General features: G+C 38.5%; 3 protein-coding genes across 4 annotated transcripts; 1 reads left to right on the top strand and 2 right to left on the bottom strand.

Annotated features, from left to right (window-relative positions):
* Positions 1–3,408: 3,408 nt before the first annotated feature.
* Positions 3,409–47,645, bottom strand: LOC133876239 (ATP-dependent DNA helicase 2 subunit KU70). Its single transcript, XM_062314528.1, has 19 exons — positions 47,493–47,645; positions 47,331–47,408; positions 45,562–45,678; positions 42,279–42,393; positions 40,984–41,089; positions 40,718–40,835; positions 40,531–40,614; positions 40,380–40,438; positions 35,118–35,251; positions 34,957–35,000; positions 28,302–28,378; positions 18,712–18,859; positions 11,009–11,070; positions 10,288–10,348; positions 7,585–7,677; positions 7,388–7,508; positions 4,475–4,577; positions 4,098–4,284; positions 3,409–3,907 (listed from the first exon to the last, which is right to left on the bottom strand). Exons 1-19 carry the CDS (start codon positions 47,556–47,558, stop codon positions 3,794–3,796), a joined length of 1,887 nt encoding a protein of 628 aa, XP_062170512.1. The 5' UTR covers positions 47,559–47,645; the 3' UTR covers positions 3,409–3,793.
* Positions 47,646–53,825: 6,180 nt separating this feature from the next.
* LOC133876230 (uncharacterized protein At1g05835) lies at positions 53,826–54,505 on the top strand. The gene is made up of 2 exons (XM_062314518.1): positions 53,826–53,973; positions 54,082–54,505. Exons 1-2 carry the CDS (start codon positions 53,859–53,861, stop codon positions 54,387–54,389), a joined length of 423 nt encoding a protein of 140 aa, XP_062170502.1. The 5' UTR covers positions 53,826–53,858; the 3' UTR covers positions 54,390–54,505.
* A 4,972-nt stretch (positions 54,506–59,477) lies between these two features.
* On the bottom strand, positions 59,478–108,834 carry LOC133876215 (aspartic proteinase 36). 2 transcript variants are annotated; one of them, XM_062314503.1, is made up of 10 exons: positions 108,478–108,834; positions 108,048–108,177; positions 107,624–107,871; positions 101,441–101,668; positions 99,592–99,754; positions 99,409–99,482; positions 87,019–87,133; positions 72,579–72,654; positions 71,706–71,777; positions 59,478–59,912 (listed from the first exon to the last, which is right to left on the bottom strand). In XM_062314503.1, exons 1-10 carry the CDS (start codon positions 108,732–108,734, stop codon positions 59,743–59,745), a joined length of 1,533 nt encoding a protein of 510 aa, XP_062170487.1. In that variant the 5' UTR covers positions 108,735–108,834; the 3' UTR covers positions 59,478–59,742. The 2 variants fall into 2 exon arrangements, with proteins under 2 accessions (XP_062170487.1, XP_062170495.1); XM_062314511.1 differs by having other exon boundaries at positions 87,046–87,133; positions 108,478–108,832.
* Between the last annotated feature and the right edge of the window lie 35,345 nt (positions 108,835–144,179).

Raw genomic sequence — 144,179 nt, 5'->3', positions numbered from 1 at the left:
ATAAACTAAAATTTTATTTCTTTTTCTTTAAAAAAAAAAAAAATGGGTGTTTGGGGTGGCGTTATTAGACCTAACCAAAATAGACTTGCTCGTCATTTGTAACAAAACAAAATAGAGATTTGAATCATTCATAACCTTGGAAAGATCAATATCATAGACATCGAATAATAGGAAATTAGCTATGTCCGCGTTCGGAGAGGCGGGGACGAGTTCACCAACCTGCAGGCGTGCATCGTGCCCAACGACGATGCTGGAAAGCAGCAGTACGTCGTCCGATTGATCGCAATATTTTTTTTAAAGTAAAAAAATAAAATTGTTCTTTTTTTTTTCTTGTTTTCAAATATTTTCTATTTTTTGAATTTTTTAATTTTTTTTTGAACTTTTTGAATTTTATTTTTATTTTTAATTGAAAAATAACAGGTGGCAAGGGTATATGGAGATATTTTGTCAAAAGAAACATTTTTCAAAGGTTTTGGTAGTTTGGAGGGTCAGAATGCAAGCTTTGGTAGTTTGAGGAGCTATCATCTGGAGAAAATGTGGTAGTTTTGGGAGCTAAATTATATTTTTCCTAATAAAAAAAAAAAAGAAGATTTATTGACACTATCACATACAGCAGCAAAATAGGATAAAAGTGTGGTTTACAACATTATTTATACAATAATATTTTACCAGTAATTTACTGATACATTTTCGAAAATTTTGTTTATGTTGAAGCTCATTAGCTATTTCTAAATAAATATGGCGACAGTAAGGTAATCTCCCAAACTACTCAGTTAAAAGAACGTTGAAGGTGAAACTTTGATCAGAAAGGCTGATGTACTAGAGAGTTTCTCAATCATTCTCCAAGGGGAATTCAAATTTTCATCTATAAATTCAATAATATAATATTTAAAAGAAATATAATTTAGTTCCTTTTTTCAAGGAAAAAAAAAAATTATCTTCTCCTTTGTAAAGAAGGTTGATTACCCAATTCAAATATTCAACTGGAAACTATAATCTTTTAAGGACAAAGTTTTCTTATACAAAGAAATTTTTCTAATTCAATTTATTAAATTAATATTTATTTTCAAAATATATAATTTTCACATGCTTTTTGAAAAAAGGCATATGAGAATCAGTGTTAAAATTAAATGTAAACACACAAAAAATAATAATTAAATAGACTAATAAACTTTAACATTATGATTTAGGATTAAGATCATTTACAATTATTTACTCGAATTTAAAAAAATTCGGACAGATAATTGTGAAATACCACTTATGAAACCCATCTAATTAAATAAAAATTGAACTGCTCAACTACTTGTCCGGTTAAATGGGTCCCATAAATAATCTCTCATAATTATCTTCTCAAATTTGGACAAATAATCGTAAACGATCTTTATTCTATGTTTTAAGACCGAAGCCCTAAAACATCCTCCACCATTCACTCCTTGTTCTTCTTGTTCTTCTTTTTTCCTTTTATTTTATATATATATATATATATATATAGATAACGAGCCAATCAATTAATCCAATTGCATATTGAGTTGGCGTACACGAAAACCCAAATGCTTGAACTGTTTCTGGCGCAATAATTTGAGAGATTTAAATCTTGCCAATAATGTGGAAAGTATGTTCACTTGTCAGTTGAGACCGTTGGTTTTAGATTCTATTGAATTTGCTGTTGGAAATCTTTTAAATTCGAAAAGAGAAAAAGGAAAAAAAAGAGGGGTTTTATGGGTGCCAAGCAAATTCCAGGCTGCTTGGGGTACGGGGCTAACTTATTCGGGCAACTTGAAACCTGTGTCCTCTCTTATTTTCTGTCGAAATTCTTTCAAATTAGAGTATAGAATTCCAAAAAAAAAAAAAAAAAAATCCCTGTTTCTGTAGGACTTTCTTTTTTCTTTTTAAATGTTTTTAATATATATATATATTAAATCTAAACCTATACTAACGGTTTACCTATATATACTGTTAAGTAATGTTTCTTGCATATACTTTATACAAGCTTTGTACACAAAGTCTTACGTGGTATTTTGTTTTAATTTCTTAATTTTTTATTTTTGATTTTTAAAACAGAGTGCCACGCAAAATTTTGTGTACAAAGTATGTAAAGTATGTGCCAAAAAAAAAAAAAAAAAAAAAAAGATATTACTCCATATTGTTGCGGGTCTTTCTGGCTTAATGATCTCTCTTTCTGGAAGTGCTTGGTGGATAAGGACACTTGATTGGCCTTGTTTTACCTATTGTGAAAGTTTGATAAATATTATAAACAAATTAAACCCCCCAAAAAAAAAGAAAAAAAAAAAGAAAAAGAAAAGGAACAGTTCTTTTGCATTGTCAACTAATATAATACAAGAGGTTGATATATCATTGTCAAAAAAAACACTCATTGAAGACGTTATTAATATTTGAAGACCAGATAGTACTTACAACGTTCAACTTAACTTCCAATTATAATTATATTATTAAAGAGGTTGATATATCATTATCATTGGATTTCTTTATATTCTAGCCGCCCCAATATTTTAGAAAGAATAATGCAATTTAGTAAGTTATTATACGACTGTAATACAACTAAGATGACATCACAGTAAAAATCGGCCTTTGAATATATATATATATATATATATTTAGTGATAATTTAAAGGCTGATTTTCACTGACATATTCCGATGATTCTCTCGATTTCATTTGAAATGAACAGTATTCATTTCATGGTCAAGATTTAAAATTTATCCATCTAATTGTGTATATAAAGTCAATGTTAATACGTCTTTTAAAATAATTTTAAAAAAATGACATCATGAACACCGTTAAATACATCAACTTGACCATGAAATAGATACTATTTATTTAATTTGAAATAGAGAAGATCATTGTCTCACATTATCAAGCTGTATGACAGTAGTATAACAGTCTAATAAATAAAATTATTTTTCTCAAAAAGTTTGTTTTAAACTCGGGTACTAAAGTCAATTCGTGCCCATTTAAGTTGTAGATCACTAGTAATGCTTTCCTCATATATGCAAAAGAAATTTTGGTGTTGCCATTATTTTTAATTTCTTTGGATCTTCTAGGGTTGTTAGAAACTTTTACTGGAAGTCAGCTAAAAGGTCAGCTAAGAGTACTCAGGCCCCAAAAAAAAAAAAAAAAAAAAAAAAACACTCGTAACTTAGATCAAGTGTGATAGTCATGGAAGCTCATATGACTTGCATATGATTTTCTGAGGCTTACAATTTATAAAGATTTACAATGTTCAAAATTTAATGAAGGAATTGTCTAAATGACCTCCATTAATATCCATGGAGCAGTGCTTCAATTGAAAATTTAAAAAACAAGACAATATGAGCAATCTTCTATGACATTTCATTTTTTTTTTTTTATTATTATTTTTTTTAAAAAAAAAAAAAAAAAATTAGCTTAGTGGAGGAATGAATTCAATTGTAAGACCCATAAATACAGAAAGATACAAAAGAAGCTGCATATCAGCAAAAGTGCAAACACAAAATATCTGCCAAGTAAGAAGTAACAAACAGATCGAGCAGCCAGACTAGCAACTGCACTACTAACACAAACTGATAACCTACAACATAATTGCTGAGGAAGATGAAAAAGATTATCTCTAATATAATTCAGTGGGTAAAAAATACAAAAGGGAATGCTCAGCTTCACAAAAATAGCTTCCTTAGTTTAGTCTGAATCGAACCCAAAATCCTCGCACAAAGCCATGTTGTCCTTCTCAAAGCTTGTATTGTCACACAAAGCCTCACTCTTGGAAAAGGATATGTTTTTTGCAAGCCTCAAGTTGCTCACTTTCCCATGTGTGTTAATATCCTGCTGATCAAAGCTTCCTTCTTTCCAGCAACAGGAAGGTTGTGTGCTGTCAAGTAGTATTTCAACTCCACCACCGTCAAATCCTTCAGCTGCAAAACATAAACCCTTCAGCTGCAACACATGGATCTTCTTAACAAAAATATCCATACTAAAAATAAATATTCACATGGAACTTTTGCATGAAAAAGCAAAATTAAAACAAAGAGAAATTTTTTTCTTCTTTGGCCCAGAAGAAGCCACAGGATTGAAGCAAGAGAACAAATAAACTTTCAACATCACCTTCCCATTGTCCGCAAGCTCACTCCAGTCATAGCTTGCAGACTCCTTCACTGCGTTTTCAGCAATTGCTTTTCGTTTTTTGGAGGTCTCGCTTGCTTTTCCATTACCCACAAGTTCACTGTCCTCGTCATAGTTGTCCCCATAGACAGAACACTTGAATTCTTCTAACGCACCAACCACTCCTGGTCTGCAGCCCATGCACGTAAACACATTGTTTCAAGTTGGCAAACATTAACAAGCTTTTGTCAAGACAGGCAAATATGGAAGAATAAGAGTACAGGATTCTCTTCTCTTTTTTCTTTTTTTCTTTCTTTCTTTCTTTTGGCAGGGACGCATGAGTATGCAGGGAAAGACAGTAACTTAAAGTCAGTCCGTACCTAGCCATGCCTTCCTCATCAGGGAGGGTTTCATCTTTCATCTCTGGCATGTCAAGCTCCTCCAAAGCCAGGGCCTGCAGTACCGCATAGTGCCTCTGCAAGGCTGCAAGAAATTACTTTGTAACACACTGGGGAAGCCCAAAAAATTCTAAAGCTAGAAACAGGCATCACAATCAGCTTCATGTCACTCTCTCAGTAAAAAAAAAGAGAGAGAAAAGTTACAATAATCTTCCATAACAATTCACTAAGGGCAGCAAATCCACAGTAAATACTGCTTGAAATATGTCACTACTGGCAGACGAGATAGAAGAAGTGGGGGGAGGAGGGGGAAGGCATACACAACATGGAGACATAAAAAATAGCATCCCATGCACTAAACTATTGGTTTGCCAGTAGTATAATATCTTAACAGATCTACTTGCAGCTTAATGGTTTTTCACACTAAGAAATTGTTGTAGTTTGTGTGAAAAGTTTAAAGAAAAGGTGGAAGCTCGTTTATGTTACGTAGCCTACCTCACACATCTTATTAGATAGGTTTTGAAAAGTATAATAAAGACCAAAATACCCTTGTACTCTAAACCCTAACACTCTTCTAACACTCCCCCTCAAGCTAGAGCAAAAATATCATATAAGCCCAGCTTGGGAGAAAACAAGCAAACGAAAAATATACTCTAATGCTCCCCCTCAAGCTAGAACAGCTTGGAGCACACAATACAAAGAAAGACTTACTAAAAAACATGAAGAAAACGCGTTAAACCGAACATAAACAAGCTTAAATTCCATAAAAAGCCAACACTGAACAAAAATTTGCCAAAAACTTCAACGCTGGTCGAAAACTCGCCGAAAAACTACAACGGGCGGTCGGATCTTCGCATACACCAAGGTCGGTCGAATCTTGCCGGAAAACTCCAATAGTCAATCGAAACCCACTGCTAAACACTAAGGCCTGTCGAATCTCGACAACTAACTACGTCAATCACGATTCCAATGATCAATACCACAAACAAGAAATGATGACCATAATTGATGATCAATACTACCAACAATAACATTTGATTGACGGTCAATACAACCAATAACGGTTAACCACAACCAACAACATTGGATTGATCATCAATGCAACCAATTATGAAAAACCAACAACAATCAACCAACAATGACAGCTTATAAACACTACTCTAGTACTCCCCCTAGCAACAAACACGATGGTGGCTCGATGAAGCCCAATCGAGCGATAAACCACCTAAACCGATTAAGAAATAGCTTAAACTGGCCCAAAAACAACTAAATTGGCTGAAAAACTATCTGAACCAGTCAAGAAATAGCAATAATCGGCCAAAGAATGTATTGAACTGAAAGGAAAACCACTTAACCGGTCTGAATATGCTCTGAACCAAAAAGAAAACCAATGAACCAGTCGAAGAAGACACCGAACGGGCTGAGAAAGGGGATGAACCGGTCTTGAACTAGACTAAGCAGGGAAAAATGACACTGAACCGATCGAGGAACACAGTGAACCAGAACTTGAAATCCTGAACAGGCTAGAAAACCAAACCAACTTGGCTGATTAAAATGATCCTTATCTGGGATAAGGAAAAGATGACTACCGCAACCAAACAGGGATCGTCTTCCTCCAGGAGAAGCCACCAACCACCGCTTCAAACGGCGACAGTGACAGCAACCACAATAGACGTCACTGGAGACTGGATAAATCACCAGTAAACACCACAAAAGCCTCAGAAAACCACATTGTCTTAAAAAAACAACATCAATGTCTGCTGCGAAACACCAAAGCCATCGGAGGACCTCACCAAACTTAGAATTTTTTCTTTTCTTTCACCGGAGACTTTCTGGTCACCATGAACAGCTCTTTTAGAGCTTTATCAAGGCATTGCCAGTGTGGGCTTTAAGCCCACACAGGCGGTGCTGCTACCAAAGGGAGACTCACCAAGACATGAAATTCAACCAAAAGGGCGAAAAAAACTCAAGGCGACAAACGAAAGGGTTAAACCAAAGATCCTAAACCCTAAACTTGCTTTGATACCATTTAGTAGTTTGCATGAAAGGTTTAGAGAAAAGGTGGAGTCTCGTTTCTATTACGTAGCCTACCTCGCAAATGTTATAATATAGGTTTTAAGAAATATATCAATGACCAAAATACCCTTGTACTCTAAACCCTAACACTCTTCTAACAGAAATAAACTACAAATGTTAGTTCAATGTAATCACGATTAAAAAATTAGCTTAAAAATCTTCTCAATGGTAGAGGTTTAAAGGTGTTTTTCATGACAACTTAAACAAAAGTCAGACTCTTCAGTGAGACCAACTTTTACTAATCCTTTTTTTATTTCTCCTTTGTTAACTCACAAAATTAACTGAATAAGTTAAAACTTCCAAATTTCCTAAATAACATAAATATAAGTTTTCTATTTTCTCAGAGACTGTGATTGTTAAAGTCTGTCGACCACAGGAAGAGGTATTCTTTTGGCAATGCATTTGAAATGGGATCCGAATACAGTGACTTGTGTTTTACCCAAGTTACCTACTTGGTCAGTAAATACCTTTTCATCAGCAAGCACGCAAAAAAATAAATAAATCAGTAAGCATCCTTATTCATCAGTAAAGTGAGAACATGAGAACATGCAGTAAAGTGTTCCACAGCTTTCAGTATATTTCTGAACTATTTAGTGTTTAAAAATAAAACAACAACTTGCCTTCCACCAAAGTCACCAAAAATTTCCTTCAAGACCTCAATTTCTTTTTTTAAAGAAAAAATGCCTAAAAGGTAGGTACATGATAAACAGCCACTATGGATAAAAAAATAATAATAAAAATAAAATAAAAAATAAAATAAAATCACCTTGATTAATATTATTCTAAGTCACAGAACTACCATGCAGTTATGCAACATACCAGGGTTAGAAAATTGGCATACTGAAAAATCTTTCAAATCTATTCGTTTCATTAAAGCTGTTGCCTTCTTAATTTGATCATCAGTTGCTTTAGGTGTTGCACCACTTGAATCTGAATAAAGCTGCAACATATCTCTGTATTTGTTATTGATAAGTTCACAAGAAATCTACTCTAACCAACTCAACTATTTCCGTTACCTCTTCAACATGTCTGATGTCTTCACAGTATGGAAGATTTATCATGTGCATTCCTGGAGGCTCAATTTGACCACCGTGGCTGACGATCTCATCCTGAGAATGTTCAAGGAGATTGGTAAGTCTAACCATTAATGTACAACTCAAACACTGTTAAACTTTAGAGCAAGAAACAACAGGGTAATGTTATAATCCCCTTGACACCAGCTCTTGAACTAGTATTCTGACAAAAAGATGAATGAGTACCAGAAACTGATTTTCCTCCATTACAAAACTAATCCATTTTTATATACGTTATACAAAGCGACATATTTTGAAACAGCTACTGTAATGCCACACATTCTTGAGGTAGTTTCCCCAATTGTATATGTGAATAGGAATAGGAATACTAGTTGATGATTTTTGTTTCAATATGCCTGTCGCATGGTACTTGTGGAAGAAGAGAATAAGTGAATGAAACATGGTCTAATAGGACTGTAGAGTTATCAAAATTAGGATTGAGGCCTCAGAATACTAAACAGGTTAAAAATCAATTAACAGTTAAACTGAGGTCATGTAGCAATCTTTGCAGGAAGGTTGCAATTGTTATCTTCTATTCTGTACAGTATTCAAGTCTTTTGGACTGGGATTTTCATTCTCCCAAAGCATGTAATCAAGGAAATAAACCAGAAATTTAATAGATTTCTGTGGAATGGAAAGGTTAGTACTTCTGCAAAGGCCAAAGTTGCATGGAGTGAGGTTTGTTATCCGAAGAAAGAGGGTGGGTTAGGTCTGAAGAATTTGGAAGTTTGGAACATATCCTCCATGTTGAGACATGTCTGGACGTTATTTGCTTGTGCAGGATCTATATGGGTTGCTTGGATTCATGCTTATATGCTGAAAGGGAGGAGTTTTTGGAGTGTGAGCATTCCCCAAAGTTGCTCTTGGTGTTGGAGAAAGATTCTTAAACTTAGGGGTATTGCTAAGAATTTTATTAAATTTGAAGTAGGTAATGGAAAGATGATTCATCTTTGGCAGGACAACTGGCATCCTCTTGGAGTGTTGTATGAGAGGTTTGGCTCCCGTGTTATCTATGATGCTCATAGTCGGTTGGATTCTAGACTTGATTCTGTTTTAAGTAATGGCATTTGGTGTTGGAAGCCTGCTCGGTCAGAGGAGCTTGTTGATATACAGAGTCGTCTTCCTGAAGTTCAGCTTGGTTCTGTTGATAAACCGATATGGACGGTTGCTCGTAAGGGTTCCTATGTAAGTGCTGACACTTGGGATTTTTTGAGGGATAAGAAATGTGAGGTTGATTGGTGGCATGTTGTTTGGTTCCCTTTTGCAATTCCAAAACATGCTTTTATCATGTGGCTGGCTGTACAGAATAGATTAAGTACGGGTGATTGGCTGTTGGCTTGGGGTTTTCAAGGTGATGCACAATGTGTGTTCTGCAGGAATGGTGTTGAGACCCGAGATCATATTTTTTTCATGTGTAGTTTCAGTGCTCGTATATGGAAAAATTGTATGCAAAGGTGTAATGACTTGGCTCCTTCTCTTGATTGGCAGAGGGTGTTGAATGACGGTTGTAGAACTTGGAAGAAGAAGACGATGGCAGGAGTTCTTTGTCGTTTGGTATTGAGCTCTGTTGTCTATAATATCTGGAAAGCCAGGAATGCTATTAAGTATCAAAATGCTCCTAAATCTGAAGAGCAGATACTCAAGCAGATTTTTTGGGAAGTTAGATCAAGAATTTCTGGAAGAGAAAAGTTTAAGAAAAATAGAGAGAATGTTAAATTTTGTCATCTCTGGAATGTAGATGTCTCTATTCTTGTATAATCCTAGTTGTAAGACTTTTTTGGTTGTTTTGGTTCTGCAGTAGTTTTCTGCTGTGTTTGTTGTTCTGGTTGTTTCTTGTTGGTTTGTTGTTTGTAACTTTGGTTCTTAGTTGTTAATAATATTGATTACTTATTCATCAAAAAAAAAAAAAAAAAAAGAGGGCAGCTTTAGGTTTCACGTTAAATAGCTCAGAGGTATCTGTGGTTAGGCCCTAAATTAAATCGCCGCCTCAGTTTAAAAAAGCATCACAGGTAGTACCTATTGTTAATGAAAGAACCCAGTTGGTACTTCCATCAGTCCTTCGTCCATTTTTTTAGCGGACCTATATATCACCCACCTTAGAATGCCGACACCTGTCCCGGTAGTCACGTGGCCACGTATCACAGGTGATACTTATGCTTTCAATGCCACGTGGCCACGTCAGAATTACTAATGATACGTGGTCACATGGCTACTGGGACAGGTGTTGGCATTTTAAGGTGGGTGACATGGAGGTCCCGTTAAAAAAATGGACAAAGGATTGACGAAAGTACCAACCGGGTATTTCCATTAACGACAAGTACCACTTGTGAGACTTTTTGAAACCGAAACGGCGATTTGATTTAGGGTCTAACCACAGGTACCTCTGATCTATTTAACCCTAAATACAAAGGCAGCAAAGGAAGAGAGTAGTTGAGAACGAGAAAACAAGGGTTGCTTTGGAGGGGATGCTCTTGGACTTCTGGATGGTTTCCAGGTGTCCCTAGCGAACTGTCCTAGCCTGAGCTGTGTATTATCCAGAGTATTGTACAAAGCTTCTATATATAGAAAGGAATGTCTAAGAGAGGGCTATGATGATTAAGCCCATTTTTCAAATAATCTATGTATCAGAAAGCATTAAAGCCTTACTTGAGCAATAAGGGCAACCAAACGGGGATGAGATGAACTGCCATAAAATGCCAGTGCAAATCTGAAAAAAAGTAAAACCTCAAAAGTTTTAGTATCATGCATAATAACTTGTCGTGGACTCTTAACTTCAATCCATCCAACATCAGCCACTGAAGAAAGTAAACAAGAAGTCATAATACAACTCAAGTCAACCACCAGCTAGGCAATCAAGAACACATGAAGTTTGAGATTTTGTATGCAGCACACTAATAAAATATCATAGAAAAAGAAGACAGAACAAAAAGGAAACAAAATGAGAATTCAGTGGCATAAAAGGGCTACGCATTTTTGAATGAAAAAAATTACCCTGGGCATCATAACTGCCATTTTTTATTCTATCATACCTCAACACAGAAATTCATAGTAGAAAATATGCTATGATACTTCCAGACACATGGTGCAGAATAAAACACAAAACTTCATTTAAAAAAGAACTCCCAGCACAATTTTTTTTTTTTTTTACTACAAAATCCTCTCCAATTAGCAACCCACAAATTAAAACAGTACCATTATGGGCAAAAGCATCATCCATATGGAAGCATTAGGCAAAATTTAGATGAATAATAGCAAATGTCAAACATATAGAAGTGATTGGTAGCAACAAATCTAAGTGATAGAAGATGGTCAGATTTTGAAAAATAATACCACAATAGAGTAAATATAGTATGTTATAAGTACTAACCGCTTGAGCCGTAACATGGATCTATGCAAGGCAATGAAAATGCAAGTGCTACCAATCACTTCCTGCAATAAAGAACCAACAAAAGTGCCATGCATCATAAATGACAAGAAAAAAGTTGTCAAAGTACCAGGACAAGCAAAGTAATTGAAAGAGGAAGAAAACTGTTTTATTCCATGTCTCTGCTTCATACGTTTACATTGGTTTAAATAGAAGAAAAATACCAACTATTATGAAAAGACATTAATAGAGATTACAATCAGAATAAAATCCTAGCATATCAGCAGTTTCTATCTCCAACACTCTCCCTCAAGCTTAGGCAAAGATATCTCACATGGCCAGCTTGCATAAGACTAAATGAAAGACACTACTAGACTTGCCCTATGTCAAAATATTTGCGAGTTGTTCCTGTGTCTTCACATCTGGTGTGCAGATAATACCTACTCGGAGTTTTTCTTTGATAAAATGTCAATCAATTTCAATATGCTTAGTTAAATCGTGTTGGACTAGATTGTAAGCTATACTAATTGCAACTTTATTGTTACAATACAATCTCATTAAATCCTTGGAATCAAACCCAAGCTCTTTCAAGAGTATCTTCAACCATAACATTTCACACACTCCATGAGCAATGGTTCTAAATTCTGCTTCTGCACTAGACCTAGTAACAACTGATTATTTCTTACTACACCATGTAACCAAATTACCTCTCACAAATGTGCAATAACTTGACACGAACCGTCTATCCACAATAGATCCCACCCAATCTACATCTGTATAGGCTTCTATTTTCAGGTGATCATATCAAGAAAACAACAATCACTTACCTAGTGAGGATTTTAAGTAATGAAGAATCCGATAAACTGCTTTCATATGAGAATCTCACACTAACATATGCAATGTCAAGAAAGGTGTGAGACAGATAGATCAAACTGTCAATTAATCACTAATATCTACATTTATCCACCAAAGGACTCTCACTACTTTCACCCAACTTAACATTCACCTATACCGGATTATCAATGGGTTTACATCCGAGCATTCATGTTTCATTGAAGATAAATACACCATGTTTGGACCTCATAACATCAATGCCCAAAAAATACTTCATACTCAAATTGCCCAAGTCTTTTATTTCAAATTTGTTGGCGAGAGATTTTTCTAAGTTTTGTATCTCCTTATCATCATTTCCTGTTACTACAATATCATCAACATACACAATCAAAGTTGTCACCTTCCCTTGGGGGGGAATGATTGATAAAGAGTGTATGATCAGATAGACTTTGTTTGTAACCAAATCTCTGCATAGCTCAGAAAAGCGCTCAAACCATGCTCTTGGAGATTGTTTTAGACCATACAAAGCCTTTTCCAGTTTGCACACTTACCCATAGAGGATAAATCTTCAAGTGTAGGAGAAACTTCCATGTATGCTTCTTTTTCTAGGTCTCCATTAAGGAATGCATTTTTCACATCAACTTTGTGCAGAGGCCAATCCAAATTTGCTGCTACAAAAAGTAAGACTCTAATTGAGTTCATCTTTGCTACTGGAGCAAATGTTTCCTCATAGTCAATTCCATAGGTTCATATAAAACCTTTTGCAACTAGTCTACCCTTGTATCATTCCACTAAACCATCGGCCTTATGCTTGACAGTAAACACCCACTTCCATCCAATTGCTTTCTTCCAATTAGGCAAGATCCCATGTATTATTTTTGTGAAGGGCTTTCATCTCTTCTTGCATCGGCCCCCTCCACTTTGGATCACTAAGTGCCTTCTGTAGGTTATCAAGATATACACAAAAGACAATTTGGACACAAAAGAACGATATGATAGTGAAAGGTGTTGATAGGAAACAAATTCAAATATAGAATGGTGAGTGCATGACCTAACTCCTTTGTGTTGCGCAATAGGAAGATTTATATCATCGACAACAACTATTGAAGGATTCAGATCAAGGATAGAAGTAGTATTACGTGAGTCAAAATCAGATGTTTGGTAAGTAGCATCATTGATAGTTTACTTTTTTGGCATCTAAAGTAAACTCTCAACTCTTCTACAGGTGGCACAGACGACTCATCAGTAAGATTAGTAGGAGACACATTAGTAAGCACTTGTCGTTTCTCCTGCTTTAGCACAGGAGTAAGGATAGGTAACGGTCTAGAAAACTCCTCTTCACTCAGACTCTCCCCCTAAAGAGGAGTTTGGGCTGAGGAGAAATATGGTTGTGCAATGGGTGGTGATCAAATTTATACCCTTTATGTGTAGGACAATAACCCACAAAGATACATTTGAGGGCACGAGGATCTAACTTACCACGAGCTTAACCATGAATATGGACAAAACACACAACCAAACACCTTTGGAGAGACATCTTTTGAAGTAGAGAAAGGTGGGGACACACCTCTAGGGGTGTTTTGAAATTTAAGACACGAGAGGGCATCCTATTGATGAGATATGCAGTAGTGAGTAAGGCGTCCCCCCAAGAAGATGTGGGAACATGGATATCAAGCATTAAGGATTGAATGACCTCTAGGAGTTGTCGATGCCTCCACTCAGCAATACAGTTTTGCTGATTATCGACACAAGTGGTTTGATGCATAATGCCATGTTCATGAAAATAAGTACTGACATCACTCGACATATACTCAACACCATTGTCCTAATAGACAATTTGATAGAGGAATTAAACTGTATGAATCATTTTGTTAAACATCTGAAACAGAGAGAAACATCACTTTTATCCTTTTAACAAATAGACCCAGGTGGATCATGAATAAAAGAAACGAACCACCTATAACCAAATAACGAAACCACTAGCATTATGAACAAGAACAAAAGGCTCAACACTTTTATTGATACTAGGAGGAAAAGACACGCAATGGTGCTTAGCAAGTTTACACTTTTCACATTGAAACTTAGAAACATTATTATACAAAAATAAAGGAAACATGCGTTGCAACAACAAGGAAGAAGGATCTCCTAATCGTTGATGTCAAAGCCAAATTCTTGTTGCAAAGTCATCCGCCAGTACAATGTGATAAGTCTGTGTGAGTCGATCTTATGTCGTAAGCTGAGAATCCAGGTAGACATACCATCCCTCAAGCTACTATTGTCAATCATCCAACCAGTGACTAAGATTTGAAAAAAAAAAAAATAGTAATGAGAATAAAAAATGACGCGACAATTTAACACAAAGGAGATATGCACAATGAATACTAAATTAGTGGCAAAATCAGGTACATGAAGTACAAAAAACAATGTCATATAGGGTTTTATAGTAATGGAGCTTAGACAATGGCAACAAAAAACTAACAGCTACTGTAACTTTTCCTTACCAAAACAAGGATTATACGGAGAAAACAAGGAGGACATACCAACTAGATGATCTGAGGCACCGAAATCAATAACCCAAGGATCATCAGAGTGAGTAGCAGATGCATTTAGCGCAGTAGCTCAATTAACTATATAAGCGAAGGAGGATAAAATAGCAGATGTTTCCAATCGAGACATAAGCTTACGAAATGTTTCTACCTCTTCCTTACTAAAGCCCCTTGTATCAACAGAAGGAGAACTAGTATCTAGCGTGGAAACAATTGTCTCTACCATAGCAGTATGATTTGTACGAGGCCTGGTTCCTCCACCTAAACGACTCCCACGACCTCAAGTAGGACAACCATGAAGTCTCCAACAAGTTTTCCAAGTATGACAAGACCTATTACTGTGGTCACAAAAAAGTTTGTACATGTCATCTGAGGTCGCATCGGTTTTGCCACCATCCCGACTCAGCTTTCAGATTGTGTTGAGATGCACTTACTAGAGCATATTGAGACTGTGAACCGGAATTGAACATTGTGCTGCGACGACTCTCATTTTGGACATATGAAAATACCTCCCTCGGTGACAAAAGAGGATCCTTTTCCAAAACCTAAACGCAAGTTGGATCTTTCTCCGAGTTCAAACCAGCTAAGAACTCATAAATATGTCCCTCTTCTATCATCTTCTTAATCTTGATTGCACCTGCTGCACACTCAGTCTGCAAATTTTGATAATAATCCAACTCTTGCCACAAACCATGAAGTTTATGAAAATAAGCAGCTGCAGACCAGTCACCTTTGATTGTTTTATGTATCTATCGATTCAATTCATAAAATTTGTGTGGCATTCCCCATTTTTAAGCATGTCTGTTGCATCCCAAACCTCTTTTACCGTGTAGAAATACAAATATCCCTGACTAATATTTGGTAGCATAAAGTAGAATAACCATGACATAATCATCGAATTTTCGGCCTCCCACTTGTCTTAAAAAGGATCATCTACCCCAGGTTTGGATACTTTCCCATTCAAGTAACCCCTTCTTTCCTCGACTCTTTTACTATATTGCATTGCGCACTGCGACCGAGAAAGGTATCTCACCCATCTAGCTCCACAATTGTGATTTGGAGAGTTGGATTCTCACTATGGGACGTCACCTGACTCTCTATCCCCTTTTTGTGAGTTTTTGAGGTCTGAATCATTTCCAACATCTTAAGTTCAGACACCCAACCAAATACCTCCAATACACAACACTTGGGCTCAAGAGAGATTAAATAGCAGTAAAATTAAAAACTAGAATTCAACCGTCAAAGTTCAAAGGCAAAGTAGCATCTCTATTTTCTTTTTCATTTTTTTTTTCGCTAAACGACTTGTTTGATAAGCTGCTGAACGATCTGTCATTTGGCCTAGATTGAAACGATAGACCGTTTGGAGCAATTCTGTACAACCTGCCATTGCAATCATACCCAAAACAACTTGCCGTTTTGCACCCCCGATCACAGCCTCCGCACCCAGCTGTCGGAGATCACACCGCCGCAAATGAAATACATTAGTGGTCCTCAAAAACATAAGAAAAAAACCCAGACAGCTCCGAAGAACCACATGAGACCAGTCTTGATGATCAATGGAAAAACACACTGCACCTGCTTCGCCAAACGCGAAGTGCACCAGATCTCCACCGTTCACCGGTGGAGCAACTCAGAGTTCGTCAATCAAAGGTCCTCTGCTCCAGTTCGACACGTCGGGTTCACTAGATACTCCTAGATCTATGCTGACGTCAGCAGCAATAGGGCTAACGTCAACCACTGTGCAGAACAGTGAATACTAGCAATCAACCGAAAAAAAAATGCTCTGATACCAAGTTGAAAGAAGAAGGGAAGAAGTGAAGTAATTGAAAGCAGAAGAAAACTGTTTTATTCCAACGTTGGTTTAAATAGAAGAAAAATACCAACTATTATGAAAAGACGTTAATAGAAAATATAATCTGAATAAAATCGTAGCATATCAGAAGTTTCAATTTGCAACACTATATAATTGATTATAGCACAAAAGATCACCCCTATAGTATTCAAATATTGAAGAGAACTCTATAATTAAAATGTTTTAATGCCAGCAAAAACTGAAAGGACAAGGGAAGACCATTATCTTGAAATTGAATTAGTAAATACCTAGTAGTTATATGTAACCAATATAAATAACATTATAGTCAATGGCAGATTATATACATACATCATACACATATTGACACGTTTCTCTGTGTGTACATGTATTTGCAGTCACAGATCCTAGATTTCTACAAGCACTAAAAGGAATCTTAATTGATCACAGTAGTTCATGAGAATAGTGACTATCGCATCTATAGCAACCATGAGAGAGAGAGAGAGAGAATGCAAAATGTGGGTATTGCTCATGCACATACAAACATTTTTTTTATAAGTAAAGAATATTCAAAAAGCGCAAAGGGGCGAAACCCATGGTACACAGGACGTATACATGAAGCCCCTAATTCAAAGAAAAAAGAGAGCACCTATCTATAAATTCAAAATAAGAACACTCATGCATAAATTGAATTTTCTCTCTCCACATAAGCAACGTTTGTAGCATCATTTTCTTCAAGTTCATCAAATCAGTCTCACAATCTTCAAAACAGCGTGCATTTCGTTCCCTCCATACACACCACATCAAACACAATGGAGCCATGCGCCAAATCGGTATCAAAGTCCGATTACCCTTTTGGCCCCTCCAACTCCCCAACATATCTTTCACCGATCGCGGCATTACCCACTCCACCCCAAACATTTGCAGAATCGTCCTCCACAATTCTATAGCAACCATACAATGCAGAAACAAATGGTCAATAGACTCTCTAGAAATCTTACACATATAGCACCACTCCATCACAATAATGTTTCTCTTTCGTAAATTATCCAAAGTTAAGATTTTCCCTAAAGTTGCCGTCCACACAAAGAATGCCACTCTCGGAGGGACCTTAACTTTCCAAATACTTTTCCACGGAAAAGAAGACTGAATAGGACTAGATAAAACCTTATAGTAAGACTTTACCAGATAAGATTTCTTTCGCGCTGGAATCCAACACATTTTATCCTCTCCCTCACTTCTAACTTTAAGAGTGTACAACATCTCAAAAAATCTACTAAATGCTTCCACCTCCCAATCATGAACTGGGCGAGAAAACAACATATTCCACAGAATTGTGCCATTTTGTCTATGCATATTCTCCTCCACTCGAGCATCCTTGCCTCTAGCAATGAGAAACAATTGTGGAAAAAGAGTCTTCAAATGAATCTCCCCACACCATATATCATGCCAAAATAGAACTTTCGAACCATTCCCGATCTCATATCTCACATGAGCTGCAAAAGCATCCCATCCCCTCCTAATACTCTTCCAAACTCCAAACCCAAAAGAACCCCCAACCTCCTTAGAGCACCAACCACCCCCCATACTTCCATATTTGGAATCCACCACCTTTCTCCACAGAGCATCCCTCTCCAAAGCATATCTCCATAACCATTTACCCATCAAAGCTTTATTGAACATAACCATATTTCTCACTCCTAGTCCCCCCGAAACCTTTGAAGAACAAATCGTATGCCAATTAACCAAATGAAATTTAAATTCATCTCCAATACCACCCCAAAGGAAGTTTCTTTGAAGTTTTTCCAAACGATTTGCTACTCCCATTGGAATAGGGAAGAGAGACAGAAAATACGTAGGTAAACTTGAAAGAGTACTTTTAATCAAAGTCAACCTCCCACCCTTAGATAAATACAACCTCTTCCACCCCGCTAATCTAGCTTCCATCTTCTCAATAACGCTATTCCACATAAGCTCATGCACATACAAACATGCATACATAAGCACAAACATAACATGCTTGTATGTATTTATGTAGGTGTTTATTTATTTGTAGTCTCAGATTCTAAAATCCTACCAGCATTAAAAAGAACCTTGATTAGTTCACTAGGATAGTGACTATGGCATCTATCACAGCCACAAAAAGAAGAAGAAAAGGAGAGAGAGAGAGAGAGAGAGAGAGAGAGAGAGAGAGAGAGAGAGAGAGAGAGAGATTGCAAAATGTGGCCATTATTTATTTTTATTCTCTATTCTGTACATTGTCCCTCAATAATAAGAATAATAAACAATTTCTTCTAATAATCGACTACATTAACAAGATGTGGCTTATTTGTTGAAGCATGACATGAGTGCCTCACACCATGAAAATTTGCATATAAGCAACATTTTAAGGAATTAAAAGATAAGAATTGTTATAAGCTATTGAAAACAAATAATCGACTACTAAAAAGAAACAAGCAGCACAACCACAAAGAACAGATATTGTAGTACCGTCCAAGAATTAGAATAAAAGCAACCTCATCACTAGGAAAAACAAATGTTGCTGGCCTCAAGTTGTGATAATCTTTCAAGCAACTTAATGGCTTGAATCCTAGAAGACGAAGATGCCCAGTTGAAACTCTTTTTATCTCCAATAGCTCCTCCACCGAAAATGTAATATTCTCACTAGAGAGAGAATGGAATGGTTAGACTAAAATTCCAAGAAAACTAACATGACTAGATTTAAAATAGGATGAGAAAACATGAATTGTATCTATTTGCATATAACAAATAAAGTGATGTCATGAGAGCCAACAACACAAACAGCATGGATAACAAATGCCAAAGATGAGTTAAAACTCATTGCTTGTTTACTTTAGCCTTTTACGATACCCATCTATCTTTCTCAATGTCACATTTATAGTTAAGGAAAGTATACCAAACACTTCCTATATTTTAGTTCAATTCTGTTTGTCCCTGGGTTTTCAATTTTTTTTTTATTGACACCCACTGTGCTTCGGGATATTTCTAATCAAAGACTTCCGTCCATTTTACTAACTGAAGTGGGTCCTAAGCCACATCACTCGACACAAGCGGCGGCTTCATGGCACTCACCAACCACACTCTTCTTCTACTTCACCGTCACAGGTCTCTGGAACTTCCAAAACACTATGGGCAGAACCATATTTCAGAGAAAAAAAAAAGTCAAGCAGAAATTGGGAGAAGCAAGAAACAGCCAACCCCCTTCTCTTCAAAATCTCCCCAGTCAAAACTGAAAAAACCAAAACCAGCTCCATCACACAAATGGATGCTGCAATGGGCATCGAGGAGTTTATTTTGTGACTTGATCCATATAAAATCCGGAAGAATAAGATAATTTATCCTTTCAATACCCCAGCTTTCCATTTTGATTTTTCTTTTCTTCTGACAAGTAAAAGAATGGAGAGAATTTCCAGAATCGGTTGTCTCTCTTACCCATGCACTTACTCCTTGCGCACCAAAGCCAACTGTAGGAGCAACAGCAATACATTCTTTTCACTACTTCTCTCCTCCAGAACCATCGTCTCCCATACTAAACTGCCAGCTATTAAACACTACCTCCACCTTGGCCTCAAAACCAGAAGCCTTCTCCAAAAGCACCCACTCTATACCCCAACCCTTGCAAACGTCTCCCCCCAAATAAAAAAGATCCTCTGCCTAGAAATTATGAGTTTTGCCTCAGGTATGGTCCTGTCCCAAAACCCTTCTTTACATAGCTATCCTTGGATCTATCCACTCCATTATCTCCTTCCTCCAAACAAAAGGCATACTCCAAAAAGTGTTTTTTGGCAGCTTTTCGCCAAAAGTGCTTTTAGAGACAATGTCAGCCGATTTTTCCTTGGCTTTGAAGATGGTAAGGAGATTGTGCAAATAAGCATGCTTCTCAGGGTGTATTCAAATTCAGGGACTTCTTTACCCAGCATCACCAAATTGAGCAGATGGGTATTCTTTTTGTTGATTGGTTGGTTATTAATGGGTTTCTCCTCTAGATTATGGTGAAAGTTGTGAAATGGGTATGTGTTTTCTTATGATTTTCTAAAATGACTGAATTTTCTAACCAACTTTTTTAAAAACAAAAATAACAAAAGAATTATTGTACTCATGAATTCTCTTTTCCTTCCATTTTCTCTACAACCCAAGCAAAAGCTTTTCTCTCAAATATGGTTGTGGTTGTATTGTTTTGGAAGTTGGAAAGATCTCTGAAGGCAAAGCAAAAGAAGAGGTGGAGGAGGAAGAGAGAGAGTGAAGGAGAGTGGATGGGGAGTGCTTCGGGGACGCCTTGTGTGATGAGAGACATTGCTCAAGAGGTTTTGGGGGGATGTGATTCTCTTGGATAGCTCATTGTATCTCTTCAGTGTATTTCTCGTTTTTGGTGAATGGCACTCCCAGTGGTTTTTTTAGTAGCTCCTATGACTTGAGACAAGGAGACTCTCCTTTGATGTTTGTAATTGTAATGAAGGCTTTGGGTAGGATGATTTTTGTTGTAGCGATTGGGGACTTGTTATCTGGCTTCTTTGTGGGGATCGGGAATGTTGGTGGGTTTGCTATCTCTCACCTTCTGTTTGCGGATAATACTTTGATTTTTAGTGGGGCAAACCCAGATCATCTACGTCATTTGCGGTGCTTGTTCTTATGTTTGAAGTTGTCTCGGGCTTAAAGGTCAATTTGGCTATGTCAAAATTGGTTCCTGTGGGTAATGTTGATGATGTGGATGGATTGGTTGTATTCTAGGTTGTGGAGCTTTCTCTTTGCCCTTGAAGTATCTTGGTCTTCCGTCAGAGTCCTCCTATAAAGCCAAGTCTATTTGGGACGATGCTATTAAAAAGATAGTTTCGGTTGGCTAGTTCGAAAATGATGTATTTATCTAAAGGGGGAAGGGTTACTCTTATTAAGAGCACACTTTCCTATTTATCTACGTATATCATGATGTATTCGTTCCTTGGGGATCAAGTAGAAACTAATAAGGAGTAAATCTCCATTTATTTCTATCCTTTATTTCCTAGTCTAATAAGGAAAATATATTCCAAATAAGTTATTGGCTATTCGTGAGTATTCTTTCTCACCAGGGTCTAAGTCAATGACGGCTAAACATAGCCTTGTAACATATAGCTATTATTCCTCTAGGGCTCTTGCATGATGTAAACAGCGGCTTGCATGATGTAAATGACGGCTAGACTTAATGGTTATGTCTTATGACATAGCCGTCTCCTATTTAAGCATAATCCTATTGAATAAAATATCATGCTTGATTATTATCAAAACCTAGAACATCTTTTGGTGTCTTGGAGGTCACGGCTCCCTCAAAGTAGCCCATATCCTTTTCCCTTAGTTCTTGTGTTGTTTGATTCGCATCAATCATGTCCCTCTTTCCTTTCCCTGTGGGTGTTGCAATCCGTATTGAGAAGCTTCAACGTGATTTCTTATGGGGTGGGCTAGGCGAAGAGTTCAAAGATCATTTGGTAAGCCTGTACAAGGTTTGTTCTCCGACATCTGAGGGTTGGGGGTCTGAAACTTGCTGATTTTCAATTGTGCTCTCTTAGGAAAATGGTTATGGCACTATGTGCATGACAGAGAGGCTTGGTAGAGTATTGTGGTGAACTCTAAATTTGGTAGTTTGTAGGGTAGGTGGTGTTATCATGAGCCTCTTGGGGGGTATGGGGTAAGGTTATGGAAGAATATTAGGAGAAGTTGAGGGTAGTTTTCAAGTCATATCAGATCTGAGGTGGGAGATAAACTCCAATGTTAGATTATAGCATGATCTATAGTGTGAGGATATGGCTCTCAAGGAAGCCTTTCCAGATTTATATGGTATTGTTGTGCAAAGGATGCTTCTGTTACGACTCACTTGGAGCTTTTTGGTGGCTCCAATTAGTGGAATGTAAGCTTGGCTAGATTAGCTCATAATTGGGAGATGGATGTCCTCATTCTTCAAGATATGGTATTTAATCAGAGTAAGACAAGAAGGTGAAGACAAGTTTTGGTGGGTCCCCTCCAAAAAAAGGTTGCTTAATGTTAGATCATTCTACTATGTCATGGTTTGGAATGGCGGATTTCTTTTTCCTTGAAAGAGTGTTTGGGGGACTAAGGTTCCTTTGAGGGCGACTTTTTTTACTTGGTCGGCAGCCTTATGAAAGATCTTTACTATGGACAATCTTAGGAAGCGGCATGTCATTGTGGTCAATAGGTGTTGTATGTGTAAAATGAATGGAGAGTCTGTAGACCATCTTCTCTATTGTGAGGTGGAATATTTTCTTCAGTCAATTTGGGTTGTCTTGGGTTATGCCTAGACGAGTAGTCGTTTGTGTGCTTGTTGGTGGACTGTCAGCAGCGCTCGAAGTGTCATGTTGAAGATGATACCTTCGTGCCTTTTGTGGTGTCTATGATCTATGCAGGGAAATTAAGTCTTTTATTCTCCAATACTCTGTATCATTGGACAGCTGCTTTTGTTTCTCCTTTGATGATTAGTTATCGTGATTTCCTTGCTCTTTTTCTCCATGTAGCTAGGTGTTTTCTCTTGTATACTTCATGTTTACCTGAGGCACTTTATGCTTAAAATGATATCTCAATTACTTAACAAAAAAAAAAAAAAATAGATGGATGTGGGACGGACGTCCTTAGTTAGACTCATCTAAAAGCACAAGGGATGTCCATTAAAAAGTTGGAAACCTAGGAACTTAAATAGAATCGAGCCAAAGCACAGGGAGTATTTGGTATAATTTCCCTTATATTTATTTAAAAACAAAAGGTTAACAGTGATAATAAAAATACACAAATGGTGCATCACTATAAGGACCACAATATATAGTTATTACTACTAAAGTTGATTTGTATGGTAGATTTGTACAAAAATGCTTTGTATGGCATATTTGTAAACTATCTTCCACTCCCCTCCCCACCCCCCCCCTCCTCCCTCCAATTGCTTCAATTTGTGCACGTGATACGATAAAAGGCCCCTAGGAGGAACCAATGAAAAGCTAGGGTAGAGACTCGGAGTCGGCCCAAGCAAAGATCGGCACTCAAAGGCTTAAGGAGCAGCCTGCAAAAAGGAAAGTTGTGGAGACGATAGACTCGCCAGGCAGGCACACCATAAGGCTGACTATAGCAGACCGAAATAGTGTTCCTTTACAAATGAAAATTTGGGCCATATGAAGTCTATGGTTGCTTCCCAAAATAACTCCTCGGAACAAAATATTTTCAATGAAAAACATATTTAGAGAATAAGTTTGTCTATCCTAATTATTTTTGGGTATTTGGGACGTAAAAAGGGTTTTTCTTTTATCTTTTTGCAAAAATGACAGATGTTTGTTAGTATGATGAGTAAAAGTAGCAGTTGATAGCAAGATCACAATTATCAATACTCAGGGGATGACTAAGGGTTGCAAGGGTTGGGAGCAGCCTTTTTTTTTCAGGGGGGGGTAGCTTTGGGAAGAGCAAGTCGTTTTTCAGAATTTAAGCTTGGTGACCTGGAAAATAATTTCCTTGATTGATTTTCAGTGTTTCCCCAAACACAGAAAAAAGGTAGAAAACATTGTCCTGGATGTCATTTTCTGTGAAAGAGACAAAACCAAAGATACATAAAGATGGCAAGCACTCAAACCTCTCAACTCTAAACTCTCACCAACTCCAAATTCCCAATAAAACAAATTGTGGTCCTCTTATACCATACACAAAACCTTGTCTCAACAGTTACTCCAACAAGGGCTGTACAGCAGCACTTAAATGTGGAGACTATCTTACCATCGTTTCCTCTCTACCTACCAATATGGGATCTTATGTGATACTAAATGGAGAAATTCTAGCTCGCATGAGGACTCCTACAAGACAAACAAAACTTGATCTCATATTATTCTGGGTAAAATGAAAGCACACGAGTCTCCAAGACAAAACCAGCCGTCTCATGGGTGGGACCAGATGATCTTGTCCCAATAAAATGCTAGTGATCTCCAATTCTAGAGCAATCACCAAAAGAATACTTGGGATAACTTATATAGGACCTAGATAAACCTGTTCCCAATTTCTCTCCACCCTAAATTCACCAAACATTTTAATCGCTTGAAACATTTGAAACTATGCTAGGAGCCCGACAGAAAATTTATCGCAACCAATTCAATTAAGCATTTAGCAAAAGGCACTACTATGGCTCCAGTTGTGACTTACAACACAAAAGGTAACCCTACATTGGGATATTGACTTACAAAGTACTTTCGCGTGGGTTTGGGTCTTTTCAGGGAGGGTTTTGACAGGGGCTTCAACTGTTTTTTGGGATTTGGGTTTCACGTGGATTTTGGGTGCTTTCTAGCTGGGAGGATTTGATGGGTCATTTTGCTTTTTTTGGGTTCTGTGTTTGTAAGAGCTTTATTGTATTCTGTCTGTGTACGTAGGAGCGTCTTACGCTTTTTCAATAAAGTTGCAACATTACTTATTAAAAAAAAGTACTATTTACCCGCACACAAAAAAAAAAAACAAAAAAACAAAAGACTAGAAAGTAACACTCAAGAAATACTAATTTGTTTATGTTTTTGAGTGCTTCAGCGATTCAAAAGAATCTAAGAGTCAGAAAAGAGACATTTCAGTACTCATGTAAGTCCCTAGTTCTATTCAAGTTTCAGTTCGACAGATCTAATTTAAATGCTAGTCAGTCATGAGTATTTAAAAAATTGCACTAGGAAATGGGCTAAATTTATAGGTTTCAATCGCTTTGGGGCTTTAATGTTTTCGTAATCGGCTAGGCTAGGACAGGCTTAAATTACTTATGTATTTAAATTGAGATTGAAGCCATTTCCTAAGTAAAAGATAAATGCTAGAGGTACTAAATCTTTTACCCAGAGATGGATACTAAAATGATGTGGAGTTTATTCATTGGTACCCGTAGCTCCCACTCACGTAAGGAATACTATAAGTGGTTGGATTTGCGCTTGATTAAGCATCATACAGTTATTGGGCTGGTTGTCAAGAACTGGTTGTATTGCATTCAATTAGACCTCAACTCTAATAAGTAGTGGTTTCGCCTCTCTTCCTCTCTCTCCACCCTAGCGGTGGCGCGTCACGCAAGGGCTTGTTTCTTTCAAAGGTACTTTCATCAGAGTTTTCATCGATGCTTTTCTGGGGTCAATTTTTGTTGTCGTTTTCATATTCGAGCTAGAGCTTCCAACGAAGCTCTTTCGTCTTCTCCGACTGGCGGTCTCGCGAGTATGTCGCCATGGTGTTTCTTTTTGAGGCTTCTCAGTTAAAGCAAAGATGGAGCGTCGATTCTCTGTGGAAGCAAAAGCTTTCTACTTTTCAGTGAAGGCTGATGCATCTAAGATTCGCTTGGAGGAAAGGAGGAAGGGGTTTTCTGGTTTTATTTTTTTGGGTCTGCAGTGTTCTGCGTGGTTATTGGCCACAGTAGAGGAGGCACTGAAGGAACCAGTGAAGAAGGATTTTGTCAAGTCCTACCGTGAAGATGTGAAAGCATTGATGGTTCGTGGGGGTGGGGGTGGGGGTGGGGGTGGGAATAAGGTCGGCCGTTACCTTGAGGTGGCTGTCTTTGCCGAGGGTGGTTGTAAAGGGGTTATTTGGCCCCTAAAGGCCGTGAAGGATGGGGATGGTCTCGGGTTATTGGTGAGTTGCGGAAGATGCTTACTTTTTCAAAGGCTCGGTTGCTGGTTTCTAAGGCCTTTACATCAGAGGGGATACAGAAGGGGAGTGTTTTGTCTAGTTGTCTGGGTGGGGTTTCTCCATCCTTTGCGGAAGTGGTTCGGGGAAAAGTTGTTTCTCTTGTCAAGCATCCTGGGCTGCGGGTTTCAAAGTTAGAGTTGCGTAGGTTGGATCTGCTTCCGGAGGCGTGGTGTAGGGTGGTCGAAGACAGGAGAATGGCGGTGAATTGCTATGATTTGGAGGAGCAACTACACGGGTCGACAGAGAAGGACTTGCTTGGTGGTGGCATGGCTAGGAAGAAGAAGAAGCTAGGGTTTTATCATTCGTGGAAGAAGCTTCTAGAGTGGCTTTGGGCTGCTTTAAACCGGGTTTCAACTTCCGGGTTCCAATGTGCCAGGCTTGGTCTGAAGCCCAAACGAGGTAACCGGGCTGGGACTAAGGCCATGGTTAAGAATAATTCTGCAGGCATTGGGTCTTCTTCACTAGACTCAAATCCTGGGTTCCTAGGTTGCTCTGCCGGTACAGTACGGAACCCAGTTCCGTTCCTGCCTTGACTGAGACGTCTTCGATGGCTTTTGTGGCCGTCTCTGGGGACTCTACATTTCAACAATTGGGGTCTTCTCAGAGGTTGGTGAGTCCTACTGATTCTAGGTTCTCTTCCCCTTCCCCCCACCCCCCGCGGTCACCAGAGGTGCTATCTTCAACACCGGTACCGGTAAGTAATGTTGTTGGGTCTCTTTCTTTGAGTGCCTCTTCTCTGGTTGTTGCTTGCTCGGTTTTTCAGTCCTTCTCCGACATGCTGCCTCTGCAAGTTTCCTCTTCTTCTCAGTCTTGCATCACCTCCTCGCGGTCTTTTTCAAGGGTGGTTGAGTTGGGAAAGAGGTTGCGTTCCTCTTCTCTTGTGTTGTCGAACTCTAAGCCGTTCCAGAAGTATTACCAGAATGCTAGGGAAGCCAGAAAAATTGCATATGGACGAGAATCTTTTTGCCAATTCTATGGAGGCTTTGAGGTTAGTTGCTCAAGTGTCGGGGTTTCTTTCTCTGCTTCCGACCATCAGTGATCCAGTCGAGAAAGTAGCTATTGTGCTTACAGTGCAGGATTCCACTAGTTTGGCAATTTCCGTGAAGGATAAGGGTAAGTCTGCCTCTCCAGCGAGGGGTTTTCTTCGACAAGGGTTTCTTAACCTGAGCCCGGTTGTGCAAGTTACACAAAGTGTGAGTCGTGCCTGCATCGACTCCGATTGTTAAGGAAGGTGTGCCAACTACGGGTTCTCCTACCGCCATTAAGAGAGAGGATTTCAGGGTGAATGGTTTGACCCAATCTCAAAAGTAGCCAATAGGTTTTGGTCTGTCCGGGAAGGTGGTTGCTTGGGAGGATGATGACTTTCCTTACCCTTTGGGTGTTTTACCTCCCGATTTGGCCTTGGATTGGGAGTTGGATAGTAATAAGGATATGGATCCACCCTTAGCCATTTTGGAAGCCATTGAAGAGGACTTCCAACGAGGAGTTAAGGCAACGTGTCCAAAGTCCAAAGGTAGGAAGGAAGTTTTGAATCTGGTAAGCTCCATCAACTACGGTGATTCTAACGCATCTTCCCGGCATAGGAAAGGCAAGGCGCACATGGTGTAGGGTTGGGGTCTTCCGATGGTTTTGGGTTTGAGGACTTGGGTTTGTGTGAGTTGTTGGGTTTTCTTTCTTGTTGTAGGCTGTTTTGGTAGTTCCTGTATATACTTCTTGTGTACTTAGAGGCACCTTACGCTTTTTTAATTAAACCTTTATTACTTATCAAAAAATAAATAAATAAATAATTGTTTTGATTATCTCCAATGAATAAGCTCCACATCATTTTGGTATTAATCTCTTGGTAAAAGATTTGGTACACCCAACATTTCTCTAAGTAAAATGGGAACAAGCAAATTGAAACTCTATGATAGGGTTGTGATAACAATTGAGGTTATTGATTTTCTTTCAAGTATAGGAAGCTTTAATGCCATGAGTATGGTCCTAAACCAAATCTTTATGGAGAAGGCCCTTGCTCTCTCTTGGCCTTCTATACTCCTTACTATATTCTCTCCAGCTGAGTCAAATCTCTTCCTTTACAATCGAAAATTTCCTTCTAGCAATACAGTTTCAGTGATAATCAAGCCTTGTTATAACACTAACTCGATGAGGATTTTTACAGTGTTGCTTGGAACAGAGCCCGACACAAACGATTGTGTTCTAGATTGAGCCCTGATCCTAGCACTGTCATTCCACAAATATGCAGCACACCTCAACGGCATCAGAATCACACTATTAACATTATCGAATCTTAATTTTCACTTCTTGGAATGGCGTGATTAACTATTCATTGAGAAGAAGCAATGCAGCAGAGATGAATTAATAAACAAGAATCGCAAACTACAGATTTTATTTACGCTGCTTGTACGATGGAGAAAAGAAACACACTTACTTTTTATAAGACTGATAGCGTTTAGGAGGTTCTTGCAACAATGCACCAGTATCCGAACAGATGAAAGATCTTTCAGCCTGCGCAATGTCAAAACATAAAACCTGATCAAATCTAGATTACAGCATCAGTACCCAAATGAAAAACAGGACTAAAATGTGAAACATAATATCAGAAGCAGTCCAATAAGCAGGAAAGCCACCCAAAAGAAGTGACTATGTTCTTTGACAAATAGAATAGTAAATATTTACTCATAAAAAGAAGGGAGAGGTAAAACTAAAGAATTCACAGACGGTACTAAAGGACCAACACAAGATCATAAATTTAGACATATACATATAGCAATTTTTTTTGGTTAATTACCTTTACCCCCCCCCCCCCAACTACAACCTGTCACAATCAACCTCTTTCAATTACTAATCGCTAGCAAAAACCCCCCTTTGTAGCATATGTGCCATTGATTTGCTATTTTTCTATGAAATTTTGAAAATGCCCTCAAATAAAAATAAAATAACTATACAGGGGTGGTCATCAAACCACCATATGGGTTGCAAAGCCACCCCAAAGCATGAAGCATGTTTGGGGTGCCGGGGGCCCGGGGGGGGTGCGCCTGGCCACCCCCAAATGTGCTTGCGGGTGGATCGACCAACCCAAGCACTCTTTTTTTTTTTTTGCCTTTTTGGATTTTTTTTATTTGAGTTTTTTCTTTTTCTTTTTCTTTTTTATTTTTTAACTTTGATGGTATTTAAGTAAATATAGTTTTTAAACTAGGGTTATTTTCGTCATTTTTTACATCTAAAAAAATCATGTATGGCACGTGATTAATATTCCATCCCTTTTAACAAATTTGGTCAATGAAATGACTTTTTTGTCGATGATTGATAGTTAATAGGGGTTGAGTGGGACAAGTGATAGTTCATAGGAGAAATGTGTAAACAAGTGGTTGTTGAGGGAAGCTAAAGGTAATTAACCCTTTTTTTTTTACAAGAGCTACTGAATTTCTAAACTAATTACACAAAACACATTCTTAATAGAATGAGTCGCCGTAGTAGGCATTATTGGTGGAGAGGAAGTAGAAAATTGGAGTTCAACACAACCAATGCTAAATAATATTTATATATTTTAGGGGAAACTACACTTAGCCCCCTAAACTCTCACGTCATTTGCAATGTACCCCGCAAACTAAGAAAAGCAATGTCCTCCCTAAACCATTTGCCCCTATCGCTTAGTCCCCACCATTAGGGTTTTTGGTTAACTTGGACGGCAAAGGCATGAAATGTCTATTATACCCTGGTGACATATGTAAAAAAATACTAAAATGCCCCCGAAATAATAGTTTGGGGGACATTGCAGATGAGGTCAAAGTTTAAGGGAGCTATGTGTAGTTCTCCTATATTTTATCTATGATTTGTTTAACTTATGATATATGATTTCTTTAACTATAATTTTCAAAATGATATTATCATTTTTATGATTATTATTGATTATAATAATGCTTCCATCAACAGAAGACCACTGAAAGAGCAATTGAAAGAAACAAAAGTTTGATCCTCTCTGGAGAAAGCTTAACCCCTTCAATAATCCCATCTATTTTTCATGCCATATCGACCATGTAAGACTCAGTGGCACCACATTTTAAAGATTACGACTTCTATACTGTGCAGGCTTCCTTCTCAAACAACAAAGAAGATCAACCACTTCACCCATTCAATGCCAAATAGCACAAATAATAACCACCACATGTCACTAACAGCAGGGCCATCACAGCAGTTAATAATCTACCATTCGCACTGCTTCAGCCCCAAACATTCTGTTCTCTGAGAAACCACGCTATAGAGTTTGAAGTTACTAAAACAACAGCAATGAGGAAGGGAAAAAAAATGATATTTTTCCTTATTTGAAATCTCTATTCAGTCTGTACAGCTTCATTGGAAATCAATTGAATATCTTGACCTCCATAAGCTGAAAAAGGTAAATTGCAGAGTATGGCAGCATAAAGTTGCATAATCTTCCTTATCTCATGATTGAGAGGCAACATACCAACTCCTTTTATTAGTCATATGAAAGTCACTAAATGTCTAGAAGAAATAGCCTGTTAGATGTCAAAACTCAATAATACTTTGGAGCCTAAAGCTTAAACCATGGCATGGCAGTAAGCAGTAAGTTGGCCTAGTCTCTCGCCCAGCCTTCGCCTTTGCATCTGTAAGCTTCTTGCTGAAAAATGCGACTAGTCGTCCTTCTTGACTGAGAACAGTGCCAATTCCAGCATGGGATGCATCACATTCTACCACAAATAACTTCTCAAAGTCTAGGATAAATCATCAATCAAAGTACAAGTACTAGCGGACCAATTCAGAAGGTTTTATAGCCAGTGGAAGGGAACTCCAACAATGAGTCTAGTAGGAGTGTGCCCATGAGGAGCGTGTCCACGATTGCTTGTGATAGTGGGTGTAGACCCACGGTTGTAGTGCAAAGTCATAAAGGTGGTCAAATGGAAACTCCACCTTCCACCATCAACATATTATGTTGAATGCAATGAGTCATAAGGGAAGACCAATAAAGCAAAATTCTTCGGTTTGAAGCACTACAAGCACTTGAAAACTTTATAGGTGTAGAATGATTATCTTAGCTTAGGGCAGCTGCCTACACTACATTCCACTTCTGGACTAGAGTTAACAATAGGCCGATAAAGATTAACCTTTTTATTTGAGCCTAACTATATATATAAGGGGGAGCACAGATGGATTTAGGAAATGCTTAATCTGACCATAAAATAAGAATAGGTACGGTACTCAAGCGGAAGTGGAGCGAAATGCTTCGCTTGAAAGAGTCTGCTTAGGTGAGTAGCTTCTTTTTCAGCCTCTGTGGCTTAAGCTAGGACTCAGTCCAAAGTAAGAGGCAGTCGAAAGGAAGGAGGAATTCTAACTTTTCCTTCAGCCCGATGTGATGACAGTACTGTGCCCGGACCATCACATTGAAGTGATAAGTCCTCCATATCCTCAAAATCATTAATCCCACTTTCTAATCTACTCTTATGGCATTTTCCTTGTGGAGATATCACCCAAGGTAGACCATGAAATGGAAAGGATTGTCAGAAATGATGCATTGGATTAATATATGCCAGAAACAAAGAGAGATGGGCAGAAAAGCTAGGAATCAGGATGATAAAGTTGGTGGGATCAGGAAGTCGAAGAAATCAGCTATCGCAACACAGAAAAGACCACTGTCCCCTAGCAACCAACTTGACAGCAAGAAGACTTAACCAACCAAGCCACGTCAAGCCAATACAGTTAATCTGAAGAACTATAACCCTTCTAACTATGCGCATTTTCAAACTCACGAACTGAAAAATCTCTTCAAAAGACAGGAAACACCGACATGAAGTACCAAGTTGAAAGACCAAAATATAATTGACTAGGGAAAAAGAAGAAAGAATTATTGGAGGGAATTCGAGAGCTGGATTTAATCGAAGAATGTCGCTGTCTTGAGGAGGACGAAAAAATTCGTAGGGTGGATATGGCGAGAGAGATGGAGAAGACCCTTCTTTTTGAGGAAATGAGCTGGAGGCAAAAGTCTAGAGCTTTGTGGTTAAAGGAGGGGGATAAGAATACAAAATTTTTTCACAGGGTGGCCAACTCACATCGTAAATTCAATCATATGGATTCCTTGAATATTAACGGTATAATTTCAAGAAATCCTACGGAGATTAAGGAGCATTTAGTTAACTTCTACAGTAAGCTGTACTCAGAGAACTGTTCCTGGCGGCCTAGGGTGGAGGGCCTTTCTTTTTTATCCATTGATGAGGAGGAGAGCACCTGGCTAGAAAGAGCTTTTGAGGAGAAGGAGGTGTGGGATGTTATCAGGGACTTGAATGGAGATAAGGCGCCGGGCCCTGACGGATTCACTGCGGCTTTCTTTCAAAAGTGTTGGGGATTTTTAAAAACTGACATTATGAATGTTTTTGCAGAATTTCATGATCGAGGCAAGTTTGAAAAGAGTCTGAATGCTACCTTTGTCACTTTGATTCCCAAGAAGACTGCTGCCATGGATGTGAGAGATTTTCGCCCTATTAGCTTGGTTGGGGGGATCTACAAGATTATTTCAAAGGTTCTTGCAAACAGATTTAAGTCCGTTGTGGCCAAGATTATCTCCAACACTCAGAATGCTTTTATTGGTGGTAGGCAAATATTAGACTCTGTACTTATTGCAAATGAATGTGTGGATAGTCATATTCGTTCGGGGGAACCTGGACTTCTGTGTAAGCTGGATTTGGAGAAGGCTTATGACCATGTGAACTGGGATTTCTTGCTTTATTTGTTGCAGAGATGTGGTTTGGGGGAAAGATGGAGGAAGTGGATACGTTTTTGTATATCTACGGTGAGATTTTCTATTCTTGTAAATGGAACCCCAGCCGGTTTTTTTAGTAGCTCTCGTGGGTTGCGACAAGGAGATCCTCTTTCTCCTTTGTTGTTTGTGGTGGTTATGGAGGCTTTGAGTCGGATGTTGACTGCCGCTTTGGATCAGGGTAATTTGACTGGGTTCTCAGTGGGCTCCAGGGATTCCGAGGCCGTAGTTGTGAATCACCTGCTGTTTGCGGATGACACTTTGATCTTTTGTGGCGCTCAAGAAGAACAGATTCGACATCTGAGATGTATTTTCTTATGTTTTGAGGCAGTTTCTGGCTTGAGAATTAATTTAGAGAAATCAGAAATCGTCCCTATTGGTGGAGTAGAGGATGTCGAAAGGCTGGCTAATCTTCTTGGTTGTCGGGTTGCTTCTCTGCCTATGACTTATTTGGGTTTGCCGTTGGGTGCTCCTTACAAGTCCACCTCTATTTGGAATGGTGTTATTGAAAAAATGGAAAGGAGGTTGGCGGGGTGGAAGCGGATGTACTTGTCAAAGGGTGCTCGGTTGACTCTTATTAATAGTACGCTCTCCAACATCCCCATTTATTATTTATCATTGCTTCCTATCCCAGTGAGGGTGGCTAATCGTCTTGATAAAATTCGTAAGGATTTTCTGTGGGGTGGCATTGGTGACGAGACCAAATTTCATCTAGTTAATTGGAACAAGATTTGCACACCTTTGCCTACAGGTGGGTTGGGAGTTCACAATTTCATCCAATTCAATCGAGCTCTCTTGGGTAAGTGGTTGTGGAGATATGGTAGGGAGAGAGAGGCTTTATGGCGATTGGTGATTGATGCCAAGTTTGAGAGTTTAAAGGGGGGGTGGTGTTCGAAAGAGGCTTCGGGTTCATTTGGAGTAGGTGTATGGAAGCATATTAGGAGGGGGTGGGAGGAATTTCGTAACTTTGTTCGGTTCGAACTGGGGAATGGATCAAATATTAACTTTTGGCAAGATAGGTGGTGTGGGGATAGATCCTTGGAGCAATGCTTTCCAGCTCTTTTTAGTATAGCAAGGAATAAAGATGCGACGGTAGAAGATAATTTGGTGGTTCATAATGGGGCTATTCAGTGGAATGTTCTCTTCACGAGACATATTCAAGATTGGGAGGTGGATATGGTCATTTCTTTCTTCGATCGTCTATACTCCAGTTCGGCTCGGCATGGGGAGGGTGACAGGATAGTGTGGAATCCCTCTAGAAAAGGTCTATTTGAGGTGAGATCCTTCTACAAAGAGCTTATTAGGAAAGGTGGCCCTGTTGTCCCGTGTTTCCCTTGGAAGAATATTTGGCGTGTTAAGGCTCCAACTAGGGTGGCCTTCTTCGTTTGGTCAGCTGCTTTGGGCAAAATTTTGACGCATGATAACTTGCGTAAGAGGAAGGTGATAGTAATTGAGTGGTGCTGTTTATGTAAAAAGAGTGGGGAGTCTATTGATCATTTGTTGCTTCACTGTGAGGTAGCCCAGGCTCTTTGGAGCTTTGTCCTTACCTTATTTGGGGTCGAGTGGGTTATGCCACGTACGGTGTTGGAGTTGCTGAGTTGTTGGGGGGCGGCGTTTGGGGGTGCTCTAGCTATTGAAGCTTGGCGGTTAGCTCCTTTATGCTTGCTGTGGTGTATTTGGAGGGAGCGGAATGCTAGGCTATTTGAAGATGTAGAGACATCTATGGTGGAGCTTCGGAAGCGGTTGCTCAATACTTTATATTCTTGGATAGCGCCCCATCATAGTTTGAGTTCTTTTACTTATGTAGAATTTTTAAATTTATTCCCTGCTCATCCCTGTTAGGGGTTCTCTTGTATACTTCCCGTGTATAAGGGTTGCGCCCCTTTGCGCTTTTTAATATAATTGCAATTACTTATCAAAAAAAATAATAATTGACCCAATTTGAATAAACAATAAAGTAAGAAATGATTAACAGTGTTCTCTTTGGTCATTTGAGAATTACCAACATTATCGAGATGAGTTTATAAATCATTCCTCACCAACACCCCTTTTCATTGTCATAACCACAAGATCCACATTGGTTAGTCTTAATCACAAACTTCCTAGAATCACTGAATTCACGAATCTTACACAATAATACTTCGATAAGTGTCTTCTTGGATAGTTATAGTGGCCCATAGGCACAAGTTGTATCTTTTGGGCGAGGGGGTCCCTTTCAGGCAGTGGCCGTTTAGTTGGGCCTAACTAAAAGTGCAATGTAACTAGATTTATGTGTGCATATATCATCAAAGAAAAATAATTTGAGTGGTATCACCTTCAAAGGACGATTGCTGACAGAATCGAGCCAGGTAATTGCTCCTACAAAGCCAAGAGTGGGGAAAAAAAGCATAGCTATTAACTGCATATAAAAGGTGAATTACCGAAACTCACTTTTGTTTAATACCTAAAATTTAATTAGAAAATGGTGACACATACCTGGAATGGTGGGACGAATCAAAGCATATGTGTTCAGTTCAATTGATAATCCATTGGCAATTGAAAATGTGATTCTTCTAACTATGCGCTTCTTGAACATACGCTTTCTCAGCTGATCTTTCATATCTTCCAATCTGAAATTGGAACATAGAGATTTATATATTGTGTGCAGTACTAGGAAAAGGCACTTAAAAAGATATATTCCAGCATCAATGCTGAATACTTTAAATAGTTAACTCAACATGAAAAACCTGACCCACAGATCTTTATCCAAGTAGCTTTCTGCGAAAACTTCATGTGAAGGAATAAATTTCAGTGCAAAAAATCATGTTTCTATTACTCTGTTCAAATATCAAGTGCCCTTAATACTTGTCAAAAGTTGATGATTAGTTTATGTATTGAAAGATGCAGAAAAGAGTTGAAGAAAGATCCACCGAGATTGTTGTGCAGGTTATCTGAAAATGGGCTTCATAATCATTGCCCTCTATTAGACATTCATTTCTATTTATAGAAGTGTTTGTACACCATTCTGGATAGGACAGCTCACTAGCAACACCTCATCATGTTTCTAGAATAAGAACACATCACACCCCTTCTAGAATATATACACATCATATTATTCTAACACTCCCCTCAAGTTGGAGCATATAAGTTATATAAACCTGTAAGTTTTACAGGTAAGGAAGCAGCTGCAGTGCCTCCAGTGAAGATTTCTGCGAGAACGACAGATTCTGTGAAGAAGGGTTTCTTCGGAGGGGGTTTCTCAACCCGAGCCCGACTATGAAAGCATCTACTCCTCATTCCTCGCTTGTAGAGTCGGTTGTGGCGTCTTCGTCTCGGGAGGGCAATGTAGTTAGGGCGAATGATTTGTCCCAATCTCAAAAGTGGCCAGTTGGGTTTGATCCGTCTGGGGAGGTAGTTGTGTGGGAGCAGGATGACAAGATTTGGGATGGGGAGGCTGGTGATTACACATACCCTTTGGATTGGGAGATGGATAGTGTTGAGGGTGAGGATCCGTCCTTGACATTTATGGATGCATTTTTTTCCGGTTGCTAAGATTGCACGTTCGAAGTCCAAAGGCAGGAGGGAGATCATGAATTTGGTAAGCTCCATCAACTACGGCGATGCAAGTGCATCCTCTCGGCATAGGAAAGGGAAGGCTCACATGCGGTAGCGGGGTTCGCTTCTTGAGGGTTCGGGTTTGAGGGTTTTTGGGTTTTTTTAGGGTTTGTTTGGAGTTCGCTTTTCTTTTTGTAGGCTACTTTGGCTGCTCCTATGTATACTTCATGTGTACTTAGGGCGCCTTACGTTTTTTATTAATAAATCTTTCTTACTTATCAAAAAAAAAAAACATCTATGACATAAGAACTTTGTAAACACATCAGCAAGTTGATCGCCAGACTTCACAAACATTATATATATGTCTCCACTCAGTATCTTGTCCCAGATGAAATGACAATCAAACTCAATATACTTGGTTGTTTCGTAACACGGGATTAGGAGCAATGTGCAAAGCATCTTTTTTATGAGTAAGAACAAATACAAACAAACAGCACAGATATAAAAACAAAAAATTACAGAATCCAAGATACAACAGACCAAAAAGAAAATCCAATCTTAATAGCAATCCAGCCACAGCTCTGAAGGAGATTCTCGAAGGCGGAGAAGACAATCAAGTTGCCAGCAAAGCTAGTTATAGCGACCCATGGTGGACGGTGTGAGTATCAACAAAGGAAACCCTTTTTGACTTAGCCTCTACCCATCTTATGAGAGAGCTGGGGAGACTAAGAGGTAGATATACAATGCCGGAGGAGACACCATTTGGGGCGGTGAAGGCAAAGAACCACCACGATCGAATATTTTTTAGGTCCAGATACGGATCTAGAATTTCTAATGGACCAAAATGGCTATACAAAAGAGAGCCAGAAGAGCTGTGATGGAAGAGATTTATTGCAGGACACCAAAGGAGCAGCGGTGTGTGGGTTACAAAACACAACTTTTTTCACCAAAAAAAAAAAAAAAAATTATAATAATAATAATTTTCAAAAACCAAAATGGCATTAGTGAAAAAATGGAACGGCAATTGGCTGGTAGTAAAAAGCTTTATCTGTCTATGGGAGGTAGGTTGACTTTGCTAAAAATCACTCTTTCCAATTTGCCTACTTATTAGTTGTCTCTCCTTCCTATTCCAATAGACGTGGCTAATAGGCTTGAAAAACTTTAGAGAAATTTCTTATGGAGAGGAATTGGTGATTAGTTTAAGGTTCATTTAGTGAATTGGTCGGGGATTTGTACTCCGATAAAATCATGTGGTTTTGGGGTAAAAAGCCTAATTTAGTTTAACTCAGCTCTACTAGGAAAATGGTTATGGCGTTACGCTACAAAGAGGGAGGGTCTGTGGAGATCGATGGTGGAAACTAAGTACGATAGTTTAAGGGGAGGTTAGTGTTCTATGGAGGTAGCAAGCCCTTCGGTGTGGGACTATGGAAATATATAAGGAGTGGGTGGGATGTTTTCTCTAGCTTTGTTAGATATAAGGTAGGAGATGGGCCAAGGTCAGGTTTTGGCATGATTTGTGATATGGGGAACAACATTTGAAGATTTCTTGTTCGTACTTGTTTAGTATTGCACATTGTAAGGACGCGAGGGTGGCAGATCATATGCAGCTCCAAAATAGAAATCTTCAATGGAATATATTTTTTATCAGACCAGTGCATGACTAGGAGGTGGATTTGGTTTCTTCTTTTCTTGAGCTGTTGTATTCTCTCAGAGTAAGGCAAGGAGGTGAGGATAGAATATATTGGATTTCTTCCAAAAGGAGAAAGTTTGAAGTGAGGTCTTATTATCATGTGTTATACATTCATGCTAGTTCCCATTTTCTTTGGAAGAGTATTTGTAGAGTTAAGGTTCCTTCGAGAGTGGCGTTCTTTGCATGGACAGCAGCATTAAGGAAAATTTTGATTTTGGATAACCTGAGGAAGAGGAACGTCATAGTGATGGATTGGTGTTGTATATGCAAGAAGAGTGGGGAGTCCACTGATCACCTTCTTCTTCACTATGAAGTAGCTAGAGATTTATGAAGTTCGCTTTTCCATTTGTTTCGTGTTGATTGGGTTATGCCTAGATGGGTGAAAGAGTTGTTGGTGAGTTGGAGCAGTCAAGTGAGAAGTTGTAACGTTTTGACAATTTGGAGATTGTATTTGGAGAGAGCAGAATGCAAGAAACTTTGAAGAAAGAGAATTCGGTGGTAAAACTAAGAAATATTATGTTCAAATCTCTTTACACATGGATAGCAGCGCATACTAATCTGCTTTTTTAAAGTTTATCTGAGTTTTTTTATTTTTGTTCTTCTTTTTCTCCTTTATAGGGTTTTTTTTTTTTAATATACTTCATGTGTACTAAAGTTGAGCCCCTATGTGCTTTTCTAATAAAATTGCATTACTTATCAAAAAATAAAAACAAAACACAATAAACTTTTAAAAAAGCTTTTCACACTTTCTTAAAGGAATATTTTTAGAAAACAAATGCTTATTTTAGTAGGGGTAGAGGCTGACTTATTACTTTAAAAAATATTAATAAAAAAAAAATAAAGAGGTGGCCAGATTGCCACCCCCAACGGAGAAGACGACCACCCAACAGAACAAAGGTGGTTGCATAGCCACCCATCAGGTCAAAGGTGGTCACGTAGCCACCCCTTTTCCTCCGCTAAGGGTGGCCATGTGACCATCTCTATATTTTTTTAGTTTTTTGGAAAAAAATATAAAAAAGCCACATGAACTAACAACCGATTTTAAAATAACCCCCTGAATTTTCAAGTGTACTAATATGACCCATCAAACTATCAAAGTGTGTCAAAAATGCCACTTTTATCAAAATATTCCTACAATACCCATATTCTCTTAAAAACTTTAAAAAAAAAAAAGAAGGATAAATGCAAAATCAATCCATATGGCTGACCTAAATTACAAATCGTTCATTGCAGAATAAAAAATAATTCAAAGGTCTTCAAGGTAAGCAAAAAATAATAATTTAGTCATTGTAGCCAAATTCTGTCAAAATACTCGACGGATTCTGTTAATGTCAACGTCAACACTAATAAAATGATGACATATGTCACTCTTATTAAAAAAAAATATCAATATATTAAAAAATATACATTTATAAAACTAAATTTCTCCATGCAGTCAAATTTCGTCAAAACACTTGACGGATTCCGTTAGTGTACTACGTTAACATCAATAAAATGATGACACGTATCACTATTAATTAAATTTTTTATTTTATTTTAAGTTTTAAGAGAATAAGGGTATTATAGGAATATTTCGACAAAAGTGGCATTTTTGGCACACTTTGGTAGTTTGATGGGTCACATTAGTGCACTTGAAAATTCAAGAATTATTCTAAAATCGTGTTAGTCAAGGGGCTTTTTTATATTTTTCCAAAATTTTTTGGTTTTTCTTAGTAAATAATAAGTCATGTTCCACACCTAGAAAAATAATTATGTTTTTTCTCAAAAAAAACATGTTCAATGTTTGGTTTTTTGAAATGTTTACCAAACAATTTTCTTCTATGAACCCCACTAAAAATACTTCTCAAATGTGGACCCCATCAAAAGCACTTCTCAACTTTCTGTAACATCAAAAACTTTTTCAAAAATCAAAAAACAAAAAAAGTTTCCAAAACGTTTGACAAACTTAGCCTATAGTTCATGGTGACCCATGGGTGAAGTCATCTATTATTTTCCCTGAGTCAATCCATTTTCTTTTTTTGATAAGTAAGAAGAACTTTTATAAAAAGCGTAAGGCGCCCCTAGGTACACAGGAACAACCAAAGCTAACCCAAAAAAACCCACAACACCAATGCCCCAGAACACAAAAGAACCAAACAAGATACAAAAGAACCCAACTAAGAACAATAAAACCCACTACCCGTCAAGGCACAACAGACCTACAACATATGTGCCTTGCCTTTCCTACGCCTAGAGGGGTAATTCGCGTCACCATAGTTAATGGAACTATGCAAATTTAGAAGCTCCCTTTTCCCTTTAGACTTCTGCTCAAAACATCATTAACTTCCCATAACAATTACTCTTACAAATAAAAAGAAGCCAAAACAGATTTCAGAGCTCAAAAGCTTAAGATATTTAAGTAAAGTCAGATGTGTAATGCAACAATTGGTTCTGCCATTTCTAATATGATATGTGGCAGTCATGACAACTGCACATAAGTAATCCATAAAGATAAACAAGATAGGAAGGCATACTTCTCTCCTGCTGAGTGCAACAACTGAGCAAGGTCATCACCTTCCAATCCAATCAAATCCTGAAACATATAAGGTTGAACTAGCAAGTAATGTAACTAATCTAATCGGACATAGAAGTTACAGTAGAAATCAAAGTGAGTTATGGCCATACAGCAAAGAAAAGAGAAACATTGAACTCCTCATCAGGCCGACTCAAGGGTAGAAGTTCAATTGAGATTCCTAGATCTTGTGCATCCTGGAGAGAGAGAAAGAGAGAGAAGATAGAGCACCAATGACTATCAAAAGGACAATTTCTTCTAAGAAAACCATTAAAATAGGAAGCATGTGTAAATCAGTACCTTAGCTCGCTGCAATGTGGTTCTTGTCATATCTATTTTTGTTGCTCCCTTGATATTCTGAAAAGGATCATCTTCATTTGTGAAAAGAAGTATCCGTTTATCAGCTGTCTTTACAGATCTGAGATAGGTTATCTGCTAATTGTTATTAAAAAAAAAAAAAAAAAAAAAAAACTACCCAGAGAGGGTTATAGGATACGAAATAAAATTCACTTGGCAACCAATTAAATTCAACAGAAAAATGAACAATGGTAACAAAGTATAATTACCCCTTACGTAGCAGTGCTTGTGCTACCCAAAGAGCATTGTAAAGAGAATTTTCTCGAGTGCCAGAGACAATACCATACTGACTCCCAATTTCTTCCATAAACCTTTCTGCAAGAAAAAGATTTCAAGAATCGGGGAAGGCCTGCCACTCCATAAAAGAAGCGTGTAGCCAAATAGAACTTCTCTAATTGCAATGCAAGCAATACTATACATCCATGAATGGCTTATAATATTATATTGAACAACTATGCTTACAAAAGTTTGGTAATTTAAGAACTTTGAAAAATAAGGCAATATGCAAAACATGCTGACAACAAAAAGTGAGTTAAAAGCTTTAACACCATGAGAATCTTTCTTCATGGAATTTCATTCTAATCTCCAACAATTTTCTTCTTTTTTTTTCTTTTTCTTTTGATTGGTAACTTACACTAGCACTCCGTGGGTCTTGGACCATCTCAAAGTTATTCACAGAAAAGTAAGCATCTTCCCAGCTTCCATTGAACTAACTCTCTGTTTCAGGAGTTTCATCATAATATATATCTAAGAGTCATCTAGACAAAAACTAGACGTCTCTAAGACAATAAAAGTTGGAGTAAAATTTCACTCCAGTAGTTTTAATTTTCTGAAATGGAGTTGATTCATCATCTACATAATTAGGCAACCAACAAAAAATAAAAACCCTATAATTTCTGATTGATTTCTTGAAAATAAATAAATAAAATAAAAATAAAAATAATTAATTGATATACTTTCCATGCTATTAGCTCAAAAAAAAAATATCGCATTTCTATGAGAAAAAGAACTGAAAAGGGAAGAAACAGGTAAAGGAATAGGCTCTTTCATTTTCGTAAGTTACACAAGCACCCAATAGGATGAGCTCGTTATACCCAAATAGAACATAAATAGGCCCATTATATCCAAATAGCATATAAACGTAAAATATTGCATCCAAATAGTAGATAAACTTAACCAAAATGTTATTTCAAAAAAAAATTTAACCAAAATGTTTAAAGGTATCAGTATGTAAATAGGCTTTTTTTTTTTTTTTTTATGTCTAATTTAGTGCATCAAAACTCAACCAAAAGCTTTTAAACATAATCATTAATGGGTGCCAATATATCCCAAGAAGTAAAACAATTTCTATTTGGTTTTAAGTTTGAAAACATGGACAGCTCAAATCTGATTAAATAAAAACTTCAAAAAAAAAAAAAGTAGGTCCAAAGAAGAGAATCCATGATTACAACCAGACATTCACCATCATCACCATGAAACACAAATTATTCAGCTTAAGACTTACCCTCTATACAATCAAATTCTTTTATAAGCCTTGCTGTTGGCCTGTCTAGATACTCACGTTCAGCAACATTAAATACAAAAACTCCATTTAAGTCCTGCAAATTTTTCTTTTCCCTCTGCAAATGCAACATTGAATAAATCATATTATTGAAAAAGAGGGGGGGGAGTCTTGATACCAAACAAGCCAATTGCAAACCCAAAGCAAAGATAAGCTGGCCTTCTGAAAAGCTTATACAGAAAATATCTCTAGAATACATGTAACAGGATAACCACAGAAAAAGGATAACTAAGAATAAATATAAATATATCTTCATGTGGCAGTTTCATTATTCACTCACGAGAGATGATAAAAATTATGATACAAAAGGATAGAATGCCAGACTTACAACACAAAGTCATGATCTAAGATTACAAGTATGAAAAGTTAGAAAAATTCATACAGATCGGAGTGCTTCTAACTTATATTAATATTTTGTATCCAAGTACAAAGATGTGTGTGTGTGTGTGTGTGTGTGTGTGTTCAGGACTCATTTAGAAGCATAATGACAGCCTAGGTACTCTCACTCAGTAACAATATATACCAAAACACCATTTAAGTCCAGCAAAATTTCTTTTCTCACTGCAAATGATTCAGAAAATAAGTTCCGAACATGTGAATGAACCACACCACAACAAAAATAGTCTTGACACCAAACATGTCTAGCACAAACCCAAACTCAAACTCAACTAAGCCTAAACCCGATTTAAATAGTGTCGGCTTTATGGAACCTCATCCGCTGTAAACCCAAACACTACAAAAGAAAACCAAAACCCTGCCCGCTTACAGAGCAAAGATCTCAAAGAATACCAGCAAAGGAGTAACCACTAGGAATAAAGATCATTAGAAGATGTCTCCCTGTGGCAATGGTATTATTCACTTGTTAGTCATGACACAGATTATTATACCAAAAGGATAGAATGACACACTCTATGATACAAAGTCATAATCACGAGCAAGAGAGCAAGAGTGACAAGTTACTAAAACAAAAAAGTCACAGAATCATATATTAATGTTTTATCTTAGTACTACTTTCATAATTCATTTATAAGCATAAGAAAGGATATGATGTGGTGGTGGCCTGCTCCCTACTTGAGAAGGAAGGCCCATGCTCAAAGTTCAAATATACCAAAACCATTGAACATATGCAAACGCCTCTCGAAGGGAAGGAAGGGGCTCGTTTCCCAAAATCTCAACCCAGACCGAATAATATCAAAATTTAGGCCAGCAAGGAACTCATAGATACACCCCTCTTCTATCATCCTCTGGTATTCTATTCTCTTTCTTCCATACTTTGTACCTTTGTACTGCGGCCTTTGTGTCCCCTTTGTCGATTAGTTATAATGATTTTCTTGTTTGTTTTTCTCTTTCAAGTTAGGTGTTTCCTTTTGTGTACTCCCGATGTACTTAAGGGCACCTTATGCTTTTAATAAGTTTGGTTTATTACTTGTCAAAAAAAAAATCTACTGAATCTGCTGTGCACTTTGCCTTAAGGTTTTGATAATGGTCTAGTTCTTGCCCTAAACCTCAAAGCTTATCAAAATAGGTAGCAACAGACCATCCAACCTAGGTTGTCCCACGAATCCGACACTTCAGTTCATAAATCTGAGCAACATTCCCCATCTTTGAATAGGTATGAGCAGTTGTATCCTAGATTTCCTTTGCAATGCAAAGAAATGAAGAACCCTGACCAATATCTAGTTGCATAGAATGTAATAGCCACGAAATAATAGTAGAATTTTCTGCTTCTCATTTATCATATGCAAGATCATCTAATTCTGGCTCTTGAATTCTATCATTCAAGTATCCCATCTTCCCTCTACTCGTAATATACAAAACAGCATATTGCAACCAAGCAACATAATTCAGTCCATTCAATTTCATGATTGTGATTTGGGTTGGATTTTTACCATGGGAGGTCACCTGACTCTCTACCCCTTTTTGTGAATTTCTTAGGTCTGATTTATTTTTGAAATTTTTAAATCAGACATCCAACCAAAAAAAAAACCACCACACAACAACTAGGTCAACGAAATGAACTAATCAATGTTGTTTCTCTGTTTGAATGACCTGTCGTTTGGGTCCATGTTGTACGGTGTCTCATTTTATTCATGACTATACGACCTGCGTTTGAGCCTTCATTCAAAACGACTTGTCATTTCGGTCTTCTCCTCCACCGTCGTTGCACAGAGCCTTCAGAAGACTTGCCGCTGCATCAAAACTCTGCAATTTCTTCAAAAAACAACTCAAATCTTGCCACTTAGCCTCCTCATACAATCTTCTATCGAGCAACTACACCGATCGAGAAGAAAAGGAGTCAATCGGACAGTGACGCTAGTGGCCCAGGTGCACTGCCAGCATAGACCCATGCGGGAAAAGAAAAAAAAAATAGACTTCTCGGAGAGTTACAAACAAGGTTTTGCTATGGCAACAACCCATACCAAAAAGGGTCTGTTAGCGCGACAAGCACGACTAACACAAGAGACGTGAAACGTCCGCGGGGGGGGGTGGGTACCAAGTTGAAAGAGACGAAGAAAAAAGATGTAGAAAATATGATCTTATTTTCCGTTGGTGATCCATCAATTCTATTACACGTGTTTATATTAAGGAGTAATCAATGAGAAATAAATGGAAATAAAATCAGATCAGCCATTTGGGAAGTTTCCTTCTTCAACAGATTTCTTGGAACAAGGGTGAATGGGCCTCACAAAGGGGACAAAATCCTTTGCCTAAAGCACAAAATGACTTGCAACAACAAAATTCCAAAGCCACATTCCTACCAAAGATTTTACGTCAAAACAAACTAAGTCTACTATTAATATAGACCACTTCTCTCTCCTTTATGTTTTTCATTTCAATTGAATCTGCATCATGCTGTCATATTTTTGGACAGTGCCACATCTTTTTCTTTTTCTTTTTCTTTTCCTTCTTTTTTCTTTCATCCAGTGATAGTGCCAAAACTCAAGTTAAGTCCTTTAAATTTTCAGAGAGAAATTCTTCTTTCAACTCCCAAATGAAAAGCCAACTTACCTCTATACATGTCCTTTATATTAAAAACTTAAAGAGTCCACATTATCATGTTCAAGGATTACAGAACAGATCAATTGAAAAGCAAAAGGAAGGAATTGCCTAAAAAAATGTAAAGCAACCAAAAAGCAAAACTCAAAATAATTCAAGGTGATCAAGCAATTCATAGTTTAAAATAATCTAAGGATAAATATGTTTTACTTAAACAGAGACATCTTACAGTGTTAAAGAAGCAAATAGCAACTTCATCATACGATCTATTAATGATCTGGGTCTTCAATGACTGTGAGATACAACTCACAGCAATGTGAAAATGAGTTTCATCCTTTTGATCTTCCTGCAAACATTGCCAAATGTAGAAATGAAAACCAAATTATGTTTGTAAAGGTACAGGGCATCAGCATGTTCTGAAGTCTGAATAGCTGAATGTGGAGCAACATCAAACTGATACAGCCTCACTAATTATTTACAGCAGCATAGCTGAATGTGGAGCAACATTAAACGCTATTGATTCACTCCTAATCATTTGCATGCAGCTTTGATTGTACTGCTTAGCATTCATTTCTTGTTTTCTTGTTATTTAAAGTATAATATTTCAGATTTGAGTTCTAATCTGTTGATTAGAGTTGATACGTTAATCCCATTTGGCTTTGCATTCACATTTGAACACGTTCACTCATATCTTGCTTTTGTGGGTAAAGAGCAAAGCTTTCTGTCAATGTGTTTTTTTTTTTTTTTTTGATAAGTAGAGAATTTAATTAAAGCGTAAAGGCGCCCCTAAGCATACAGGAAGTATACAAAAATGACACCATTATAGGAAAGAGAAGAGAAAGCGAAAAAAAAAAAAAAAAAAAAAAAAAAAAAAAAAAAAAAAAAAACCCAAAAACAGGAGGAAACCAGAAACCCCTACAAAACCAGCCCACAAACCCAAAGACTAATACATCACATTAGGCCATATTGCCTTGCCCCGACTAGAACCAAAACCCCTGGCATCATAATTGATCGAGCACTCAAGGTTCTTCACTTCACGACTCCCTTTAAATTTAAACTGATATTTCGTGTGGGACAATGTTATAACCCTTAGATTGTGATTTTGAATGCTATGTAAAGGTCTTAGTCCTCCTAGTCTGATCTGTGGAACCTAAGCAATTTGGAAATTAATTTGACTCATTCAGATTACCAATGAGCTTTCTGGTTGCATTTGAAATAGAAATGGTGATTTGGCCTCATCTTAACTAGTGGTGAGGATTGATTTGAACCCCTGGCCAGTGGTACATTAGGACCCACTTGGAAAATAATGATGGGAATTTTGACCACTCCCGAAACATCAATGACGATATTTGTACTTTTTCAAGTATGCTAATAAAGTTTCAAAATAAGCTTTCCATTATGTTAGAATCTGGCTTTTGAATCCTATTATGACATTAGTCTTGGACTTGTACTTGCTTTATTTATCATTCAAGTCGTATATATCCTTCTTTTGTCTCAATGGGTTATGGGTTTGTACTTTGTAGCTCACTGAGCTATGTAAACTCACCCTTTTATTATTACAATTGCAGGTGACTAGGTGAGCAAAGAGAGTAGTGCGCACTAAGCACAGCAATGAGACACCTACATTTGTTTTTGTATCTTTTGGAAGTATAATATGGACAACGATGTATTATAAACTAATGTATCATTTTAATATCAGAATGTATGTAACTAGTTTGATGCATATTTAGCTGTGCAAGTTGAGACTCGACCAGCTAGAGTATTGGGTCCCGACACAGAGTGCTCTTTAGTTTGAACACGAGCTGAATAAGCTAAAAACGATAGCACCCACAAAACTACGCAAGCTCCCTAGTGTAGCAATGCTTGAAAAATTATGGGAATCATCATTCACAGAAAGGAACGAATTGTAAGCATTTTATATATAATATATATAAAGGAAAAAGAAGGAGAGCAAGAAAGGAAGAAAGTGGGGTATGTATGTCGTAGAAGGAAACTCACCGCAAGGCAAGTAGAGGAGAACATTTTGGGGGAAGCATCGACGAGGTAAACCACGAGCTCTTTGGTCGACTCCCTTTCCTGTTCAAAAACACTGAAAACTATCAAATGCGAATTTATCAAAGTAGAACCAAAAGAAGAAGAAGAAGAAGAAGAGTAAAAGACCTGATAGACTTCATTATCGGGGTCGTCATCGTCGTCTCTGAAAACGTCATCTGGGTCCAAATCCATTATCAGAGATGATTGCCCCAACTGACGGAATTGGATTTGGAAGAGAGAAAAGAGGGAGGAATTAAGGCGGGTCAGATTTTAGAATCGGCGCCCACACCCGTCTTATTTAAAACAAGCATTCGAATTTCTCTTTTTCTTCTTTTTCTTTTTTCTTTTTTCTTTTTCTTTTTCTTTTTTTTTGTCTTAATTACATTTTTCCCTAGTGAACTTCGACTCATTAGAGCATTAATTAGCAGTTTCTTTTTTATTTTTCCAACATTTTATTTTTTATTTTTCTATTTAAATACATTTTTGCAATTGATTCCTTATATTTTTAATGTTTTTGCATACGATTAAATTATTGTTTCTTTACGAAATACAAATTCCTTACTTATCCTCGTATTTTTTTATAAAATCTCAACACAATTTTCAATAAAAAACAAAAAGAAAATTAAAAAATGAAAGAGGAAGAGAAGATGAATATTTTATAGCATTTCTAACGAAATAGGCAAATAACTTAAAATAGTTAAATTTGATTATTATGAGTCATTTTTCGTAGCTGAATAGGCGTAATAGAATTTTTTTTTTTTCCTATTGTAAATAGTAAATAACATTTTCTGCTTATCCACTATTAATACTACAAAGAGCTTTTTATTATTTTCTCTCTTGTTCCTTCTTTTACTCTCTTGCTCTCCCTCTTTCTTTTATACTATTTCCCATACAAAATAATATTTAAAGAAAATAGAGAATCTGTTAGAGTGTATAATAAAAAAAATGAATAGTTAAAATAAAAATTTGTACTATTTCAATAGTTATTTTGACTATTCCTGCTGGAGATACTCTTATGTTAAAACAATATATAGGAAAACTGCTGCATGTGACTTTTTATAGGTTTGTTGAGAATGAGATTTTTCCTATATTTAAGGAATGGAATAGGTTATAGAGTACTCTTACAAATTATCTTCCTTGTAAACTTTTATCTGTCACACTCAGCCGCATTGAATTACCATTTTGGAAATCTCGTTAAGTTAGACAAAATCACCCTCATGTGCACATCACATGCGATTTTTTGAAATTTTCTCCCAATTTTGCTCTTCCTATAATGAACGTTTGGGGCAACTTTTCTTTTTTTTTTCCTTTAGCTAAAGGAACACCACGTGCCAAGTTGGTTTATTGTGAAAACAAAAAACAAAACAAAAACAAAAACAAAAACAAAACAAAACAAAACATATCCGTGTAAAATGCAATCGTCCTCCTTCACCCTTTATATAGTCAGTTTAGACATTCGCCTTAAAAATGGCCAATCAGCATCAAAATGTCGAGTTCATCAAAGAGTGAAGCAACATCTCAGTCACCCATGTGCAGTTATGGACTACGTGCATGTTTAAAGACTATCTTTACAAAGGGATAATTTCGGGTGAAGGTTTTACGGTTGTGTCAATTATGATGTAAGAATTTATTCAATATTCTTTCTAAACTGTTGTGTTGAAACAATTAATGTGATGATTTTACACAATTTTGATGTTCAGATGTTACAGTGGTATATGTGTTAGTCTAAACTCTTGATTGGCACAATTGATGTTAAGGTGTTATGGTGGTAGTATGGGTCTTTGTACTATAAACATATGGATTAATTAGTCTAATAATATGTATGGGTGTACTAGCAGGTGGTTATTAACCGCTAACTGCATAACCGTTTTTGTAGGCGGTTAAAAAAAAAACCCACTAATCATCTACAGCGGAGCAGTTAGCGATATTAGGAGTGTGCAAAGGGGGTTAATAACCGCTTACCCTTACATATACATATACAAAACGACTTCGTTTTAGTGCGTTGATATAAGGTTTCATTTTGAGTTTAATGAAATCGATCTTTATTCATAAAATAATAATAATAATAATATTCTTAAGCTTTGTTTCATTCTAAAGCCTTCTAATTATTTAAAAAAATGCCTAAAACCATCTAAAATAGGCTTAAAGAATGTCCAAAACAGCAAAATAAGTCCAAGAAACCCATTTCTAAAAGTGGTTATACGGTGCGATTACAAGTTTCAATAACTCCTAACAATCTAAGGCGGAGCAGTTGCGGTTGTGAAAATTTGATAACTAATTAGGGCGGTTGCAGTTAGAGGCAATAACCGCTTGTACGCCCTATTATTAAAATGGGTTGATCTGAATGCATCATTTTATAAGGATGGACAGTGTTACCGTGATTGGTAAAAATTGCCAATTTGAAGAGGCAGAACGTTGAAACAAAACTTCATTTTGTTACCTTACACGATTTTGAGCTTTCCATAACAGAGTTTGTGAAAGGATTGTGTGTTTTGAGTCATTGACTGTAGTGAGAAAAGGAAAGCGTGAGGATTTTGAATGAGGAGCTTGGAGGTCATTGTGAGGTATATTTTCGCATGCTCTCATTGTAGACTTAATTAACTAAGTTATGGCTATAGAAATAATGAAGGGTTCTATGATAAATGATGATAGTGGTGGAAGTGTAGCTGTTAGCATTGTATGAGTTTTAGTGAAAAATGGAGAGCATAAGGATTTCATGCAAAATGAAGCCTCTGAACGTAAAAAGTTAGGATTTTTAGTTGCATGTTGTGTTAGGAATGATTATATGTTGAAAACGATATTAAAATGTGATTTTTAAGTTGATGTGCAAGATCAGAACATCACCATTTGACCACCAAGCAACCAGGACGGTACCCGAGAGCTTCAGTTGAAGTTCGGTCGAAATTCATTTGACTGAGCTAAGAGAAAAAATTAGATTCGAGAGCCGCAATCAATAACCGGTCGAAGACTGTTCGACCAAGGTGTTGAACAGAGAGCTTCAATCACTCGGTGATTACAGTTTGTTTGATTGGGGCCGCCCAAAAATGAAAAGTAAGGGCTTTCAAGCTTAAAGGAAGGATCATTAGGGTTCAAGTAACACGAATGATTTTACGATTCTCTTACGACGCTTTGATACACAAGTTTTATAAAAAAACTATGCATATGCTTTTAGACACATTTATGATCTTGAAAGCCATTTATCAAAAGAGAGATAAATTTTAAAGAAAATAATGGCTCACATCACACATATAGACACAATTGGTTAGTTTATGCATGCTGAGCTGTGGACTCACTTTTTACCTATAAATTTGTGAATTTTACATATGTTATTGAGATGGTCGAGGAGGACCCCTATGGGAGCCTAGATTTCTACCCGTGAGGTGCGAGATCGACAAGAGGCCTTAAATTTTGATGGACTGACTTTTGTCGATCTATTCAATTAGAGCTAGCTCTCGCTTATTTATTCATTTAAGTGAGTTTGTAGTTTGGAAAAAAGAAAAAAAGAAAAAGATATTTGAAATATTCCGCTGCGAAAACGAAAGAAAAGTAGTAGCGCCACATAGAATATTAATATATATTTAATCCATTTTGTCGGCTTATTATTATTATTTATATTCATATTTTAAGTCACGGGGCGTTACATAGGCTCCATCCCAACTTCAGTATCATATTATGCCTTCTCTGATCACCTAGGCCATATATATACAAACATATGCTTATTACAAATGGCCTTACTTCTTTAAACTTTCCTAAATCTTAGGGCGATGCGAAGAAGGGTTTTACTTCTTTCCAAAACTCTTTTGTTTGGGAAACTTTCATTACTTAAATATATATATATATATATATATATATATATATATATATATATATCTCTTCAAAATTATACAAAACAATAGAATTTTTAAACTAGTTTAATGGAAATGCGTATAGTTAACACAATATATGGTTTTTATAACTAAGATTATTTTCATGAAAAATCGAGCCTTTCAAGATTTTGACATAGCTCAACTTTTGTGATCCTAATCCATTTTTAAAAATGTTTTCACATAAAAATATGTTTCATATATCATAAATGAAGATTAACAAATAGTACTTTGAAAGTTCTATTCGTAATGAACACTTTACGGTTTGGTTAGGTGTTCACACTTTTTAACCAATCCATATGAATTCTAAGAGAATTCTTAGTAGTCTCACCAAAATAATTTTTGGGTTATTTTGGTGAGCCAATTTGGTGAAATTGACGAAAATGACTTTTCAGCAACTTCACCAATTTGGTGAAAAAAAATTTGGCGAGTAAACAGTACTCACCAATAACAGTGAGCACTGTTCACTCACAAAATCTATAAAAAAACTATTAAAACTTTCTTCTTCTTCTTTTTTTTTTTTTTTCTTTTTCTTTTTAAAAAAATTTCTCTCATGCATCACACAACCTCCATTTTAGAAAAATATTATTTAAATGGAATAATAATAGTGGATAGCTAAAATGGTGAGGCTGTTGGGAGTATTTTAAAAAAGTGGATGACTAAAATAAATAAAAGTGATTTTTAACTATTTTGACTAGTAAAATTTGACAAGGATTAGTTTAAAATACAATAGTTAATATTCTCATTAAATAAAATAATCAGGATTAGTGAAAAATTCAATACATAGATTCGGACACATGTAGTATATGCATCTTAACACAATATCATTTTGCCTACATGTAAATCATTGGTTATAAAATATATTATTCATATATGCTAATGGTTTGTGGAAAAGATGATGAGATTACATGAGACTCAATAACAAGTTGTGATTTGCGGACAACATTCTGTATTCCATGCAACTAGGATGATTTATTTCGTGGAGAAAACTTTGTATTTCATGTGTTAGCATATTAACATGTTCAATCATGAAAAAGAAGAAGAAGAGACATATGGATTCTTGAGGTATATTGTAATTGGGTATATTAGTAGTGTATGGGCTAGGTTATTAATAGTGGGTTGAATGGGCTTAACCCATTCCAATTAATAGTCTTTAGATTAGGGTTATGTCCATATAAGGAAATTATTCTAATGGTAGAATTATCGAATGAAATTAGTCATTTGTTTACTTTGATAAACTTGGAGAATTGCACTCTCGAATGTGCTAGGAAATTGGCCCTTTCGAATGTGGTTGAATTAATACAAGTTCTTCCTCGATTTCTTCTATTTCCCATTTTATCAATTTGATTATCCATTTCACAATACTAACCAATAAATCATTCATATCACTTGGAATAATATTGAAAAATAATTTCTTTTTATTTATGTTTAAATGGGCGTTATGACCCATTCAATTGAAGTAACATAGGCTTTGCTAATGGGCATGCACATTTTAAGCCCACCTATTTTGGCTTGCCGAAGAATTAACCTAGCTAGGATATGGGTTGTTACACGAGACTAAGGTTGGAGTTCATTCAAAATGAACAGTTTGGACCTAAGTAAAGGGGTGGTTGGACTACCCTTTGAGGAGTGGCCAACCATCATTTTATCATATGAGATGGTGGTGTGGTGTTCAGACCACCCCATTCACTCTCATGGGGTGGCTGACCACCCCTCGAGTCATTGTAGGTGATGCGGCCACCCGTATAGGTTCAGGATGATCGGTTACCCTCTCACTCTTTTAAGGTGGCTAAGCACCCCCTAAATGGGTAAAATGGTGTTTTTTAGGCTTGTGGCAAGGATTTGAATCCCCTATTATCCTCAGCCAAAGAGAAAAGAACAAAGATAATATCAGGAGATTGTGAGAGGGATTCTTTTGCCCGAGCAAGAGAGCTCTTGCTTGCACAATGGCCCCAAAAGCGGGCTTCCTGCTCGGGCAAGACTATCTTGCTAAGTAAGAGAGCCCAACTCACATGCCCATCCCCAAAAAAGAGGGAAGGGGGGGGGGGGGGGGGGTGGTGGTGGTAAGAATAGGAGGAGAGATCCCCAATAACAGGTACCCCTATACTTGTGGCAAAGATCTAAGTAGTTCAATTTTGGATTAAAGAATTATAGGCCTTGCAATTCCAAAATAAAAATGTAGGAAACCTAGCTCCAACGTCACACATGGCTTGTCTGGGTAGGTCTCACGGGATTTTTTTTTTCTTCTTCTGAAAAGTCCTATATCCGGTAAGGATGAGACAGCATGTGATTGGGCTCTGAATCTGAGAACGGACGAGAGAGAGAGAGAGAGAGAGAGAGAGAGAGAGAGAGATGCATGCGACAATACACTCAACAGCCCTGCACTGCAGGAGAAATTCTTGGCATGTTTTGGATTCTGACTTCGCCATGTGAAGGAGGTTGTTTGGTGGGGAAGACGTACGTCCACTGTTTGTAACATCCACTGTCTCAGTACAATATTTTCTTTGTTTTACTCCTTTCCTTTCATGTGACTCTCTCTTTCTCTCCTGATCACACTTCTTCCCACAACCACAAAAGTTCACTCCATATATTTCTTTCCTTTTTTTTTTTTTGTCTATATAACGGGGGAATGCAGCCACCTAAACTCTCCCCTCACCCAGTCTCGGCAGTACTGAAAATGCAAACCCAACCAGCTTCCAAGCTTCTCTGCTCTTTCCTTACATTCTCCTCTCTCTTATACCATGGTCTCTCTCTCTCTCTCTCTCTCTCTCTCAAGATACCCACATACACAATTAACAAATTATCTGTGTTTTTTTTTTTGGAAGCTAACCAGATGCTAAAACAAATTGCAGGGTTGGGAGCTAATTGTGCAGCCAATTCTCCGACGGTGCAACAGACTCAGGTTGGGTTCGACGACCCTCCAAAATTCATGGTGGAAGTGCAGAACAAATGCCCTATGTGCCCAGTTATCAATATCCATCTGAACTGCGGAAACTTTACTCAACATCTGGTCAATCCCAGGCTACTCAAAGTGCTACGCTACGATGACTGCGTCATCAACGGTGGGTTGCCGTTGGCACCCTTGCAAAAATTATCCTTCAACTACTCTCATCAAAAGTTTCTGATGCACCCTACGACCTGGTATTTCCAGTGCGAGTGACAGGCCTCTTTACTAAGTCAACAGTTGTTTTTGTATTTTCCTCTTCTATTTTATCCACTTTGTCCGCAACAAAGACAGTTGCTTAGTAGCAAAGGGAAGAATTATCTCTTAACAAATGCATTGTATTTCATCAAATGAACCCTTCAACTAAGATCAAGCAAGAAGCATACCACAGGTGTCATGATCGGATTGGAACGTAAAAGGAATTTACAATTAGAGCTTGCATCCATGATCAGGAAATCATGGATACCCACGAGCAGTGCATTTTCTTGTTTATTGTACTCAATCACACAAATAAAATAGAGATTATGACGTTATTTTTCTGTGAAAATGTTTTTGGAACTCGGAGTTGCAAAAAGAAATAGCTGGTGCTAGGCCGTTAAACTAACAGAGCCCCCACTGTCAAATCCAATCGAACTGCACGTGCACTTAAAGCGTATTTTTTATTTTTAGAATAAGAAATTTTAATTTTTAAAATTATAAATGCGAACAAACATATTAATTATAAATTTATGTATCATCCTATGCAATCTCATCAAGGTAGGACCCTTCGAACCCACCCATGAGGAGTAAACCTGGAATACATGATCCCACCTGCCAGAACTGTGTATCAGGTGATCCAGGAGAACTCCTAGTGCGGGAATTGAACCAAGGCATATGCCATATTATTATATAAACATTATATAATTATTTGCATTTAATCAACAAATATACAAATGTATCGTTTTGTTCTAAAGAATAGCTGAGTTCTAGTCCATAGTATTGGAATCAATCTAATGAATAGGACTAGCTGTAGTAGTCCACAGTGTAATACTAATTCCTAGAAAATAATAACACCACTAATTTCTATCCTTGCTCTATTTTGATTGGAGAAATGCTACATGTACTTAAACTTTTACAAATAGAGTCTTACTAAGATGATGTGGAGCTTATTCATTGGTACCCGTAGCATTTCTTTTTATTAATTGTTTTGAAAATTTCCAATAAATAAGTTCAACATCAGTTACTAGGCTCCCTTTGTAAAAGTTTAAATACATGTAGCATTTCTTTTTTGATTGTCCCCCAAACATGTCCTAAAATATTATCACTCTCCTTGACATGTAAGTCTATCCAAATAACATTGAACAAATTACAAGACTTCCATGTGCAAAAGAGAATAAATTAATAGCATAGGGTTTACCGAGATTTAAACCAAGGACCTTACAGACAACTGGGCTTTGATAACATGTTATGAACCACTTATTCCAAAAGCTTAAATTATTAAGACGTGACCGGCAATATAAATGAAGCTTACATACACACTACCACTAACAGAACGGTAAGATAAAACTGAATATGTGCCTTTTAGGAGGACAAACACTAGCGATATATACAAGGATTGAACTAATTAAATAGCGAAATTCTACCGAATCAATTACATAACTAGCTAAATAAAGTCACAACTTTAAATAAAACTAGTTGACATTCTACGATCAATAAGGCATTCATAAGGATAATTGAAATGCAATTCACTTTAGCACTACGTATTTTAAGTCTTGCAAGAGAGTGACATAGAAAAGAAGGAAATCCCAATAGGATACTCAATAACACAAGTTTGTCTTTGTTCTTCCATAGTTTCTCCCTTTTCATATTAAAAAAGCAACAAAATGAGAACTGCTTAAACTTCTACCATCCTTCTTCCTCATCATTGAGTATAGCTTCTATCAGATATTGACACATCAGCATCAAACAAGAAAAACTAGTGTTAGTAAAACACTGGATCTAACCCTTCTTTCACTCTTATTGTCTGAAAAACAAAAAAACAAAAAAAACAGCCCAGCCACCGGCGCACCACCCACCCAGATGCTGCCGCCACTGCCCCACATCGGAAACCGCCGCTCCTTCACCAGTAAGTTCAACCTCTCTCTCCGACAGTTCCTCTAGCTTCAGCGGTTCTTCTTCCTCAAGCAACTCCGCCGGAAAAGTCCAAAACAGCTACCAGAAACAACTAAAACCACAGAAATTTCCAGATTTTGCCGGATACATGCGAAATCTGCTGGAACTTGCCAAAAAAATCAACCGGATACACTAGAGCTCCAAAAAAATCAGATCTGCCAGAGCTCCTTGCGGTGGTATTTAATGCCACCGACCCCAATGATGTTGCAATTCTCAGCCTGTTCAAGAAAAATTTGAAGAACCCAGAGCTCCTCAAGTGGCCAAAGAACGATGTTGACCCTTGTGGGTCTAAGTGGCCGCATGTGTATTGCAACGGTAACAATAGGGTCAGCCAGATTCAGGTCCAAAATATGGGATTGATTGGCCCTCTACCGCAGAACCTCAACTAGCTCTCCATGCTCACAAACCTTGGCCTCCAAAGGAACTAGTTCACCGGAACCTTACTGTCTTTCAGCGGCTTAACCAATCTAAAAAATGCTTACTTGGACTACAACAGACTTGATACCATCTTGGGAGATTTCTTTGATGGGCTTGTGAGTCTGGAGGTCTAGGCATTGGATTCCATCAACTTGAATGCCAGCACTGGGTGGATGTTCCCTACTCAGTTGCAGAACTCACCCCAGTTGAGAAATCTCTCTTGCATGAGTTGCAATTTGGTGGGTCCATTGCCAAGTTTTATGGGGAAGCTTTCTTCTCTGTCAAACATGAAACTTTCTGGAAACAATTTGACCGGCAAGATTCCGGTGAGTTTTAATGGTATGATTTTGCAGATTTTCCAAATTTGGGTTTCCAAATCGGGTCTTGTGAAAAGTTTGATTAAATCGCTATCTTTGTCTCTCTCTTCTTGGTAGTAAAATCTAAAATATAAATTTGAAAAATAAAACCTAAAAGAAAAATTATCTTCTTCTTCTTCAACCTCTTGAAGTCTACCCTCCAATGGCGGATCAAGGTCCATTTGCAGACCAAAATCGTTCCAAACCCCAGAAACCATCAACCACAACTGCATAATTCCACCTAAAAATTTGTTCCAAAGAAGAAAATTATTTTTCAGATGGGTAATCTTGAAAACCTTACTGAATTCTGACATGACTTGGTTGGTGAAACCATAGAGAGAGAGACCCATGCCATGAGAGAGAGAGGGAGAGGGGTTGAAGTTAAAGGTGGCGGAGCGGCGGAACCGGCGGTGGTGGCGTCGTCTGAGGTGGGCGGTGGCTGGGAGATTTTTTATTTTTATTTTTTCAAGACCAAAAGAGTGAAAAAAGGGATTAGATCTAGTGTTTTGACAACACTTGCTTTCCTTGTTCCAGGCTGATGTAGCAATCTCTTATTGGTAGGCATAAAACCCTTGTTTTCTGCCATGACTGGACAGAAGGGGCTCTCCCTTATCATTATGGCAATACAATTAAACCACCAAAGTCAAGAGGGACAGGTTTGGTTCCTGTAGACGTTAAGACAACCAGACTACCAAAATCACATGCAACCTAAAATTGGAATCTAAAGAATACTTGACATTCGATTGCAGAACCTCCAACGATCTCACTATCAATCCTCAACTCCACAATAGTCAGTTATTAGCCTTGAGTTGGCATAAAGTTCTACAGATTTTCACAATTATACCATAGGTAATATACTTAACCACCATGTAAATGAGGTTGCTCAAATGCTTAATTTGCTCATGACTAAGGAACAAAATGACTTTACTCAGCTTATGTTGACACTCTAGTGTAGCTATCATAGCTACTATGTTTCAACACTAGAAGCAAACTCTCATCCTTCTATAGCTTCTTTTTTCCTCCATTATAGTTATTTATATTATTAATTATGATGGGAATATGTAAATGTAAGAGAAATGGGGTCAATCTCCTTACTGCCTCCATTTCATTTTTCCAAACATATAGGTAAAGTGGTTACACAATACAGCTCATGAATTGATAGCTAGTGGGGACACCTCACAAGTTCTAAAAAAATTTAGAAGGAAACTCCTATCATTCTAATACTCCTACTCAAGCTTGGGCATATAAATAATAAATGCTCAGCTTGCAACAAACAACCTCCAATACTCCCCCTCAAGCTAGAACTTAGAAAACACAAACACAAAGACAGACTTTATAAAAAAAAAATTAACAAGAAAATGCACTAAACCAAACACAAACAAGCTAAAATTCCACTAAAACGCCAACACCGGTAGGTTCTCACTATAAAACATCAAGGCCGGTCAGATCTCGCTGCAAAATACAAAGGACGGTTGGATCTCATCAACCAGCGATGACGATCACCTTTTGAGGGAACATGACAGAGAAACCAACAATTGCAACAATGACCACGTTTCTGGCAATCAATACAACCAACATTCAACACCAATGATCACGATTCCGATGATCAATACCACCAACAACCAACAACAATCACATTTCACATGATCAATCCAACCAGCAACTTACGTTTGATCAATGATCAATACAACCAACGACCGACATCCAGCATAGAACTGAGAATTCAACAAACAATATGAAGAGCCCGGTGCCATAAACTCGCCATAACTCCAAACGATATGAAGACCAAGCTTAACGACATAGAGATATACCGACAGCTTGTAGACACTCTACTCTGATACCCCCCTTGAGCAACAAACCTAGTGGTTGCCCATATAGCCTAATAGATCGATAAACCATTGAATCAACCAAGAAACCATTTGAACAGGCAAAAAAAAGAGTAAATTGGCCGAAAAACTATCTGAACTGGTTAAGAAATAGGAAGACCGACAAAAACTGCACTGAATTGAACTGAATCAGTGTGAACAGGGCTACTTCTTATTACTTCTTTGACCTAGTTTCTGTGGAACCTCCTTTTCTTCCATAAAGCTTACCCACAACTACATTACCTCAAATTGATTGGTTAATAAAGGTAAGCTTAAGAACCAATCATATTTAAGCAAGACTGTGTCTAGAGAAGAAAATAGAATTTATAGATCTTTAGTAGGAAAATACATATCTATAAATGGTTTCAATCATTGTTAAATTTCGATGTAAAGTACAACAATTAATTAAACTTCTACCAGGACTTAGCACCCACATAACACCTTCACAATCTACTCACCTAATGTGAGACTCACACATATCTAAGACAATCTACGGTATTATAGCATACGCCAAGTTACAAAGTTCAAATGATATATACTTCAAAACCCAAAGCTGGTTCTAAGTTTCATAAATTTCCACATATTCACAATGGGTTGAAAAATTTAACCCACAGTGAAGCATTGCTACAATGAACAACCCTAGCTTGTTTCCACATCAGGCATGAAAATAAATATACAACAGAGAAAAGTATTCGGAGCACAATCTTATCAATGAATCTCATGATTTTCTATTTATATTCATATTTTCTGATTCTTTATCTTGACTGTTGGTACTTTGTATTAGCTGAAGTCTAGTAGCATTTCAGTAAAAATATTGTGCAGCAGCAGAATTAGAAACAACAAAACTATAGCCCATCGAGTATTCAAACTGCAAGCAGAAGAAAGAGAGTGGTAACCTACTAAACGTACTGTTCCAGATTGTTCATCCTTCAGTTCAATGCTTGAAGAGCCTGAAATCAACCATCATAAAGTCAAACATACAAACCAGAAGAATGATAATAACAACGTAAGATTTGCAATTTGAGTGCAACAGTTTTTAGTAACTCCTGAGCAATTACCATGACAACTTTTCAGTGAATTTTTTCAGGCTTTCTAACTTCCAACTTAGGGTCACAAGTTGAGTCAGAAGTATCATAGTTCATATCAGGTTTTTAAGCGTTAAACCAAAACCAACTAGCCTGGGATAATAAAACTCAGAGTTCCATCCTTAAATTAGAGTTTAGCAAATCACGAAATGTAATTAATTTGTTTAGGTTCAAGGATATTATTAACTATTATTTGCTTGCAATTTTAGCAAATTAAGGTGTAAATACAGGTAAAGGTCCAACACACAGTAATCCTACTAAGTTCTTAAATTAGTTCTCAAAAGGCTATTGTGGGCAATGGTTACTCGTGAAATATACAAATGCAATAACATATTTCAACCAAAATTGGCCTTACACACAATGATATCACAGAAGAAGAAGAAATTGAATATCAAATCATGACAAGCATGCCTCCAAACAAATTATGTTTTAGAGAAGGAAAAAAGCTCATTTTTTGCTTCTCTTGATAGTTGCATCAAGAGTAATTGTAGGATGATTATCAGTACTTGTTAGTGATAAAGTTCAATCCAATACAAAGACTCAAGACTCTCGGCTGCTCAACTAAAGATAGAGATAGATCTTGTACATCTAATCCTTAAGTCATATACTTAAATTCAAACACTAAGAGACAAGTCCTATCATAGTCGACTATCTCTTGTTAGTTAGATATGTTAATAGTTTGAATTTAAACTTTATACTTATCATCTATCTTTTGCTACATCATGCAGAAGTTGTATTTCAGTATACTTGTAATTCCTCTATTATAAATACACAGGCCTATACTCTATTCTAGCAAGGCAAATAGTGCAAACCATTTCTCTTATATGGTATCAGAGCCCACTACGACAAACGTCCATTTCTCTTCTCCCACCAACTCTATGGCTGCCACTCCCCCCACTGGAAATCCTCCCCCAGCTGTCAACCAACCTCTAGTTGAAAACCACACCTTGGCTACAAACCCACCCGCCCTACCAGCACTTGTTACCTTCAATCACTTTAACCTGCTCAAGCTTACATCCGGCAATTACAACCACTGGATTCCGCAAATTGTTCCCCATCTCAAGGGTGGCAATTTATTCGGTTATGTGGATGGAACTCACTGTTCTCCACCCCCGACATTTTTTTTTTTGATAAGTAATTTAAAATTCAATAAAAAAGCGCAGAGGGGCGCAACCCTAATACACGGGAAGTATACAAGAGAGCCCCTAAACAGGAGGAACAACTAATAAATTAAGAAAGTCTACAAAAGTAGAAACACCTAGGTGGCAAAGATGGGGAGCTATCCATAGATATAACGTGTTAAGAAGACGCTTCCTTAAAACCACCATTACCGTCTCGACATCTTCAAAAAGCCTCGCATTCCGCTCCCTCCAAATGCTCCACAAAACACAGTGAGGAACTAAACGCCAAACATTTTTTGCTAGGCCATGCCCTCGAAAAGCACCCCAAGTAGTCAACAAACCCATCACCGATTGTGGCATGACCCATTCAACTCCAAACAAAGAAAACATAAAACTCCAAAGCTCACGGGCGGTGTCGCAATGAAGTAACAGATGATCAATAGACTCCCCCTTCTTTTTACACATACAACACCACTCAATAACCACAATATTCCTCTTTCGTAGATTGTCATGAGTCAAAATTTTTATGGTGACTACAACTGATGGGATTGTATCAGTTAGTCCCAATCCCGAATTCCTCCATTGGCAGATGCAGGACCAGCTGATCCTTATTGTCATCAATTCCTCTCTCTCGGAGAATATGCTTTCTCATGTCACCCGATGTGCCACCTCCCGAGAAGCATGGCTGACGCTAGAGATGCTATTTGCCTCTTAGTCTTGTGCCCGCACGATGAATGTGCATTTTCAATTGGCCACCCTCAAGAAGGGCAACTCCACCATCATGGACTATTATCAGCAATTCCAGCAACTCGCTGATGCACTGGCTATGGTGAACAAACCACTCAGTCACTTTGAAATGGTTTCTTTCTTCCTTGCAGGTCTTGGGTCGGAATACGATCCCTTTGTCACTTCGGTTCAAATCCGTGTTGAGCCCTTGCCGATTGAGGAACTTTATGGTCACCTTCTTGCGCATGAACAATGCCTGGACCATTAGACTACTGCAATTGACCTTGTTGTTTCAGGTGCTAACGTTGCATCTCGAGGTCCATCCTCCTTCCGCAGCAACCGTGGAGGCCGTAGTCAGCCTTACCACAACTCCTCTAGCGGAAGCTCTCCTCCTCGTCAACCACCTCGCTTTAATCGTGGCAGGGATAGTGGATTTCCCTCTACTAGCCGTGGCAGCAACCGATTCTCAGGCAATCGCCCGCTGTGCCAAATTTGCAACAAACTCGGCCATCTAGCTATCAATTGCTACTCCCGGTTTGACAACACTTACCCCAGTGAAACTTCACCTCCGATGCAGGCCTACCTCTCCACACCCGGTTCCACCTCTGATTTCACCCGGTATCCTGACTCGGGTGCTACTCACCACCTAACCTCCAACTTGTCCAACCTCAACATTTCAGCTGCTGAGTACGTTGGCAATGATCGCATCCAAATGGGTAATGGTGAGGGCTTGCCTATCCATCACATTGGCAAAGGCCGTCTTTATTCCCCTTCTCTTCATTTTGATCTTCATAATGTTCTGCATGTCCCTATGATTACCAAAAATCTGTTATCAGTTCACCAATTTGCTAAAGACACTAACACTTTCTTTGAGTTTCATCCTCATTATTTTTTCTTGAAGAATCGTCGATTGGGGAAGGTGTTGCTCCCCGGCCTGAATAACCATGGTCTCTACCAGTTTCCGCCGACATCAAATAAACCGTGCCCCTCTGTTCTTGTTGGTGAGCGCATTTCTCTTCCTCATTGGCACTTTCGGCTAGGCCACCCGGCCTTTAAGCTAGTTCACCACGTTCTTTCATCTTTTAATCTACCAGTACTTTCCACAAAGCACTCCGAGATGTGTCCTGCTTGCTTAAGCTCCAAAAGCAAGCAACTATCCTTCTCCTTGTCACAATCTCAAGCCAAGTGCCCCTTAGAACTCATTTACACGGATGTATGGGGTCCTTCTCCCATTTGTTCTACCAATGGCTCTAAGTACTAAGTTTCATTTTTAGATGCTTTTAGTCGCTACTCGTGGTTATATCCACTTTCTTGTAAAGCTGATGTAACAACTATCTTTATAAAATTTCAAGTGTATGTTGAGCGGTTCTTTGATTTCAAAATAAAATCTGTCCAATCTGATTGGGGAGGCGAATATCGCCTTCTCAACACCTTATTACATTCTCTTGGCATCTCCCACCGCATTTCTTGCCCTAACACGCACCAACAAAATGGTGCGGTTGAGCGCAAGCACCGCCATATTGTAGAAACCGGTCTTGCTATCCTATCCCATGCACATGTGCCTTCTCAATATTGGGATGATGCTTTCTCAACTGCATGCTACTTAATAAATCGCATGCCTACTCCGGTTCTCAAAAATCGTTCCCCTTTTGAACTTCTTTTCAAATGCAAACCTGACTACACATTTTTACGTACATTTGGATGCGCTTGTTGGCCTAATTTGAGACCCTATAACTCAAATAAGCTTCAGCCTCGCTCCTTAGAATGCTTATTTTTAGGATACAGCCCTCATCATAAAGGGTACAAATGTCTACACCTACCTACCAAACGTCTATACATCTCAATGGATGTAGTTTTCAATGAGAGTGTTTTTCCCCTCAAAATCCAGCCTCCAACAGATTCCTCCAATACCCCTCTGCAGGTACACGACATATCATCTCTGCAGGTTCATGGCAATTCCTCTCCTATGGTTATTCGGACTCCAGCATCACTGCACCCGCTCGTGATCTCCTCAACTCCACAAGCTGTCTCAACTTCCCAACTTCAAAGTCCAGCTCCTGAATCTCCATCCACTACCCAGGTATCATCTCCACTCTCATCTCCAGTCAATATATTAATCCCTACTCCATCCCCAAACCCGGAACCCCCTCTATCAACTCATCCCATGATAACCAGATCCAAAAACAACATTGTCCAAGTCAGAACCCTTACTGAAGTCACAGTCCGTTACCCCATTCCCCATGCTCTCATTGCTGAGTCTACTTTCCCGGATTCAGAACCTACTTGTTACACCTCTGCAATGAAAGATCCAAACTGGCGCCACGCCATGAATGTTGAATTTGATGCTCTCTTACAAAATCAGACCTGGACCCTTGTTCCTCCCTCATCTAACCAGAATATTATTGGCTGCAAGTGGGTATTTCGGTTGAAAAGAAAGGCTGATGGGTCAATTGATCGCCAAAAAGCATGCCTTGTTGCAAAAGGATTCCATCAACAGTCGGGTATTGACTACGGTGAGACCTATAGCCCGGTTATCAAGCCTACAACGGTACGCTTAATCCTTTCCCTTGCTATTTCAAGTGGCTGGCCTATTCATCAAATAGACATCCAGAATGCTTTTCTCCATGGAAACCTCTCGGAAGACGTCTACATGGCCCAACCACCTGGGTTTGCTCACCCTCAATTCCCTAATCACACTTGCAAGTTACAAAGGCTCTATACAGATTGAAACAGGCTCCACGGGCCTGGTATTCCAGATTAAGCAACACACTCATTCAGCTTGGTTTCACTATCTCTCGGTCGGATAGCTCTCTCTTTATCCTTCAAAAGGACAGCTATACTTTGCTAGTCCTCATTTATGTTGATGATATATTGATTACATGTTCTAACCATGCTGCCATTCGTGATCTTCTTGCTGCCCTTCACCGTGATTTTGCAGTAAAAGACTTGAGGTCCTTTAATTTCTTCTTGGGAATAGAGGTGTTACCCTACTCTTGTGGTGTTGTACTATCTCAGCAGAGATACATCTTGGACATTCTGAAACGTACCAAGATGACTGAGGCAAAACCAACCACATCCCCTATGGCATCATCAACTCATCTCTCTGCCTTTGAAGGAGACCTATTCAATGATCCTACACTATATTGAAGTACCGTTGGAGCCCTACAATATTTATGCATTACTCGGCTGGATATTTCTTTTAGAGTCAACAAACTCTCTCAGTTTATGCAAAAACCAACTGAACTTCACTGGCAATCTGTTAAGCAACTTCTTCGCTACCTCAAGCACACCATTCAGCATGATCTTCAGTTTCAACGCTCCACTGTAAATTATATTCAAGCCTACTCCGATGCTGACTGGGCTAGTAGCCATGACGATCGTCGCTCCACAGGTGGATATTGTATTTTTCTTGGTGATAACCTTATCTCTTGGAGTTGCAGTAAACAACAAATTGTTGCTAAGTCAAGTACTGAAGCCGAATACAAGGCCCTAGCTAACACAGTAGCTGAGCTATCATGGATTCTATCACTTTGTTCAGAGATTGGTATACGATTTACTAAACCTCCAACATTATGGTGTGACAATATTGAAGCTACTTATCTTTCTTCAAATCCGGTCTTCCACGCACGAACAAAACATGTTGAAATTGATTTTCATTTTGTTCGTGACATGGTTGCTAACAAATCTCTATTGATAAAGTTCCTGTCCAGCAAAGACCAACTTGCTGACATCTTCACCAAACCACTTTCTTCTTCAAGATTTAGTCTACTTAGAAGCAAGCTAAACATTACTACTGTACCGTTTAGCTTGCGGGGGCGTGTTAGTGATAAAGTTCAATCCAATACAAAGACTCAAGACTCTCGGCTGCTCAACTAAAGATAGAGATAGATCTTGTACATCTAATCCTTAAGTCATAGACTTAAATTCAAACACTAAGAGATAAGTCCTATCATAGTCGACTATCTCTTGTTAGTTAGATATGTTAATAGTTTGAATTTAAACTTTATACTTATCATCTATCTTCTGCTACACCATGCAGAAGTAGTATTTCAGTATACTTGTAATTCCTCTATTATAAATACACAAGCCTATGCTCTATTCTAGCAAGGCAAATAGTGCAAAACATTTCTCTTATAGTACTCAATCATTAATCAACAAAAGCCAGCTCTTCTTAGGAATTCACAAAGGCCGCAATGAAGTAAATAACTAATGTTGGTACCGCCAAAACAAGGTCCTAGGAGGATCTGGATATTGTCCTAACCTTCAGCAATTTTGCATAAAATAGCCACTCTCAAGATTGAAGCTGTCCATTTAGGTTCAATATTTTACAACTCTTACCGTTGCACTAAGACAAAGGCAACTTTGAGAAAAACCAAATTCTATATTTTTGTTAATGCAGAACTAAGTATAAAGATACCAAGCTGAAACAACCTTGGGTTTCATTAATCCTCAAACTACATCTAATCTCAGAGGCAACATAGGAATAATTTCTCACACAATTCTCTATACAAAGGTAATTTCACAAAAACCCGAAAGAAAACCCACCTGGGGGCTTGGCCAACCCTAGGGGGTTGTTGAGGGGGCGCGAGCCACCATAAAACCAGCTTGGAGAGATGGTTCGACCACACCTAGGCCACCCCAAAACCTGAAGCCACCCCCTCAAGTGGGGAACGGTCCAGCCACCATCTCCCAGATGAGGGGGTGGCCACTTGGGGGTGGTAGCCAAACCACCCCCAACCTCTTAGTTTTTCCTTTTCTTTTTTGTGCATGACGTGGCGTTGTGTTGCTGGGTGTAAATTGGTAAATTGTTCGTATGGTAAATGAACAGTTAATTATTTGGACGGAAGGATTGATTTGAAACATGGGTAAAACTTAAGGACTTAATTGTCACAATTGAAAACTCAAAAACTGAATTTTTATTTTTCCCTATTAATATTAGTCAAGGTTCTAGAATTTGAATTTTAGTAATATTCCCAAGGCTGAATTAGACATGAGGAAACTAACAATTGCTCATTAGGAAATATATGCTAAATTTAATAGTGTTCTTGTATTTAATCGTTTTTTTTTACAAGTGCAAATTTTATAAATAACAGCGTAAGGCACCCCTAGTACACAAAGTATACGAGAAACAAACACCTCAACACCGACCCACCCCAAACAAAATCCCATAAAACAAGCCAAACCCCCAAGCCCTCTCAACCCAAAAGCTTATCCTCCCGAATATGATCCTCATCAAGGATAGAAAGGAAAGCCATAGTCATATCCTCTTGCCCCTTGGACTTGAACCTCACCGTGGAACATAACAGAGACCACTCCAAAGGAGAGAAAGGCTAGGCACCACCCACAGACTAAACCATCAAAGGAGAATCAAGCAATGAGCTAGAGAAGTGGGACGACGCATAATCACTGCGATATGCCAGAAAAGGGGGGGACGAGTTCGACTTGAGAAACCCCCGCCTGAGAAAGCCCACATCATCGTGCTCTCCTTGACCCACAACCAACTTTGGTTTCCTCATGTCCTTGCATTTGCACTAAACTAAATCAGAGTCTTAGGCGCAGAATCTTCCAAGGATAATTTTGGAGGAACCCTACCTTTCGGTGAACCCACCTCAGGCGAAGATTGAGCAAGAGAAAACCCTGAACTAGCAGAACCCAAAGCAGAACCAGCCCTACTTCCTTCCTCTTCCACCACCCAGCATCAACGTTTTCCAACTCCACAGGCTCTTGAGCTACGAGAGGGGGCATACCCATAAGGCCAAGAGTATCTGACAACCACTCTTCAGCAGCGGCACTAACAACCACCTTCGGGCCTCTCTTAGCCTTGGACTTGCTGAAGTAGAAATTCAGAGGCTTAGACACCGCTGGCCCACGCCCCAAATCCACATGACCGTGTATCTGGGGGTTAATCACCGTTTGATTAGCGAGAATCTTCTCCTGAACAGCCGCCAAGGAAACCACAAAAGTAACTAGAAAATGAATAAGAAGAGAATCGGAACTCGAATCCGAACACAAGGTCCGAAACCGCATTTGGACCTGTACCCGGATCTGAAACTGAACCCTGACCCCAACCGGACTCCGAAACTACAGAAGTGAGCTCATGTCCTGCAGTTACAAACCCTCTAGCCTTCTTCATGATGGTCTTAAACCCAACCCAAGCACTCCTAACACCTAGAAAGAGTTTGGGCTTCAAACCCAGCTCAAAGAACTGGGAGATGGAGATGGTGCTTTCTTTCTTCGAGCGGTTGTACTCCACTTCGATTCGACAAGGAAAGGGTGACAGGTTAGTTTGGAATCCCTCTACAAGTGGCTTATTTGAAGTAAGGCCCCATTATGAAGTGCTTAGTAGGAAAGAAGGCCCTTCATTTCCGTGGAAGAATATATGGTGTGCTAAAGCTCCGACAAGGGTGGCGTTCTTTGTATGGTCTGCAGCTTTAGGAAAAATACTGACCCATGACAATCTGCGAAAGAGGAATATTGTGGTTATTGAGTGGTGTTGTATGTGTAAAAAGAAGGGGCAGTCTATTGATCATCTGTTGCTTCACTGCGACACCGCCTGTGAGCTTTGGAGCTTTATATTTTCTTTATTTGGAGTTGAGTGGGTCATGTCACAAACGGTGCTGGATTTGTTGACTACTTGGGGTGCGTCTTTTGGGCATGGCCTAGCTAAAAAAGCTTGGCGGTTAGTTCCTCACTGTGTTTTGTGGAGCATTTGGCGGGAGCGGAATGCGAGGCTTTTTGAAGACGTAGAGACTGTAATGGTAGTGTTAAGGAAGTGTGTGCTTAACACGCTATTTCTTTGGTTAGCGTCCAGTCTTTGCCACCTAAGTGTTTTTACTTTTGCAGACTTTCTAAATTTATTACCTGTTCCTCCCTTTTAGGTGCGCTCTTGTATACTTCCCGTATATTAGGGTTGCGCCCCTCTGCGCTTTATTGATGAATTTGAAATTACTTATAAAAAAAAAAGAACTGGGCCACAATAGTTGAAACCCGGTCCAAGTCTGACCTGAGGAGCCTGAGAAGCTTCTCATAAAATCTAGGATACTCTAGCTTCATCTTCCTAATCTTGCCGCCTCCATGACTCCGGATTTTCTGTTTCTTCTCCATTAACCACGGTGACTTCTCCTCCAAATCAAATTAGTTCACCGCCAATCATATCCTCTTCATCTCTAAACGACCCTGGCAGTAAATCCAACTCGCACATCTTTTCCAACGGCACTGGTGTAGCCAAGATCTTAACAGATGAACCAATCGCCCCACGCACCACCTATGCGTAAGACAAAATCACCCCACCCTTCTCAGGGCTAACCCCAAAAGAATTCCCCCAGAGGAATTCTGCAACTCCTTCCCCTCCAAAGAACCTCTGCAACCACCATCGTCCCAGTCGTTGATTCTAGAAACGCCACCATCTTGCTTAGCTCACCCGCAACTCGCCTCCAACCCCCCACCCTTCTCAACCCTTAGAGGGCCAAATAAACCATTTCTGGCCACCAACTGCAGAAGAGGCCACCTCCAAAAACCTACCTACCTGATTTCCACCTCTTCGAACAATCAGCACCTTCGAATCCTCTTGAAAAGACTTAAAAAAGTCCTCAACCCCCAGCAACTTCAACGCCTCCTTCACCGTGGCCACCAACCAAGTGGAACACAGTGAGCTCAAAACCACCACCCTTGAGAAAGACTTCCTTTTTTCCTCTAAGCGAAGCTCTGATATACCAAACTTTGTCAAAAAAGAAAAAAGAAAAAAAAAAGAAATCTTTAGCTTCCACGACAAATCTTGCTCCATGACTGGCTTCAAGAGTCAAGCTCTGAAAAACTGCATCACAAAGGACGAACCAAGAAAATAATGGGGGAAAAAACAAGCCTAGCTATTCCAAGAAAAGAGGAAGAGAGAATATGGCGATCTGAAGCTGAAAGCTAGCGGGACGCACCTACACGCGCCACCACTAGTGGAGGGAGGGAGAGAGCAAGAGGAGAGAGAGAAAAAACTTTTCTGCCCCGCTCTAAACTTCTAGAATATTCTTTTGATCTCTTATATCTAATCTTCTAGGATGCTAATTAATATTGCATGATTTATCAGAATACACTAGTATAAATAAGCACAAATAATTATTTAGTATCACAAATTTTTCCCTTCAGAATAAGGTGTTAAAGTCTTCATTAGTTTGTCATAGGCATGGATTTTTTTTTTTTTGATAAGTAAATCAATCTTATTAAAGTGCAGAGGGGTGCAATCCAAGTACATATGGAGTATACAAGAGAAACACCCGCTTAAGGAGAGGAAAATGAGCACATATCCAGAAACTCTACAAAGCTCTTTTTTTTTTTTCTTTTTTTTTTTTTTTTAATGAATAATAATAATTTTATTAAAAAAGGCGAAATCCTCGTACACAGAATATGCAAGAGAACCAAGGCTCTAATTTTTTGATAAGTAATTTAAAATTCAATAAAAAAGCGCAGAGGGGCGCAACCCTAATACACGGGAAGTATACAAGAGAGCCCCTAAACAGGAGGAACAACTAATAAATTAAGAAAGTCTACAAAAGTAGAAACACCTAGGTGGCAAAGATGGGGAGCTATCCATAGATATAGCGTGTTAAGAAGACGCTTCCTTAAAACTACCATTACAGTCTCGACATCTTCAAAAAGCCTCGCATTCCGCTCCCTCCAAATGCTCCACAAAACACAGTGAGGAACTAAACGCCAAACATTTTTTGCTAGGCCATGCCCTCGAAAAGCACCCCAAGTAGTCAACAAACCCATCACCGATTGTGGCATGACCCATTCAACTCCAAATAAAGAAAACACAAAACTCCAAAGCTCACGGGCGGTGTCGCAATGAAGTAACAGATGATCAATAGACTCCCCTTTCTTTTTACACATACAACACCACTCAATAACCACAATATTCCTCTTTCGTAGATTGTCATGAGTCAAAAATTTTCCTAAAGCTGCAGTCCATACAAAGAACGCCACCCTTGTCGGAGCCTTAGCACACCATATCTTCTTCCACGGGAAAGATGGACCTTCTTTCCTACTAAGTTGCTACTACAACCTTTAAAACAAATCAGATCTACCAAATTCCCTAAGGAAAAATTAGAAACATAAACAACAGCCCAATCTATAAGATATCTCAGAAATGAGAATTTAACAAGAAGCACATTGTTCTTGCTATCCTTAGCAACGTGAGAACTATTGATAGCAACCATCCACCTACATAGAGTCTTGAACAATAAATATTTTAAAGCTATCATCGTTTTCTCAGTCTTCAAAATTACGGGAATTGCGTTCTCTCCAGATGTACCACATCACACAATGGGGAGCCATCCTTCAAGCTTCTAAGCAACGATGACTACCAAACTAGCCACTCCAACTATCCAATAACTCTATCATGCAATTGGGCACTACTCACTCTACCCTAAAAAGACGAAAAACTGATACCTAAAATTCTTTAGCAACTCCACAATGGCTGCTACTTCATGGTTAGAGGAACTTATCTTCTCAATTGGTAAGAACTATTATAATGCAAGTTCGGAAGCTAAGACCCACCCTAACACCATCCCATCCCTCCCTTCAGCTTAGATGAAAGAAGTGTACCAAGGGCCATGTAAATTCACAACAAAATAGCATGCATCACATGCAATTTAACACGTGGAACAAGACTTCAAGGGCCATGACAAAGAGAGCAAGTTGGCCTGACTATATGCATAGCTAGGGCTCTTAGGCCAAACATATTCTAAGATAGAACTTGAATTAAAATAAATTATAATAAAAAAGTTAGAATAGAACAAAGGAAAGATAATATGATACTTACAGTTATATTCAGTCCATCCAATGACTTGATTCTCGAGGTCATACAAGACTAGCTTATTTGAAAGGACTAGATCTGGAACAAACAGAAGAAGTCATTAAATTTTCATTAATCATGCCCATGGAGCTATATCAAGTTAATACTCATGAAATTCTTGACAGCTGTCAGTAGGAATAAAAAATTGATTCTTTCTGACATATTATTATATAGTGCTTCTAGAGAATGTCAAGGCAAGTCCTAATCTTATGGGGTCTCAAAGCCAACTCTACTACTAATGAAGAGAATTTTTTGGTAGTTTTTAACAACCATTACAAGACAGCTTTATCAATAACAACATTGATAAAGCAAATAACATGCTAAGGTTCTTGCAGAGATTTGATACTTTGCAATAAAGGAGTTTAATATCCACAAAATTCTACAGGAAGCCCAGAGGCTTGGTATGCTTTTACAGTGTTGAGGATTAGAAGGCGTATCAAAGCAACAAAGTATTAATTGTAGCCCACCCCGGTTATCAATATCTTCCAACTCTCTTAAGGACATACCAAGTCACCAGTTCTCTTTCATAAAGTAACAGTTCCAAATTTTATCAAAACCAGGGACAATTTCACAGACTTAATGTTAATTTCCAGAAAAAGTGGAATGCTTTCACTCCAAATTATCAAAGTTATTGAATTAGAGAGTCAAGCCCTCAGACTTGAGTAATGGCAAACGACATATTCGGATAATATGTTAAATTTCATCTCAGATCCAACCCTCAAATTTTTAAGCTCTAACAGTAGTGCAAGATGGTATACTCAATGTTCTATAGTAACTACACAGCAACATCAGTAATAAACCTGGGGCTCACTGCAAAATGTACAAATTTTTGGGGCATACCTCCCAAAAGGGTCAAGTTCATCCTATCCCTGGACTGCATCCCACTGTTTTGCCATCCAAGACACCACAAACCTTCCTGTGAAGATCCACAATAGCAAATTAACTGACTGACGTAGAGCACAATGCAACATAGTTTAGGACAATGGCAAATCTGCAAGTAACAAATGCTACAAGGCTAGAAATAAATGCATATACAAGATTGGATAGAGCAATGACAACCAAGAAGTAGATTGCATTTCGTTTACATAATATTTCTAGAAACAGGATTTGGAAAATACTCGAGAAATCTGGAGGAAACCAGATGAGAGTGATGGCTGGTTAACACTGATGGTTCATTGTGCTTAACAGCCCCCGCCCACAACTGTCAAGATTTGGTAAAACTTTAAATTCTTTTTCTTTGAAACCTCTACTGTGCAGGGAATAATTGCATCCCTTGCTAATATAATCTACATTGCAACGCAAAATCTAATTATTCTTAGGCAAAAGCCCAAATGTCATAGAGATAATTCTCTTGGAGGCCTGCCTACAGTGTGATTGATTTTTGTGCTAAGAATAGGGAACTTACGATTTTGAGGGCTCTTAGTTCATAGAGGGTCACTAGCCGCCCCATATTGACTGATTGGAGATTATTTGGGCAAAAGCTTGATGGATGCATCATCACAGGAAATTGAAGAAACTCAGAAAATTCTGAACTGCAGCTAGTTGAAGGAATGGCTACAGGTAGATAATACTAAGGGTACTAAGGCTTGGGTTTTGATGGAAGATAAAGAAATGAACAGCTGACTGCTTCCAAAAAAGCTTAAGAAGAGCACGTGGAGTTTTAGAGAGAAGATAAAGACGATAAGGAAGAAGAGAGGAGACAGAGAGATGAACATACTAAACAAAATCCTGATTGTGTGTATTCCTTAGAGATCATGATAAATATATTACATGTGAATCTTACACTGCCGCCCTAGCCATACTTTTTCCCCAATTATTTTCTCGGTTCGTCCTCTGTGATGTGGTTTTTCAGAGCTTGACGATTGAGGCCAGTCATGGAGTGCAGGGTTGGAGGCGAGTTGCGGGTGAGCTTAGCAAGATGGTGGCGTTTCTAGAATCAATGTCTGGGTCGATGGTGGTTGCAGAGGGTTCTTTGGAGGGGAAGGAGTTGCAGAATTCCTCCGGGGGAATTCTTTTAGGGTTAGCCCCAAGAAGGGTGGGGTGATTTCGTCTTACGCGGAGGTGGTGCATGGGGCGGTTGGTTCTTCTGTTAAGATCTCAGCTACGCCAATGCCAATGGTAGAGATGTGCGAGTTGGATCTGCTGCCAGTGTCGCTGTTTAGAGACAAAGAGGATATGAGTGGAGGTGAACTAATTTGATTTGGAGGAGAAGTTATCGGGGTTAATGGAGAAGAAACAGAAGATCTGGAGTCATGGAGGCGGCAAGGTTAGGAAGATGAAGCTAGAGTATCCTAGATTTTAGAAGAAGCTTCTCGGGCTCCTCAGGTCAGACTTGGACCAGGTTTCAACTACTGTGGCCAAGTTCTTTGAGTTGGGTCTGAAGCCTAAACTCTCTCTAGGTGTCAAGAGTGCTCGAGTTGGGTATAAGCCCATCCTGAAGAAGGCTAGAGGGTTTGTAATTGCGGGGCGTGAGCTCACTTCTGTAGTTTCAGAGTCCGGTTTGGGTCAGGGTTCGGTTTCAGATCGGGGTATGATTTCGAATCCGGGTACATGTCCAGATACAGTTTTGGACCCGGGTTCGAATCCGGGCACCAATTCTCTTCTTATTCATTTTTCGGTTACTTCTGTGGCTTCCTTGGCAGCTGTTCAGGAGAAGATTCTAGCTAATCAGACAATGATTAACCCCCAAGTGCAGAGTCATGTGGATTTGGGGCGTGGGCCGCCGGTGTCTAAGCCTTTGAATTTCTACTTCTGCAAGTCCAAGGCTAAGAGAGGTCCGAAGGTGGTTGTTAGTGCTGCCACTGAAGAGTGGTTGTGAGATACTCTTGGCCTTATGAGTATGCCCCCTCCCGTAGCCCAAGAGGCTATGAAGTTGGAAAACGTTGATGCAAGGTGGTGGAAGAGGAAGGAAGCATGGCTAGTTCTGGGTGCTGGTTCTGCTTTGGGTTCTACTGGTTAAGGTTTTTCTCTTCCTCAATCTTCGCCTGAGGTGGATTTGCCGGAAGGTAGGGTTCCTCCAAAATTATCCTTGGAAGATTCTGCGCCTAAGACTCTGATTCAGTATAAGTGCAAATGCAAGGACATGAGGAAGCCGAAGTTGGTTGTGGGTCAAGGAGAGCACAATGATGTGAGGTTTCTCAGGCAGGGGTTTCTCAAGTCTAGCTCGTTCCCTCCATTTTCTAGCAGATTGCGGTGATTCTGCGTCATCCCACTTCTCTAGCTCGTTGGTTGATACTCTTTCGGTAGTTGAGTTTGCGGGTGGTGTCCAGGATTTCTCTCCTTTGGAGTGGTCTCTATTATGTTCTACGGTGGGGTTCGGATCCAAGGGGCAAGAGGATAAGACTATGGCTTTCCTCTCTGCCCTTAATGAGGAGCATATCCGGGAAGATAAGCTTGTGGGTTGAGAGGGCTTAGGGGTTTGGCTTGTTTTGTGGGATGTTGTCTGGAGCAGGTCGGTGTTGAGGTGTTTGTTTCTCATATACATCGTGTGTACTAGGGGTGCCTTACGCTGTTATTTATAAAATTTGCACTTATAAAAAAAAAAAAAATACTAAACAAACTTTCCTTAATACTCAAAACACGCTATTACATTACATTATCGAAGTCTCAATTCATTAGAGTAAACAAGGTAACCTTGCATAGATTCTCAAGACACTCACTTCCATTATCAGAGTCTTGACATCCGTGGACTCCAATTAAAAAGTGTAGCCCTAGAAATCCTATGACACTATCTTCGAAATCCTATACCTCTAAACCCTCTGAAAGTTGTAAGTGGCCCCACTATACTAAACTTTTTCTAAAAATGAAATCATGTAGAAAAGCAGCTATTAAAACTTATCTTCTTTCATGGCTGCATCATTAAGTCATTAGAATATAAGAAAAGCACAAGAATGCCAATAGGAAGACTGCAAAATTAAAAACAGTTTCCAGTTGCAGAAATTACTTCCCTTTTAGGCTATTAGTAATTAGAAAGCTTATCCAAGCCTATAAACGTGTTTTTTTCTGTGCTCAGAGGGGCCCATCTACGGGCTGGATCCAGGAGGATGGGCTTTATGCCCAACATCAAGAAGGCCAAAAAGATGGGCTTTGCTTCGGTTTATGGATCCGACGCTTTCCCAGTCAGTTTGGGTTCTGAACATTCGGGTTTGGGTTCTCTAGCGCTGGAAGCGTTAGGCTTCTCGATTGCAACTATTCCGGCATTTTTAGAGCATTCCTCTTCCATTCCTTCGGAGTTTTCTGCCCCGGAGACTTTCTTGGAGAAGTCTTTTGCTCCGTCCAGTTTAGAAGCTGCGATTGTGTCGTCAACAGCCGCTACTCTTTTCTCATCTGCTTCCAGGGGCTTTGCTGGTCCGACGATCAAGTTTGGATCATTCTCGACAAGGCCTGGGCAGGTTTCGGTGGGGGCTTCTCCATCGACAGGCAATGGGTGTTAGGCTGGCTACCTTTGCATTGGTGAGGCCTGCCAGTGGGGATCCTCCTTTGCCGTCATCTTCTGAGGCCAGCTCCAGGTTGCTGGAGCTGGGTGTTGTTTGGAAGTCGGCCAGAGCTGGTCAACATGACCAGTTTGCCTTGCCAAAGCTGGCTCCGTCTCCAGCTCTAGTTGGGTTTGGTCCAGCATTCCTGGAGGCTCCCGACAACTACTCTTTAGGTGCGGATGCATCAGGTGAAAGACTGTGTTATTCTCTCCTTGTGATGTCGAGTCTGGAGGGCCTATTTATCCGTTGGAATCCAAGTCGGTGCTTAGATACTCCCGGAAGCATAAGGTTGGCAGATTGGATTCGCATCTGCTTGCGGAGGCTCTAGAGGCTTTTAGTGCTCCCAAGCCCTAGTCAGCACTGGCAAGGGATGGGATAGTGTCTACGCCTGCTCGAGACGAGGTCTGTCAGCCTCTTCTTCGGCGTGGCTTCCTTCTCCCAAGAGGCACAACACTTCTTCCGTCAGAAGTTGGTGGGTCTCCGCTCTCTTCAGTCCAGTCTGTGCTTGGGTGCCCTCCTCTGTTGTCTTTTTCAGAGATTGGTGAATCTTCGAGGGGAGGCAGTTTTGAAGAGTATGGTGGTCCTCTCGGGGCAGCGATTGATCTTAGCTTCTGTTTTCAAACTTTGGAGGTCTCCCATGAGGAAAATGTGAAGGGCTTTTTAGACTCTTTTTTTTTTTATAAGTAATTGCAATTTATAAAAAATTGCGCAGAGGGGCGCAACCCTTATACACGAAAAATATACAAGAGAACCCCTAAAATGGACGAACAAAGAATAATTTCAAAAAGTCTACATAAATAAAAACATTCAAGCTATGATGGGACGCTATTCAAATATATAACATATTGAGCAACCGCTTCCGTAACTCCACCATAGATGTCTCAACATCTTCAAAGAGCCGCGCATTCCGCTCCCTACAAATACACCACAATAAGCACAGAGGAGCTAACCGCCAAGCTTCTTTAGCACAACCATACCCAATTGCCGCCCCCCAACTATTCAACAACTCCAACACCGTTCGTGGCATAACCCACTCTACCCCAAATAAAATAAGAATGTAGCTCCAAAGATTCCGGGCAATTTCGCAGTGAAGTAACAAATGATCAATAAACTCCCCACTCTTCTTACACAAACAACACCACTCAATCACTATAACATTCATTTTACGCAAGTTATCATGCGTCAATATTTTGCCAAAAGCTGCTAACCATACGAAGAAAGCCACCCTTGTTGGAGCCTTAACACGCCATATATTCTTCCAGGAAAAAGATGGAAAAGAATGGTCATCTTTCCTAATAAGCTCTTCATAGAAATATCTCACCTCAAATAAACCTTTTTTAGAGGGATTCCACACTAACCTGTCACCCTCTCCATGTCGAGCCGAAATGGAGTACAGTCAATCGAAGAAAGAAAGGACCTTATCCATCTCCCAATCCTAGATTTGCCGCGTAAAAAGAACATTCCATTGAATAACACCATTATGAACTGCCAAATTATCCACCACCATCGCATCTTTGTTCCTCACAATACTAAAAAGAGCTGGAAAGCATTGCTTCAAGGATCTATCCCCATATCACCAATCATGCCAAAAACTAATATGTGATCCATTCCCCACCTCAAAATGATCAAAATTGTGAAACTTCTCACACCCCCTCCTAATATGTTTCCACACACCCAATCCAAAAGAATCCGACACCTCTTTCGAGCACCACCAACCCTTTATGGCTCAAATCGATGGGGAGCAACGTCAAGAGGCTCCAATCTCCACTTCTAAGTTTAAAGGGAGTCGTGAAGTGAAAAACTTAGAGTGCACGATTAATTATGATGCCAGGGGTTTTGATTCTAGCAGGGGCAAGGCAAGAGGGCCTCTAATGTGATGTAATAGTCTCTGGGTATTGTCGGCTGGTTATGTTGGGGTGTTTGGGTTTTCCCCTGTTTTTGGGTTTTACGAGTGTTTTTCATCTCTTCTCTCTTTTTTCTTGTTTTGATATTTTTTTTTGTATACTTCATGTATGCTTAGTAGCGCCTTTATGCTTTTTATAAACTTCTTTGCTTACTCTAATAAAAAAATTTAAAAAAAAAAACAAAAAACAAAAAACAAAAAAAAAAAAGCTTATCCAAAATGATTTTGATTTTTCATTATTGGTGAGTTAGAAGCTAAAGGAAAGGACAGTCACAGTAAGGACATAAAGTATGAGGCAAGTTGGAAACCCTCAGCCAAATATCAATATTTGTGGCCCATCCACAGCAAACAAGGGGGGGTATAAAGCACAGTATGGATGGAAAATTTTCAGCCTTTAGACTAGTAAACCTTTCATAGAATCACGTAGTCAAAACTTTACCATTTTCTCCATAATCCAAAGATGCACATAAGGCAAAAATAAATAAATAAATACTATAACTAACAGTGCAGGTTTTATGCATTATAACAGCTGTTAATGCATGGTTGGCACACTTTCCAACTGTTTAAGCTCTCTATAGATTGACCTTACCTCCCTTTTTTAGTTTCCTATGCTTTGTACATGCTAGGCCAATATTTGGTTCACAGTTATTTGGTGGGCCTGCACAAAGGTGTATCAACTAGGAAGCACAAATACTTCAAAATAGTTGTCGTATCTGTATCTAATACATGTCAAGATAAGGGTTTTCCAAGATACTTTTGGTGTTAGCTATTTATCTTTTAAAGTAAAATCTAGTATAATTAATCTACTTAAAAATATTTTTTTAATATATTTATAAACTAACATTTCTCTATTATATATCCTAGATTTCCAATAATTTACGTGTTGTAGTGTTTGTAGCATATAGTATCCGTAACCTGTATCCACATCAGTGCTTCATAGGGTGTTCATGATGTGATCAATATACATTTTTCACCCACTTCCCAGAAACTTAAGCTTTGAGGCTAATGACTTCGAACAACAGCAATGACGGATAATAAACTTCCTCACACAATGTTTTGAGCATTATACATTGAATAGAAGCAGTGGATTTTCAATGTGTTTGCATTAACCACAAGGACAACTTAAGCACTATACAGTGAAATTGGAATAGAATATTTCTTCTTCTTTTTTGATAAGTAATTGTAATTCAATTCATTAAAAGTGCAGAGGGGCGCAACCCTTATACATGGGAAGTATACAAGAGAGCCCCTAAATGGGATGAGAAGAGAATAAATTTAAAAATTTTACAACAGTAAAATAGTTCAAGAAATGATGGAACGCTATCCAAATATATAACATATTAAGCCAACGCTTCCATAGCTCCACCATTGATGTCTCTACATCTTCAAAGAGCCACACATTCCGTTCCCGCCAAATATACCACAATAAACACAATGGAGCTAACCGTCAAGCTTCTTTAGCACGACCATACCCAACCAACGCGCCCCAACTAGTCAACAACTCTAACACCGTTCGTGGCATCACCCACTCTACCCCAAATAAGATAAGAATGTAATTCCAAAGATTATGGGCGACTTAGCAGTGAAGCAACAGATGATCAATAGATCTGTGCAGTGTGGATTTAGAACTTCAATCAAAAGATTTTTTTTTTTTTGGAAAATTCCACCCCAACACCCCTCCCGCCTCTCTCGGGGGTGACCGAGCCATACCTTGGCCATCTCTGCTGCACCTTTCACAATAAACTCGGTACCATGAAAGTTCAAAACCAAATAACAATTCATTGCAAACATTTGTACAAGAAATATATTTTCGGGCTTCATATGGATCTAATCACGGTGACAGACATTTGCGCCAATTGGCACAAGTCCTCCACATCCCCTATAACGCTGGATAATATAAAATATGTACACCTTTTATCCCCAATCCACCTTCCTTCTTAGGCATACTTCTTGGAATGGGATAGAAAAGACTTGGAAGAATACACTCCATTCTAAGGCAAGCAATATCCAGATACAACGAAGAATTCACTAGCTTTTCACAATTCAAAAAAACGGCTTTTGATATTTGTCAAAATTATTCTCCAAGAAGTCAAACAAATGTTCCAGATGGATCACTGAAACTGAAATTAGTAGTGTCTATAGAATAATGAGGGATGAAGGAGTCGTTAGCGTTTAAAATACATGGGTCTACAATTTGGATTGTGTAGTTACTATAATTGAAAGGAGTGGTTTGACCAACCCCTGTTCCAGCCTCCTCCTTTTCTTTTTTCCCCAAATTTAGAGGAGTATTTATGTCTTATTGAAAAAAATTTATGGTCATTTTAGTCTTTTTGCTGGCCTTGGAGGGAGCATTGACAACTCTGTAGTTTGGTAGAGGACATCGATGCAATATTTAGTTTGGGGGAAACATTGACAATCGGGTGGTAGTTTAAGGGGGAGTATGAGAACTTTTCAATAATTTTAAAAGAAAAGGCAAAGCCCTCGTACACGAAAAGTATACAACAGAGGCAATCACCCTAAAGGCGTCTGAAATCTAAAAAATTTAACAAGAGGAGAAATTAGGAACATAGACTACAACCCAATCTAAGAGAGATCTCAAAAAAAAGGAATTTAAATAGAGCTTGTAGGGACTCGCAGTTCTCAAAAAGGCGCCGATTCATTTCTCTCCAAATGCTCCACATCGAGAATACATGAATAACTTTCCAAATAGCCTCTTTAGAATGTCGCCGCACTCGAGTCTTCCAACAATGCAGCAGCTCTAGGATATTGCTAGGCATAGCCCATGAAACTCTGAATAATTTGAAAACCAAGTGCCAGAGATCGCTAGTGTAGTCACAATGAGTGAGGAGGTGATTTACGGTCTCCTCATTTTTTATTTTTTGCATAGGCAACACCAATTTACAAGAGTAAAACTAAAAAACCCGCCTTATAAGATTTTCAACCATGAGGATTCTACCCAAAGTTGTCGTCCATGTAAAGAAAGCAATGCGGAGCCTTAACCTTCAAACATTTTTCTAGACTTTAAAGTGTAATAATAACTCTTCACTTAAAAGTTGTGATTGCTAGTTAAGGTCCACAACATTCTATCTGCCTCCCCATATGGGTTTCAAAGAGTATAACAAATTGAGGAAATAGTCAAGAGATTCCAGCTCCCAATCCAGTTATGCCTAATGAAACTCGAATTCCAATGGATATAAGTGTATGAGGAATCCAATAAATCCGACACAGAGGCCTCTTTGTCACGAGCTATTGAATAAAGTTCTGGGAATGAAAACTTGATAGCTGCTTCTCCACACCAAACATCATACCAAAAACGAATATGGAGCCCATCCCCAACCTTAAAGGAGACAAAGTTGGAGAAATACTCCCAGTCATTTTTAATATTCCTCCAAACGCACACCTCGTAGGGCCCTCAAGTTTCCTCTGAACTCCAACCCCTCTCTAAATTCCATACTTCTCAACAATCACATGTCTCTACAGAGAAGTCTCCTCTTGTATGAATGTCCAAAGTTGTTTACCAAGTAAAGCTTTATTGAACAACATGAGGTTTTTAACTCCCAACCTTTCTCTAGGAACTAAGCAAATAGTATTCTTTTATACGAAATGAAACTTACGCTCACCAGGTATTCCATCCCAAAGAAAGTCCCTTTGAAGACGCTCCAATCTTCTAGATATATCGGCTTGCAAGGGAAAATGGTCAAAGAAGTATGTAGGTAAACTGGATAACGTACTCTTGATTAGAGTTTGGTGACCACCCTGAGACAAGTAGATCTTCTTCCAACTAGGCAATCTTCTTTCCATTTTCTCAATTACCCCATCCTAAATAGCTTTTGATTTAAAAGAAGCACCCAGTTGAAGTCCCAAATATTTCAAGGGCAGACAAGAAATACTACATCTAGGAATATAAGCCAGATCTTCTTGATGTGGTACCCCCACAGCAACTAATTTAGATTTCCGAAGATTGGTCTTCAAGCCCAAAATAGCCTAAAAATGCAGGAGAATGTGACCAAAATTATAGATTTGATCACGATTTACATCATGCATAATAAGCATATCATTTGCAAAAAGGTGGGATATTTCTAGAGGGGCGGCGCTTTGGATGTCTGCCGAGAATCCAGATAAATAACCCCCAACCATGGCTCTAGAAAGCATCCTATTGAGAGCCTCCATGACATTCATGAAGAGGAAAGACGAGAGAGGATCCCCTTGGCGGAGGCCCTGAGAGCTACCAAAGAAACCATACAGACTACCACTAATCAAACTAGAGAAGCGGGTCGTGGAGATACAAGTGGACATCCATTTCCTACATTTAGTATCAAAGCCAAGACGCCCCAAGAGATAGAAGAGGAACTCCGAGTTGACATGCTTGTAGGCTTTTTCCAACTCCAGCTTGCAAATAACGCTAGGAATTCCTTATTTCAACCTGTTGTCTAGACACTCATTTGATATAAGAACTGAGTCTAAAATTTGTCTCCCCCCTAGCATTCTCATTGTTTGATATGAGCGATCCCAGCACCTATTTCATTCTGATAGCAAGGACTTTAACCAAAATTTTATAGACACTTCCCACCAGACTGATAGGTCTCAAATCCTTTACTTCCAATTGCCCAATCTTTTTAACGATAAGGGTAACGAAAGTAGCATCAAGGCTCTTCTTGAATAGCTCATGCTCATGAAAGTTATGGAAGACGCATAAGATCATCCTTCACAGTAGCCAAACAAGAACAAAAAAAACAATAGTGAAGTTGTTTGGGCCCAAAGCTTGTCACCATCGATACTAAGTAATGCCTGAAGAACTTCATCCTCTTGAAACGATCTTTCCAACCAATTTGCAAAATCATAAAAAGCGAAACTCCAAACCATCTAATTTGGTGTGCAAATTGTAGTACTAAATGATTGTATCATTGATCACCTCTTGATTGTAGGTAGCAGTGCCATCAAAACAAAGACTGGCGATAAAGTCATTTCTCTAGTGAGAGTTGGCAAGGAGGTGAAAATGTCTCGTATTGTGATTCATTCTTTTAACCAGGTCACCCCAGATTTCTGCCTCCAACTAACTTCTTGAATAAGAGTAACATTCTCCAAATATGTTTTTGCCTTGGCCCTCCTGACTCTCTCCTCTTTTAAATAATCAAAGAGACTGGATCTCCTTCATTAAGGACTTCTTCCTCTAATACTTTTTTTTGATAAGTAATTTAAAATTCAATAAAAAGTGCAGAGGGGCGCAACCCTAATACACGGGAAGTATACAAGAGAGCCCCTAAACGGGAGGAACAACTAATAAATTAAGAAAGTCTACAAAAGTAGAAACACCTAGGTGGCAAAGATGGGGTGCTATCCATAGATATAGCGTGTTAAGAAGACGCTTCCTTAATACTACCATTACAGTCTCGACATCTTCAAAAAGCCTCGCATTCCGCTCCCTCCAAATGCTCCACAACACACAGTGAGGAACTAAACGCCAAACATTTTTTGCTAGGCCATGCCCTCGAGAAGCACCCCACGTAGTCAACAAACCCAGCACCGATTGTGGCATGACCCATTCAATTCCAAATAAAGAAAACATAAAACTCCAAAGCTCACGGGCAGTGTCGCAATGAAGTAACAGATGATCAATAGACTCCCCCTTCTTTTTACACATACAACACCACTCAATAACCACAATATTCCTCTTTCGCAGATTGTCATGAGTTAAAATTTTACCTAAAGCTGCAGACCATACAAAGAACGCCACCCTTGTCGGAGCCTTAGCACACCATATATTCTTCCACGGGAAAGATGGACCTTCTTTCCTACTAAGTGCTTCATAATATGACCTTACTTCAAAATAGCTCCTTGTAGAGAGGTTCCAAACTAACTTGTCACCCTCTCCTTGTCGAATCGGAGTGGAGTACAACCGCTCGAAGAAAGAGAGCACCATCTCCATCTCCCAGTCCTGGAGTTGCCGCGTAAAGAGAACATTCCAATGAATATTGCCATTATGAACCGCCATATTATCTACCACCATTGCCGCTTTGTTCCTCACAAGACTATACAGAACTGGAAAACAAAGCTTCAAAGGTCTCTCCCCACACCACCGATCATGCCAGAAACTGATATATGACCCATCCCCTACCACAAACCGAACATAATTGCAAAACTTCTCCCACCCTTTCCTGATATATTTCCAAACCCCTACTCCATAGGAACCCGACACCTCAATAGAGCACCACCCACCCTTTAGGCTCCCAAATTTGGCGTTAATCACCAAACGCCATAAAGCCTCTCTCTCCCTACCATATCTCCACAACCATTTACCCAAAAGAGCTTGGTTAAACTGGCTGAGGTTGTGAACTCCCAACCCACCTGAATGCAACGGAGTACATATCCTGTTCCATTTCACTAAATGAAATTTGGTCTCATCCCCTATGCCACCCCATAGGAAATCCCTCTGGATTTTTTCAAAACGGTTAGCCACCCTCAAAGGAATAGGGAACAGTGACAAGAGATACGTGGGGAGATTGGACAGCGTGCTCTTAATAAGAGTCAACCGTCCGCCCTTTGACAAATACATACGCTTCCAACCAGCCAGCTTCCTTTCCATTTTCTCAACCACCCCTTTCCAAGTAAGAACGGACTTGTAAGAGGCACCCAAAGGCATACCCAAATACGTCATAGGCAATCTTCCTCTAATCTCTCCTCTACATTTTCAAAGACCTCCTTATTCCCGTGTTTTAAGTCAAGTTTTAGCCGTTTTAGTTTAGTAGCAAAAACAAAACAAGGAGTACCGAGGAACTGATATAAATCCCACCATTGTTTCACCATGTCTACAAAACATATTGCTTTCAGCCACATGCTCTCAAATTTAAATGAGGGTGATCCTCTAGACAGAACTCCGCTGTCAAGCAATATGGGAATATGATATGATACAGGTTGAGGAAGACAACACCGAATCAAGTCTATCAATTCTGAACATAGAGGGGGAGTCATGGTTATTAAAGCAATTGAAAGAACCTCCAGCCAGCAGAATATCCATCAACCCCTACTCTGAAATGAAATCTGAAAAATCCCTCATGGCAGAGATTAACCAAGTTGCCTCAACCCTTTCATTTCATTCGGGAAGCAAGTAACAATGAAGTCTCCCACGATATACCAAGGGACTTCCCACCAACTGAAAACCCCTGATAACTCTTCCCACAAATAATGCCTTGGAACCATAAACTCCTGACAAAGTCCAATCAAACTGGTCCAAAATATATTTGAATTTGCATGAGATAGAGAAAGTGCGCACCACCTCTTTAATGCATTCTATTGCATGTTTATCCCACATTAAGAGAATACCACCCGAGGCTCCTAAGGCTAGCATAACAGACCACCCGGTGAAAGATCCAACCCCAAGCCCCAGACAATACCGGCTAAAATCTGCTCCATTTTTGTTTCTTGAAAACACACTACACCAAGGTTCCAAATTTTCAATAAGTTGCTAATGCTGAACCTTTTCCCTACATCCTCAAGTCCTCAACATTCCAACTAATAATTTCCCAATTCACAATGGGGTAGAAGCCTTGCCACGATACCCGAGAAGAAGGAAGGGTTTGGGTGGGTTCTTATTGGTGTCATAGTTCACTGAGCAAGACAAATTGATAAGTTCCTTAACTCCTTTAACCTCGCTCCCGATCTCTATTCTGAAGGAGCCCGACGTTCCTTTGCAACCCTTGCGGTTGGACTCAATAGCAAAAAACAAATCTAAAGCCTCATGTTCAAATCCTTCATAAGAAAACCCGAAGAATCTTTCTAGCCATACATATGTCTCTTGACCCCCTGAGTTCTCAGATTGTTGCGCACGGGGGTTGAGGAATTGAGAAAGAAAATCTAGGGACCAAAACAAAGGGTAACCTCTTTGCAAGAAGAGGGAACCACAATAACTAGGCTGGTGTGCTTAAGATCTGATATGACAGCTCTCTCAAAATCATTGAGCTCATCCGCAAAACCATACCTAGGGCCCCATGCAGATCCTCTTCCAAAGGTGAACTTTCGCTCCTCACGGATTCACTAGGGTCCCCACTAGAAAATGCAACTACTAGGAGAATTCTATTGTCGTCATCCAAGAGAGAGAGAGAGAGAGAGAGAATATGAACAAGATGAAACGGAGAAGCTGCATCAGAGGGAACAAACTTTGGAGTCCATCGCCAATGAAGAAGACCAACCACTGATGAGACTGTAACCATGCAATAGAGGATTATTGCAACGTTGACCCAAGAAGGCACTCTAAGAATCTCTGAACTTACAAATGAAACCCGCACTGTTCTCCACTCTATCCACAGCATTGACCGTCGAGAGTAGCAAAAAAGATTGACCGGAGATAAACCTTCGGTTGGTTCACTCTTCTTGACTTGAAGGCATTTCCCCTAGCTCGATAATGAACTCGAAATATTTCAATTCTACGAAGAAGAAAAAAACTCCCCATGGGACCTTTGTTACACTAACAGACTAAAGGAAATAGAACCCACGCAACAACCTCTCTAGACATCATCAACAACATCATCGCATGACACCCAAGCAACCAAACAAGAACCAGAGAAGCTAAAAAACAAAGAAATTCGACACACCAGCATAGAGAAGTAGCAGGACGCGCCTGCACGCGCTACCGAGAGAGAGAGAGAGAGGAGCTTCTATCAAAAGATAAAAATCATTGCTGCAATTACTATGATGTTTATGTTGACTATAGAGACAAATGAACAACCAAGAGAGCTAATTACTATGATGTCAGAACTAAAACCATGAGGTTGATGTTATATGCAGAACTGCATTATTTGAGGCCCATAATCTTTCTAAGTACAACATAAGAATCTAAAGCAACGTACAAAGAGAAGACCAAAAAGAAAGCAAGTAAAATTTTGAAACAAACATATCTGAAGAGCACCTTTGTTAACTTGCTTGATATACTTACAAAGAGGAATAGATACTCATGTGGATAAACTTTCAAAGATAGCGAGTTCTCAAAATGAAAGGTCACAAGTGGAAATCCATCATCAACACTGCAATTGAAAGCAAAACTAATTAAATCAAAGTAAGATCCTCAACATGTTATTTTGATTATGTCAGAACAATTTAGCATCAATAATCATACATTATATATATCAAGCCAGAAGGAATTGGCAGCCTTGAGTGATAAAAGAATATTTTTTTTTTTGATAAGTAGAGAATTTTATAAAAAGCGTAAAGGCGCCCCTAAACATACAGGAAGTATACAAAAGGACACCAAAATAAGAAAGAGAGGGGAAGGGGAAAAACACCCAAAAAACCCAAACAGAAGGAAACCCAGAAAACCCCTACAAAACCAGCCCACAAAACCCCGAGATTAATACATCACATTAGGCCGCTTAGCCTTGCCCCTACTAGAACCAAAACCTCTAGCATCATAATTAATCGAGCACTCTAAATTCTTCACTACACGACTCCCTTTAAATGAAGCCTCTAGACGATGCTCCGCATCAATTAGAGTCATAAAGTCTACAAAGCCCTTCACATTCCCCTCGTGGGAGACCCCTAAAGTATTAACACAGAAGCTAAGATCAATCGATGCCCCGGGAGGACCACCAATCTCTTCAAAACCACGTCCCCGCGAAGATTTGCCCACCTCTAAGAATAAAGGCGGGCACCCAAGCACAGACCGGACCGAAGAGAGTGGAACCACTCCCACTTCTGACGGAGGAAGACCCGCGCCGCTTGGGAGAAGGAAGCAACGCCGAAGGATAGGCTGATAGCCCTCGTCTTGAGCAGCCGTAGACTTTGCACGAGTTGACAAGGGCTTGGAGACAAACCCACAAACTAGCCTAGAAAGCTCCTTAGGAGCACTGAAAGTCTCAAAAGCCTCTGCAAGCAGATGCTTATCCAATTTGCCAACCTTGTTCTTCCAAGAGTATGAAAGCACCGACTTGGATTCCGACGGGTAAATAGGCGCGCAAGATAAAAGAATATATCTTTAGATGATTAATGAAAGTAACCAGCATGATCAAGAAATACAAAATACAAGAAACTCAATAAGAATAAGACAAGTATTTGAAACAGAGTTACCTATTTTTTCCTGAAGATTATTAAAAAAAAAAAAAAAAAATACCTGTTCAAAATGAACAATAACCCGTCAATTTGGGATCCAATTCGGGATTTTCCTTGGGAGGTATCGGGAATAGTAAGTAATGAATAAAATAGTTTTCATGTAGACTAATAGAAAATTACAAAATGTTCTTTGTCTTTCTCAGATCAAGAGCTAAAGTTTCCACACTGGATTAATGAAAATTGATGTTCTCCTATTTCAATAGCCCCATAAGCTTGCACAAAGTATTGGTAACAGCTTAAAAAGAACACACTCAAAAACCAAGATGAAAAAGGAAAAAGAGAATTTTGAAAAGGAAATCCAATACTCTAAAACCTAATCAAGGTTGAACAAATCTGTGAAGAAAATATCTGTTGGGGATAAATCCCACTCAACCCGATCCAAAGAGGAGATTCGAAAATCAAATAAGGTCCAAACAGATAAGTATAATGATCAGATAAGAATAATAATCATATCAGAAGTCTAAGAAGATATCAGATCAGAAGTCTAAGAAGATATCAGATTAGAAGTCTAATAAAGAATCAGAGTCCAATTAGAACTTTGATATCAATTCTAGATCTCGATTAGAACTCTGACAGCAGTTCTAGATCGACAAGGAGCAGGAATTCTAATCCAGCTTTGACTCCACCTCTTTGCCTATAAATAGGCTCATACCCCAGGTACAAACTAAGACTCAGTTTTTATACATAGAGCATTATCTCTCTCACATAAGCTAACTTAGGCATCGGAGCGGGATCCCCGGAAGGGTCCCTAGATTTTGTTATTTTGCAGGATTATTGAGAAGCGTGAAGAACATCAAAGGAACGTGCAGATTAACACCATACCGGAAACTGTACCAACAGTTTGGCGCCGTCTGTGGGAAACGATTTTTCGTTCCTCATAAAAGAAAAAAAGAAGATCCAGCATGGTGATGAACACACATTCCGGAAGCCAGACCAATCGACAGCCCGTGGCCCAACAGGAACCGGTTATTCAGAATGATCCACAGCCTCCACCGCCAGGTGGAAACCAAGATCGGAGAGTAGCGTTAGAAGCACAGATTGAAGACTTAAATGCAGAATTGTTACGCATGAGGCCGAGACAGCCCAATCCCGAGATGAACAGGGATGAGCGTGAGGAAGAAGATCACAACAGCAACACTAATCCTCGGAGGGAGGATGACCATCAAGGAGATCTGAGCAGAGTTATTGCCGAGCTGGAGAGAAGGTGCACGTACATGGAGATGGAAAGAAAGGACAAAAGCATATCCGTAATGGTGGACAAGCTCCTAATGGGTACAGACTCACCCTTCACCAGACGGGTGGCAGACTATCAGCTTCCCGATAAGTTTAAGGTACCCCAAATTCTAAGTTATGCAGGAGACAGAGATCCCTTGGATCACCTAGAAAATTTCCGATCTCATCTAGACCTTCACGGGACACCCGATGAAGTAGCATGTCGGGCCTTCCCTCTTACTCTTTCGGGGAATGACCGAGACTAGTTCAGGAAGCTGCCCCCGAATTCCGTTGATCAGTTCAAGGAGTTGTCCAAAATATTCCTAACCGAATTTCTAGCTTTCCGAACAAGGAAGAAGCCTTCGGGATATTTGCTATCATTGCACCAGCAAAGCAACGAAAGTCTTAAGGAGTTCATGGCTCAGTTTAACCGAGAGAAGGTAACGGTCTAAGATCCAACCAAGGATATGGTCTTTGCTGCCATTTATCAAGGAATTTCACTCGAGGAGCCTTTGATGAAAAGGTTGGTCCGGAAGCAACCGAGTACCTTGCAGGGCCTCATGGATAAGATAGAAGAATTCATCAATCAGGAAGAAACGCTGAAGTCTATGGCCAGTTCTAGGCCACCCCGAGAGACAGCCCCAGAAAAGAAAAGGAAAGAATTCAAGAAAGCTGATGGGGAAGAGCAGAGGCAGGTAAAGAAGTTCAAAGATTACAATTTTACACCTCTCAATGCCGAGATATCAGAAGTCCTTATGGAGATAAAAAGAGATCCAGCGTTCCGGGAACCACAAAAGATACCAGGTAATCCTCCTTACAGGAATGCAGGCAAATATTGTGATTTTCATAAACAAGCAGGTCATTACACCGAGGGGTGCGTAACCCTAAGGTTGTTAATAGAAGAATTCATAAAGAATGGCAAGCTGGTTCGGTTCTTGGGAGAAAAACGGAACCAGCAAGGAAATAACAGGCCTCGGAATCATCAGGACTATCAGCCCCAAGATCAGCAGCCATGGGATTACTATCCCCGAGACCGTCCTCAACTAGGCGAGAGGCATCAAGAGAATGATCCCCGAGATGACATAGAAAGAAGAGAAAACCGAGGAAGCAGAAGCCCTAGGCATAGAGAGCCGAGGCAACAGCAGTATCTGCCCGTGATCCCATAAAAAGGACTCTCGGGAATTTCAGGCTTGCTTTTATTTTTTAGCATTTATATTTGCAAAGAACTAGACTTTTATTTTTAATTCAGACTAGACAGAAAATTCCCCAGATTTTGGGAATAAGTATTTTCAGAATAAATGAATAAAGCTAACTTAAGCATCGGAGTGTTCCCGGTCTAGGGACCGGGAACCCGTTGATGTCGCTTCTTTTGCAGGCAAAAGCCTCTCGGATCAGTCCTAGCCGGGAGCAAAAAGAAAACTCTCGGATCAGTCCTAGCCGAGAGTCTCGGATCAGTCCTAGCCGAGTACAAGAAAAAACTTCTCGGATCAGTCTTAGCCGAGAAGGAGCCTCTCGGATCAGTCCTAGCCGAGAGCAAAAAAAAACTTCTCGGATCAGTCCTAGCCGAGAAGGAGCCTCTCGGATCAGTCCTAGCCGAGAGCAAGAAAAAACTTCTCGGATCAGTCCTAGCCGAGAAGGAGCCTCTCGGATCAGTCCTGGCCGAGAAGGAGCCTCTCGGATCAGTCCTAGCCGAGAGCAAGAAGAAACTTCTCGGACCAGTCCTAGCCGAGAAGGAGCCTCTCGGATCAGTCCTAGCCGAGAGCAAGAAAAAACTTTTCGGACCAGTCCTAGCCGAGAAGGAGCCTCTCGGATCAGTCCTAGCCGAGAGTAAGAAGAAAAACTCTTGGATCAGTCCTAGCCAAGAGTCTCGGATCAGTCTTAGCCAAGAGCAAGAAGAAAAACTCTCGGATCAGTCCTAGCCGAGAGTCTCAGATCAGTCCTAGCCGAGTACAAGAAGAAATTCTCGGATCAGTCCTTGCCGAGAGAGAGAAATAAAGAGAATCAGGGGGGTCGGATTTAACCCTCAAGTTTTCCAGGAGTTAGCCATTTCAAGAGACAGGGAGAAAACCTTAAGAAAAAACAAGAAGGTAATGGGGGGTAAGATTTAAACCCTCAGGTTTTGCAGGTTAGCAGGTTTTCAGAAGGAGACAAAGATCGGGTTTCCTTAGACATGGAATTCCCATTATTCAAGCAAGCTTCGGATAAGGGAATTGGGGGGTAACTGTTGGGGATAAATCCCACTCAACCCGATCCAAAGAGGAGATTCGAAAGTCAAATAAGGTCCAAACAGATAAGAATAATGATCAGATAAAAATAATAATCATATCAGAAGTCTAAGAAGATATCAGATCAGAAGTCTAAGAAGATATCAGATTAGAAGTCTAATAAAGGATCAGAGTCCAATTAGAACTTTGATATCAATTCTAGATCTCGATTAGAACTCTGACAGCAGTTCTAGATCGACAAGGAGCAGGAATTCTAATCCAGCTTTGACTCCACCTCTTTTCCTATAAATAGGCTCATACCCCAGGTACAAACTAAGACTCAGTTTTTATACATAGAGCATTATTTCTCTCACATAAGCTAACTTAGGCATCGGAGCGGGATCCCCAGAAGGGTCCCTAGATTTTGTTGTTTTGCAGGATTATTGAGAAGCGTGAAGAACATCAAAGGAACGTGCAGATTCACATCATACCGAAAACTGTACCAACAATATCCATTACTAAATTAGCCATATGATGATGTTTAAAGCCTAATAATTTCTTTTTTTGTTAAATGACATGTTCTAGATTAGAAAATGATAGATTTTCAACCCCCCAACATCAGAATAATGTTTCTTTTTTGTTTTTTGATAAGTAAATCAATTTCATTAAAAGCGCAGAGGGGCGCAATCCTAATACACAAAAAGTATACAAGAGAAATCCCCTATTAAGGAGAAAAAGAAGAACAAAAATCCAAAAATTCAGAAAAGTTAGAAAAGTGTGAACTATTGTATGCCCTAATCCATGTATAAAGCAATTTAAACATATGATATTCTTTATCTTCCATCGAAGTCTCACAATCTTCAAAACACTTGCAATGCACTCTCTCCATATGCACCACGTTAAGCACAAAGGGATCATCCTCCAAGCTTCTAAAATAGTGCTGCTTCCCAACTAACTTCTCCAATAAGCCAACAACTCTATCACAATTCTAGGCATGACCCATTCTACTTTGAAGAAATGGAAAATCAAAATCCATAATTCTATTGCCACTTCGCAATGAAGAAGAAGACAATCTATGGACTCCACACTCATTTTACACATATAGCACCAATACATCACTATCATATTCCTCAAGTTATCCAAAGTCAGAATCTTCCTTAGTGCCATTGTCCACACAAAGAAACTTTTTTTTTTTTATAAGTAATTGCAATTTATAAAAATAAGCGCAAAGGGGCGCAACCCTTTTACACGGAAAGTATACAAGAGAACCCCTAAAAGGGATGAATAGAGAATAATTTTAAAAAGTATACATAAGTAAAAACATTCAAGCTATGATGGGACGCTATCCAAATATATAACGTATTGAGCAACTGCTTCCGTAGCTCCACCATAGATGTCTCTATATCTTCAAATAGCCGCACATTCCGCTCCCTCCAAATACACCACAATAAGCACAGAAAAGCTAACCGCAAAGCTTCTTTAGCACGACCATACCCAATCGCCGCCCCCCAATTATTCAACAACTCCAACACTGTTCGTGGCATAACCCACTCTACCCCAAATAAAATAAGAATGTAGCTCCAAAGATCCCGAGCGATTTCGCAGTGAAGCAACAAATGATCAATAGACTCCCCACTCTTCTTACACAAACACCACCACTCAATCACTATAACATTCCTCTTACGCAAGTTATCATGCGTCAATATTTTGCCCAAAGTTGCTGACCATACGAAGAAAGCCACCATTGTTGGAGCCTTAACAAGCCATATATTCTTAAACAACCCAACCCTAAGCCCCTAAAGCTCACAATCTTCAATCATACCCCACCTCCTATGGTCCTCATCAAGGGCAGAGAGGAAAGCCATAGTTCTATCCCCCTTATCCCCAAAAAACATAGAGCACGCCAAGGACAGCTCCAAAGGAGAGGTAGCCTGGAGACCACCCATAGAATTGAGAGGGTAGGCGCTTGAGAAACTACGATCTGCCTGTGAAAGAGAGGAGGAGCTCGACTCAAGAACCCCCCCCCCCCTGAGAAAACCCACATCTTCATGATTTCCTTGACCCACCACCGACTTTGGCTTCCTCCCTTTACGTTTGTACTGAATAAGAGGCTTGGACGTGGGTTCTTCCAGGGAAGAGGAAGGGAGAATCCTCCCTTCTGGCGAGCCCATCACAATGGAAACTTTAGAACCCAAGGCAGAAGTCTCCGACCCACGCCCTAAGTCCACAGGATCAAGAACCTGTGGAAAAAGCTTCCGACCAGCCTCTGAGGAAGCCATAGAATCCGTAAAAATAGCCCCAGGATCTGTCGACAGCAAGGTCACCAGCCCAGAAGACACTGGAATAGAAGAGGGAGATGCCGGAACAGAAAATAACGACGACGCCGAACCCGCTACCTTAGAGGCATCTGACGAGGCAATCTCCATACTCCCAGAAGGAGAACGAACTAGAAACATCACTGGTGTTGACACCGGCTTGTTACACGATGGACGGGGAACACTAGATTTCGGCAGAAAGTAGGCCATGCGAAAACCAAAACGTTTTCGACCTAGCCCAAACCCGAAAGACCGTTTCATCGGTAACAAGCCTTTGTGTTTAAGACCCAGAATGGACCTAGAACCCCGGCCCAAGAATATCCCAACCACTCGACCCAAAGCCAAGTAAAACCTATTCCGCATGTTTTTCCACGTATAAAAATTTGAATTCAAATTAAACCCCTTTGCTAACGCCACATTGCCTCAAGCAGAACACCCTGGAGAACTCTGCTTGCCCAGCGGACAAAGGGACTTGCCCAGGTCCGGCGGATCAACCGAAATGGACTCCAGAAGAGAGCAATCCACTGCCATGCGAGAATCCTCTGAGATATATCTTCTTAGAATCGGAAAGAGATCAAGATCGCACGGCTCCTCCAGCGGCGCCCTCATCCTGGACTTCCGACCACCCACAACTGGGACCGAACCCGACCTCAGCACTTCCACATACGAAAGGCCAGTACCCTTAGAAATCAAACCCGCTCTTGACCCATCCTCCTTCCCATCTTTCTTAACCATCGCAGACGATGATCGTATCCTGCATCCCACCATGTCCGAGAAGAAGTCTGAGACCTTTCTCAGCTCGCCGGAGAATTTATGCCAACACCATCCTCCACGCCCCTCAGGGATTCGAATGCTCCCTCTCCGACCACACAACCTGAAAGCTGTCGCCTCTAAGAACCGGCCAGCTTTGTTGCTATCTCTCCGAGCGATCAAGAGTTTCGACCCTTCTCTAAAAGACTTGACAAAATCTTGATAAGCCGGGAAGCCCAAAAGAACTTCCAATATCGACGCAAGCCAGACGGCACAATGGGTGCTCAGAATGACCTCGCCAAGAAAATCTTTTCTTCTCTCCACCACCCGTAGCACCGACGCCCCCTCCACCACCGAGAAAACAAAGGACTTCGACTCAACAATAAAGCTCTTCTCCATCGCAAGAAACCCCCAAAACACAGACGGCCAGCCCACAGGAGATTTACATCTTCGCCGAAGCAGAACACCACCCAAGAATGAAATCCACCAGTTGATGCCCTTACAGTCGAGAACGAACTTACAGCTAGAATTCAAACAGAATATTAAAATGAGAACTTATTAGAGATCCTTTCAAACATTATGCAGAAGTAGCGGGATTTTAGGTAGGCCATCTTTCAGGGAAATGATGGAAAAGATGGGCCATCTTTCCTAATAAGCTCTTCACAGAAGGATCTCACCTCAAATAAACCATTTTTAGAGGGATTCCACACTAATCTGTCACCCTCTCCATGTCGAGCCGAAATGGAGTACAGTCGATCAAAGAAAGAAAGGACCATATCCATCTCCCAATCCTAGATTTGTCGCGTAAAAAGAACATTCCACTGAATAACACCATTATGAACAGCCAAATTATCCTCCACCATTGCATCTTTGTTCCTCACTATACTAAAAAGAGCTGGAAAGCATTGCTTCAAGGATCTATCCCCACACCACCAATCATGCCAAAAACTACTATGTGTTCCATTCCCCACCTCAAAACGAACAATTGAGAAATTTCTCTCACCCCTTCCTAATATGTTTCCACACACCCACTCCAAAGGAACCTGACACCTCTTTCGAACACCAACCACCCTTGAGGCTCTCAAATTTTGCGTCAATCACCGATCGCCATAAAGCCTCTCTCTCCCTACCATATCTCCACAACCATTTCCCCAGAAGTGCTCGATTAAACTGGATGAAATTGTGAACTCCCAACCCACCTGAGTGCAATGGAGTACAAATCCTATTCCATTTCACTAAATGAAATTTGGCCTCATCCCCAATGCCACCCCAAAGAAAAGCCTTTCGAATATTCTCAAGACGATTAGCCACCCTCACTGGAGTAGGAAACAACGACAAGATAAGTAGGAAGGTTGGAAAGCGTACTTTTAAGAAGAGTTAGCCACCCACCCTTTGACAAATACATACGCTTCCATCCAGCCAATCTCCTTTCCATTTTCTCAATAACATCATTCTAAATAGACACGGACTTGTAAGAAGCACCCAATGGCAAACCCAAGTATGTCATAGGCAAAGAAGCGACCCAACATCCAAGTAAGTGAGCCAATCCTTCGACATCCTCTACCATACCAATAGGAACAATTTCTGATTTTCAAAGTTAATCCTTAAACCCGAAGCTGCCTCAAAGCATAGGAAGATACATCTCAGATGGCGAATTTGTTCTTCCTACGCCCCACAAAAAATCAATGTGTCATCAGCAAACATTTAATGGTTCACAACTAAGGCCTCAGGCTCCATGGATCCCACTGAAAACCTAGTCAAGTTGCCTTGACCCAATGCAGCACTCAACATCCGGCTCAAAGCCACCATAACCACCACAAACAAAAAAGGAGAGAGGATCTCCTTGCCGCAAACCCCGAGAGCTGTTAAAGAAACCTGATGGGGTTCCATTCACAACAACAGAAAATCTCACTGTAGAAATACAAAACCGAATCCAAGCCCTCCATTTTTCCCCAAAACCACAACGGTGCAACAAATATAGCAAGAAGTCCCAATTCACATGATCATAAGCCTTCGCCAGATCCAACTTACATAGCAGCCCAAGTTCCCCTGATTGAATTTGACTATCCACACATTCATTGGCAATAAGCATTGAATCCAAGATTTGTCGACCACCTATAAACGCATTCCGAGTGTTGGAGATAAACTTGCTCAAAATTGATTTAAACTTGTTCGCGAGGACCTTGGAAATAATCTTGTAAATACCCCCTACCAAACTAATAGGGCGAAAATCTCTCACATCCATGACACCAATCTTCTTTGGAATCAGAGAGACCAAAGTAGCATTAAAGCTCTTTTCAAACTTGCCTCGAGTGTGAAATTCTGCAAAAACATCCATAATGTCAGTTTTTAAAATATCCCAACACTTCTGAAAGAAAGCCATAGTGAAGCCATTAGGACCCGGTGCCTTATCTCCATTCAAATCCCTAATCACATCCCACACCTCCTTCTCCTCAAACGCTCTTTCTAGCCAAATGCTCTCCTCCGCGTCAATGGATAAGAAAGATAAGCCCTCCACCCTAGGCCGCCAAGAACAATTCTCAAAATACAGATTGTTGTGATATTGGACTATATGCTCCTTTATCTCCACAAAGTACCTAGACATTGCACCATTTATAGTCAAAGAGTCTATTTGATTGAATTTACGATGCGAGTTGGCCACCCTGTGAAAAAACTTTGTGTTCTTGTCCCCCTCCCTCAACCACAAAGCTCTAGATTTTTGTCTCCAATTCATTTCCTCAAAAAGGAAAGTCTTCTCCAATTCTTTCGACATATCAATCTTTCGAACCTTTTCGTCCTCCTCTAGGCAACGGCATTCTTCAACTAAATCCAGCTCTCGAATACCCTTCAATAATTCTTTCTTTTTCTTCCCTATATCACCAAACACTTCTTCATTCCACTTCTTCAAATTTGTCTTCAAAGCCTTCCATTTATTAGCCAAAATGAAACTTGGCAAACCGAAAACTCAATAGACAACCACCACTTTTTAACATGCTCAACAAAACCACTCTCAAAAGAGCCTTAACTCTCCAAATACTCTTCATGGTGAACCAGCCAGAATACACAATGCTTGAAAACGACCTTATTTCAAACTTCCACCTCTTAGATGGGATCCAACAATTACTATCCTCACCACCTTGTCTCATTCTAAATACAGCATATCAATTTCACTAAAGATTTCCATTAGAAAACTGCAAATGACTCGCCACCTACGCCTCCACACAGCATGCAATACTAAACGACTCCGAAAAAGTTTCCAATCTTCCAACATAATGCAAATGCAACAAGTCCGAATTTTTCTCAACCACAATGCACATGTACATATGGATCTGGCGATATTTTCCAACATTCTTGCCTTATCAATGAGAAGGTATGTGATTTAATTGTGGGCAATAGTTGCAAGAATTTGGTTTCCAGGAAGTTGGTAAATTATTTTAATCTAGGAACGGGAATTACACATCATCCAAATAATTAGGCCTTAGACTCTGCTTAAGGCAAAGCTTCTCAAGGTTTTGAAGTGACAAGAAGAGGTTTGGAGCTTAGCCTGGACTGGTTGATGTGATGACAGAAATCAAGGTTGAGAATAGGGCCAAAAGCAATCTCATTGTGGAGGTAATGGCCATCATATTGAAACTTGTTGCAAATGCAGAGTAACCAGGTAATATATTTGTCTGGAAGTCATTCCCATACTTAAGAGATTTCCAGTTACGATACCACTCATTCCAGCTTCTGATGATTTTATCAATCTTACTGAAGTAAATTACTCAGCCATTAATTAAGAGCTGAACAAGTGCCTATACTAAGGTACAAACAGGTAAAGCACTTAGCTCTTTTTAAAGAGCTCAATAAGTGCTTAGTGCAGAGGTAGGTAGACTTGCCCAAACAGGTGACACTACCTTTTTCACACCATCTAGTTCCTCTTTATGGGTCATTGTCTCAAGGGCCTCAACTCGCATGACTAGTACGGCTTCTCTATAATCTAACTTAGGTGTTCGTCTGCAACGCCTCAGCTCATTGGGGGTGGGTCGTTACATCGTCTATCCTAGATCTTCAGTGACTCTGCATTTGGTAGTTCTCAATCAATTGTTGGTTGTGGTACTTTGTCCTCTTTCGTCTACATCTTTATCTATTAGATCATGATCTATAGATCCATAGTTTTCATTTAATCTTCTTCTTTAGAAAGTCAAGTGAAGTCTCAACTTGATCAATAACATCCTATTCATCTTCTTCCATCTTAAGCCGAGGACAATTAGTGAAGTCTATTGTGTAATAAATGGAATTTGTTTAGTGATAAGCCTACCAAGATATTACAATCAATATGCCACGTACTTCGCTAGTAATGATATATCATGAAAAGAAATGAACACGTTGGGTTAGAGTATTACAGCTTCCAAGATATAATTATGAAAATGCAAATTGTTTCCTCATGTGTTAAGTCTTGTGATCACTTGGGAGATATATCTATGAAAGCCTAAGGGCCACCATTTCAATCTCTATATTCTTCCACCTTTTCTTTTCTTTTGTGTGTGTATCTCAGAAACCACTCTAGGGTTGAAAAGCAATATTGTTGTGTGTCTTAGAAACCACTCTAGGGTTGAGATACAATATTGTTTCTATATTTCCTCTTTCTCCCTAGCCATCAACACCACATCTAGCTATTACCATCTCTTAACATAAAAGTCCTATAGGACAACAATATATTGTGCAACATACCTTTCGGAGTACTGAAAGCATGTATACTCATCATGAACTGTATGAACTTTTAAATCTGGCTGTTGAGAGATTATCTAAAAAAGATATTAAAATAAGTAAGTGGGCAACTTGAAATCAGAAAGTCATCAACATATAACTCTAATATATCATGCACCTTACTAATGGCTCATATAGATCACATACCTTACTTACTAATGGCTCATAAACCGTTTCTGGGAGATAGGCCAAAGTTGTACCACTGTCTATTATTGTCCCTTTTCTGTCTCCAACCTCAAACACCTCTTTTGAAAGATTTAGAAAAACATGACCAACTTGGACAGCCGTCATATTGACATTGTAATGCGGCCTATAAATTTAACAAGAAGAAATAGCTTACTTGCCAAATTCCATAGGACAAGACATAACATGACTGTGAAGAAAAAGTACACGTGCTTAGTAATAAAAGACTCATGAATGCAGAAAGCAAAAATAACAACATATTACATGAGCATGTATATTAAAGAAACAATACTTGACATACTCAAGAGATCAACACTATATTTTAGTAATTTAATTCTATTTGAAATATTCAAAATTTGGTCCAGATGGTTGTATGTGGCTGCTTATTGAATGCATTATAATAAACATTGATTTGCCGGTCAATCTTTGTTATATATAACAGGTCCACCATCCCTGTATGTTCAATACATTATTTTTCTAGGCTCTATATATTTAATACATATCAATAAACATACCATTCTACTTGACTACATGTGACTCTGCTGTCTTTTTTTTTTTTTTGATAAGTAATTTCAAATTCATCAATAAAGCGCAAAGGGGCGCAACCTTAATACACGAGAAGTATACAAGAGCGCCCCTAAAAGGGAGAAACAGGTAATAAATTTAGAAAGTCTACAAAAGTAAAAACACCTAGGTGGCAAAGACGGGACGCTAACCAAAGAAATAGCGTGTTAAGCACACGCTTCCTTAATACTACCATAACAGTCTCTACATCTTCAAAAAGCCTCGCATTCCGCTCCCGCCAAATGCTCCACAAAACACAATGAGGAACTAACCGCCAAGCTTTTTTAGCTAGGCCATGCCCAAAAGGCGCACCCCAAGTAGTCAACAAATCCAGCACCGTTTGTGGCATGACTCACTCAACTCCAAATAAAGAAAACATAAAGCTCCAAAGCTCACGGGCGGTGTCACAATGAAGTAACAAATGATCAATAGCCTCCCCCTTCTTTTTACACATACAACACCACTCAATAACCACAATATTCCTCTTTCGCAAATTGTCATGGATCTTATTTTCACAATGTAATGGCTTGGTTCCCTTGTAATTAAGAAATACAATACTGTAAAATTCTTTTAATCTCTCTCTCCTCAGAGAACTTCAGAATACCAAACCAATCCACATACTCAAGCAACTTGTATCTTAATTATCATATCAGTGGACTCACAGATAATTGCTTCACAGCACATGCACTCTAAAGAACATAACAATGAAGCAAACTACTAAAAGCAACACAAACATATCCTGCTTACTAAACTTTGATTTTTAGAGCTTGCTAAAGCAAACCGTTATATGAGATGATGAAATTAGGTGCAATAATTACAGGAATGAACAATACATTCTTTTCAAGTACAATTAAGTTTAGCTGCATTATAAGTACAGCAGTAGAAAGCTCATTTTAGGGGTCGGCCTCACTTGATCATCCATCATCAGAGTTTTCCCCAATAAATTAACCGACTTCCTTTAAGCCTTGTATATAAGTATCCCTATTTTAAACAAATGACTGCAAGCTAAAATGAAAAAAAAAAATGACTATCAATCAGTAAATGTCGCTCATTGGTGAAAATCAAAGAAAGCTATGACATCTCTTTCCAAAGCCATGTAGCACATTTCATCTAAAAAAAAATTAGTTTATTACAATATTATAGCATTTCAAGAAAAACAAACACAAATGACTACTGAGTTTCTATATAAGACAAACAAGGGACAAACAAACAAGGGACAACCATAACACCTATAAAAGACATTACATACTGGTTCGGTACCAATGGAGTCACGTTAACTTTTGGTTGCACGACATGCCCAATAGCAAAGATACCTCCCCCATTTATTCCATCTAAGCAGTGAGCAAACATCTTTTTCACTCTTCCAGATGAAGCTAGCTGTGAAATTATCGACGAATTTGACTTTCCAAAACCAAGTATCCCATCAAGTGCATCTTCGTTAGATGAACCTAGATCCCCAGATTGTCTAGCGCCACACCTACGCCAAAAACATCAAAACCACCACATAAACACCACCAAAAGAGAAAAAGTACAGGCTGATAACAACAAAAAGAATCAGGCCTTCTGACATTATAGAACAGAAATGATATTGAGATAGGTATCCAAACGTTTATACCATTGATAATTTCTAGAACAAAATAGAAAGCATCAAAGGGAACTTCATGATATTCAAGGACCTTTTATGAGAAATTTTTTTAAAAAAAATATAAAATAAAATAAAACCTTCAAAGCACAGAATAACATAACATAATAAGACAACATTTGATTCAAACCAAACTTAGGTACTACAAACATACTATGGATGGTCAAATTCAGACTACCACCGTGTAAAAAAGAGAAAAGAAAAGAAAAAATGACCATCCTGCCATACTGTACACATTTATTATTCTACTTAAATATAATTTACACGATGTACCTTTTAATGCTTAATCGAACCTGTCTAGGGAAAGCCTCCCACCATTATGATCATGTCTACAACCAGTTTAGGTTTCAACCAGCTATATGCCAATATCTAAATTGGCAATGACAAACATGTCAGCTATTAGCAGATAAAGCACACAGTAAATCCCATACATTACTGCAACCTTTGTATTGAACTTTTTATGGGCAACCTTTGTATTAAACTGAGAGAACTAAATTATAGAAGAATTGTTTAGGCAATTTTTCAAGCATTTCACACAGTTTATCTCTGTAACCATACTGTAATTGTTGTCAACTTAAAGCTTGAATATAATTCACCTACTTCCTCATCGGGGAGGGACACACGCACACACATGGAGAGATGGAAAGAGAAAGAGAACAAACACTAGAAAGAGATTTATCATCGTTATTTTTTATAAATATGTCTACATCAAGGTATTACAACTCATTCTCCAAGAATCATTAATTTTCTCTTTTCTTTTTTTATACGTAATTGAAATTCATTAAAACGCAAAAGGGCTCACCCAAGTACAATCAGTAAAGTTATACCAAAGTAACTATCCCACCACCAAAAATACTAAAATTCCTTGTAGCTCAAGTGTGGTATTGGAGTAAATTATAAAAGGTATTGGAGTAAATTATAAAAGGTTTCACCTACCTTAATTTATGAAAGGTTCCAACTAAAGCTTCCAATGAAGAGAGAGAGAGAGAGAGATGTTGTAATAATGTTAGTGAAATAAATTGAACCATTTTGATGCATCTCATCTCAATTGGTTCATAAAAATCTCTAGATTCTATATCTAGCAGTTGTTATCTCAACAAAACTCTCTAATAATCATCCTAGCTAGTCATGTAGTCGATACCCAATCAATCTATTGATTGCAATACCACTTGTTTAGCTTCAAAAATACAGCCACGCTGAGATCAAATAAATAATAAATCCAATTACATAAAAACAAGAATTTGACATGGTTCATGTAAAGCTACATACATCCACTGATGAGAGAAATCCATTATAAGCATAGGTAGTTATAAAGGGACGAGAATACCATAGCGTCCCATCATTGCTTGAATAGTTTTTCTTATGTAGAATTTTTAAATTTATTCTCTTCTCGTCCCATTTAAGGGCTCTCTTGTATACTTCTCGTGTATAAGGGTTGCGCCCCTCTACGCTTTCAATGATTTGAGTTGCAATTACTTATCAAAAAAAAAGGGACGAGAATACCAGACATTGAAATTGACACCTTACACCGGAGTCATAAACAACAACGAAGTTCCTATTCTCGTCATGTCCTAAGTCATAGAATGGAGCCTTGATATCATGTTTCATGAGTGTTCCCAAACTCCCTTACAAACCCTTTCACTCATAGTTATGTTTTTTTAAAAGAAAATAATAATAACTGATAAATAATTGAAATATCATTAAAAATGAAAGCGCAACCTAGGTACACGGGAAATATACAAGAGAAAAACCTATCTAGATGGAGAAAAAAAAATAAGAAAATCGTGAAAACTAATCTCCAAAGGCGCTACAAACGCAGTTGTCCAAATAAAAAGAGAATAAAAGAAAAAAGACTTAAGCACCTCCAACGTCTTCTCGAGATCCTCAAAGATTGGATCATTCAATTCCCTCCACTGGCACCAAAGAAGGCAAGAAGACACTATCTTTCACACAACAACACTCTGAATACTACCACCCGTCCACCAACAACAAGCGAACGAGTCAACTATCCAACTAGTCATAATCCGGGACAACCCAAAGCAACTGAAAAAAGTATTTCATAAGGCACAAAAACCTCACAATGGAGTAGAAAATGGTCCACAAACTCCACATTCATGTTACACATACAAACACCTATTAACCACAATGACGTGCTGCTCCAAAGGTTGTCCATGGTAAAGATTTTACCTAGGGCAGCCAAACAAGTGAAAAAAGCCACTCTCAAAGAAACCTTGGTCCACCAAATACTATTCTAAGGAAAAAAGAATTCAATCATTACAGACAAGGACTATGTAGAAGGAGCTAACCACAAACACCCTTTTTCTAAAGGGACCCTCCAAAGCTTGTCTTCACATTCCCGTCTCACTCTATACGAATACAACAAATTGAAGAACGAAACAAAGACATCCACCTCTTAGTCGTGAGCCGCTCTAATGGTTTTAAAAAATTAACCACTAAAAGAACCGGAAAAGTGAAAAGTTCAAGGTGCAAATATCTAACTTTGGATTCAACCACCATGAAGTCATCAATGATTTCTAGCATTCAATATTTTATTGAGTTTTTTTTCTTCTTCTAGCCAAGTGTATTTCTTGTGTACTTCGTGTGTACTTGGGTTACACCTTTGGCGCCTTTTAATAAACAGTGATTACTTATCTGTTTATAAATAATGTCATATCATTAAAAAGCGCAGAGAGGTGCAACCCTAGTACACAGGAAGTATACAAAAGTGCCCCTAAAAAGAGGAACAAAAGAGCATGAAATTAAAAACTCTGCAAGTGTAACACGACTCGGGCTATGATGAGCTGAGACCCATACAAATAAAGTATTAAGCACATTTCGACACAACTCCAATACCAGCATTTCTACATCTTCAAAGTGCCGAGCATTCCTCTCACGCCAAAGATCCCACATGACACATAAAGAAACCTACTTCCAAATTTGCTTAACTTGACCACGACCCAACGAATTGCCCCAACTACTCAACAAATCAAGCACCCGTCACGGCATAATCCACTCCACCCCAAACAAATATAAAAAATAAAAAATAAAAGCTCCATATATCCATTGCAACATCATAATGAAGTAAGAGGTGGTCAATGGATTTCCCATTCTTCTTGCACATACAGCACCAAAACTGTGATTTCTTATCAAAAAAATAATTAACTAAATTCCCAAATAATGAATAAATTTAGTTTTTTTTTTCCTGGCCCTTGTGTGTTCTACTTTGAGGAATACAAATAAGCAAAAGGTTTGATCATTCATTTTCAGAATAAAAGCTTAACATCCTTGTCTCCCCCAGTAATAAAAGTAAGATTCTACTTCACACCTTCCATCTTTTTTCAGCACCATTCTAATTTCCAAAATCCAGCCAAATGCCACTTAACCCTCCATTCCAGCCATACAAAAAATCACAATCACAACACAAGAAGTCAAATTCCCTTTCTAATTAGGAAGCCATCAACCCACATTGCCACTGTCTATTCCATCAACTCACAACTCCCACACTAATCTTCCACCACCTGATCCAATCCAGTTCCCCATGTATAAAGAAAGTAAAGAACCCCACCCACCTCTATGTGCTGCCAATAAATACAACCCAACCAAAACCCACATTGAATTTTCAATCAACAATTACTCAGTTGTTTCCTGCAACCAACGGTTGGCAGCATGGGGCTACTCCGGTGAGGGCAGATATAGCCAACGGGTCTCCTTAGGTTCCGGAGGTTGAAGCAATCCTCTCGTGTTATGCTCCTCTAGCTATCTCGTTGGAGCCCGTGGCTCAGCCATCGTCGGTGACGGCGAGTCTCAAAGCCTGGCAGTCTGGGCCTTGTTTATATCGACAAGAGTTGCTTCCACCGCTATCAAGGAATCCAAAACAGGCTTAGGCAAAATCATGGGTTGAACTTCAATGCCCTCAAACTACACCACCAAACAAGGCCCAAAGACTCGCCGTCACCGACGATGGCTGAGCCATGGCAGCTCTTGTTGATAGCGGTGGCCAGGGACTGTCCGATCAGCTTGTGGTGGCAAGGGTTTGAAGACGCGGGAGGGGGGGTTCAAAAAGATGAAGAGACAAAGAGAAGCAGCTCAAGTATGTCTAGTGTTTTCATATGAAGATGAGTGGGGTGGACCGCCAAAAAAGACTTCTTGGTCTTGATTAATTCACAAAACGATGACATGCATGTATTTACCAAAACATCACCAACGTCATTTGAATCCACAAGGCCCATTGAACTCGTGAAACTCACAAATGGTCCACCAATTCAAATTGTTTGACCCTAGGGTCAATGATTTTGGCGGTGCGGTTTTAGGAGATTGACCTGACCATTATAGGTCCCAAATTCATTGTTGAACCAGTTAGACTGCATGATCAAGTTCAATTTTTTAAAACCATGATCATCACAATGCGTGTAGCAACACTTACAAGTGATCGATAAATGTTAGTTACTACACATATTTATAAAGTCACTTAAACCTAATTATTGTCAAGGAATACAATCTCCTTTCAAATTACGTAACCAAACAAAACAGAGAAAAACAAAAAAAACTTCATATCAGAACGCTACTAGCAAATCAAAATAGGAATTTTAGACGCATAAATCTCATTTGAATCAAATTGGATCATGTAAATCCCTCATCTTCTAGGCAAGAAGTGTGTCGCTTCACATTTACTCATTTTAGTTCAACATATCAAAGAAGATCTTCTGACTTCATATGTCATGCCAATCCCCCCTTTTATGCTCCATAACTCAAGAATACAAAAATTCTACTTACCAAGAGAACAGGATACTAGAATTCTAACAACTTTTCAGTTGAATTGCTTTTGAGAAAGGGCTAATAGAACCACAGAGATCCAAAATATATATAAAAAAATTAGAACCACATCTGAGAGAGAAGAATTTAACATGGTTCGGGTTCGACCACACTTTTCCCCTAAAAATATTACTTGCTACTACAGTAAAACTTCCCAAAAAGGATTATCAAACTAGACCACCAAACAATTTGATAGCAATTTAATTAATCAAAATCTGACACTACAAGTCCAATTGCTACATTCAGCCACAAAAATTTGGCTAAACAATACACAAATCTTGGGTGAATTATAAAATAAATTTTTTTTTTGATAGGTATAAATAAATTATGAAGCAAAAGAAAGACAAAATAACATAGCCACCATATAAGTGATTGACATAATTCACTCATTGGGCTACTTCCATGTGGAAGCTAACATAGGAAGCTAACTTTTACAACAGAAATGCAGAATCTGAAAACAAGAACTTACATCTCTACCACTTTGTGGTATTGAACGAGAATCTCAAAACTCCACCAAAGCCCTACAAAGACTTTCTTTATGAAGAAAGCAAATTCACACGATCAACACAAACCTGAACTGCCAACAAGGAATCACCATTAAGAACATTCGGATCCTAGGTCTTAGGCATGAGATACGGAGAAAGCTAGAGAACATTCTGAATTAGAATACATATTCACACCGAGAAAGCTCATCTTTGGTGGTCGATAACGCTGTACCAAGTCCCTTATCTCTAAACCATATGAAACATCACCCTCATTCTAACCTGAAGAAGTACCTATAAAATCTAAATAAAAAAGTATTGCTTTGATAGTTTTATGTCACTGAACCCATCATGAATATGTGAACACACAAATTTTTGTAATTGTACCATACATTGGATTACGTTAAGAGTACAATACTAAATCATGATCATACATGCAGACAAATATCCATATCTACCGGTTCACTAACGGAAGATGTATGGATTGCAAACTCACCCGAATATAACACTTCCGTTGGCCGAAGTAGTTTGGAGGTCTCCAGACACCCGATCGTACTGCACAACATCCTTCACAAAGTATCCAGCGGTGGAACTGCCATCTCCATATATCTGAAGATACGGACAGGTCATATTAGCCATGCAGCCAGATAAAGGACCCCCGTTAATCTCTAGGCAAAAATCTTGATTGCAAGGAACCAATTTCCCAGTGACCGAGTTGTCTATATCGTATAGCGTCAACTCAATCTGTTGGAAGAAGAACACTGAGTCAGATAAAAGCAATCAAATGCGTATTTACATGCGGTCAAACAAAAAATAAATAAAAGAGGAATAAGCAAAGATTTTTTTTTTTTTTTGATAAATAAACGAGGGAAGTAAATAGAACATGCAAAGAATTGAGGTAGAGAAGTGGGGCAGCATACACCAAGGGAGCTTCTTCTGGGGCACTCGGTGCACTGAATGCAGTTGACCCACATAATGTCGCTTCCTGTATCTACCTGCACATAGTAGTCCTTTGGAGGTGTTCCAATCCCTATTTTAGCATAGTAAAGCCTACAACATCCCCGGGAATAAAATAAATCTATCACTGGTTTCTTGTAATAGCAGTAATTCCAAAAGAACAATCACATGCACAAGAATACGGAAACCGTTGGCAATTTTCACAATTTTTTTTTATTAACAACACAAATTTGATTCTTGTGTTATTATATTTGCTAGAAAGAAAAACAATATCAAGCATGATTTTTGCCTGTGTGCGTGCATAAAAACTAAAACCAATATTGGACGGAAATGGAAATTGAAACAACGAGAAGAATTAGGAAGCAAAAAAAAAAAATAGAGTGGAAGGCGAACCCGACGGCATCGGGACGACCGGAGCCGCCCAAGGGGAGATCGACGCCGGCAAGAATTCGAAGCTGGCGGCGGATATCGTGAGTTTTGAGTTGAGTAAGCGAGCGCTCGCGTCCCGCATATTTGTACTTGACGTTGAACACGCCGTTGTAGCCAAAGACTCCCGCAATACCAACACTCGTAGTAATCAGAAGCGATAACACCAGCACAACTGACACGCCGAAGCTGCACCACCTTCTGATTATGGCCATCACGCTCATCGTCGTCACTCTTCGGATTCAATCAAGTCTTTTAAGGCGACTTACACAAGTCCATGGAAGGCGAAGCGCCGAAGCCAATGCCATTGGTCGATTAGGCGGAGTCAAGCCCCTCGACTTTTACTCACGGGACTCGGGGGTGGGGCCCACTGCGACTATGTTTTCTTTTTTCTTTTCCTGCGTAATTGTAAGTATGGTTTATATAATAAAAATTAATTGAAGCGATATAAATGCGAAATAATTTTTAATTTCTTACGAGAATAAAAAGTTAAAAAAGTTGTTTGTTAAGAAGAAATGAATTTGATTTTATATTTTTTTACAAATGAAAAAAAAGTTAGGAGAAATGATTGCCAAATATATCCAATTAAGGATCAAAAAGGTCCCTCCAATTGCCCCAAATGTGCGGGCCTACAATTCCAAGACCATTAGTTCTGAGCAATTGTAAATGTCATTGATTTAAAAAAAAGAGTAATTTTAAATATTCATCTCTCATTTCACTCTTATATTATTGGGTTGATGTAGCAGTGTCCATCAACAATCATCAACCCTTGAATTAGATTTAATGACTAATATACATTACCACATAAGCCTGAGGCTTGCAATTTTTGACAAAACCTGCAAACCCGACACGAATTCAACACAAAATTAAAGGGTTAGAGTTGAGGAGCCTGACCCATTTAATTAAATGGATTAGGTTATAGTTGACTTATATAGTCTTATATCTATGCTTCGATACGATACGAACCGAACCTGACATACGAAATAATGGTAGGCAATTTTTGAAATGATCCACGAACCTGAAACGAACCCAATACAAAATTATAGGTATGGTTGAGGGGTTTGACACCCGTTTAATTAAATGGGATGGGTTAAAGTTGACATATATTATCTTATACCCATGCATCGACATGATCTGAACCCGATACGCAAACACGAACTGTCACCCCTACATCAGCACACTGATATTAGAATGGGATGAACAAATAAATATGTAGCATTACTCTTTCAAAAGATAATATGGGACCAAGGTCCCCTCCAATTCTCTCAAATGTTAGGGCTACAATTTGAAGTATTTCAACTCTTGGCTATCAACATGCCAAATAAGAGGGGTTGCTGGGGATTTCAACAACTCTTTAAATCCATATTGTTCGTTGGACGAATGGTTTAGATGCATCATACAGTTGGCTTTTCTTTCATCCAGAAATCAAAATTTGAAACAAGGTTGGCATTTCTTTTAGCCAAAAATCTAATTGCTTATCTCCATCGACTAAGATCCAGATGATAACAAGGACTATAAGGAGTCGTCGTTGACATCAACACCATTGAATACTTCAAACCCACTGACCACTGGCAACATTTGTAGTGCCCCCAATATTAACACAATTTATAATTACCTTAGAGCATTCCCAGCAGCTTCCCTAAAAGGGGCCTATTCCCTAAATTTTAGGAAAAATTTTAAGAAAGTCACAAAAAGCTACCCACAACAGCTTCCCTAAAATCTTATGTTCCCTGGAAAATGAGCAGTGCTTCCCAATGTATAGGAAAACATTGTTCACTTCACAACCCATTGTTTATTCGCAAAATATATTTTCTCTCTCCCTTCAACGTCTCACCCATCTCCTTCCCACAGCTCAGAAATTCTTCCTCTCTCTCTCTCTCTCTCTCTCTCTCTCTCTCTCTCTCTCTCTCTCTCTCTCTCTCTCTCTCTCTCTCTCTCACGTTCTCCCTCCTCGCCATGGGTATTCCACACGGACCACACCCAGTGAGTTATGAACTCAAACTAGACCGAACTGCCTCCTCCCCAAGTTTTTTTGAGATTTTCCCTCTAAACTTGAACCAGACCGAACTCAACAAAGTGAGTTCTCTTTCCCGATCCGATTGATTGCCTTGCTTGTCTAGTGTCATCGGAACAATAACCCCATGGAGTTGGACTGAACCTTGACCTCCATTTCCCTCAAGATTCTCCCTCATTCTTCCAAGAATCTGCTAGCTCCATTCCGATCCCTTTCTCGTCTGTTATGGTTGAGTTTTCGCCGAAATCGAACTCGGTTTTATGGCTCTTCCTCTAAGTGGTAGAGTTTCGCATTCTTGATCTTCGTATTTTGCGATTTCCGGCAAGTTTTGGACAGTTTCTTGCCCGTTCTTTCTCTGGCATTCTCGGTTTTAGACTGTACAGAATGAGCATCTCGCTGTATCATGTCCCCAAATAGTCCACTGCCCCCATCGGAATCCCTTCCCCAAACAGTCCAAATCACGACGAAGACAAAGCCTACACATCGAACGGATTAATCACCAAAGAGAGAGATCTGCAGCAAGAAGAGAGGGCATAGCAGTTGAAATAAAGAATAAAAAATATATAAAGAAAAAGTAATGAAATAATATTTAATTGATATATGGAAAGGTATAGGGAAGCTATTGTGAGGTTTTTTTTTTTTTATAGGGAAACAAAAAGTACTTTTGTTCCCTATATTTAAGTAAAATGGTTGGGAATGTGTTGTGAATGCTCTTAGAGCACTACTTTTATGCCTTGACAATAAATTCGCATTGGAATTTGCTATAAACGCACCAAAGTTCTAAGGTTTAAACATCATAGCATTCATCTATAACTGTACACATCATAAGCATCAACATTTACAAATGGCAAAAACAAGAACCATATCAAAGAATCACTACAAATTTATCACCTAACTTCCAGCCTCAAACAAATTTAGCACTACCAAGAATTCTAGCAAGATTCACTTATAAATTGAAAACTTACCACCTTGGTTAAGATCCATATTGTCTCCTTACTATAAAAATCTATAGAATCACTCAATGTCACTTGACACACGATTATCAAGGGTTAACTTGTTTGAACCTCCATATTTGCCTCAATTTTAGTGATTAATAAGCATTCTAGGTTATCATCAATCCCTTTGGTATACTAATGAAACTATATATCCCCAAACTCTCAACATTATTCTATTTATGATTTATATATATACACACTATGGAACTTCCAACAATTCAATTGATCTTGATACACTAAGTCCCCAAAATACATCTTTCCTAATTCTCCTAAGATTTATCGAGTGCACATTAAACCTTTAGTATTCACCTCTAAAATTGCTTCCACTGTGTGATAACAAAGAGTCAAATTCTATTTCCTACATCCATATCCCTGCAAAAGTAATATGCATCAAAAGTTTGCAATTTAATATCCTTCTTAATTATAGCTCAAAACATGCCCTAGATACCAATCCATCCAAAACAAGTTGGTCTATAACCAATGCAATCTAAAACATTTGCTACTCCTCGAAAAAGATTGTACAACTTAACACTTAGGTAAACAGATCTTGAAAACTTATCCCACTTTGATACTGATCATAACCTATACCTTGATATTAATTCCAACTTATAACTTAGATCCTAAAAAACTCAAATAAGATCAATCCTATGGTTCACAAAGTCAATCTACCATGTTGAAAGATCATATCCGCTCCTTAGATCCTATAGAAGTTAGACTCTAAAAAGATCCACTCCTACAATCCATAGAGCAAACTGCTCTGATATCATCTTGTCACGCCCCCCGTTTTGAAAAATAAGGGAAACGCGAACTTGAGCCTAAAATTTCATTTACATAAAGCATACCTCTTTTAAAAATATAGAAATCTTAATCATCTATATTATTTATGTGAACATAAGGGTAGCTTTTTACAATGCTATAAATTTCAAAGAGAAACATACTATACAACACAAAGGTTACATCAGTCCCCCAAACAATATGCTGCTCTTAGCGAGGTCTATGCCATTACCAAAAAGTAACTCTGACTATTGCATCCTGAAAAAGGTTGTAGGGGTAAGGGGTGAGTTTGACAACTAAGTAAGTAGAACAACATAGTACAAAGTAGTATAAAAAGTTCAGTTCAGAAACTTATAATTTTCAGAGTTCACATATAGAAATATCAGCATTAATGATAAATATGCATATGTAATCATCATTCATAGTGTGTAAGTTTTGTCTACCACTGGCCCACTTCCGCGTTTTTACTATGAGCAGTGCACGTTGGGCTCGTCCATAGGACCGATCCCGAAGGACCCATAGGCTCATCCTGTCGTCACAGGGGAGAGCTGTTGGGTTAGAAAGCTCCCTTGGTGAGGACCCCCCGGCCGATAGCCCCACACTTTTGGTGTGGTTGCCCCGCTACCCATCATCAGCAGCATAAGATCCGGATCATAGCATTATGGTACCGTGTGACAAAACTTTGTGTGATGCACATAAAACATACGTTTAACATAGTTTCATCGTCTTGCTCATATAGTGCACATATAACATATATATATTGAGAATCATAATCTCATCATCATCTTCATTCATATAGTGCACATGTAACATATACTCATCAGCTTCATTCATCTATGTGATTCACAGGTAACATATTCATACACTCATCAGCTTCATTCATATAGTGCACATGTAACATATAATCATCAGCTTCATTCATCTATGTGATTCACAGGTAATATATTCATTATTTCATACTTGAGATAATATAACAAATAATATTTAAGTGAATGAGTCTTTTGAAAATTCCCAACGTTTTTCTTTTGAAAATGTTTTATTTAAAATTTCGCCGGGGTTTAAAGTTGTGTTCCCTTACCTGGACTGGCCATTAGCATCAAGGTCGAGCTTTTACCTAAATAAATTGAAAGAAGAAGCTTATAAGAATATTCTGAAATTTGAAGTCTACAACTTAAATTAAGGTATCCTAGATATCCTACATAACGTGTAATCATAGTTCTTCAACTACTTCCTATTTATACAAAAATCTCTACTCAAATTCACAGCAGATATCTGAATTCACTAATTTACGACTTCTCTTGAAATTCAAAATAGTCCAACCAACGTCAATACCTTAGTGAGCTAAATCCTCAATAGTCAGTAACTTCAACATAAAAGAAGCAAGAAATCATTCGGCCTATCCACAGAAAATCCCCAAAAAAATGAACTTTCTTAAATCGTCTATTCCATAGTCTAAAACTCCATAACCCAAACCAACCAATATTAAACCGAACTCATTAAAATCCCAACCATAAAATCAATTACCAATTACCACTTCCACATAATCACATTAACCAAACTATAGGGTTTAACATAATCCATAACATATTATATCATAATAACCCCAAAACATAGGATCCCTCTATCACATATTATAAATCACACCGATCCAATAAGAAAACCCTATCTATCAAATCACTATGGCGGTCACACCCACACATACACACATAGCTAAGAACCAACTATATCGCTCGGCCAACCTTGCATAAAGACAACCCAAAACAGAACATCAGCTATCACATATACACAAGGAATTAATTAACCAAAACAACACATAGTTGGCCAACATAGGAAAAACACTATCTTAACCAAAACCCAAAGACTTCAAAACCATAGGAATTCGGCCAAATAGGGAAAATACCCACAGCTCACCCGTATTACCTATACATAGCTAAACACAATTACATATCACCAACCACCTATCCGGCCAGCACAAAAAAGAACAGGGGAACATCACCATACCCATACGACTAGCATACCTAAAAATTCTACACAGCCAACACCAACAGGAACATGGGGAATAAATCAACTCTCAAAACCCATTGACACACTGCCGAAACCCATTTCAAAACAGGGAAGAAAAGCCATCGAAATACATACTCCTAAATACCCAAATCAATAAACTAATTTCAGAATACCACAATCCAAATCCATAATATATTTCAATAACAAAACCAAATAACATCCATATCAAATCATCTATAATTCGATCAACAAGGGAACCAATAATAAACTGATTTAATCAAATTAAATCATAAAATGTAGTTTAGGGAGTTTCTTAGAAATCTACCGAAAAATCACATCATGAAGTCGCCGAAAAATCGAGTTTCTTCCTTTGTTGGTCTCGGGTTCAACGGGTCTTCGCCGAAAATCCACTGGAACCGCCGGAATCGCGCCTCCGGTGACCCATGGAGGATCGGGTTCTCACAAGTTCACAACCACCGAGGTTCTCTCTCTCGGGTCTGGCGGGTTGTGGGTCACGGCTCACTGGTTGCACGGGTTATGGGCCAAAGGTCTTCGGGTTTTGGCCGGAACAACACCTGGCCCGCCGAAAATAGTGTCGCCGGCGTCAATTCATGGAGGATCGGCCTCCCCTGGGTCACGGGCTCGCAGGTTCTCTCCCCCCTCTAGCTAGCTCTCTTCGATCTCTCGATCTCATCTCTCTGTCTCCCTCTCAATCTCAGATTCTCTCTCTCGTCCTCACTCTCTCGTCTCCCTGATTTCTCTCTCTCTCCCTCTTGACTCTCTGTGGGTCTCTCGGGCAGGAAGAACAGAAGAAAGAATGAAGAATAAAGAAGAAATAGAAAGACAAGGAAGAGATGTGCGTGAGGTAAAGGGAAGTGAATCCTGATTTAAGGAGATTGTAAACTTACCCATCAAGTTAATAAACTTATTGCTTAAGTTATTAAAATATCATAGTTTTTTTTTTAATTTTTTTTTAAGTTAATTTAACTTACAAGATAATAATTTATTTATTTTTTTTAATCTAATTGATTAAAAATCAATCTAAATCCATTTTGAGTTCAGTTCGTTTCATTGTTAATATTATTTTCTGAACAACATTATTACACTGATAATATTATTATAATAAATAATATTGTGCCAATAATAATTTAAAATCTGGGGCATTACAAAGATATTATAGATCTAATAGTGAAAATAGCATCAAGAAACAAAGATAATCATTATCCAATCTAAAAGAAATCCTCAAGGATTACAGAACATCTGATACCACATTTAAAGAAATCCTAGGGGCTTACAACCCAACTATGTGCCACCTACATGATCTCTACCAACTCAGGAGCATACTAAAAGATTGACCTAGCAAGATCATCCAAGGAGATCCTCTTGCTTGAGCGCCCTAGTACCATCCTCAAACGAACAACTAACTATAAAACAACGCATGTTTTACAGGTGGAAATATAAAGCATAAGTTCACGACTAGTGAGTAATAGTACACAGAGCAAGCATGCTATCAAATTGTGAACTCAATTGTTTTACCAAAAAGGTTTACAAATCACAAGCAGTAACATAACATGTAATCCTCTGTTAATTGACAAAAGTATTATGATGATGCATTATAGTAATAGTATATGATATTTAAAGTGATAATGTCACAGTTCAACTCCATATGGTTTACAAAATCTCTTAACCACTTCTTGGTAGGGTTGATGTTGTCTTAAGGGACCTAGAGTATGACACCAATGCCCTAGTGAAGCATGAATACCACCATTGCTAGAAGCCCGATCGGATTGAAAATCCGGTGATTCACACCATTAACGATGATGTCATTGTGACTACCAATCAAACATGTTTGTACCGATTACCTATAAAACCATTAGATTCAAGGCCAAACAATCAAAATAAATATCTTGACCATAGAGAATAACCCGTATAATAGTAGCCCATGGTTTTCTTCCATACATAAAGCAACATGTCATACGATGCAATTTGACATTGTCTTTAACATACATGCATTTACAAAAGTCTCATATTACATCATTCCATTATTCACCACACATTTTCACAAAAGTAGAGTTCACATCACTCTAAAATGTATTTCATGTGAGTTGTAAGCATGCATATTTAATATATAAAATAATCATGTTACGACTGAATTAAAATAACAACTATTTGTGTGAATTTAATCACCTTGCTCGTATGTGTGCTCTGGGTAATTCCCTTGAAAGTCTCCAACCTTCAAATATGTGAAATAATCTATTGTTAGTCTTTGATCTTAAGGTAAAAAGGTTATAAACCCTAAACAGACCATAATAGGCCTTCTGTTAGAGCATCGAACATTCAGTACTAACGTGAAACATTCTCAATCGATATTTCAAGAATTGTGTTGAACGTTCAGCCACTAGCATAAACCCACTCCATGTAGCATCTCGAAATCAAAATTTGGTTAATTAAATTTAAGTGTGTTTAATTAACCTAGGAAGTACGGTAGTCGGTTTGAGTGTTGGATTTAATACTTTTTAAAATAATTAGGGTTGACCGAACAATCAATGCGGGTGTTCAAGTGTTCGATGAAACCCTAGTCACGAACGTTCGATTTGGGACTCGAACGATCGTGAATGGTTATAACAACTTGGATTTAAACAATCCCATCCTTTTGAGCATGCATGGATTTGTTTAAAACACTGATCTTTGACCCTTATGCCTCATTTCGTGGTTCCCAATTTTTGACAACCTTTAGAGAGATAGAGAAAGTGGATCTTGAGGGTTTGTACTCAAGTGGAGGTAATCACTTTCTTTAATTTTGTTTAATTCATTTTAGTTACTATTTCTAGTATGTTTCTACTTGTTTTACTTTGTTGTCTTAGTCTCTTGATCATAGGATTTCGTTAAGTTTAGTAGATTGTGATATCTAGATTGTTTTTAATTGATTTGTTGTTGGATGATGATAAGATGGTCTTGGATTATGTTTACTTTGGTTAATTCGGATTCTTGGTTGTAATTTGGTTTTGTTTTTAAGGTATGAGAGTGAATTTATATGCTTGGACTTGAATCTTTGATTGTTTAGTATGAGATTGAAGTTTTATATGGTTTAGTTTGCATGGATGCATTTGGATGTGGTTATATGACGTTTTTTTTTTATTATTAGGACAGTGTTTGGATGGATTTTAGGACCTTGGATTGTGGTTAGAATTGGTTAGATTGGTTGAAGTTGGATGTAACAGTTTCTAGTAGAGAACCAAACGTTTAGTAGTCTAGTTAAATGATCGGAAACAATCGATTGACCCAATAAGCGAATGACTTTTATGTCATCATACCGTGTTTTAGGACGTTATAGCTTTGATTAAATTCCAATTAGTGGTTTTTTCTTAGATTTCGAGGTTGTAGAGTCTCTGGACTCATTTCTGGAGGAGCCTTGTGAACCAGGTGACTAAACTCACATATATACACATTATTTCAAATTGCTTTATAACATGATTACTTTATACGATAAACGTCCATATTTGCAAATCACATGAAATATCATCTTTAGAACTCAAAGAACACTAAATTGTTGATGAAAACATGAGTGAGATATTATATGTTGTGAATGATGATTTGTAAAGCATGCATATGAAAGACAATCTGAATTGCATCGTATAACATAATGATTCATGTTCGAATAAAGGCTATGGCCTACTATTATACAGGTTAATCTATGTGGTAACGATGTTTACTTTTATGTTATTTGGCCTTAGATCCAATGGTTTTACACGCACCTTTCAGGCATCGTTACTGGTGTGGATCACCCAGGGTTTAAATTCGGTTAGGCCACAAACAACGACAATATACGGCAACATCGAGGCACCTGTGATGACCCATTTTTTTTTTTAATAGCGAAACAGATCACCGCAGTAGCATGACTACACACCATGAACCAAACATCAACACTAAACTTCTCACCACATGAGTATGATTCATCAGAGATTACAAATAATAGCGAAAATACTTAAACATTAAACACTTGGAACTATAAACAACACAAAGCCAAACAATACTTATATATGATTAAAGCTTCATCAAAGTAGCTTTTACATAACAAAAGTATGGCTATATAGAAGGTGTCACATGTGACACAGTGCCATAGATATATCATTGTATCTATATACTAAAAAAAATGCCAATACACGAAGGAACTAAAACTATAGACCGGCATTGAGCTCCGACATAAACTACTCTCAATCATGGTAGCCCCAGTACAAGGCCACGAGGTCTTCATCTAATCCCTCTACACCTGCGTCAATAGTGAGATCTATGTGATCGCACTGGTAACCACGTTCACGTAGGCAGAATAATGAGTCCACAGTCTCAATGAGTATATAAACCACTAGGTGTTTGCATTGAGACAACTTTTATTTATTTCTACCATTCGTTTATAATAACAGCTACATTGGGGATTAATATTTTTCTTTTAAAAATGTTTCGTAGCTGATAAGGTAAACAGTGACATTTCATAAATACATGAAATCATACTACTTAGATGTGAATATATGTACACGTTCCAACCTCCCACTTGGAAGCATACACATATAAACCCATTTATATCATACATGTTTGTATATCATATATGTAATACCCCGTATTTTAAGATATTAAATAAAATATCTTAAAATAAGATTTAAGACCTAATCATATAAATATGAATATTTATTAAATAAATATTCACAAATCTTTTTATTCATCAATTTTAAGTATAAATGTTTATAAGATTAAATATTTACTAGAAATATAATAATAGATCTAATTTATTAAAGAGATTTAAGTAAAAGAAAATTCGGATGAACAGTATATCGATCAATCCACCAAAACTGTCGATCGATCCACTTACTATTCATTTAGTCGATCGATCGAAGGTGAACAGTGTGTCGATCGATCCACCAAAAAAGTCGATCGATCGACTTCTGCAAGAAACAAATTCATGCACCGAATCTTCGAAAATCCGATTTTTATTACAAAATCAACCCAAATCTTCATTCTAGTCGTTAGATGCGATCGTTTTGGAGCAATCTTGGCCGTCTGTTTCAGTATAAATAGAGTCCAATCATTTCCTTTGATCACACATCTCAATTCTCTCCCAAAACTCTCTCAATTTCTCTCCCAAGCTCTTTCTCCTTCTCTATATCTCTCTCTCGGTCTGTCCAGTAATAGAAAGGTAGAAGAAGATCAGAACAAGCATCAAGGAAGTAATCTTTCCCCTGGGTTATCTCTCTCAAGCTCTTTTTCTCTCTTTCTCTCCCTCTCTATTTCTCTGTCTCTTTCTCGGCTCTACTGTGAAGGAAGAAGAAGAAGAAGAAGAAGAAAAATAAGAAGAAAAGAATAAGAGAAAAAGAAAAGGAAAAGAAAATGAAAAGAAAAAAGGATATTTAGTTTTTATTTAAAGTTTTGTTGATTTTATGAGTTATTTATTAAATAATCTAATGTTTTTAAGATGTGTTTTAAACAGGATATTTCAAGAGGAGTATTGAAGTATAAAAATACGCCGTTATGATGTTCGAATGAAAAATACATTATTTTACAAAAGCGTCGTTACGCCGCCAAAAATATTTTTATGTATTTTAGGCGTTATTAATACTAATGCAATTATTCTGCCCGGATTTTATAAGAATAAAATAAGGTTTTTATTCTATTCACTTGTTTTGAAACATAAAGCTCATTATTTATATTTGGTAAGCTATTATGTTTATTTGATATAAAAATAAATATATATGATTTTTAATGTTAAAGCTTTTATAATGTCATTTTAACTAAAATTGGTATTTTGGTTATTATTTATAAATGCTATTATAATGCCCGCATGAAATATGTGGCATTATAATTGATCAATTTTATATGCCATTATAATGTCCAAATGACATTATATTGACTAAAGGTAAAAAAAAAAAAAAAATGGAAAAAGAAATATTATGCTTAAAGATCTTAATAAATGCCGTAATAAATTCCGCATAAAATATTAGAAATAAAATGTAATTGGACAAATTGTAAATGTGGAGATAATTAGGAAATTATATTAAGGTTTAAAAGTTAGTAATGAAGATAGGATTAGAATGTATTTTTAGTGAATTATACTAATTCACTATTTGCTTGTATTGTATATGTATATATTGCAGTGATTATATCTGTGAACGCTTTCTTGAAGCCAGAAGAATTACTGTGAGTATTTCTTACTCACTGAGGATGATACGTGTGGTTTAGTCTTCAATGACAAGTGATTGCTGTTTTATTTAATTGTATGCATATGGTTTGGCATTTGATATGTTTTTCATGCTTTGGTTGGAATTATGTATATGATGTTGTTTGCATGATTATACTGTGGTAAAGTTATGAGTTATGAATGGGTTAATAAAAAGACTGGAGGTTTAGGTACCAATGCATCAATGATTGAGGAGACCAACGGATGAACTGAGGTTTACGTACCAAGGCGTCAAGCAATTGACTAGACCAACGGGTAAACCGAAGTTTAGGTTCTAAGGCATCAATTCACTAATAAGACCGACGAATAAATCAAATGTTGAAGGATTAATGATAATAAGCTGGCGGGCACAAAGCCCACAGAGGGAGCACAAGGCCCCTTAAAGATAGTAAGCTGGCGGGCACAAGGCCCAATAATAGACTAGCGAGCACCAGGCTCACAGTCGAGGCATAAGGCCCTAAGAACCAATAAGCAAGTATATGACTTAAGTAGTTTAAGGACCTTGACTCACTCGACCACAGCATGAGATTGTGGTGTTAACCACAATCACATGCGAGTTTTTGCAAGAATAAAGGAAGTAGTTTAAGGACGAGACTTTTAGCGTATAATCATTATTTGGAGAAAACAGTAGTTATGTATTTATTAAGTGCCGCATGTGGCACATATTGTATTATTTTGGAATGTAATTATTATATCAGAACAAATGGATATTATTTTTATAGTGAGATTATTCAGTCAGCTCTGACGTGTCATTGTTAAAGAAAAATTATATTCCGCCACTAATTTATAACTCTGATGAGCTAGTAATGTCACGTGGAAATTGAAAAATTTTCACTTAAGCTTTTTGTAATAGCAGGGCGTTACATTATGGTATCAAAGCAGTTTGCTCTGAGGACTGTTAGACTTGACCATAGAAGTCTAGGAATGACACAAAAGCTATAGGTAAAATAAACAACTTTTAATAAAAGCTTTTGTGTGAAATGATATGATTGATGAGATTAATAACTGTTGTCTACAGTTAGGATTTCTTAAATATGGTCATTTATGCTTGCATTGTGTAATTCTAATGATGATACGTTTCTGTGATAATTATAATGATGTATGCATGATATGACTTTGATGTTTACTTATTGCATTGCTAAACGTATTGGCATTGTATGATTTTTATATATGTTTCTTGCTAATCATGTTAGTAAGCATATCAATATCATTTGTATGTTAGAGAACATGTTGATATGATTTTCAAGTTAGTAGCTCATAAATTTGATTGGCAGGTTATATATATATAATTGCATGATTGCATGTTAAATAAAGGGTTTGCAAAAGAAATTATTTTGGTTTGGACCCAAGAAAATGTTTTTAGGGAAAAATACAATTTAGCCCCCCAAACTACCATCGGTTCTCCGGATGGCACCTCAAACTACCAAAGCTTAGATTTCGGCCCCTCAAATTACCCAACGCTTGTATTTTGGCCCCATCCGTCAGCTTGGGCCGTCTAACTGGACGAAAACCGAGTCACGTGCGCGTCACGTGACTCATTTAACCAAAAAATCCGAGATTACCCCTCTCCGTACACGTTAAAATTCCCAATTAACCCTTTGAAATTCCCGCCTCCTCGTTCTCTCTCAAAACACGTTTGACGTCCCAACTCCGGCAACTCCCAACTCTGGCAAGAAGACCGTGAAAGCCTCCCCGACTTTCTCGCTCTTTCTCCTTCTTATGGCTTGCTTTTCCTCCTGCTTTTTTCAGCCTTTTGTATTTTGTGCTTACTGTTATTTCAGCAAAAATGTGAGGAACCTGAGTGCCACGTCCTTGTGGTGCTCGAGTTTGCAGAGGAGGACGAGGATCAACCACACGATCTGTACGGAAATCAGTTAGTCTGATCATTTGTGACCTGGTTTGCATGGATTTTTCGGTTAGTATTGAGAAGTGGGCAAGACTAGCCGTTGAAGAGACCATGCTCTGTTTTAAACCTCCAAAACAGAGCACAAAGACTAAACCTCCAAAATAGATCTCTCTCTCTCTCTCACTCTGTTTTGTGCCCCACCGATGGCCATAATGACTGGGTGGAAAACAAGTATTAAGCGTGAAACCACAAGAGCACAAAACCTACAGACGAAAATATCTTCGGGAAGTTTGCGAAAATATTCAACAGTTAGATAACCACATTCCATGTCAATTAACTGCAAGGTTGCTTTCTTGCTTTCATCCCTCATCTTGTCCAATGACTCAGTAGCTGCATTTCCGACTTCCACTCTCAAAGTGGGATACTGCTTTAGCACCTACATGCAACAGAAAATGAACATATACTTAGATGTCCTAGAAAAAAAATCAATGAATTTGCATTTTCCCTCTAGAATTTCTGGTTATTTTCTAATGCCAATGTTTATGAAGTACTTACATAGCCTTTATTTCTCGTGGTGTACATGCATTTCTTGCATGAGTCAAGAAAAAGATGTTTACCCAAGGGTGACACGTTTCTTGAGCAAGTGATGTTGAACTTCTACACCTGGCTGGAACAAGAGATGCCGATCGAACTTGGACACGTCGCTGGAGTGAACTTTTTATAATAATACATATACATATCTTTGTATATAATTCATAAATATATGCAGGTTTCTCATGCTAGGACGCATACAAGCATGCAACACAGCGAGGAGTAGATGACCGACTTGGGAATCGTTGATGACGACAAAAATGGGTGCTACAACAGCTCATCGTAGCTCCACTGCTTTTTCCGGTCTTTCCTAAGGCACTTCTCGAGAAAATCTTGACCGTGTCCAGAACTTTATCAAATGAGGATGGGCTTCTTGGCTTTTTTTTGCAGGAAATTGAGCTTGTATGCTTTGAGATTCATGTCCCAGGTTTACCAACATGCTCATCGGCACTGAACCATATCCGAGTCCAATGGGTCGATGACACCTAAATTCCGAACAGATGGATATGCAGCTTCAAGGGAGATTAAGCACTCAAACAATAGATTGGGTTTGACAAGATCCATCCCATTGACAATTTTAGTTCAGAACCAGATGCAAACAAATCGGCAAAAACAACCATAGCACGAGTAGAATTGACGCTGAGTAAAAACAACCATAGCACGAGTTAAAACAACCTGAGCAAGGTCATGCTGGAGATCTTCACCAAGCTGGAGCAGAAATGGCTCCCGCACTGTGAGAACACAAAGAAGACTCGCATTCTTAGCATCGACGGTGATGGAACCACCACCATTGTCGCCGGTTCCGCCCTTATCCACCTCGAGAACCAGATCCGTCTCAAGACCGGCGATGCAAATGGTCTGCCTAACGTGCACTATTAAGTCACGTATCTAAAGCCACGTATCTGAAGAGAAGGGCATTTTGGAGAGTTTGTGTACTGTTAAGTCACGTGCACGGCATGTGACTGATTTTCATCCATTTAAACGGCTTAAGCTGACGGATGGGGCCAAAATACAAGCGTTAGGTAATTTGGGGGGCCGGAATCTAAGCTTTGGTAGTTTGGGGTGCCATCCGGAGAATCGATGGTAGTTTGGGGGGCTAAATTGTATTTTTCCCATGTTTTTAAGTATATTGAGTATATATTTTAAACTTTGTTACTTTGATTGTAAAATGATTTTCTGACGCGATGAAAATGTTGTTAAAATAAAAGTTTTATGAAAATGATATATCTATATTATAGACATATTTTGTTTTATACTTGTCTCTAATAGCTACTGAGACACTCCATTAAATAAGAGGGATGAAACTTTTATTTCTCCTCTGAATGCAAGGAGTAAAACTTTTGTTCCTCCTTTGAATGTGAGGAATTAAACTCTTATTTTTCCCAATGACTAGATGGAGTTAAATTCTTATTCCGGAATGAGGCTACTCATTCATGTAAAGCAATCCATTGAGTAAGGGGGAGTCAAACTCTTATTCCGGGATGAGAAATAATACTATTCATGTATTATTATTAGTTTTCAAAAAGGTTTTGATACAAAGAAAATTATTTATGAAAAACTTTTGAGTATGTGTGCTATGCATGTGTATTTACACTTAGCACATAACTTTACTTTAGATTATGTGCCTAGTGTTGTAATATTATGAATGATTGTGTTCATTTACTCTTTTAGAGTCACTAAGTAAATGATAAGATTATCATTTAGAAAAGATTGAATAAATACTTTTTACCAAGTTTAATAAATTAGATGTCATAGTACAGGAAAATCCCCTCCTAAATAATAATTTGATAGGAAATATCCACGTGATCTTCATTAGGTTTGAATAAATTATATTGCCTTATTTTGTTAACGAAATAGCTTGACGCAGAAGATGCCGCCTTATAGACGTCGTAAGAATCAGGACGAACATCACCATGAAAACGGTAATGGAAGAATTCCACCTCCACCTCCCCAATTCTATGAAGCCTTGATCCAATTCATGGCTGACATCTCTAGACAATTCGCCGAAGCGATAGCACGCATGCCACAACCCAACAACCAAGCTGAACCTCTAGGTTGCTCACTCCGTGACTTTTCTAGTCACAACTTCCAATCGTTTAAAAGTATAGAAGGACCAAGCACAACTGAAGCATGCCTCACTGACATCAAGGTACTGTTCGATATCCACGGCTGCACCAACGAACAGAGGGTCAAATACATCGAACTAAAGTTGACAGGTGAAGCTAGAAGATGGTGGACCTCCAAGAAGGTATTGCTAACAAAACCCCCAAACGAAACGGTAATTACTTGGGATCTATTTAAAATTGAATACAACAGGCGTTTCTTTCCCAAAGCTCAAAGGCAACTGAAAGCTATCAAGTTTCAAAATCTAGTCCAGGGCAACATGACGATGGAATAATACTCTACCAAATTCATAGAACTCACTAGGTTCGCCGCTAACCTAATCCCTGACAAAGAATCAAAATCAGAGTGCTTCAAAAACGGCCTTAACGCTCGCATCAAGGAAATAGTCATATGCCTCGAGATTAAGGACTACGCCAGGTTAGTGGAAGTAGAATCTCTTGCGGAGAGAGGAATTCACGAAACGATAGCAGCCTACAAACTGAAAAGGCACTTAAAGTAGCAGACGTCGTCTCTGGCAAAAAGGCCAGCGTTAGAGCATGATTTTAAGTCAGCTGTTGGCAAAAGCTTCTCGCCCGTACCAGGAAAATAGATACCTACTTGCAACACATGTGGGAAACTACACATGGGAGATTGTAGAAAAGGGAGCCTGAATTGTTTCAAGTGTGGTAAGTTTGGTCATTACCAAAGAACATGCCCTTTGAATCTAGCTGGAGGATCAAGACCACGTAAAGGCAAATCCCAACAACAAGCACGAGCGTATTCTCTCGTCTTTAATGATGCGGATAGATAAGAATTTGCAAACATGGAGATAGATGCCATCTGAAGGTTAGTACCCCCACCGTAGTCGGTAGATCGACCCATAAAATAGATCATGGTACTATATAAAACATTATTTTCTTACACCATTTTTGAAAGGTTAAGAACAACAGCTTATCATAGTCGGAATTTTCGTCTATGATAAGTTTTTCTCTAAAAATGGTAGATAGAGTTTCAACAATAGGAGATAAGAGAAAAGACTTCTAATGAAACAAATGATAGGAAGAAGACATACATTATATTCTTATGTCGTTTTCCTCTCTTAATGATCAGAGTTAGAATAACTCATAGATTAATATTAAATCTTACGCTTAAAATTCGTATCACTAGACTTAAGATTTAATAATTTTGAATCTTCCCTTTAAATAAACATAGTGCGATATAAGGTTTATGAATTTCGAGGACGAAATTCCATTAAGAGGAGAGGAATGTAATACCCCGTATTTTAAGATATTAAATAAAATATTTTAAAATAAGATTTAAGACCTAATAATATAAATATGAATATTTATTAGATAAATATTCACCAATCTTTTTATTCATCAATTTTAAGTATAAATGTTTATAAGATTAAATATTTACTAGAAATATAATAATAGGTCTAATTTATTAAAGAGATTTAAATAAAAGAAAATTCAGATGAATAGTATGTCGATCGATCCACCAGAACTGTTGATCGATCCACATACTATTCATGTCGATCGATCGACATAAATAGTCGATCGATCGAATGTGAACAGTGTGTCGATCGATTTACCAAGAAAGTCGATCGATCGACTTCTGTACGAAACAGATTCATGCACCGAATCTTCGAAAATCCGATTTTTATTACAAAATCTACCAAAATCGTCATTCTAGCCATTAGATGCGATCGTTTAGGAGCAATCTTGGCCGCCTGTTTCAGTATAAATAAAGCTCAATCCTTTCCTTTGATCACACATCCCAATTCTCTCCCAAAACTCTCTCAATTTCTCTCCCAAGCTCTTTCTCCCTCTCTATATCTCTCTCTCGGTCTGTCCAGCAGTAGAAAGGTAGAAGAAGATCGGAGGAAGCATCAAGGAAGCCTTCTTTCCCGTGGGTAATCTCTCTCAAGCTTTATTTCTCTCTTTCTCTCCCTCTCTATTTCTCTGTCTCTTTCTCGGCTCTACTGTGAAGGAAGAAGAAGAAGAAGAAAAATAAGAAGAGAAAAAGAAAAAGAAAGAAAAGAAAAATGATATTTAGTTTTTAATTAAAGTTTTGTTGATTTTATGAGTTACTTATTAAGTAGTCTAATGTTTTTAAGATGTGTTTTAAACATGGCATTTCAAGCGGAGTATTGAAGTATAAAAATACGCCGTTATGATGCCCGAGTGAAAAATACATTATTTTACAAAAGCACCGTTACGCCGCCAAAATATTTTTAAGTATTTTAAATGTTATTAATACTAATGCCGTTATTCTGCCCGGATTTTATAAGAATAAAATAAGGTTATTATTCTATTCACTTGTTTTGAAACATAAAGCTCATTATTTATATCTGGTAAGTTATTATGTTTATTTGATATAAAAGTAAATATATATGATTTTTAATGTTAAAACTTTTATAATGTCATTTTAACTAAAATTGGTATTTTGGTTATTATTTATAAATGCTATTATAATGCCCACATGAAATATGTGGCATTATAATTAATCAATTTTATATCCCGTTACAATGTCCAAATGACATTATATTGATTAAAGATAAAAAAAAATGGAAAAAGAAATTTTCTGCTTAAGGATCTTAATAAATGCCGTAATAAATTCTGCATAAAATATTCATAATAAAATGTAATTGGACAAATTGTAAATGTGGAGATAATTAAGAAATTATATTGAGGTTTAAAAGTCAATAATGAAGATAGGATTAAAATGTATTTTTAGTGAATTATACTAATTCACTATTTGCTTGTATTATATATGTATATATTGCAGTGATTATATCTGTGAACACTTTCCTGAAGCCAGAAAAATTACTGTGAGTATTTCTTACTCACTGAGGATGATACGTGTGGTTTAGTCTTTGATGACAAGTGATTGTTGTTTTATTTAATTGTATACATATGGTTTGGCATTTGATATGTTTTTCATGCTTTGGTTGGAATTATGTATATGATGTTGTTTGCATGATTATACTGTGGTAAAGTTATGAGTTATGAATGGGTTAATAAAAAGACTGGAGGTTTAGGTACCAAGGCGTCAGTGATTTACGAGACCAATGGATGAACTGAGGCTTATGTACCAAGGCGTCAAGCAATTGACTAAACCAACGGGTAAACCGAAGTTTAGGTACCAAGGCATCAATTCATTGATAAGACCGACGGATAAACCAAAGGTTAAAGAATTAATGATAATAAGCTGGCGGGCACAAGGCCCACAGAGGGAGCACAAGGCCCTTTAAAGATAGTAAGCTGGCGGGAACAAGGTCTACAGTGGGAGCACAAGGCCCCGTAATAGACTAGCGAGCACCAGGCTCACAATCGAGGCACAAGGCCCTAAGAACCAATAAGCAAGTATATGACTTAAGTAAATAAAGAGTTAAAGTAGATACATGAATGTGATTAAATGTATGTGGATATAACTATCATCATTTGATTGCATTGTATATGGTTGAATAAATTAATGTATCACTGTGGTTGAGGAATATTAATCACTCGACCACAGCATGAGATTGTGGTGTTAACCACAATCACATGCAAGTTTTTGCAGGAATAAAGAAAGCAGCTTAAGGACGAGACTTTTAGCATATAATCATTATTTGAAGAAAACAATAGTTATGTATTTATTAAGTACCACATGTGGCACATATTGTATTATTTTGGAATGTAATTATTATATCAGAACAAAAGGTTTTTATTTTTATAGTGAGGTTATTCAGTCAGCTCTGACGTGTCATTGTTAAAGAAAAATTATATTCCGCTACTAATTTATAACTCTGATGAGTTAGTAATGTCACGTGGAAATCGAAAAATTTTCACTTATGCTTTTTGTAAAAGCGGGGCGTTACAATATATCTCAGCTATATTCAAATACAAGCACATTGAAAAACGAAATTGACTTCTAAAAATAAAGTGTGTGCATAAGTGTCAACAAAAATTAAAGCACAGCGGAAAATAAATGACACACAGATTTTTGTTGACGAAGTGGAAACTCAATTAAGAGAAAAACCACTCCAGGGCAGCCAAACTCAGGAATTCCAATATTCAGAAGACATAGCTAGATACAACACAGTAACACTCACATGTACCCGATGCAGTGGTCGTATCTTGATCTCTGACGTGTAACCCAACACGAACGCTTCCCAACCAGGTTCTCCTACCTGAAGGGGTCTTCAAGGGAATCCTTTATCTTAGAGCCAACCTCTACGATAAACTTCAGTTGTAGCACAGCAACAGCACACTTGATAGGGCTTCAGAGGAAATATCACGTCTCTGAGCAATTGTAGAATTCAATAACGAATTCTTACAGTTCTCAATGCCCCGGAGCCTCTATTTATAGGCTGGGGGCTCAAATGAGCGTCAGGCAAAATATACCTGGGTGCCGTCCGGACGGTGGACATTGGCCGTCCTGACAGACAATTGTGCGACAAGATTTTCCGAAAATTTCGCGAGGAAATCTTTTAAGAGCCTCGTCCAGACGGGATGGCACATCGTCCGGACGGTAGCACATCCCTTGCAAGTAATTTCCTAATAAGGCTTCGCGCGTCCGGACCATGGGGAATGAGCGTCCCGACGGCTATTCTTCAACACGCAATTTCCATATCTGCAATGCGCGCGTCCGGACCATGATAGGCAGTCGTCCGGACGGTTGAAGTCGAATCGGCAATTTCCTTCTTTGATGAATGCGCGTCCGGACCACATCTGTCAGACGTCCGGACGGTGATATTTGAATTGCAATTCTTGCCTTAAGGAGAAGCGCGTCCGGACGGGATACCACATCGTCCGGACGGTTGATCCATCTTCCCTTTCTTGGAACTTGGAAAGAAATCTGAAACTGATCGAGTACTGAAAGGCGTCCGGACGTGCTGCTGAAATGTCTGGACGGATGGAAGCTGGATAGAACCTTCTCGACACAGTGGAGGGTCTGGACGAAGAGACACGTTGTCCAGACGGATGATGCTTGGTCTATCTGGAGTCCGGACGGTATGGCACGTCGTCCGGACGGATGGAACAGTAGTCAGATGGGCGTTCGGACGGGATGGCTCGATCGTCCGGACGACTGACAGGGAACTAAAAATCTTCTAACTCTGAAGCATTTCTGAATAGTAGAATCCCTGTGGAGCATCGTTACACACAAGTGATTTTGTCCAAACACAGAATGAGGCCAAAATACTAACACACACCAAGACTTTCGAGGAATAGAAGCATACATGCACATCTAAGAAAGAAATTGTAAAAAAAATCCCCAAATGCAAACCAGTCTTAACAATATACACATGTTTTGTCTCATTCAAACTTATAAGCATTCCCATACGTCTGGCATAAAAATTCATATAAACCATATCATACATTATCATCGTGGCATGCATGTTTTTCATACGTTTTCATCATATCTTGGTGCCGATGGGACATCCACCCAAACGATCTTGTTGCTTGATGCCGATGGGACTTCAACCCAATCAGTCTTAGACATGATGCCGATAGGACTACAACCAAAACGGTCTTAGTTTTATAGTGTCGATGGTACTCTCATCCAAACGGTCTTGGTTTCGTAGTTCCGATGGGACTCTCACCCAAATGGTGAGGAAGGCTTTTGAGTATCGGAGTGCTACAGAAGTGGTTGATCGGTCTAGAAGTTTGAAGCATTCGGTAATAAGCGAAGTTTCGGAGGTATTATCTAAAATTCTAGCTTTCTTTTTAGTTTAAGTTGTTAGTTATTTAGATGTGTCTTTGTAATGCCCATATGAAGTATATGCGGCTTATCAACATGTTTATAGCATAGTTGTAATGGCCAAGTTAGAATATGTGCAATAGCTGAATTCATTATTATAATGTCTTAGTAATGCCTGTGTAATTTCATATGTGGCGGTACTACAATTCTTAAAATACTGTTATAATGCTAATATATCCACTCCACCTACCCCATATTCTGCTAACATATGGACTAATAGCAAATATAGTATCCGCCTGCTCGGGATTTTGGGCTGGACATCCGCCCATAACCAATGCGGATAGGCAGATGGCAAAGGCGGGTAAGTTTTTAATCGCTTCAATGTCCATGCATAGACGCTAAAACTCCCATGTAGAAAAATCAACTGCCATAGGCCTTGATTTATGGCTCTAAGGCCTTCTATATATATAAAGAAGACCAAATATTCGACCCATAATTATTTTACTCTTACACAAACCAAAAAAAAAAAAAGATACGATCAAAATGGAAACGTCTCATTTCTTGACCCACAGCAGCTACATGCTCGTTTATAGCGTCTGTAATTCATGAGAAGTTGACGAATATTAGGCTGCAAATGAATTTAACTATTCGTAAACATCTTAGATTTAACTCAATAAGAATGAACTTGCATTGAAAAATGTTGAGCTCGTGAAAAGGCTTTTGTGAAGAGGCTCCATTTCGTGGTATTTCTTTGGTTGCGCTGATAGACCCATATTGATTGGGAGCCCAAACAAACTTAACCGGAATATTCACACAATGCTAGGCGGCAAAAGTGATTTTGCTTAGGACAACAACGGTTGTTGTCCAATGTCCAAATATGTGGAGATATACACATAAGGAGACATGTCTCTACATACTTTATGAGTGACAATTTGTATTCACGTGTCGGGTTTAAGTTATGTCAAGATATAAATATAAGAATATATAGATCAACCATAATATGACTTATTTAATTAAATGGGTCAGACCCCTTAATTCAAACCCACTAATTTTATGTGGAGTTTGTATTGGGTTCATCGGTCGTGTTAAAAATTGCCAGTCCTTATGTCGTGTGTCGAGTTTGGGTCATGTCGAGACGGGCATAATGCTATATAGGCCAACCCTAACCCGGCCCATTTAATTAAACGAGTCAAACCTTTAAACTCTAGTATGTTAATTTCGTGTCGAGTTTGTGAGTCATATAAAAAAATTATCAACCTTAGTATGTATATATACATTAAAGTTGATGTTTTGACAAAACTAATTTTAGGGATCCCTAATAAAGCAGAAAAATAGCAGAATAGAAAAATAACAAATAATCACATAAGACCCCAAGACTTAAGTTGTTCGGCTTAACAAGCCTACATCCATTGACGAAAACGATCCAGGAGAGATTCACTATCAAAATGGTGGAGTACAAAGAGTAGTACTAAGAAAACTCAAACACAAAAGCCTCAATAAATCCAAGTCCCACTCTCACATAAAAGAGAAAAATACACAAAAGAGGAACTCTCTTTTTTCTCTAAGTGCACTGCTGCACTGCAATACACAGAGAATGATAACAAGACTTGATGCCACCCTACTATTTTGCACTCTCTATTGCGACACCCTTGCTGCCTCTCATGCTCTTCCTTTTATATAAATGACCGAATGTGAATTTGTCGGTCAAAAATACTTCACCATGAAGTAAAGTGTTATGACTTCTCCATGAAGAATGCAACAAATGAGACGAAAGAGGTGCAATAAAAAAAATAAAAACAAAAAACAAAAATAAAAACAAAACCAAAAAACAGCCATAAAAGGCTGGGGCCCACACTTAAGTCTTGATTAATTCAAGTCATATCACGACAAATCTCCACGATGACTTGAAATTCCATCAAGTCCTAAAAGCAAAACTTCTCATGATGTCTCTTCTAAAACACATAGGGGTAACCACAAGTTACAAACAATAATCAAGTCCAAACACCTCTTCAACTTGAGAACCAAAACTGGCTTAGTCAACATATTCACTGGATTTTCCTCAGAGACAATTTTCTTCAATGTGATATCTCTTCGTGTCACAACCAGATCGTCGGTATCATCTAAATCGACATACCCAATGACACTAGAACCGATACCATTGTCTTTGTCAAAGATTGAACCAACATTTGTAGCACTCCATAAATAACGAAGTATCCATTTCACTACCTGCCAATGAACCTTTCTAGGACAAACAACACTGACTGCATGTGAAACATCTGGACGAATGCACACCAAAACACACATGATGCTCCCAAACGCACAAGAGTAAGGTACATGCGACATGAAACGCTTTTCTCCTTACTCTGTTGTGCTAACAATGCTGATAGTATGAAATTATCTGAAGAAGACACATCAGCTGAATCTATCACTGTACTTCCCTAAAGAAATTAGAGGCCATCAACCTTGTTACCTCCCATCACAACCAATGAGCCTTTTTTTTATTTCTCCCGCATTTTATTTGACTATTTAAGTATTTCACATTTACGATGAAATTTCTAAAAATTATTGACCAGTTGTTTGTTATTATGTAAAAAAAAAAAAAAAAAAAAAAAAAAAAAAAAAAAAAAAAAAAAAAATTCCTACCTAATTCACTAATTCATGGGAAGAGACTGAACTCTTGTTGTATTTGAAAAATGTTTCAAGAGGGATCCCCGAAGTAGATTGTGGTTGATAGAGTAATCCTCGATCATTATTTTCAGTATGAGTACTTTGTCCAATATGAAACTTGTGGCTGATAGTAAAACACCGACTCCTCTGTTGAGACCTAATTCGATCTTCATAGATTTCTCGAGATAGTTTTTTACGAAGTTTTGTTATAGCATCTATAACTGCTTCCAGTTTAGGTGGACAGCCTGGCAAATAGACATCTACAGGAATTAGCTTATCGACTCCCCGAACAGTACTATATGAATTAATACTGAACATCCCCCATGTAATTGTACATGCTCCCATAGCAATAACATATTTTGGTTTAGGCATTTGTTCATATAATCTCACTAAAGAAGGAGCCATTTTTATGTCCAAAAGTAAACCAACCCCTTAGACTGCTAATATGCCCAATGTTCCTGCACAATATGATGAGAGTTACCGAAGAAAACGCAAAAGCCAGTAGTGGAGTGACGATCTGTAACATCACCATCATTAAGACCTTACTTCATCTTTCATTTAAGAGGTAGGGGTTGCCAAGCTTGACTAATAGAATAAGGGTAGGTAGTAATGGCAAGGTTTCCAGAATAGTCAAGCTTTTAGATACTAAATGAGGGACTGAGAAGACTGCATAAACTTGTCTACAAGTCAACAGCAAACGAAATCTCTGGGCAAGTCATAGTGAAGTACTGGAGACCACCCACCATACATACTCCTATAGGCCGATGGATCTAATAGCAGCTCACCATCATGAGAATACAGCTTGGCATTAAGCTGGAGTCACCCAGTTAGAGGACCAAGATCTTTCATATGAAACTGCTCGCCAAGATGTTGCTTCGTTTGATGAATATAAGCAGAATCATTGCCGGTAATATATATATAGACGCACGCACGCACGCACTAAAACTTCAATGGTAAGAATGCCCAAATAAATAAGATTTTTCTTCAAATTTGGTAAGATCTAAACATTCTTCAAAGTTATAACAATCCTGTCATGCATCATTATTCTGACTGCACCAATACCAACAATCTTTCAGGCGACGTCATTTCCCATCAAGACTGAACCACCATTGACTGATTCATAATTAATAAACCAATCCCTTTGAAAATAAATAGACTCCTTATTTTAATGTGTGTGTGATCAATTTGTGTAACAAAATATCTAAATGCGAAATTAAAAGAAGACAGATATTTTGTTAACGAAGTAAAAACTCAATTAAGAGAAAAACCACTCCGGGGTATCCAAACCCGGAAAACAACTATTCAGAAGATAAAGCTAGTTACAAGGCAGTAATACTCATATAACCAGATGTAGTAGTCGTACCTCTAACTCTGACACATACCTATACGTAAATGCTTCACAACCAGGTCTCCTACCTGAAGGGATCTTCAATGGACTCCTTTAGCTTAGGGCTCCTCCCTAAACTAGACTTTAAACGATCAAACCACACAAAGAAAAACTCTTAGAGAGCTAGCAAATCTTAAAATTTCTACCTAAACACCGTCTCTAAGCACAATGGAATTCAATACTGAATTCAATAAATAATACAAGCCTAGAGACCTCTATTTTTAGACTTTAGAAGACCTATTACAATACTGATTCGAAGTTCTCTAGGCGGCGTCCAGACTTAGACAGAGGGCGTCTGGACGGCAAGCAGCAACCGACTTCCATAACACGCTTCATGCATTTCTTCATTAAACTTCAGTCTATGTGTCCAAACGGTGTTGCCCTATCGTCTGGACGGTTGCATGCTGTCTTCATTAATAGTGTCTGCTGAGCTATTCGAAATCTTCTCAAACACTGATAGGCGTCTGAGCATTTCTCTAGGCCGTCCGGGCAGCAACTAGGGAACCGACTTTTACTGAGTTATAAACTACATAAAATCTTTATGGAATCCAAAAAATTGTCTTTTTGATGCTTGTGATACTGATACTTGGCATATTAAGACCTTTCCATAGTTGAGAAAATATGCTCTGAGTATTTTGTAAGACTCTGAATAATTATGGTGTCCCTATTTCAGCAGTACACTAATATGACAGTGATTTTGTCAACAGAATGTAGCCAATAAAACTAACAAGCTGCCCCTTTGGTGATTTTGAGACAAAAATCACTTGACCGGTTTAAAAATACAATCCCGATCCAAAAATAAAAAATACTTCCCCTTTTTGTCTCAAAAGGACAAAGGGTAAACATAGTATTAAAAACCACAATAACATAATTACTAATATCCAAAATAACAGGAATAAAAGTCAATTGTCTCAAATGAAGCCCAAATAAACACAAGTTTATAAACAACTAAAAAAAATGAGTGATCACAGCACTCAATCATCACTAGCATCATCATTCAGCGGCTCAAAGTGCTTGAGGCACTCTTTGATGTCGGTCAGGCACTGCTCAACCCTGACACCAATAGTGCTGACCTCTCGTTGAAGAGAACTCAATGCATCCATAATCTAAGAAGAAGCAGTATCAAAAGATGGAGGAGGTGGAGCAGTCTGAGATGAAGAGACCGTAGTAGGATTAGCCTGAACTGGAGAAGTAGGAGGAGGAGACTCGGCTTCCCTCTCATCCTTAAAACGCAGGTGTGCATTAGACTTCATCACTGTATTCTTTCTAAGAGTATCCTTGGTTTTCTCCTTTGGCTCCAGGTTTGTGATCTCGGGTACAAAGCGCATGCAAATTTTCGTGACTAAGCACACAAAAGGAAGACTTGTCTGATGCTCGTATCGCATCTCGAGCATAGTAAGTACAATGCGCTTGCAATGGCAGAAAGGCACTTGCTGTATAAAGGCATACAGAAACCTGACTCTCTTGAGCACTAGCTCACTCTATCGAGCTATGGGCCACAGGTTGTGTTGCACAATCTTTGCTAGAAGCCGATGAGAAGAGGAGAATACACCAAATTTGCTAGATTGAGGGGCTCTATCCTGAGCTCGATGATGAGGATCAAAGAACTCAATCATCTCTTCCATGGAGGGGGGATCCACATAATCTGGATATGGAACACCCTCAAGTGGCACTAGATCGGTCCCAATGAAAGTGCCAATAAGAGCAGCATCCATCCTGAAAGTCACTCCTCTAACTGTGGTCTACAACATGAGACCGCTCTGTTCATCTTGGACTACCTCCAGGTATCCATAAAAAATTCAAACCAATTGGGGATAGACGATGCCGCAACAGATGTAGAGAAACTGCCAGTGATTCTCTTGGATCATCTGATTAATGAAGGAGAATTAAGGTACCATAACTTCGACTATAACGACGTTTCTCTCAATAATCACTTGTCTGTATTCCACCCTAGCTTTGGTAGCCTCAAGACTTGCCTCAGTCCTCTGGCAGACTCTGCACTGGGAGCTGTTGGAAGACATTGTCCTAAAAAAAATTTAAACACAAATATTCCAAAAATAATAATACCAAAAACAAATTAGATCTTGTTAGTTTTAGAAAATTTTTGGCATTATAACAGTTGTAATTTGGATGCCCAAAAATTTAAACAATGCAAAAATCAGCAGCCCAAATATCATAGATACATTAGACCAATAACAACACAGACAAAAAATTTATTCGCATAATATCCCAACAATATACCAAAATAAGTGTCCTAACATTATTCTAAAAAAGCAAAAATACTTCAAAGAACAAAAGAAAACAATAAGAGAATCTGGTACGAGATAAAGTATGCAGAAACTGACAAAAATGGCCGAAAACTCTAAAGAAATCCAAGAGAAACCTCAAGAAATATGAGAAAAATGGGAAAAGGTGCAGCTCGACAAGGAGAAAGCTACGGATATATACCTGTAGCGATCGCGTCCGGACATGTTACTAACTCGTTCGGATGGTCCACTGCTAGATCAACAATCGGCAGGGCCGCACGCGTCCAAACTTTAAGCCAAGTCTGGCCAGAAAAATTGTAGAAAAATAATTTTCCCTAAGGTTAGCTTCAGAATACGCATGTATTGAAAACTGATAAAACAGTCAAACAACAATTCAAAAATTTGCGAACATATAATGGAGAGTCAAGTAATCAATAGGCACAAATTTCTCTGCAGATAGAAATTCTAAATAGTTTACCCAACTCATGCTATGCGTATGTGTGTGTGTGTGTGTGTGTGTGTGTGTGTGTGTGTGTGTGTGAAAGCTTTCTAAGTAAGGTATGATGTTTGCTGATATGATTTAACACAACTAAATTTTCTAAACAAGAGAGAAAATCAATGTAAGATCAATCAAAAGTCAAACCTTATCGTACTAAGGCCTAACCACCCTCATCAGATACACTCCCCCTAAGATGTAGCACTTTTCTTTTACTTAATCCATTAGTGACTGTCTATTTTCACAATGAATTGGTCACTGACTATTTCTATAAGGACAAGTTCAAGAATAGATTTAACAGCACAATAAGTAGTAGATCTTTTTTATTAATCCATATATACTGAAAAATAAATGTTTTTTATTACTTGGTGCTGCAACCTAGAGACAATGCCAGAGTTTATTGGTTCTAGGTTCAACTAGCAAGTTGGTCAATTTGACCATATTAGGAAAAAAATCTCTCTTATTAGAATTTTTAGATGTTCAAAATCAAAGAGAAAAAAATGTACCTTATGGGAACTTTGGATAGTGCACAATTTTTCATCGCATTAGAAAAGTAATTATTTATCATTAAAATGCAACATAGATACTTTAGCAGATATTAGGCATAAACTCTTAATCATATATAAGCATATGTCATCAATGCACAACGACTGAGATATCAGGTAAAAATACATGCAATATCTTAAAAGCTATCAAAAGAAAAAATAAAAATTCTGCATCTTCTCCCCGAATTTTATTTTATTTTTAAAAAAGAAAAACAAAAAAGACATGCTATGTGAAAAATAGATAAAATCTAATCCTAGCATGTAGGGTAAGATCAAACCTAGAGCGGTTTGAAATTACCAAGACAGAAAAGTAGCCGCTTGACGTACTTTTTTTGTCATCCCTATTAAGGACTTGCAGAAATTTTTCTCAAGGCAAACAAGGGAAACTATTAGGATAAAACAAATATGATTCCTAGATTGCAAAACATATGTAAAGATATGATAGAGAGAAACAAATGCAATGCAAGCAAACCTGGCACGCTCGAGGATTAGGAACTAAAATCCTAGGCATGTATGACCTCACCAACTAGGTGGGTCTACTTCCCCTCAAGGGATAAGTGCCCTCATCCTTTTTGACCCAAACCTGCCTTACCTGTGGTGGTTGTTGATAGGCCTTCAACTAGTTGTCCATCCATCTCAGCAAGTTCCGCATCAAAATAGCCAGTCCCTCATAAGATTGGTCACTTTCGGGCTTCTGCGGCTTCTTATAGTGCCTTGATTTGTTCTTCTTTAGTTTGCCATTCTGATTGGCAAGAACAAATCGTTGTTGTTGTCGCGGATGCTGCGGGACCTGATATCTTGCAGGAGGTCTAGTGCCGGATGTAGCTTGTCTTGACGGCTCATTCTGAGCCTAAAATTGAGGACACCTGGGTCGGATGTGACCGCTTATGATACCGAATAGAAATGGAGATGGAAACAATTACACAAAATCATACTCAAAATGAAAATAAACGTTCACCACCTAAGAGATAATAACCAAAGGGATACAGAATATCACCACCCAAAGGATTACAACAAGGGATATAGAACTTTAGAAACTCACTACTCTAAGAATCACACCAAAAAGATATAGAGATACAAGGAGAACACTCCTCTCACAAGCCAAAGGCTAATGTTTAAAACAAAACTCTAATCTTCTCAACACTTGCACACACAAGTATTATATAAGCTTAGAACAACCCTCTAAGCATAAGATAAACATCTAAGGAAGTTAAACAAGTAATAATGACAGAAAACAATCATCAATTAGGGCAGAAGACAAGGGGACAAACAACCACCTTAATGCATATTCCCTAGAAGCCCTGACCACTCAACTTTAAATGATCACAACTTTTGGCACGCAACTCCATTTAGAATAAAACCTTTTTTGTTGGAAAGATAAGATTCTGAACTTCAATTTACACCTACGCATGTGTTGGAAATGATGGGTAATTGGACGACCATAAGGGTTTTTAGAATTCTCTAGACTGCATTAGGATTTCTTCAATTTGGGCCCTTACATTTTCTTGAGCTTGTGGACTTAATTGGGCTGAAACTTGGGCCCATGTCAGCTTACGCCACAATGGTGGCTTATGGGAGGGCTTCTTTTGGTAGGAGGCTTCTAAATGAGTTCTACAACAACCGGATCTTCTCCTCCAATGACAGCCTTTCCCTTATCTATGTAGGCGTGAGGAGGCTCGGGGACTGTGGGCTTGACGAACACAGTCTTTAAAGTAGAGGGGATATCTAAGGTAGAGGCTACATACCCGAGTCCTGTCTTGTCTGTTAGGCTCTTCTGGACTAATAACATATAGGTCAACCTCTCTATCTGCAGTTGCACTTCTAACAGCTTCTCCTCTAGATCTGTGATCTTTATGAGCATCGTGCTTCTTTCAGTCTTCAGGCTGTTTAGTTCCTGCATGTGTTGTTGCCGCGTCTCCCTCAACTTCAAGAACTTTACATAGAGGACTTTATAGGCCTCCTTGAGTTCTTCCCCGTCTTCATTGCTGCTCTCTGAGTAGTAGGATTTTGACCCTTTTGATTCTTCATGTGGAGCAAAGAAGGCTACAAACTTCTTATCTTCTTCTGGGGTCTCCTCTTCTTCAGATTCGCTGATAGTAGCGTTGTAGGCCTTCCCTTTAGCTTGCTTGAGATTTTCACAACCTGCCCTCACATGCCCAAAGCCTGAGCACTCAAAACATCTAGGAGCTCTTGCATCCTTCTTCTCAGCTTTTTCTGGCTCAGTTTCTCTGGGGGCCTTCTTCAATCTTTCAATTAACTTCTTTTTGAATTTCTCGTTCTTCATTAGTCTCCCTAAATTCTTGGCCAGCATCACTACTACATCTTCCTCTTCATTATCAGAGTCTTCCCCAAAGGAGACTCTAGCATTCTTTTTTGATGCCTTGAGAGCAATTGCCTTTGCCTTTTTGACTGGAGGCAAGGAATACTCATAAGTTTGAAAAGATCCCACCAACTCTTCAATTTTTATAGAATCCAGGTCCTTACTTTCTTTAATGGTGATAACTTTGATCTTGAAACGCTCTGGCAAAGACCTTAGAATCTTTTTGATAAGTTTTACATCAGAGACATTCTTCCCAAGACTCACCATCGAGTTTCTCAGGTCGCTGATCCTGGTTTAAAACTCATTGAATATCTCATCTTCCAACATCTTAATTTCCTCAAATTTTGATGTTAACATTTGGAGCTTGACAGATTTAACAATTTTTGTGTCCTCATATGTTGTGTCCTCACCCTTCTTGAGTAGATTCACAGTTTGAAATTCTTGCGAATTCAAACGGTGAAAGAGTTTGACATAGAGCATGGAGGGCTTTATCATTGGAAAGTCGTGTATTGGTTTGAGCAACTGTGTGTTCATCAGTTGTATCATCTAGTTTAATCCAACCAAATTCTACAATTTTCCAAAGATCAATAGATTTTAAAAAGAAACACATACGGGCTTTCTAATAGCCATAATTCGTGTCATTAAAGTTAGGAATATAATTAAGAGTTTAAGACATGATAAAATAAGGAGTCAAGGATTGCACTAAGGAAATTAATCCAATAAGAGTGAACCCGCTCTTATACCAATTGAAAATAAATAGACTCCTAATTTTAATGTGTGTGTGATCAATTTGTGTAACAAAATATCTAAATGCGGAATTAAAAGAAAGATATTTTGTTAACGAAGTGAAAATCCAATTAAGAGAAAAACCATTCCGGGGCAGTCAAACCCAGGAAATCTACTATTCAGAAGACAAAGCTAGTTACAAGTCAACAATACTCACATAACTCGATGCAGTAGTCGTACCTCTAACTCTGACACGTACCTATACATGAACGCCTCCCAACCAGGTCTCCTACTTGAAGGGGTCTTCAATGGACTCCTTTAGCTTAGGGTTCCTTATTAAGCTAGACTTCAAACGACCAAATCACACAAAGAAAAACTCTTAGAGAGTTAGCAAATCTCACAATTTCTACCCTAAACATCCTCTTTAAGCACAATGGAATTCAATACCTAATTCTGTAAATAATGCAAGCCTAGAGGCCTCTATTTATAGGCTTTAGAAGACCTATTACAATACTGATTCGAAGTTCTCTGGGCAGCGTCCGGACGGCAAGTAGCAACCGACTTCCATAACGCACTTCACAGGTTTCTTCATTAAACTTCAGCCTCCGCGTCCAGACAGTGTTGGTCTAGCGTCCGGACAATTGCATGCTATCTTCATTAATAGTGTCTTCTGAGCTATTCAGAATCTTCTCAAAAACTAATGGGCGTCCAGATGTTTTTCTGGGCCATCCGGATGGCAACTAGGGAACCGACTTTTGCTGAGTTGTAAACTGCGCAGAATCTTCCTGGAATCCGGAAATTGCCTTTTTGATGCTTGTGACACTAATACTTGTCATATTAAGGCCTTTCCATAGTTAAGAAAATATGTTTTGAATATTTTGTAAGACTCTAAATAATTACGATGTCCCTATTTTAGCAGTACACTAATATGACAGTGATTTTGTCAACATAGTGTAGCCAATAAAACTAACACCCTGTTTAGGGGACATATGAGAAGTACATGCAATATCTAGGACCCACTTGTTGTTAAGACGACCATCTGAATTGATAACTGCAAGGACAAATTTTGAATCCTAAGAATTTCCTTCGACAACACCAACCACAAAAGAGGAATTTAGCTTATCACATTTCTCTTTATTTTTTAGCTTCGGACACTCAGATTTATAATGCCCATATCTTTTACAATACTAACTCTTCACTTTGTTCTTTGAGTTAGACTGCAATTGGCCTTCTCTATCTGAGTCTCTTCCTCCAGATTAACCTCTAAAATTAGGACAATTTTCCAAACGACCACTAACAAATAAACCCTCTGCTGATTTTCACTACCTTTACCATTTAATCTTGTTCTCAACTCTATAGAATTCAAAGCAGATTTAACATCAGCTAAGAAGATAGTATCTCTACCGTACAATATTGAATTAACAAAATTATCAAACAAATCCGGTAGTAAACATAACAAAATCAATGCTTGATCCTCATCATCTACTTTAATAATCAATATTTTTCAGATCCAAAATAATTCTATTAAAGTCATCTAAATTATCACAAAGAGGCATACCTTCCTGCATCCTGATGGGATATGACCGTTGCTTCAGAAATAAACAATTAGTGAAAGACTTCTTCATGTACAAACTTTCTAACTTTTTCCAAAGTGCAACAACAGTTTCTTCATTGGCAACTTCTCTCAAAACTCCATCTGAAAGAGACAACAAAATTGCACTTTGGGCTTTTTCTTCAAGTTCATTCATTTCCTCCTTTGATGATGTTGATGAAACCTCGCCATTCAAAATCTTCGCCAAACCTTGTTGTCGCAACAAAACTCGCATCTTGATACGCTAAAGATTGAAACTATTTTGACCGTCAAATTTCTCTACATATTTTGTAGTAGCCATCTCGCAAAATAAATATCCAAGCTCTGATACCAGTTTGTTGTGACAAAACTAATTTTAAGGATCCCTAATAAAGCAAAAAAAGAAAAAAAAAAAAAAAAAAAAAAGTAGAATAGAAAAATAACAAAAAGTCACATAAGACACTAAGATTTAAGTGGTTCGGCTTAACAAGCCTATATCGTCTGGCGGAGACGATCTAGGAGAAATTCACTATCAAAATGGTGGAGTACAAAGAGTAATACAAAGAAAACTCAAACTCAAAAGCCCCTATACATCCAAGTCTTAATCTCACATAAAAGAGAAAAATACACAAAAAGAGGAACTCTCTTTTTTCTCTAAGTGCCCTGCCGTACTGCAATACACCAAGAATGATAACAAGACTTGGTGCCACTCTACTGTTTTACACTACTCTATTGCCACACCCTTGCTGCCTCTCATGCTCTTCCTTTTATATAAATGACCGAATGTTAGTCTGTCGGTAAAAATCCTTCACCAGGAAGTAAAGTGGTTCACTATGAAGTAAAGTGTTATGACTTCTCCACGAAGAATGCTACAGATGAGACAAAAGAGGTGCAGTAAAAAAAAAAAGGCCATAAAATGCTGGGGCCCACACTCAAGACTTGAAAATTCAAGTCAAATCACGACAGTGTGTACTAACAGCAAAGCAAGTTGTTGGCCTCACCATCAAACAAATGGTTGCCAATTGGGATGGCTTCTTTTTTTGGGCTACAAGAGAGTAATTTTGTTATTCAATGACATTAGAGCCTTCCAGAGGGAGAAATGAGCACAAGCAGTCAGTTCGCCTAAAGGGTAGTTTGCTTACGAGAACGCCTTGTCAGATGCATCTCCAAAGTGAGAGTGTTTCAAAAACAGATTGGCTTTCGAAAAAGCACGAGGAATAAGTCCGCAACCGAAGTATAGGCAAGTCTACTATATGGACGAAGCTTGCTTCATTGATGATACCCTCTCTTTTTTTTCTTTGGGGGATTAGAGGGTTGAGGAGTCAGTTGGAAGATTATATGGTTTTTAGGAGATCATGAGTATTTGCTTAGTTGATGAGCTGCATAGGGAGTGGGATGATATTATGAGTTGGGGCTTAAGGAAGTGAAAAGGCAGAAAAATGAAATCAGCTTTATGCAGATTGAGTAAGTGCTG

The sequence above is a fragment of the Alnus glutinosa genome, chromosome 1 (genome assembly GCF_958979055.1).
Source record: "Alnus glutinosa chromosome 1, dhAlnGlut1.1, whole genome shotgun sequence".
Classification (NCBI taxonomy): Eukaryota; Viridiplantae; Streptophyta; class Magnoliopsida; order Fagales; family Betulaceae; genus Alnus; species Alnus glutinosa.
Note: the sequence above shows the minus strand (reverse complement) of the source record. Positions and strands in the feature narration are given on the sequence as shown.

Bases quoted from the DNA above. Each gene is read 5' to 3' on its own strand.
- LOC133876239 (XM_062314528.1), bottom strand. From the start codon at position 47,558: ATGGATTTGGACCCAGATGACGTTTTCAGAGACGACGATGACGACCCC. The intron at 47,409-47,492 runs GTCTTTTACTCT...GTTTTTGAACAG, and splicing joins CCGATAATGAAGTCTATCAG to GAAAGGGAGTCGACCAAAGA. The intron at 18,860-28,301 runs GTAAGTGTGTTT...TTCTCTCTCTAG, and splicing joins CGCTATCAGTCTTATAAAAA to TGAGAATATTACATTTTCGG.
- LOC133876230 (XM_062314518.1), top strand. From the start codon at position 53,859: ATGCAGCCACCTAAACTCTCCCCTCACCCAGTCTCGGCAGTACTGAAA. The intron at 53,974-54,081 runs GTCTCTCTCTCT...AACAAATTGCAG, and splicing joins CTCCTCTCTCTTATACCATG to GGTTGGGAGCTAATTGTGCA.
- LOC133876215 (XM_062314503.1), bottom strand. From the start codon at position 108,734: ATGAGCGTGATGGCCATAATCAGAAGGTGGTGCAGCTTCGGCGTGTCA. The intron at 87,134-99,408 runs GTATGTTGCACA...TTTCAATTGCAG, and splicing joins TGCTTTCAGTACTCCGAAAG to TGTTGATGATGGATTTCCAC. The intron at 72,655-87,018 runs GTGCTCTTCAGA...GGATCTTCACAG, and splicing joins TATCAAGCAAGTTAACAAAG to GAAGGTTTGTGGTGTCTTGG.